This window comes from Mercenaria mercenaria, chromosome 1 (assembly GCF_021730395.1).
Source record: "Mercenaria mercenaria strain notata chromosome 1, MADL_Memer_1, whole genome shotgun sequence".
Lineage (NCBI taxonomy): Eukaryota > Metazoa > Mollusca > Bivalvia > Venerida > Veneridae > Mercenaria > Mercenaria mercenaria.
This window is the reverse complement of record NC_069361.1, coordinates 43626937-43771115: the sequence shown is the minus strand read 5'-3', so window position 1 is coordinate 43771115 and position 144179 is coordinate 43626937. Positions and strand designations below refer to the sequence as shown.

Sequence of the window (144179 nt, the reverse complement as noted above, 5' to 3'; positions counted from 1 at the left end):
TGATTTATAGAGATATCTTTGTTCTCAGTACATACGTATTGTGTTTAATCAGATTCTTACAGAGTTACTGTGTTCATAAGATTTATTACAGCGAATGGTATTTGTTCATGCAAAACCAGTGTGGCTACACCTATGTCGAGCAACCTTGTCTATAACATATTATGTAACAAATCAATCAAAATGGCTATAAACTGAGTGTTACGAACAGGCAAAATAGGGTTGGTGGTGGTGTTGCACTGACATGTAGATCTACTGTAAACATGCGCAAACTATCAGCTGGAAATTCTCACAGTTTTGAATATGGTTTTTGGCAATTGATTTTCAAGAACATTACTATGCATGTTGTTGGGATGTACAGACCTCCATCTTTGGCAACTTGTACCCAGTTTGTTACAGAATTCTTTCAGTATATGAAGGGAGTACTATCACAGTATTCAAATGTAATGGTCATGGGTGACTTTAATCTTCATATCAACGATGACACAAATGCAGTAACAGAATTCAACAATTCCTTGTACGCCATGGGTTTGCAACAGCATGTACAATTTAGTACACACACTGGTGGTAACGTTTTTGATTTAGTCCTTACGGAAGTGGTGAATGGTGTTGAAGTAGTTCCTTGTGAACAGGGTCCATATATTTCTGACAACTGTGCAGTGAAAATTGTGACAAATGTTAAAACGAAAAATATAACCAGTGAGGTGGTGCTTTTTTAGAAATTTCAAAGATATGGACACGATCACATTTTCAAGTGATCTGAGAGAAATGACCATCGAAAGTGATAATGTCGACTCTTTTGTTGATGAATTTCAGACAGCAGTGGAAAAGATTATGAACTCACACGCACCAAGTATAGAAAAAACTAGAAATGTGTCCATGGGACACAGATGCCCCCACTACATGACACAGGGCACAATTATTTTCATAGGTCAGGGGCCATAACTCCTACAATACTGAATGAATCCGTACGCGAAACCCAAGGTACACAACCGCAAAAGCTGACCAACATTCCTTTAAACTTTGGTGTGTCTAGGTCAAATACTTTTGGAGCTACGCGCGACACACCATTAAAATGACCATTTTTTAACTAAGTCAGGGGCCATAACTCCTACAAGACTGAATGGATCCGGATGCGAAACCCTAGGTGCACAACTGCACATGCTGACCAACATTCCTGTAAACTTTGGTGACTCTAGGTCAAATACTTTTGGAGCTACGTGCGACACAACATTAAAATGATCAATTTTTAACTAAGTCAGGGGCCATAACTCGTACACGACTGAGTGAATCCGGACGCGAAACTCCAGGTGCACAACTGCACATGCTAACCAACATTCCTGTAAACTTTGGTGTCTCTAGGTCAAATACTTTTGGAGCTACGCGCGACACAACATTAAAATGACCAATTTTTTACTAAGTCAGGGGCCAAAACTACTACACAACTGAATTTATCCGGACGCAAAACCCCAGGTGCACAACTACATATGCTGACCAACATTCCTGTAAAGTTTTGTGACTCTAGGTCAAATACTTTTGGAGCTAGGCGCGACACAACATTAAAATGACCAATTTTAAATCGCAAATCTGAACGTTTGTGGAAGAAACATGACATCTGTATCAAGCCTTTAAAACAGCACGTAAAAACTACGACAAAGAACTGAAACGTAAGAAAAGATCATCTCTAAGTGAAAAAAAATCTAAATGCCAAAGGTGACTCGAAAAAGCTTTATAGATTTGTATCTGAGACAACTGGCACTAGGTCCCTGTGCCAACTGGACATGACAGCACACTGGCAGAGAAATTTGCAGATCATTTCATGAATACAAATCGAGAATCATTGAAACATTTCAATAATTTTCAACCATGTGAAAAAGATACTCCTTGTTTTGACAGTCTTAAAGATCCGAGTGAGGAAGAAGTTAGAAAACTTATAAACCAACTACAGACGAAATCATGTGATACTTGATATTCTACCAACAAATGTGCTAAAATCGTACTTAGATGAACTGTTGCCTATTATTACCAAATTGGTAAATTTGTCGTTGCGTCAAGGCATCTTTCCAACAAAATTGAAACAGGCAATTGTAAGACCTCTGTTGCAGAAAGTGGGACTCGAACTTGAATTTGCAAACTACAGGCCTGTTAGCAACCTCTCGTTTTTGTCAAATATTACTGAAAAAGCAGCTTTATTCAGACTCGACGATCATGTAAACAAACACAATCTCCTACCCAAAAATCAATCTGCTTACAGGAAAAACCATTCTTCCGAATCAGCATTGTTAGGTATAGTAAATAATTTACTGGATGCTATGGAGAGGAAAGAAGTTTCGGCGCTAATTGCCATCGATCTCAGTGCCGCCTTTGATACTGTAGACCATGACATTCTCGTTGATGTGTTGAACAAGCAGTATGGAACAGCACTGAGCTGGGTTGATTCCTATCTGCGCCCCAGAAGTTGCCGTGTATGTGTCAATTCAGCCATGTCCTTTCCGCGCCAGTTACATTGTAGCGTTCCACAAGAGACCTTGGCTCTATTTCACATATGCGGGGACACTGTGTGATGTTATTCCGCCATCGATTTCAGTTTATGGCTTTGCGGATGACCACACTGCTAATAACCGCTTTAAACCATTATCTCCAACAGTCGAATCCCAGGCAATACAAGAACTTAAACAATGCGCTATAACAACCAACAACTGGATGAATAAAAATAAGCTCAAAATGAACACTTCCAAAACCGAGTTCATCATGTTTGGTGGAGGCAACAGCTCTTTAAGTATGCAACTGACAAAATATGCATTGTAAGTGATTAAGTGAAATCAGTGAGTTTTATTCGATATCTAGGTGCATACATGGATAAAAACTTGAATCTAAAAGAGCATGTAAAACGAAAGTGTAGAACAGCAATGCTCAACTACTTCAGAATAAAATGTATCCAGAAACATCTTACCAAAAAGGCTGTCGAAACTCTTGTGCTGTCATTGGTGATATCCCATTTAGATTATTGCAATGTCATTCTTTACGGTATTGCTGAAAGCGAGGTAAACAAAATGCAACGAATTCAGAACATGTGTGCAAAACTTGTCCTAAATTGAAGAAAATATGACAGATCCAAGCAAGCGCTCTATGATCTGCACTGGCTACCCATCAAAGCCAGAATCACATTCAAAATGTTCACCTACATGTATAATTGTTCTGTTGGAAATTCTCCGGAATATCTTTCAGAACTTCTCACAAAACAAACACAGAACAAGGAACTTGCGTTCTTCAAATTCTGTTACTGGGTGTTTCGTTATTCCTTTCAACAAGCGCAGAACGTTCAGCGACAGAAGTTTTGGTACTTTGGTACTTGGGACCTAAACTCTGGAATGAATTGCCTCTCGAAATCAGGAACTCAGACACATTAGATGTTTTTAAAAAGAAGTTGAAAACTCATTATTTTGGAAATTACTTTGCACTCTTTCAGGGATTGTGACTGTGATTTTTTAAGATAGTGTGGTAACATGAACTGGATGATTTTTATTGTGTAAATTCATTCGAATATGAACAATTTTATCACAAATACAAAACTACAGTTGTTGTATAACTTGAGGACATGTCATAATAACTCACTTCTACTTACTTACTAACAAAACAGCTATCTTACTGTATCTTAATATTCTAATATTTCGTTAATTTTATCTGATGCCTGATCTTTTGTTTAATACTTACTAAATAGTTTATTCACAATGATATTTATGCTCATTTATTTCATACATCTTTAAAATGTCTTAATTTTTAGACGTAATTTTTTATGTGTTTGTAAAACGCCATTGAAAATGTTTTACGTAAAACAGGCGTTTAATCAAATAAAACAGTTTCAGTTGAATGTGTTCAATGCTTTTCAGGCATCTTCTTAAAGATTTCATTAACTATTAAATAACAGTTTCTAAACGTCATGTGTCGAGCCGTGCAGATCTTCCATAACCTTGGTTAATTGTTGTCTTCTTTTTTTTTGAATTCAATGTATATACACAACAAAATTCCGCGTTGGACAGTAATACAGGGTGTGAGGAGTGTTGCAAATTTCATTTCCTCCCACGAACAGACTGAATGAGACCGAGTCTACTATAATTAATTTCTTTGGTTACTTTCTGTATATCCAAATGATCTTCTTATAGATTTTAGCCGCTAGTGCATCGTAGTCTGTATGTAAGTCCCCAATAATAGCTATTTTGGTCTGCAATTATCGTTAAAGATATGCAAGTTTTAAATACAATCAGTGAATAGATAAACAGTCATTGCTTTAGAAAGAAGTTCATTTTCTATCACTCCTTCTTGACCTTATATATAGGAAGCCGAATTTGTTTTGATAGCTGAACAGGATTATGGTACGTAAACAATATGTATTTGTTGATTAAATATTGTTTCAACTAAAGCGAATGTTTAAAGGAGTTAGACACGATTACCTCTGTATCGCGATTTCTTTGGAAATCCCCGTCTCATTTTCTTCCTGTTATTGTTTTATACAATCAATGGAAGTAACTCAAACATACATATTTTCCTTATACCCCATGATAACATCCCTTTGCTAAATACTTTATTTACGAGGAGATGATACTCGCAAAAACTCTTCAACTGATAATAATAATCAATATTGAAGTAATTGTATAACGAAAAGTTCTGATAAGTAATGAAAAAAGCTAGTATATACTGTTATGTTCGAAATTATGATGCGTAAGAAATAAAGAATAAACAAGACATAGCTGCATCGCACGTCATAACATGTATAGGTTCGTTTTAAAATTGTACTACATCGTCATGTGTCTCAAATTAATTGTTACACCCAAAAGCGTAGATGTCTTCAAATGAATAAGAAAATCAACACATTGTTCATTTATATCCTAAGATGCTTCAGTGTTGTTATATTTTCTGGTCCTTTGAGATCATGGAGTCAATCCAACAGATGTGTAATAGTTCCGCTTAAGCCGCTGCTAGGGAGCGTGAGAGATGTTGCACAATTTCTTACCTCTATTACACAGACTCAATCAACCCGAGTCAACCCGAGTCTGCTATTATTCATTATGGTTGCATTCTAATCTTCCAAGGGATCTTTCTACAGATTTTATTAACTATCACAACAGCAATTTTAAGTGCCGTGTTAGGGCTGTAAAAACGTCTTGGGTTCAGTGTTGTTATTTTTTCTGGTCCTTTGGGATCATGGAGTCAATTCAACAGATGTGTATAGTTCCGCTTAAGCCGGTGCTGGAAGCGTGAGAGGTGTTGCACATTTTATTACCCCTCATGAACAATCAAATCGAGTCTGTTATTATTCTTTTTGGTTACATTCTATGCTTATAAGAGATTTCTTTACAGATTTTTATTATTTATCAACTTAAATGTTTTCGATATGCTTACAATTTGTAGAAAGCTTTTACTTTATATAGTATGTTGAAAAGGAAAACATAAACTGTACTTGATAACGTTTTCATCTTTTTGTATAAACAAAATGATTGGGAAAACTGTGTCATCTGATCGAAGCATTTGATGGTTTAGGCGGTTAGTATACAAGTAGCTGTGATAAAATACATACAAGATAACAGGATATGTCCTTGCATTGTTCGCATCTCTCTTGTGAGTATTTAAACAAATCCAATATACGAGTTAAGCGTATTTTTTCATGCACATATAGTCCTCGTGCAAAGGGTATATTTAACAGTGAAATAACTAAACAACTTCCAACGTCAGCTCAGTTTGTTAAATATGTCTTTGATGAGACACTAGTACATATGACTACAACAAGAAAATTAAAACATCTGTCACCACATTTTGCACACTAAAAACAAGCATAATAAGCATTGCTTTAGCTGAAATTCTTATCAAAATAATAGTAAATAAACTCTTAATTTAAATAATTCGACAACAAATCCTAACTCAACGCTAATTGAAATTATTTTTCAAGTAAATGTTGATTGACAGACTTCAGGACGGGACTCGTACGTTGACTTTAAATGCGAAACATTATTGCTCCAATTACTACGGTACCCAGTTATTTTACAGTAACTATCTACTAGCTTAATTCATATTATATCTGCTTGTTTAATTAATACTACCGTATTTCCCGGACAATAGGCCGCTGCACCGTATTGGTCGCAGCTGTATATTTTATCTATTTCAGAAATGAAATTTAACGTATAGGCCGCTCCGGCATATTGGCCGCGGCCTATACACCAAAATGCGGCGAACATGACCATATCGTATAAAGAATGTCCACGATAAATAGTCATTGAAATCGATTGTATTTACAGGTAATCACTCTTGTTAATCCGTCGAATGCAGTGAACTGTTAATGTATTTTTTTGTGAGCTGTTTTCAAAGGCTCTTTCGGCAAAATTGTCCATTCTGTACTTTACTAGAACTATTGCAAATGGCCGTGACGGCAGTGACCACGATGTTCCCTTAAGTCGGCGTGTTGAAAAAACATCATCCTCACTGTTAGAAAAGGAACAACTGCACTTGTTCTATTCAGATTCAGAGGACGAAAATTTCAACGGCTTTGATAAACGTTAATGAACCGCTACTGTTATGCATGTGCAAATAGTGTATGTTAAAAACGTAGCAGTGTAATGCATGTATATTAATAAAAAAACAAATAAACTTTTTGAAATAAAACAGTTTATTATATGCATATGCTAGGTCATTATTCTATTTTACTCATATTTGTAAGGTGAAATTATTGCGGGCGTGTAGATTTCACGGTACACCCAACAACGATGTCCAGGAGAAATGAAATCGAGTTTCAACAGCTTTCAAAATGCAAGTGAAAAATTAAAACTGTATATACATGTGTTTAATACAGTTGTATGACAAAATCAGTCCGAATTCACGACTACCCTTTCAAAATAAAAAGTGGGTTGAAAAAGAACATAATCACAAAAAAGAAAAATGATAAACTAGTCGACAGTATCAAATGTAAGTAGTTTTTTTTTCAGTAAGAGTGTTATATGATTACAAAACATTTTTATGTAAATAATATAAATGATATAAATAAATAGATAAATTATATTAGTAAAATACTGATTATTACACCCGACTTCCTAAAGCGGTTAATTCTTATTATAATATGTTTAGTGATTTTTTAAAATCAATTCATTTTCAGCATACATCAACACAAAACAAAGCTCACATGGACTGTTTTGTTTACGAATATTTAACGATTAAGTGCATATCAACTGACTTTGATATTCGCCGATATTATCTTACGGTATGTATTTTATTTTATGCCTAATCTGAAAAAAATAGCAATGTGGCTAGTATCTAATAGTAAAATAATTGTTAGATTGTTAGAAGGAGGCCTATTTCCAGCCAGTCAACCTTGTTCTACTAAAGAAGGCACTAGTAATGCAAAAATATTGTCAAAACCTATGTAACCAAGCGTAGAGGGTATCTAATCTCTAAACATGTTTTTATATACAAATGTGATTTCCTAGTGCACAAATTCGATTTCTGGTAAAAATGTATGAGTTTATTTTAAGAGTATTGCATTCTGTTGTCACTCCATTTAATGACTGATCTATGTAGATTATCTTGTCCAGTAAGATTTCGTTTTCCATCTTCCATTCTGTGATCAATCCATTTATCGGTGAATGACGTTTCCTGCAAGGTCCAAGTAGGGTATGTTGTCCGGTAAGTTTTCGTATTCCTTCTTCCATTCTGTTATCAATTCGTTTGAAGATCCTTCCGTTTCTACTGCATGTAAGCCTTTTTCTCTCCAATTAGTTGTTAATCCAGCATGACCTGAAAATAGATAAATCTAGAGTACAGTAGAGCTTGTTGCATTGGGTAAAAATCATAACAATTCACAAGCATTTTCAACAATTTTTACACAACTAGAATCTATAAAATGTTTAAAACCTTTGTAATACAGGTGTTCTGAGAATATGTTTCCGGAAACAAATCTATCATATAGAAAGTTCTAACGCAGATTATGTCCATATCTCTAAGGCCAGGTTGTTAAATTGATACTTTACCCGTAATGAAAAGCAACAAAATCAGAGTTGGGTAAGGTTATATTCATGTTCCTTAGAACCGTATGCTTAACGTAACGAAATTTTACAAAATCAGATATAACCCAGATAACGTTACGTACGTATTCCTTAGAACCGAGCTTTGTTTGTTTTTGGTTTAACGCCATTCAACAGTATTTCAGTTCTGTAACGACATGCAGATAACCTTGCTAACAAGTGTTCCTGGAATCTGTACAAGTACAAACCTGTTTTTGCACGTAACTACCAACTTCCCCAGATGAATCAGACGTGGAGGACGAATGATTTCAGACACAATGTCTTTTATTAGATAGTCATGGAGGAGACATACGCCGCGCCCGGGGATCGAACTCACGATCCCGCGATCCGTAGATCGGCGCTCTCCCTATTGAGCTAAGCGGGCGGGCTCTTAGAACGTAACGAAAAGTCACAATATATACCGCATATCTAAGACGAATCATATACCTTATACGTATATGCTGAAATGATACCTTCCCCTTACCCAAAAGTTAATTATAAAACAGACATTAGGTAATATCCGTATTTCTTAGACCCGAACTTTGATACGAAAACTATCCGTGCGAAAAGTCATATATCAGGTAAACATTTGACTCTTACTTAATATAACTTGCGATTATTTTCTTATGAAACCGAGAAGACTGAAACGTTGTGTTATTTTGCAACAAAACCACAGTTTGCACGTCACAATTATAAACATAAAGGCAAATATTTCGTGGATTGCGTCAGTGATATAGATAATAAAGACATCCTTGATATCAAATAACATGTCTCAAACAGTTATTTTCTACTAGATATGTAGATGTGTATTACGATACCAATCAGATTGTGCCCTTGTGACTATACAATACCACCTCATCCGAACTTCAAACAAACTTATTTAACGACAAATCACTGTTTGGGATATGTTATTTCTTAAGGAGTTAGTATACCTTGTTATCCAGGGTAAACTAGGGAGGTAGTAAAAAGTTTTCAGCTGTAAGTGTCGAATTGGCTAAGGTCAAATTTACAAATAAGAGACAATTTACGGATTGAAGTGCATATTTGAACTTAAGAATAATAATAATTGCTAGAATTGAAGTTTCAGTGGGTAGTATTGAGTTTCACTTATTTAAAAAAAAAATTAGTTGAGTAGCCTTGATCTTGATATTATGACGTGATGACTTGCAGATGCGAATACATGCCTCCGCTGAGCTAGCTTAAAGTGGAGTTGTCATTTCAGCAGGGGCCTCAGGAAAGCTGGAATAGTGAAAAAACGGTACGGACGGCACATATATTTGAGCTTATTTTCAGATTTTACAGTGTTACCGGAGTACGAAACAGTAGCAGTTGGGGTTATCATTTGCAGGGAATCTTCTACAGCGATTTGAAAATTGACAAATTTAGCTTTTTTCGTCATCAGTTTCCGCGACCGGGAGAGCACAAAATTCAGGTCTTGTATAAAACAGAAAACTAGATATTCGGGATATATTGCGGATGGTTTGTAACGATAGAAATACAGACTGAGTCATGTTAATGTTGTAATATCTTTATTTCAGGTGTGTGGTTACAGACTTGTGTGAGGTTTTGAAAGTTGGTCAGAGGGAAGTAACCAACGAGGCCTCTGATTGGTTGAAAAAATATATGGTATTCCGCAGTGTATATCTACCATGTAAAATAAAATAAAATAAAACTGTAATCCATGATTACTGGCTAAAATAATATGAAATGATGCATTTTGTGTGAGAAATATGCATGTTCTATCAGAAGGGCATTTTAATGAAAAATAAAAAAAATCATTGCCTGACTTTTGGTAACCGAGTTCAAAGAGAAAAAAGTGCCCAAAAGTGATGGTCAACATATATATTTCTTGCAGTTTTTCAATAGTTCTTGGATAGTTCTTTCAATCTGAGTAGGTGGCATCAAAAGTTTAAATGTTAGGAAAGTCCCATGACCGGAAACATTACAATGTGGGCCTATGGAAATTTAGTTGTTTCCCTACGACCTAAAGGGCACCCTGAATTGCTATATTGCCATGCCATGTGGGTGGCTGTAAACAGAGAAATACACGTTGAATGTGTTTTATTTGCATGTTAATGCCTCTTTTAAATCTTTTAGAACATAAAACGTGTCTCCACATAGATATTTTTCATGACATATTATCATAAAAATGGTACTGGTGTGACAGAGAGGTACTTTTCCGCCTCAAAAAGCTATATTGCAGCGTAGATGCTATTCTGTGTATATTTATCTGATTTTGACTGAATTGCAAGCCTATTTATGCACAATTGAGAATAAAGTAAGCAAAAACTGGAACCAGATAACTCTGCATAAATCGAAAAGTCAAGAAATGAATATTATTTGGCAAAAAGAATTAAAATAGCGTTTTTTTTTAATAAAAAAAAGGAAGCCTAGTGAATGTCTGAAATGATAGAGCTGCACCTTGATCTTGTTCATTCTCATACATTTTGTGTAAATTTGTATAAAATTTAGAGAACCCTGTATTTGAAACAGTCGCTGGTATCATTTTTACTTTATTTGCAGTTCTATTTTCGAAAAATGAAAAAAAAGTATCTCATTCAAAGGTTTATTTGAACAATACATAGAGGGCTTTATAGATAAAATTACTGCTGATTTATTGAAATTATATAGTCACGTAGTTGTGTTAGCACATCGCTAATTATGTGAGAAATACGGAATGAACGATATTTTACACTAAAGGGGCACAATTTATCAATTGCGATTGACAATAAAGTAATACGAATCTGAATTACCTCCCTTTAATAGCAAAATACTTATTTTTGGCTTATTTATTTTTATGGTGTTCCGTTTAGTTTGAGTGACTTTAATAACATTTTTCGTTAGATTGTGTTAATACGTTGACATAAATGCATGGTACTTTCCTTGTAATGCATTTTTTTTTACAGAAACTGAAGAAGGCATTTTAGAATTTTCCTACTTCTTTGCCTTATTTTCTGTACTACATGAAGATTTATGTGTCCATTTTTTGCCAGTCTGGTAAAACGTAAATAACTTATTGTGGCATTACACTTTTAACATGTTCTGCACGTCATATTTTCTAATACAGGCTGTAGAATGGAGCATCAGCAGTTAAATTCCTGCAATTTCTGGACGTTAGGTGCTTATTTCGACTGCTCCCCGAGTTCCGTTTAATGTATATATAAATTTCAATTAATTAATTTTCTTGATTGTACCACTTATTGCTATATAATCGTTCAGTTTTGATTACAATCTTGCATCCCAAGGTCTGATAGGCGCATAAGGTGCAAAATCTATGAAAACACGCGATTTTGGTGGTGGGTGGGGTAAGAAATAGACCCACCATCGACAGAAATATCAGCGTATTCATAAAATATACATGCGAGCAATTAGACGGGACATTTATTAATATGCATTCCTCATTTTAACCATATGGGTAAAGTAATAGGAGTATGGTAATTGATATATCACGTTTTTCTTGATTCAAGAGAAATATTATCTCCATCTCAGAACACAGGCAGGTCCCGCCGCCAAAATTTTGTCAGCGATTTTCAGCATATAGGTATCCGAGTGAAAAGGTAATCATATCTCAGTTCGTAAATGTTTATTTTATCATTTTGACCAATATTTTTTTCATATAAAAACGAAAGATTATCTCTTTAGGTCGATAGAAGTAACCAACGAGGCCTCTGATTGGTTGAAAAAGTATATGGTATTCTGCAGTGTATATCTACCATGTAAATTGATCTCCCATTGATGCAGCATATGTTGGATGTGTTTGAAAACTATCTTATTTCATAAAATAAAACTGTAATCCATGATTACTGACTAAAATAATATGAAATGATGCATTTTGTGTGAGAAATATGCATGTTCTATCAGAAGGGCATTTTAATGAAAAAATCATTGCCGGTGTAATGAAGTATTTCGACCCCCATAGAATAATGACCCCCCGGTCATTATTCTATAGAAAAAGTGACCACCCGGTCATAGTATTATGACCTCCAGATCATAGTACTATGACTCCCCCACGTGAAGTAAACTGAACCTCACGAAGAATATTGACTCCCATAAAAAAACGACCCCCGGTCATTTGGTCAAATTTAGTGATAACTCATGTCTCTAAGGCCTAATTGCTGCATTTTATGTATACATCTGGTGTATACTCGGGGGAGGGGGGCATATAGATTTGCCCTTGTCCGTCCGTCCTTCCGTTTGACCATTAGCCCCAGATACCATCACTTGACACAGAAATCAGAGCATTCCGCAACGGGAAAAGGGATTCTATTTCTAGACGCTGTATCTTGGTGTATACATTTTCTTCAGGAAAATAACAATTCACAATACGTTCACAAAACACACCAGTGTCAATAATCCCTGCAAACTTCGGTATGAAGTAATTCTTCAGAAGAAAACTGCACAAGAAACTGCTAGCATAGAACTTAGTATTAATAGAAGTTGCAATACTTAGCAGTGGCAGTAAAGTACTGTAGCGGCAACAATAGAAAGTAGTAGTAGTAGTAGTAGTGGCAGTGGTATTGGCAGTTGCAGTAGCAGCAGCAGCAGCAGCAGCAGCAGCAGCAGCAGAGGAATAAGTGACAGCAACAACAGCAGCAGGAGAAGAAGAGGTAGATGTACAAGACGTATTAGTGGAAGCAGGTATAGTAATATCAGTAGTAGCAGTTGTAGTAGTAGAAGTAGAAGTAGAAGTAGTAGTAGTAGTAGTAGAAGAAGAAGAAGTACATGTAGTAATAGCAATAGAAGTAGCGGCACCAGTAGTAGTAGTACAATCAAAATGTTAACTATTGGCAATGGAGGGTATTAGAGTTGTAGATCTAGTACAATTGTCCGGTAGGTTTGGTGGGGATCACTTTTTAATAGATATTATCGTCGAAAGTCTTTTTAGGAGCCGGTGTTTTACACGGAAAGAGTAACTTTTTTAAATAAAATAATGTCCGGGAATCGATATTGTATGAGAGTTCGGATGTAGTAATTTCGACAGTGAGTATTTTACATGGAAGGAGTCACTTTTTCTTTAGAATAATAACCGGGGTCGTTATTCTATGAGATTCGAAGGGAGTCATCTTTAGGGAGTCAGTATTTTACTTGGAGGGGTCAGTTTTTCTACAGAATAATGACCGGGGGTCGTTATTCTATAGAGTTTTCAAAGGGAATCAGTTTTTTATAAGGGGAGTCAATATTTTACAGGAAAGGAGTCACATTTTCTATAGAATAATGACCGGGGGTCGTTATTCTATGGGGTCGAAATACTTCATTACACCGGACTTTGGGTAACCGAGTTCAAAGAGAAAAAAGTGATGGTCAACATATATATTTCTTGCAGTTTTTCAATAGTTCTTGGATAGTTCTTTCAACCGGAGTAGGTGGCATCAAAAGTTTAAATGTTAGGAAAGTCCCATGACCGGAAACATTACAATCTGGGCCTATGGAAATTTAGTTGTTTCCCTACGACCTTGGTTAGGCGACTCTAGGCCGAGAAACTCTGAAAACTGTTTTCTGCCTCCTAAGATTATAACCGTAGCAGTTTATTGTATTCCGGGTAATTTATAAGACCGTTTTATCTGCTACAATCTCTAGTTCGTTTATCTCTGTCCCATCAAGCACATTTTTTCTAAGTTTGAAGTACATTAACCTCCAAAGATATTTTATATCGAAAGAGGAAGGAACATAAGGACATTTAACGCTTGTCTGTATATCGGTTTCACTTATATTGAAAGAGGAAGGAACATAAGGACATTTAACACTTGTCTGTATCTCGGTTTCACTTATATGGAAAGAGGAAGGAACATAAGGACATTTAACACTTGTCTGTATCTCGGTTTCACTTATATGGAAAGAGGAAGGAACATAAGGACATTTAACACTTGTCTGTATCTCGGTTTCACTTATATGGAAAGAGGAAGGAACATAAGGACATTTAACACTTGTCTGTATCTCGGTTTCACTGTTATTCGTAGGAGTATTTGTAGTTGATACTTTATTTGTATGCGCGTTAGCATTCTAATATAAGCTTAAAATGTATATGTCGCGGGGCTCGTGTTTCCATGGTAACGACACCCTATTTATCTTAACATTTAAAGTAACCATGGCAACAGGAATGGTTAAAATATCTTATATCTTGCTTTTTATCGTTATTCAAAAAACAACATTAGTCACCATCATCCGTTTTCTAATATTCCGCATAACATTTCTAAATAACTCCATAAAAGCCGCAAAATATTGATCATTATTTAGAGCGAAATATATCGGCAAATAATGTCTGTTTAAAAATAGTTCAAATACAAACAAATTGCTCAGAATTTCGTGCTTTCAGATAAAACCCATTAATTTTGCGCGGCAACTATCACGTAACGTCATGATGTGGATGACATCATGTTAAGGCGACAATATTTAGTGGCATTTGTGTGGTAATTTATTCATTATTTTAGCATTGTTTAACCATTAATCATCAGATCAGAAACAGGTTAATATTTTTCTTCAGAAGAATAAATACACAAACACATTTATTTTGTCGTAAACGTTGTCGAATATCGTCACGTGAGCTTCCGTTTGGGCTTGTGCACATACAGATGTTAAGGTAAACTACCTCCTTAAATGAGTCTATATAAGATATTGTCCCAAAAATCGTGGCCAAGTAACATTCCCGAAAATGAATATGTACTGTACTAGTGTATTCATTTGCATAAATTTAGATTTTTTTTTTCAAAATGTCAGAGGCCCGGCAGGGTCAAGATAACTTATTTTCTCTTGCATGAAACTTTTTTGATCTGGCATAACTTTAATTATAAACATGGAATTCCGCCAAACCAGTTCAGTTACAATTGCCGTCATTTTTGCTTAGTTTGCACGTTCTGTATAGTTACGCGCTTTCGTTTTCGGAGACACTTGTTAAAAATAAATTGACTTAAACAGCATGTCTGACAAAATTGCATGCCAGCTTAGGACACTAGCCAAAAAGTGACAATTGGAATGATGAAGTTAGCAACCAATAAACAAAATGTATATCGGTCTAATATAAATGGCATTTACATTCATTTGCGACTGGACCTTAGTTATGCACGTATTGAATGTGCACTATTAAAAACCTATGTAAAACCTAATCCTATAAACCTTTAGTGGCAGGGGCCAGATTTGTATTGTGACCCGAAAAAAAAATTCAATTTGCTATTTATAAAGTTTATATAATTAAGGCCGAGTATTCATTATATCTATATAACTGAGCACTATTTCGGACCGGTAACTGTTGTGTTATCGATAGACGTGTCTAAATTTTGCCTGAAGTAACTGAATTGAGGCGCAATGGAATCGGTCATCCAACCATCTAGATTCAGCTCAATTATATGGAAAAAAATAAACAGTTATTGGACACATTTGTTACAACCATTATTTTTTGTCTAGTCAAATGCTTGAAAAATAAACACTATCGTGTTTTCTTTTCGGTTAGTCATTTGCAGATAATAGCCTAAGATAGCGTAAGGTGTGCGTTTCAGGCCGTTTTAGCCTACAAAGTCTTTAATGTTCTGAAATCGATGTTTTATTCGTTATCATCATAGAAACATCGGAATCGACAGGCTAAAGAAGTTCTAAGTATATGCACTGCATCCGCGCTACACTTCCTTACATTTCTCAAAACTTGATAATTTGTGGAATTTTCAAATTTACTGTCTCTTGTCCCCATTTAGTCTGTATATTGTACACTCAATACGGTTAACCTTTTAAATCTACATTTGATATATGATATTTTCAAGTTTGTCCATCGCGAATGCGGCTTTCAAAGCTTTTTATTTTTGTTAATGTAAATAGATGAGATCTGGCGATTTTAAAAATGAATTTCACCTACTGCTTTTAATGTCAAAAACCAAATATCAGATTGCGATTTCTTTTGTTCACGCCAAGAATAAATATTAAAGATTCAACACTTCGGTTAACTCAATACATCAAATGCGCCGGGCCATGAGAAAATCAACGTAACATCCGCGCAGTCTGGTCAGGATCCATGCTATTCGCTTTAAAAGCCTATTGCAATTAAAGAAACCGTTAGCGAACAGCATAGATCCTGACCAGACTGCGCGGATGCGCAATCTGGTCTGGATCCATGCTGGTCGCAAAGGCACTATGTTGGTTTTCTCATGGCGCGGCCCAAATGTGTAAATCAACGATTTTATACTTCACAATAAATTTTAGCATTTACAGAAAGATAAAAAATCATTCCGATTTTGTTTACATACACCTTCATAAAATCATTATGAATTATCAAAGGGTGAATATTGACAAAGAGTTCGAAGTCTGTGAGCATTAATTTAGAAAATAAATCAAGTTGTTCATTGAATTTAGACAAACATGTGGGCAATACTAGGGTTTTATGTATAGTGTTCAAACTGAAACCGCGGTTTTTGAGTTAGCTGAAATCCTCTCAAATATAGCTTAAATAAAAACTCCGCTATTAAAGGACCCTATACAATATGAAATATACGTAGATGTGAGGAATACACGTTTGGAGGGATAGTGTAATAAGTGGCGAGAAAGTGTTGAGGAAGTGTGTGACGGGTGTGTAGGGATTCGAAGTTCGAGTATGAGGGATACTAGTAATTGGAAAAATATAAGTCAACATGAGAAGCGTAACATAAGACTTTAACTGACTTTATTGAAAAGTCTTACCCAGTTAGCCTTGATCTTTGAGATATCCTACCCTAAACCAAAACATTACTGCTGAAGATGGATCCGTATTTAAGGTAATTATAGGGGCAGAAGTTCAGAAGATGGACTGAAACTGAGAGGTTTGTCGTAAAACTTTAACCACACTATTAAGATCTTTCACCACACTGACATTGACAAATAGGCTCGGGAGCTGAACTATTTTATTTTTGTGTCATGGTAGGGGAGGGAATAGAGAAATATGGGGGCGGTGTTAGAAGTGGAATGCGTGAAAACATTTTGGGTTACAATTTAAATTGCGTGCCATTAAACTTTAACCATCTTACCTCAGTGACATTGACTTTTATGTACCTGACCCTAAACCAAAACATGTCTGCACCTTACTATGATTAACCCTTCTGTACGGTTAAATGAATATAGGGGGAGACGTTAAGAAGATATGATGCATAGTGAAAATAAGAAGCCTGCCATGAAACTCAATTATCGCTTTTCCAAGATATGGCCCCAGGGACATTGATCTTTAGGATTTCAGACCTTAAGCTATCAAATGTATGACCCTTACCGGGTCAAACCCTTATGAGGTTGATGATAACAGGGGAGGTAAATAAGATGTTGTGAAACTGAAAAGCTTTTCGTAAGACTATAAGCTAAATGCAACAGCGATACCAGAACCACTACAATATCCCTCATTTCAAGGTGGTTGGCTCTAACAAAGTCTGAGTGACGTTTCATTGTGATAGATGCAGTATTTAAGACATATTGAACTTGAGAATCTCGCTATAAAACTTTTACATGCACTATAATGATATTCGACCCATTGACTTTGAGCTTTGAGATACTGGTTAACGTGTGCTCATTGCCTAGTACAACCCTTATTTGAAGTTTGATGATCATATGGGAAATAATAGACGATATTGTTAAATTGATATCTTGCCATAAAGCATTAACACCAACGCCGACGCGACGCCTACGCCAACGCCGCGGCCAGTACAGTAGCCCGCCTTATTCTTGGAACATTCGAGCTAAAATGAAAATATAAATATCCTAAAGAGTGACTAAATACTAAAATGGAAGATAATAGTGAATTTGTTACTTTTTCAAACGTCATACATGTAGTAGAAAGTGTAAAATATATACCTGGAAAATTACAATAAAGTGTGAACTCATTATTTTTCCAAGCGTAGAATATATGCCAAATCTCCCACATTGTATTTGCTCTCCCCTTGCTAGACAGTTCCTTATACCAGCCCGTCGCAATATTGTCGGGAACATACGGTTTATAAGTTGAAATATCTTGAGATTTAAGCCAGAATAAAAAATTATTCCAGTTTTTTGTGCTTGGTGAAAATCCCCATGCTCCAACGACCGGAAAAAGGAAAACAAAATTGTCTTTTGGTCCGGTCAGGATTGTGTGATGATGTTTTTCACTGAACGTTATTGTATAACCTTGCAAAGAGTAACCATTAATGTCCGGGTTTTTATCATACTTTTGATGCACCAATTTTAAATATCTCCAGAAATATTTCGACACTGTTAAGTCGTCTTCAAGAATTACAGCAATTTCTGAACTGTTGACATCGGGTTTCCATGTTGTAAACCATTGCCCATAAATACCTACATGCTGTGGGTGGGGTAATACTTCATATTCACCATGTTTAAATGTAAAAGTGTTAGCCGCTTGCAAGGTTGGAATGTCAATAATTCCTTTTTCCGACCTATCTATCCACACTTCGAGTTTAATGGAATCGGAACCATATTCAGCTTCATTCAGCGAAGTTAGCAATCTAAGAAGTGAATGAGCTCTGTTATACACTATAACAATAACTCTTAAATCATAACGTCTCATTTGAACATCTCGTCTGGTTACAAGACCAGTCTTGTTTTCGACATAATCCCATTTAATATCAGGGGTTCCTCCGCTTTTAAATACAGATTCTCCTCCCGAATTTCGCCAAAATGCAATTAAGGTTATCATTAATAAAATCAAAATTATCACTTTTAATCCACCAGATGAAAATCTTGCCATGTTCTTCGCCAAATGATATAATTCACTCCGTATTGTAACAGCTTGATAACGATTTTACCGTTTTACGGGTACTGACTCATTTTCAACCTCAGCGTCGTCTACACGAAGTTATAAATTATGGAAAAGAATACCCTAAAGTTGTGGTAAATATGTACTCAAATCTCAAGCGTGTGTTTGTCAAACTTCACGCAGTAGTTGACACTTGAAACTTTAACGTATCTGTTAGTTTTTTTTTAAGTATTATGAGGTAATAAATTATATTTTTCAAAGTCGCGGTCATTTTCAAATAAGATGAACAGCTTAACATGATCTGTTAGTTTAATATTTTCACTATTTTCCTAAAAGCATCTATTAGTATTTATATTTTCACTATTTTTCTGAGAATACTGTTAATATTAGTATTTTCACTATTCTCCCGAAAACTCCGTATTTAAAAATAAAATGAAATATTACCATAAAAAAGTAAGTTGAATACTTGAAAGTATATTTACACAAGGATATTTACTTAAGCTTTTAATATGATTTTAAACTGGTTTTAGATAAATTAATGTATGCAAATAGATCATTTTTCATTTTATAAATTAGATGTCGAGTACAACTGAATGCAGTGATATTTCTATAGATTACAATATGTCGTACGGCTATGTTGAATACATTGTAAGCGTCCCATCCTTTATTCAGTCAGCTTTAACATCAACAGTATTGACAAAAGACAGACGATAACTTTAAAATTAATGAAAATATCTTCTGTTAAAGCTAGGAAATATGAAACTTAAAGAACGCTATTGACTGAACTCTAACGTGATCATAATGTTAATCCACTATCATGATATAGCAATAAACATCGTTTTTTATTTCTCAATTAATATCCTGTTCATTACTTGAACATCCAATGAGGAAAAAAAAACAGGAAGAAAAGTCGAACAGAAAGAAGACATTAAAATAACATAGTCACCCGTACAGCACGCACATGGAAATAAAGGTGCGCGTAAACATACGAACATGTAGACAGACACACAGTCAAATAAATGCAATAATATTATTCATTTATCATAAAACATAAAAGTTACTCTCAGATCCAAACATGTGCAGCCCATCAGGGACTGATTTGCGACCTTAGGCCACACCAAATTGAAAAGTTGTTCATCGGATTATTTTTGGAAAAAATTGAGGCGGTGAGCGAAAAATAATTTAAATAGTTTTTTTTGGGGGGTGGGGGGGGGGGGGAGAAAATCAGGAGCGAGCGAAGAAATATATTTGTCTTGTTTTACTCTCGATTAACTAATAAAAGCCTTAAAATAGAATGTACAGCCATTTTACATTAAAAATAAATCACCAGGGATTGAGAAAACATGGGTACATTTTGGTTTGAGTACGTTTTGACCTGCAGGCGCACAACAAAGCGAACTCGTGAAAAAGGTTATTACATTGGCATACAGTACAGTTAATTAAATAATGTGTGCGTTTGAAAACGCTGTCAGAAAATATGTAATATACAACAATGCATAACATTAAACCATAATCATGAAATAGATATGTGACTTGAATGTTTACTGCTATGAAAATGCAGTATTTTTAGCTCGATTGTTTCAAGTTTTCGAAGTTTTTGATAAAGTCAAATACCTTTGTTACTATTAAAGCTTTTGACTTGAAACTTAAAATTGTTATTTACTAATAAAGTCTACCCCAGGAGAAACAATCCCCATAACTCTGTTTGAATTTTGAGTAATGTCCCTTTTAACTTAGAATATTTTGGTTGAAGTTTTATATAACGTCCAATATCTTTGTTACTTTCAAAGCTATTTACTATTATGCCCCTTTTACTGGCAAAGCTCTAATTCAGAGTCAAGCACTGAGAAAAGTCGAGCATGTTGTCTTACAGACAGCTCTTGTTCTAACTTTAAACTTTCTTAACGGGTTAAATTTGTTAAAACAAAGTCTGAAATGGAGATTAACGTTCTTTAACATTATTCTACTGGAGGACTGGAAAATCTGCGAAGATCTAAATTGGTTTGAACACAACTCATAATGTAAATTCCTTACCCCACCCACTTCCATAATTTGGACAGAAAAAACAGAAAACAGAAAAACGACATGCATCAGTAGGTATTTACCCTTACCAAAATAATGTAGATTGATGTTATCAAATAAATTAGTGTGTGTTTTGTCAATAAAATAAATTGTAGCAACATTGGAAGAAAATGGCCTAACTGCATAAGGGGAAATAACTTATAATGCAATTAAATATAAGTATCACGATATATTATAGACGAAATGTATTTATTGTGATTAAAGTCCATTTTAGAACGATCTGGGACTGGAATTATAAGCATTTGTACACTGTTAGGTCCGTAAGAAGTAACGCACCAACATATTTTGGCTTGACTTTTTCAATGGAGCGAGTGAAAGCCAAAAACAAACAAAAATATTTGTTTTGTGTTTCTGAAATTATACGAGGGGCAAATCCGATGAACAACTTTTTAATTTTGTGAGGCATTATCATTTGTTTACATACTTTATTTATTATTGATGTATAAGTACTTATAAATCTAAATATTAACAGGTTTCTATGATTTCTATTACATTTCATAAGTTTACGATTTCGGCCTTTAACAACAAACGAGGTTTTTATCTACTGAATTTTACTTGCACAAAGAGGTTATTATAACGGCCTCTGAGCAAGCTCTCTAAATGTCTCTAAACGAGCATCAGTTTGTTTACAGGCGTAAGTAGATATACCCATGTCGGTTTAAAGAAATCAAGATGGTACTGTATTGAAAAGTTAGTGAAGTGTCGGATGCACGATTCATTTGTGCTATTTATTTGAGTGTCATTCGAATTTGTCTGCACTGCTTAAGGTTTAGCAGTATATCACAAAACAACAGAACTTTTTAGTAAACGAACAGCATCTTAACAAACAATTTATCTGTCCAATACATGTTTTATTGTTCTGTCCCATAGAGTTGGATACTTAAAATATTCTAAAGGAGTTGCCCCCTTTAAAAAAGAATGGCATTTGTAAAGAAATAAATGTAAACAATTTTCAAAAGCGATGTTTTACCTAGTTATGTTAAGTTTAAACACTGGTACGTTGTAGCAAATGCATTAAAACGAAGACATGTAACAGCTTTTTAAAACTGGTGAGTTTTTAAAGGCGCTGAACTGTCCAGAAGTGTGGTTCCTTTATGCAACCCCTTTCCGGAATTCAATATATTTTAGTAAAATGACAATGGTTTTGTAGAATAATAGACATGTTTTATATGTTGTTTAATTCTCATGTGAAACAAAACTTTTTCTATGATTTGGTGATGTTCGAACTTTTTTCTCCGAAACATGGACCTAACTCTTAACACAAGATACTTGTACACTACTTACATGTAAACAAACTGAATCCCATCCCGCCCTTCCACTGAAAGTATGGAAATTTTGCCATTTTTAAATTTCAATAAAATATTAAAGTCCCATTAGGATTTAAATATCTAAACAAATGAAACGGTGTCTAAATACATGTTCTGAATGAGTACATACCCCGGTAGTCGGAGGGGCACTTACTTCGTATACTTACTTACTGCATATAAGATTATACAAGAGCCATAAAGGGAGGTAATCAGAAATGATGGATTCAATTATACTTTTATACTTTCAACTACAACTGCATATTAATCAATTATCAAACCCCTGACAAATACTTGAGAAAACTATCATCTGAAAAGATACGAACTTACAGGAAATTTAATGTTTTATGTTCATAACAAAGATGGGGAGCCACATTATAAACAAATTTAATGCAATATGAGCCTTTAATGTTAAGTGTCTGACTATAGTGCACAGGATAGGAATTTCTCTATATTTCATATGGTATGATGAAACTTTGTTCGTTTATACCCTACAACTGAATGTCAGTCTAACGAATTCGTTTTGTTATATCAGTATCACACTTCTTTGCGAAGTGAACAAGGATTTTGTAAACATTGTATATTAAAATAATAGTTTTTTTTCGGGATGAATACAAGTTTCTTTATAGATACAGTGGTGGTGCACAGTATTATATATTGTATATTGTACTATGACACATTAGTAAATTTCATTCTTTTCTATAGATATCATACTGTCTAATAAAGAAAAAAAAACTGCTTACTTAATACCAAACCTTGCTTGTTCTGCTTAATTGCAAGTCCTGATTTAAGTAACTCCAGTATCTAACTTGTTGAAAGTTTTCAAGACGATGTTGATAATAATATAATTTAGTTATAAATTTACAGATTATTTCAAGACTTGGGGAGTTCTTTTAGTACGGAAGCCTCAAAGGGACTCCAGATGTGAGAAAATGTTTGCACATGTCAGTAAAATTAAAACGATATAGCTAAATCTTTTTGGTATTCTCGCTTTAAATGTTTCGAATAAATGTTAAAAACCAAAACATTTTGCATTCAGTTTTCCTGCAAAGACAGAAACATTGCACATTTCGAAAACTTCTTTGTCGAAAACTTTTTGTAAACTGTTCCTTGGAAAAACGTTTTGCACAATGCTAAATAGATATTGCAATTCACGACTAAATATACTCGCAATTATGCCATTTTTTTATCTTCACAATTGAAGCTATTAGCAACGACAGAAGCGTAATTCGCATTTCGTATATTCTTAGTCAACATATCAATTCTCGAAATAATAAATGCAAAGAAATTGTTACGCATGCACGCCTGTTGAAGAAATTATAGAAGAAGGGGGTGGGGGGGGGGTGGGGGGGGGGGGCAGCGAAGTATAACGACTGAGTTGCAAAATGGATAAAGCTCGTATAACATTGGTAAGAAAATCATTATTTATCTTCGCCGTAAAGTAATATAATGAAAAATATCATACTATGTAGTTGTTTGTCAAGTTAAACTTAGTATCTTTATTAGACATCGATGAGGATTCAATCCCTTACTCGGATTCGGATTCAGACTAAAAACGTTCCAGTAAATTCCAACACACACTCCCAAGATATTTTCCAGTTAAGCATCATAATCCTACTGTTAGTTTGGACTATTCTTTTTAAATTGACATGTAAGTCTAAACTAATTATATCCCAGAATCATAAATATAATCATGTTTTCAGAAAATTCTGTTAGAGTTAGATATGTATAACCTTCTACGACACAGTGACACTTTTGCTTAATCATTGAATATTCTTATAATATATATACATCGTTTTACAACTTTCTAAATTTGACATTACATGTATATATATATATTGTTTCAGTTCAGTTTTCATATTATGTGTTACCCTATATGCGTATGATATACATGTAAATGTTAGACATTCATTTTGTGGTTTATTACTCGTATAAGCATTTTAAGTATGCATAAGTATTCATTTGAAGAAACAGTATGGATTAAACCGACATAAAATGTACGTAACACCTGTTTTGATATTTAGCATAGTGTGAAGACTGAACATTATTCTTCCTTTTTTGTTTTAAATACTGACATGTTAAGAACCGGAATCTAATACAAGAATATACTTAAACAGTACTGTAATGGCTCACTTTATACTCGTACATATATTTAACCAGATAAATCATTCTGAAAAATTGCTTTTAAACTTGACAGTCAAAATGTAGGAATTGTACAGCAAAGGTTCATTACAAGGCATATGCGTATGGAAGGGGGTATCCGCCAGTACATGTATCATGGGAAATGCGTCTTTGCTAACTTACAGGTGTCTTTATTGCTTCTTTCAAGTACAGTACATGTATCATGTTATATGACACTGCAATACAGCTTATAAATACCATCTTTTATGCACGCTGCCGGTGAATCGGTTTATTACTACAGTAACTGTTATTTTGCATTTGTAATAAAATGATGTCTTCAGCTGCATTTGTCATTTATGCTTGTATACACATGATAAGTCTGAACTGTCGTTTTAATTATTTTACACTTTTGTGTAATTTCCAATTGTAACAATGACAAATCAACAACAAGAGGGCCATGATGGTTCTTTATCGCTCACCTGAATACTATACCAATCGTCAAGGTGATTATGACCAGGACCTTTGACATCAGGGTCATCCACTCGTCAAAACCAACTTCCTTACACAGTTGCCAGTTATACGGTTTTATGGTAATTAAGGTCACGGTGACCTTGACCTTGACCTTTTCCCCCAGAATCATCTTCTGGTCACGAATTACCACTTAATCAAGTTTGAAGGTCCTTGGCCCAACAAAGTAGTAAACCCGGCTGCCACAGTAGGAATCCCGTGTTTGAGAGGGAATATGCTGATATCTTTCTGCTAGGCAATACACAGTTAAAATATGTTACAAACAATCCTAAGAACTTTTATTGCAGACTGTATTGTTAAAATGTGTATTAACTGGATTTAAGTATACAGGGTTTAGTAATTTGTAACATTATATATGTACAGATTATGTCTCTGTTGTTTACCTATTATTGCGTATTCTTGCTCAAACTCGTCTAATGGTGATTTTCTATCCATCATATCTTTATAAATATAAGTTTTTTGACAATTAACTAACTTACTTTTTTAACTTCTTTTAAATTTGACCCATCTAGCAAAAAAGGTATAGACATATTCAAAGATGTTTTCATACAATAAGTATGGAATGCCGGTCACGATATACCTGTTGCTGGTTGCAGACCAATAAGGAAAAGTGCTTATAAAATATTTATTTGGGTAAATAACTGCAAATAAAAACTTGTTTTGATAGAAATTGACAATATCTGAAAGTCTTTGACAAAAAAATATTACATCGTTTCGTCTGTTTGTACGTAATTTAGGATAAAAGCTACATTCCAGAAAATATTCCAGAAAATACCTGTCTCACCCCCCGTTTAAAGATTTTTTTTGTGGGTGAGGGGGGTGGGTGAGGGGGAGACTAGGAAAGGGTATAATTTACAGATAAAGGGAACAGGGAGGTGTCTAGGGGGTAGGAGGTAGTGTTTCTTGTTTGTGTAATGTGGAAGCAGTTCTAAAGCCGAGTCAATGGAGGCGGTATTTTACAGATAAATGGGAATTGGGCGGGAAGGGGGTGGGGGTCTTTCGGGTAACCGAATAGGGATAAGGTATTTGGGGTCTTTTTGAGGAAGGAGAGGGGGTATTGTGAGTTAAAACCAGGGTGTGGAAGATTGAGGGGATAGGAAAAATGTCTTCGAGAGGGTAGGTACTTTTTTCCAAAAAACTGCTTTCATGGAAAGGGAGGAGAAGGGGGGATGGTATTTGAATTTCTGGAATAGTCCAATTATCCAAGATTCCTCTTTGAGCCCTAGCTCAAAATGGTTGCACATTCTTCTCACATTGAGCTTAAATACATTATTTGAATGTTTGTAAAAATATACATTTTATAGCACACCCAACATGTGACTGTGCCGTAACTGCTTGATTTATTATTGAAGCAATATGTTATCACAGAATGGCGTCAGAGTAAAATAACAAATTATGTAAAATCTCTTCATATATACATTGTACAATGTAGATAACGTGTTGCCTGTAGAAAACAAAATCAAATTTGAAATGTATGGTCATTAGACATTCTATTGGCCATCAAGATACAGACATTGCTGAAACAGTTTCGAACGATGGAAAAACAAAAATATAGGTGTTATAAAAATACAATATTTTTTGGGTCGTAACAGTTTAAACAAAAATAATTAATATTATGAATAATCAAGTTATGTCAGCAACAATTAGAAAATTAGACTTTAAATGAGTATTTAACTAGTAAACAGCATCTGCACCTTCATACCAGGAAATAATTAAGATATTACGATATTTTACAACATGCGATGCCTCAAGAGCCAATACGTGATTTCAAAGTTCTTTGTTCCGTTCAAGGGAAAACAATAATCTCTATTGACCTTAAATAATACTTAAGATTCAGTATAAGCAATATACAAATAAGTTCTTCAATATATTTATTACATATCGAGAACAGTTCACTAAATTTGGATTTCTTCTTTCGAAAAATTCGTGATCATTAACTTGAAGTAACGGCTTTTACACACAATGCATCTCAAGTGCTGGTGTCCTATCTCTATTTCAAACGTCCGTATGATTTAATTGCCTTAAACATTGACACTTAGTAAAACAAGGAAGATAAGTGCGGTTTTGTAAGAAGAAAATTGAACAATTAAATTTCATGAGTCACTTACAACGCGACTTTGAGCACTTGAATAAAATGAAAGACAATGCAGTATGTATATACAGCAAGTCATCTAGTTTCAAGCACTTATTTTATACATAAATTGCAACAGGAAGTAAATGGTAACGTATATAATAATGCCCTTTCACATGACAAGATGGGTGAAGTGTTTGAGTGATGTGTTTCAATCTCATATTTTTTATATATGTTTGTAAATTATTGAGTTACAATGTATGATAGGCAGAAAACAAAATATGTGATACCTTGTTACTAATATTGTAAACCTTTCCTGTCTTAATTTTCATTTTATAAAACTACACAGCGCCAATGGGTTGAATTGTTTAATTATGTGTATTTTGAAAAGTTAAAATTGTTATGTAAGATCTTGTGGCTTAGTTAAAGTTTTTATACACTTTCTCTTTATCTCTGTGTAATTACTTGATGGATTTGTTTCAAACTTTAAATAGTTATTACTCATCATCACCCACATCATTGGCACAAGGGCCATAACTCACACACCAAATGTTCATGAATGATACCCCCTTTTACTTAGAATTTCATGTTAAAGTATTGACGCACGTTCACTCTTTCTCAGTTATTGTTTAATGGATCTGATTCAAAAAGTATAAATAGTTGTTCCACATCATCACCAACATAATATGACACAAGGTTCATATCTGTAGTAGCAATATTTCATTAATCATGCCACCTTTTTACTTAGAATATAAGGTTAATTTCGATGCATTTTCACTATATCTCTGTTATTGCAGAGAGGATCAGTTGTTTTACATCATCACTCACATCATATGACACATGGACTATAACTCTAGCACCAGTAATTCATGAATGATCTCTCTTTTTTACTTAGAATTTCAGGTTAAAGGTCTTGTGCATTTTCACTCTGTCTCAGTTATTACTAAATGGATTTGCTTCAAACATAAAGTAGTTGTTCCACATCATCACCCACATCATATGACACAAAGCGCATCACACTTGCACCAATATTTCATGTATTATGTCCCTAATTTGCTTAGAATTATGCTTATTTAAATTTTTGATATACATTTTATCTCTCTTAAGCAATCTATGACCAAAGTGGTCCTCTTGTTTTTATTTTAACCAAACAGACTCCATATGACACCAACACATTTATCTTACTGTAGTTTAGCAATAGAAGTTTCTTTTTAATATTTCAAACCTAACTTGAGTAATTGATGAGAAATAATAGATGCTTTTAAAAAAGTATGCATAAAATCAATACCGGTATACCATGGTAACAAGTCATTAGATTGTAACCATGACAGTTCTAACATTTCTTTGTTCTGTCTTTATTGTGGAAAATTGAGAAATACAACTTTTACGTTACTTTTCAACTGTTCTGAGTAAAGAAGAGTTATCTCCCTTTATTTTTTTTCTTCAGGTATTATAACGGGTATTAAATGTCAAAATAAATTGCACACTCTATTAGCAATGAATCGGTGTTTTTTGTTGTTGTTTTTTTCCGCTGATTTGGGAATGGTGCCAGGGCATTTGCCATTGGGAAAAATGCGCATTAAACGTCTTAATTGGGATTTGTTAAAAGTCATAACTTTTTTATTAATATGTTACATTAAAGAAAAAAAATGGCCATAAATGCATTAAATTAGCATAATGTCTTGTTTCTCAAATGTTTAAGGTGTCATAGGTACAGTACAGTCTTGGTTGAAAAAGTAAAAAAATAATCTTTTTATCTTTGGGAATATTCATTTTGAAATTGGGAAAAAACTTTTTACCATTAGGATTGGGGCCCAATATCGGCCCCAAAGTGCCTGAAACAAAACACAACAAAAATAACCACTGTGAATTATCAGGTAATGTTCTAATTTAAGTAATACATGTAATAACTTCAGTAATGCACTTAATCAAGCATACCCCCTCATAAACCAAATATTCACACACTTGGACGCTTGTACATGTATATATAAATCAGTATATTTTTAAAAAATACTGACTTTATTCAGATATTTGGCAACTAAATCAAGAAAATAGACATATTTTATAATCGAATGATGCTTTTAAAAACAAGATTTGATCGGGGGCCCAAAACGCCTCTTATCATACACGGTCCTTTAAGGGCAAAGTGGGAGGTGGCATTTGCCCTTTCCAGGTGGTTGCCCGAACGGACAAGTACATTTTCCCTTTTAAGTCATATACAGGTAGATTTTGCTAACCCTTCGTTGAGATTATTTACTTCAACTTCTGTGGCACCTGCCTTGATCTTTGCTTCTTCAAATATATTTTCACTGATTTTGAAATTATGAGTAAAATATTGGATTTTATGAAGCTAAAACTCGGGTACTGTTATTAACATTGTAGATAATTTCCTCTTAAGCTGCAATTGCACTGTCTTGAGCTGCCTTGCTAAACCGATTCCATCTTCATTACACTAACTGGGGGAAAGTATAAGAACGCAACTACTGGAACAATCATATCTATTTGCAATAAAAGAAACATTCAATACTGCTAACTGCAGTTGTACAATAAAACTAAGGCTAAAAGTTAATATAATAAAAAAAATAATTAAAGTGTACCTAACTTTGTATACCAAAAACAATGTTGTAATGGTTAACAAAATATACAAATGTATACATAATCAACTTAGAACAAAAACCAGAAACATTAATTCTAAGAACAGAAACCTGGAACACTAACATTAGCTAACTTCATAAACTGCATGTGTTTTGGAAATAAAGTACATGTTGTAGTTATGACCAGACAAAGACTATTGACCTGAAAAATAAATCGACAAGTGCAATCCGTTCCAGCAATACTGACAAGTATTATCTTTTTCAGTATCAACATCTTGAACATAATGAGCACTGACACTATTACAGCTCCCTGCTGTAGAGGTATCAACTGAAGTACATTAACAATAATGAGGTACCATCTAACAAAAAAAAAGGGCTCTCATGGTCCACAATAATAAATTAGAATTATTTGTAGGTAGTCTGATATTAATACTTTAGTTTTCATTCACTGAGCACAGTTTCCGTATTAGTCCTCTGCATAACGGACAGACGACCTGATGGTTTACTTGTAACTGAAGCCCCCATGGGTAACACAAGGAGTGTCCGCCTGGGAAGATAACTGAACTTTTAAATCTGTCCTTGCATACAGGGCATGCATTGCTTGAAAGCTTCAAGTGAACCTGAAACATTGAAGAAATGTTTTAAGCATAACCATGTTAGTACAGGTTCTTTTTGGCGGTTTTATTGCGCGCAGCTATGTGTCCATTGTCAACAATTTATTAGCCATGAATAACATAGTTGTGTAAATGAATAAATGCCCATATTTCAATTCACATACGCTTTGTATTTTTCATCGACCATACGAATAAAGGCAGGCAGAATCTTCAAACCCCATTTTGGTCACACAACGCATAAATAGCTTTTGAAAGGATATAGTCTTACATTTCAAATGTTTCCTTTCTTCAAAATATCATAATGATCACTCAGTGACAATCATTTCTGATTTAATAATTGAAGCAGTAATGTGCAAGATAAATCCTTTTCATTTCATTTTACACTTCAAAGAAAGGATTTCTACATTTTGAAATTGCGTCGGAACAAAACTATAGCCAATGTTAAGGTTCAGATATAAAATGTCATGTATACCATAATATTAAAAAATGACAAATCTTAGATATTTTGTTCAGTTATTTAAATGCCATCTCGTTAATATTCTAATTTCCGTAGAATATGCAAACTTGATTTAAATAAGAGACGGCGTGGTCAGGGTTTTCCCTACATGAAGACAGTTTCGGTAGACAGAACAACCTGACCACGTGCAGAGAAAATCCTGAGCACAAGGATCTCACGGTTTCATTAATCAGGTTGAACCTTGGTGGAACAAAGTGATAGGTGTGTAATAGATGGAAATACACATATTCTCATCAAAATTTGAGTCAATAAAAATAAATATATCACATTTTAGAAATTGACAAATATGGTTTTTTAAATGAATATTATGGTATCATACTATTTACAGTACATAGAAAACATAATAAGCAATAAAATAACAGAATAAAATTCGAAGCCCTTACCTTTTCAACCCTCCATGTTAGCGGTTCCGTGCGTGTATAACAGTTTCTTGCATTTATTATTTCGAGATGCCAGTTACAATTTGATATGTTGACTAAAAATATACGAAATGCAAATTGTGCTTCTGTTTTTTCGAAAAAACCAAAGTTGCGAAGTTAAGAAATCGGCATGATTGCGAGTATATTTAGACGTGAATTGCAATATTTTATAAGCATTGCACTAAAAGGTTTTACAAGAAACGGTTTACAAAATGTTTTCGACAAAGAAGTATTCGAAATGTATAATGTTTCTATCTTTGCAGGAAAACTGAGGTCAAATGCTTTGTTTCTTTACATTAATTCGAAACATTTAAGGCGGGAATACCAAAAGGATTTAGTTATATCGCTTTAATTTTGTTGACATGTGCAAACATTTTTTCACATCTGGAGTCCCTTTGAGGCTTCCGTATTCTAGACACATAGTCGCCTAGATTTTGACGGAATGTATATTTTTTTCAGTTTGGTGCAAATAATGAACTAACAATTCTATAACGGAGGGAAGAACTTCTGACGATACATTTCCCTCGTCTCAATTTTTTTAAAACAGACAATTGTATTTGCTTGGAAGCTAGATGGGTAGAAAGAAAATATTTTACCCAACGTGCAAAACCGATTCATATTACAGCCTCATCAAAATATAAGTACATTTAGATGTATTGAAACGTTTAATGAAATTAAAAGTGTACATGTTTATGGTTAACAATTTCTATGGACGGAGGACAATATTTTTCGGCAATAAATTGTTGGGAGGGGAATGTCAGGCCACCAGAAGATGGTAGCTTATCCTGAGACTTGGTATCGTTCTTCATAAAACTGCCACCACTTAATTACCAGGTTTCATGAAAACTTTTACGAAAATAATTTAGGTTTTCACGTTAACAATGGAGGATTTCATGAAAACAGTAAATTATCGCAAAGGCCACTTAAATATCTTAAGGTATGAAGGTATTAAATGCCTCCGCTACTATTTTCTATATAAAATTAACAACTTATAACATATTTTTATCAAGATTTCTAGCCTTTCACTTCCTGCGAGACTACCCTTGTCTTGAAGGTCTGTCTTTAGGCAATCAAAATATACCCAAAAAATATGGGGTTGACCATAATGCAGTGGAACCATGGTCACGTGACTGAGACACGTGATGAAAACGCTAATATTGCGTAGGTAGACCATAGGAAATACCTACTTTCACTTTCATTTTACAAGGCAGCTTCCAATCAACTTTTGAAGCATATAACGTAGCTTAAAATCATCTGCGGACATTCCTTTTTACAATCAAGCATCAAAAAAGCTTATATCTGGCATGAAAATGGCCTTTACTAGGCGGGAAAATTGCACTATGTATTGATATGGACTACATTCGAGTGGACAACGGAGGCATATCCGGCTAATTGCCCCCTTCATGCCTTAACACAAAATTATGCTAGTTAGTATGGTGGCATATTTCTGCATACGATAACCAGATAAGTTTCACGGAAATGTATAGAGTTTTCTAGAAAATGTACAAACTTTTCACGAAAAGAATTTCTTGTTGTAAGTGGAAAAAATTCACGATAGTGCCAACTACTGCATACGATAACAAATACGGAATGAACAAAAAAAATAAAGGGAGTTAAAAAATACGTTGATTTTGAAACCCATCTGAATGTTATAATTAAATATCTATAAGTTCAAGACACTCTTAGGGGTGGTGGTCGGGGCTTGAGGTGGTTATAACACACTTCATTCCGTAGAGGGGACTGTTGGGTTATCTTTATGCAGTTCAGGGCACTACTTTGACATATTGTCTCGTTAACCAGATAAAATTTTCACGAAAACTTTCTCCTACTTTCACGAAAGTTTGTTCAAATTTTTGCGAAAAGTATTGTTTTTTCGCGAAAGTTCATAAACTTTTCATGACAACTTTATGATTATCGTATGCAGAAATATGCCACCATAAGTTTGTGCTTTGAACTGACATCACTTAAAGAAAATTTTCATGAAATGTTTCGCGAAAGCAGATATTTTTTCACGAAAGCAGATAATTTTTCATGAAACCAGATAATTTTTCACGAAACCACAAAACATTTCAAGAAAAGTTTTCATGAAAAGTTTTGCAAAACCAGATAATTTTTCACGAAACCAGATAATTTTCACGAAACAAAATATCTAAAAATAGGTAATCTCTCATTCGGCGAGCATTACTGTCTACCTTGTTCAGTGTTCATGAACCACGTTACCCCAAGACAGAAGAACCGTTCCGAATATGTTCCGTTTCTATTCTTAGTTAACTACTTTCATGAAAAATTAATTGGTATCATGAAAACTTTAACTGTTATGCTGTGGCAGTTTGAAGCAGTAACGAGCAAATTTTCATGTTAAGATATTTGTCTTGCATTCATGAAATGTTTATCTGTTTTCGTGTTGTTTTTTTTTTTTTACTTTTCGTGAAAACCTAAATTATTTTCGTGAAAGTTTTCATGAAACTTGATGATTAAGTGGTGGCAGTTTTATGCCACCATAGTGGTCGAAGTAAACTGGAATCGTTTATTCTTACGGCCGCTGAGCATGCTGTCTAAGGGTCTCTATATAGCTGATATTGGAGTAGTCATTTGTTGTCCATTAAACGCAGATCGGTTATTCTAACGACCCGTGAGCATACTCTATAAGTGTCTCTAAGTATCTAGAAGTGATAAGTTGGGCATATTCTATAAGTGTCTCTTAATATCTAGAAGTGATAAGTTGGGCATACTCTCTAAGTGTCTCTATTTTCTAGAAGTGATAAGTTGGGCATACTCTCTAAGTGTCTCTAAGTATCTAGAAGTGATAAGTTGAGCATACTCTCTAAGTGTCTCTAAATATCTAGAAGTGATAAATTGAGCATACTCTCTAAGTGTCTCTAAGTATCTAGAAGTGGTAAGTTCAGCATACTCTCTAAGTGTCTCTAAGTATCTAGAAGTGATAAGTTGAGCATACTCTCTAAGTGTCTCTAAGTATCTAGAAGTGATAAGTTCAGCATACTCTCTAAGTGTCTCTAAATATCTAGAAGTGATAAGTTGAGCATACTCTCTAAGTGTCTCTATTTTCTAGAATCGATAATTTGAGCATACTCTCTAAGTGTCTCTAAGTATCTAGAAGTGATAATTTGGGCATACTCTCTAAGTGTCTCTAAATATCTAGAAGTGATAAGTTGAGCATACTCTCTAAGTGTCTCTATTTTCTAGAAGTGATAAGTTGAGCATTCTCTCTAAGTGTCTCTAAGTATCTAGAAGTGATAAGTTGAGCATACTCTCTAAGTGTCTCTATTTTCTAGAAGTGATAAGTTGGGCATACTCTCTAAGTGTCTCTAAGTATCTAGAAGTGATAAGTTGGGCATACTCTCTAAGTGTCTCTAAGTATCTAGAAGTGGTAAGTTGGGCATACTCTCTAAGTGTCTCTAAGTATCTAGAAGTGATAAGTTGAGCATACTCTCTAAGTGTCTCTATTTTCTAGAAGTGATAAGTTGGGCATACTCTCTAAGTGTCTCTATTTTCTAGAAGTGATAAGTTGGGCATACTCTCTAAGTGTCTCTATTTTCTAGAAGTGATAAGTTGGGCATACTCTCTAAGTGTCTCTATTTTCTAGAAGTGATAAGCTGGGCATACTCTCTAAGTGTCTCTATTTTCTAGAAGTGATAAGTTGGGCATACTCTCTAAGTGTCTCTATTTTCTAGAAGTGATAAGTTGGGCATACACTCTAAGTGTCTCTATTTTCTAGAAGTGAAAAGTTGGGCATACTCTCTAAGTGTCTCTAAGTATCTAAAGTGATAAGTTGGGCATACTCTCTAAGTGTCTCTAAGTATCTAGAAGTGATAAGTTGGGCATACTCTCTAAGTGTCTCTAAGTATCTAGAAGTGATAAGTTGAGCATACTCTCTAAGTGTCTCTATTTTCTAGAAGTGATAAGTTGAGCATACTCTCTAAGTGTCTCTAAATATCTAGAAGTGATAAGTTGAGTATACTCTCTAAGTGTCTCTAAGTATCTAGAAGTGATAATTTGGGCATACTCTCTAAGTGTCTCTAAATATCTAGAAGTGATAAGTTGAGCATACTCTCTAAGTGTCTCTAAGTATCTAGAAGTGATAAGTTGAGCATACTCTCTAAGTGTCTCTAAGTAGCTAGAAGTGATAAGTTGAGCATACTCTCTAAGTGTCTCTATTTTCTAGAAGTGATAAGTTGGGCATACTCTCTAAGTGTCTCTAAGTATCTAGAAGTGGTAAGTTGGGCATACTCTCTAAGTGTCTCTAAGTATCTAGAAGTGATAAGTTGAGCATACTCTCTAAGTGTCTCTATTTTCTAGAAGTGATAAGTTGAGCATACTCTCTAAGTGTCTCTATTTTCTAGAAGTGATAAGTTGGGCATACTCTCTAAGTGTCTCTTTTTTCTAGAAGTGATAAGTTGGGCATACTCTCTAAGTGTCTCTAAATATCTAGAAGTGATAAGTTGGGCATACTCTCTAAGTGTCTCTAAGCTTCTAAAGTGATAAATTTGGGCATACTCTCCAAGTGTCTCTAAGTATCTAGAAGTGGTAAGTTGGGCATACTCTCTAAGTGTCTCTATTTTCTAGAAGTGATAAGTTGAGCATACTCTCTAAGTGTCTCTAAGTATCTAGAAGTGATAAGTTGGGCATACTCTCTAAGTGTCGCTAAATATCTAGAAGTGATAAGTTGGGCATACTCTCTAAGTGTCTCTAAGTATCTAGAAGTGATAAGTTGAGCATACTCTCTAAGTGTCTCTAAGTATCTAGAAGTGGTAAGTTGGGCATACTCTCTAAGTGTCTCTAAGTATCTAGAAGTGATAAGTTGAGCATACTCTCTAAGTGTCTCTATTTTCTAGAAGTGATAAGTTGGGCATACTCTCTAAGTGTCTCTAAGTATCTAGAAGTGGTAAGTTGGGCATACTCTCTAAGTGTCTCTAAGTATCTAGAAGTGATAAGTTGAGCATACTCTCTAAGTGTCTCTAAGTATCTAGAAGTGATAAGTTGAGCATACTCTCTAAGTGTCTCTAAGTATCTAGAAGTGATAAGTTGGGCATACTCTCTAAGTGTCTCTAAGTATCTAGAAGTGATAAGTTGAGCATACTCTCTAAATGTCTCTAAGTATCTAGAAGTGGTAAGTTGGGCATACTCTCTAAGTGTCTCTAAGTATCTAGAAGTGAAAAGTTGGGCATACTCTCTAAGTGTCTCTAAGTATCTAGAAGTGATAAGTTTGGCATACTCTCTAAGTGTCTCTAAGTATCTAGAAGTGATAAGTTGAGCATACTCTCTAAGTGTCTCTAAGTACCTAAAGTGATAAGTTGGACATACTCTCTAAGTGTCTCTATTTTCTAGAAGTGATAAGTTGGGCATACTCTCTAAGTGTCTCTAAATATCTAGAAGTGATAAGTTGGGCATACTCTCTAAGTGTCTCTAAATATCTAGAAGTGATAAGTTGGGCATACTCTCAAAGTGTCTCTAAATATCTAGAAGTGATAAGTTGAGCATACTCTCTAAGTGTCTCTAAGTATCTAGAAGTGATAAGTTGAGCATACTCTCTAAGTGTCTCTAAGTATCTAAAGTGATAAGTTGGGCATACTCTCATAGTGTCTCTAAGTATCTAGAAGTGGAAAGTTGGGCATACTCTGTAAGTGTCCAGGCATGATGGGCAGATGTAACCGCTTATTCAAACACAAATCGCCCCTTGCCGGCGGGGGGATAGAAAATGCCGGCTGTATCTCCATGCAGAGGGGTACGACTCCCCCGAAAATGGAGCCACCTGTTTGCCGTGGGTGGCGGCCCGTAAGCCGGAGAAGAGGGTCCTGGATGTTGAGGTGCCCCATGGCATCTCGGGGAGATGATGTGTACTTGTTTACATGTATACATTCTCTTTCCGGGATGTGGATGCCAATACACATCTTTGGCCTCTGATTCGGTGTAGACGTTTTTGGCGGTCGTATTGGCCCGATACGATCAATCGGCTAGTCATGCCAAGCCCTAGGAAATCTCTTTAATTACGTTTGCATCTTCTTGTTCTTCACTTTAAATTACATCTATGTGTTTTCATTTCTAGATTGTACAATTTTCTGAACTTTTGCAAATTTATATTATACAAAATCAAATGTCTCTCTCTATTGTCATATTTTACTGCGCTCAGCAAATTTCATTGTACGTTCACACAGTTATAGAACACTTCACTGTAATATGTATTTCCATCCTATTTCCTAGAAGGCGGTGGCTTAGGGTCAATTGGTTGGGTAGAGTAGCAATCCCTTCCATCCCCTTATTGTTTTCTGCAATACAGCTGGTGATATAAAAAGATTGCAAAATATCTGGCCGAGTATATCACTACAGTATCCCTAACATGTATAAGCTGGATATCCGCTTTGTTTACATGTTCCCTTGTTGGACTCCGCGGCGGGTGGGGGCTGCGAGTGATGAATCTGAAACATTTAAGCATGGAAAATACAAATAAAAATAACGACCGCATTCGGAAACAGACTCTGACGACAAGGAAGGTGAGAATTCTTCTCACCGACCATTTGGCTCAAACACTATTTACCCTAGATTTCTTCTGATTCAGTCCACCGACGAAACATTTAAATGTCAAGTATCTCTCCATTTGTGATTGAGAAAACACTCGAGAGTGTCGCTGGTGTTCCAAAATCAGTTAAGAACTGCGTACAGGGGACCTGCTCGTGGAGGTTGACAAAGCAGCGCATGCACATAATTTACTTGGCATGACGTCATTTTTAACCACCCATGCAAGTGTATCCACACCGTTCCCTGAACTCCTCAGGGGGGATCATTCGTTGTCCTGATCTTGCAGGAGTATCGGAGACGGAAATTGTGCGAGAACTTGCTGCGCAACATGTCACTGCTGCTAGACGCATCAAAATAAAGAAACTAGGCAAAGAAATCCAAACGAACACTATCATCCTAACATTTGGCGTTCCATTTCTTCCTTCTGTTATCAACATTGGCTATCTTCGTACAAAAGTTTCAACTTACATTCCAAATCCTCTTCAATGTTATAATTGTTTCAAGTTTGGCCACAATGAAAAGAACTGTAAAGCTGATCACATTTGCCCAAAATGCTGCCAAGATGGCTATTCTCATGAACATGACACCTGCAGATATCCATTGCGTTGTGTGAATTGCGGCGAGCCCCATTCAGCCAAGTCTCGAGACTGCAAGACATGGAGGATCGAAAAGGAAGTTCTCCATGTCAAATTCACACAGGGCATTGGATTTCCTGAAGCTAGACAAATTGCCAATGCTAAATTCGTATCTCCATCACTGACAGCAACATATTCTTCCATAACAAAATCTAACTCAAACAAATCTACTCAATGTATTGATGCGTCTACGCAAACTGATTCCGTGCCTATTCCAAATGCTCAAAACGAAAAGCCAAAACTACAGCAAAACCTTTCAGACACCAGTAGTTCAAAATGCAGTGCTAAACCAAGGCTGCCACCAGCTGTACAAAATGTTCCCAACTACACAAATTCGCAGTCGTCAAAGCAAAATTCTAATCAACGTGGGGTGAGTCAAACACCCAAACAAAAAATTGACTTGAAAACTGATGGGTTTGGAAAGGGTTCAAACGATCCCATTCAAACTCATAACCGGTTCCCTCTTGATATTAACCGGTTGACGGGGGAGGATGATGACGATCCGCCATTATCTGCTCCGTCCAGTGTAATTAGCACAAAGGAGGGGAAGATCAAAAGGTTCCCACCTCCTGAATCAATGCAACACTAATACTTTAAATTTCCAGTCGTTTAATTTTTGTTTACCAGTGTAAATGGAAAGTAAAATTATCCAGTGGAATTGCCGTGGACTTAAAGCAAATTATAATGAAATTCTCCTTCTCTTATCAAAATATAATCCTTCACTTATGTGCCTCAGTGAAACATTTTTAAAGGAAACGGACAAAATAGCTTTCAAAAATTATTCAGTGTATAACTTCATATATACTAACACTGATAGAGCTTCTGGTGGTACATCTATTATTATTAATAATGCATGTCCGCACAGACAAATTGTTCTAAATACAAGTATTCAATCTGTTGCAATAAACGTTACATTGCATCGACCAATTACTATCTGTTCGATTTACATACCTCCCAAATTTAAACTAAATCTTGAAGATCTTGATGATCTTATAAAACAATTACCACAACCATTTTTGCTTATGGGAGATTTTAATGGTCATCATGAATTTTGGGGCTGTTCTGACAGCAACACTAGAGGTCAAATTATTGAAACTTTTATTGAAAGAAATGCCCTCTGTTTATTAAATGATAAATCCAAAACTTACCTTCATCCTGCAACAGGTAACTTTTCTTCGCTTGATTTGACAATTTGTCAACCGAACATCTTTCTGGATTTTGAATGGAAAGTACTGGATGATTTGCATGGTAGTGACCATTTTCCAATTGTTGTTTCAAATACTTCTAATCTGCCATCAGACCACCCTTCATATTTCAAATTTAATAAAGCTGACTGGAAGCAATTTGAAACGCTATGTAAAAATGATTTGACTTTGGAGAATTTTACTAATTTTTATGATCCTATTGATCGGTTTTCAGTTCTTCTGTCCGATATTGCTGACAAGTCCATTCCTAAAACTTCAAGAAATGGTAAACATAAAAATAAGCCTTGGTATAATGATGATTGTAAGACTGCTGTTCGAAAACGTAGAGCGGCCATTAAAAAGTTCAATATACGGCCGACGAAAGAAAACTACAATCAGTTAAGATTCTGAGAGCAAAAGCTCGCAGAATATAAACAAGCAAAGAAAAATCATGGCATTCATACGTTTCAAAACTTAATTCTAGGTCATCGGTTAAAAAAGTCTGGGAAATGATTCGCAAAATAAGTGGAAAAGGAAAATCTTCAAATGTTTCCCATCTTTTCAAAGTCAGACCAGTCTATTGCATCTAGCAAGGAGGACATTGCCAATACTTGGTAAAACTTTTTCAAAAAACTCTTCACAAACAATTATGATAAAAGGTTTCAAAACATAAAATCGACTAAAGAAAGCAAACCTTTAAATTTTGATTCAAATAATGATGAAGATTATAATAAATCTTTTTCACTCAAGAATTGCTTGACGCTTTAGATAAAATGTCACGATACCGCAGCTGGTCCGGACCAAATTCATTATCAACTTTTTAAAACATTTACCACAAGAATCATTAGACCTCCTACTTGAAATTTATAATATTACATGGAAAACTGGCATTTTTCCCGATTCCTGGAGAGAAGCTATAGTTATTCCAATACCAAAACCCGGGAAAGATAGCACTAACCCAGTAATTATAGACCCATTGCACTTACCAGTTGTTTATGTAAAACGCTAGAACGTTGATCAACTCTAGACTAGTCTGGTATCTTGAATCTCAAGGCCTAATTACAAACTTTCAAAGCGGTTTTCGCAAGCAGCGCAGCACAACTGATCATCTTGTTCGACTGGAAAATTTTATTCGTGATGCATTTGTTAAAAAAGAGCATTTAGTGTCTGTATTTTCGATTTAGAAAAAGCCTATGACACTACATGAAATATGGTATTATGAATGATCTTAACGACTTGGGTTTAAAAGGTCGTCTTCCAACATTTATATCGCAATTTTTATCAGATCGCAATTTTAAAGTACGTGTTGGTTCTACCCTTTCTGACTCTTTTGAGCAAGAACAGGGAGTTCCACAAGGTTCTATTTTATCTGTCACACTTTTTAGCATCAAAATTAATATATTGTGAAATGTTTGTCACCGGGATAGATTGTTCATTATATGTTGATGACTTTCTAATATGTTATCGTTCAAAAAATATGCGTACGATTGAACGCCAATTACAGCAGTGTTTGAACAAAGTTCAAACTTGGGCCATGGAAAATGGTTTTAAATTTTCCCAATCAAAAACTCAGTGTGTCCATTTTTGTCAATTACGGAAACAACATTGTGACCCTGAGCTGTTTCTAAATGGTACAAAAATACCCGTTGTTGACGAAGCAAAATTTCTTGGTGTTATTTTGATAAAAAATTTCTTTTTACCACACATAAAATACCTGAAAGCCAAATGTTTGAAATCGTTGAATCTTTTAAAGGTAATTTCAAATACTGATTGGGGAGCAGATCGCAAGGTTTTGTTAAGACTGTATAGAGCTTTGATTCGATCCAAGCTAGATTACGGTTGTGTTGTTTATGGTTCAGCCAGAAAATCGTATTTACAGATGCTGGATACTATTCATAATCAAGGTCTTCGTATTGCTCTTGGCGCATTTAGAACATCGCCTGTTGAAAGCTTGTATGTTGAAGCAAACGAACCCTCCCTTTATACGAGACGTGAAAAACTGTCATTGCAATATGCTCTGAGGGTAGCTGCCAACAAATCCAACCCTGCTCATAAAATCATATTTAAACCCAAATACCACGATTCGTATGACAGAAACCAAAACAAATTAAACCTTTTGGATTTCGCATTGATAATTCTATGAAGGAAACAGATTTTGAATTTCATGATGTAAAGATAATTTAGTTCTGAATACACCACCATGGATTCTTAATTCTCCAACAGTTCTTTTTGATATGAAAACCGCATTGAAAAAGGCTGAGACAAACCCTGAAATATTCAAGTCCAAATATAACGAAATCAAATCGGCTTACAAAGATCATTTTCCTATTTATTTCAGATGGTTCAAAGATGATTCAAAGGTTGGGTGTGCCGCCGTTAGCCATCTGCATCAATCAAAATTACGTTTACCAAATAACGCTACAATTTTTTCAGCAGAAGCAAAAGCAATTGATTTGGCCCTTAATTTTATTTCAGAATATAATGAAGAAAAGTTTATCATCTTTTCCGACTCACTTTCTGTATTACAATCAATACACAACCGTAATACAGAAAAATCCTCTCATTCAAAACATTCTTCTCAGGGTTCATGAACTATGTTTTAAAAGTCCATCATATTCTGTTGGATTCCTAGTCATGTTGGTATTATGGAAATGAAGATGCTGATACTGCAGCAAAGAAATCACTTTCATTAAATCAATCTAAATTGAAATTACCATATACTGATTTTAGGTCAAATATCAACAAATACATTTTAACTAAATGGGAGTCCTCGTGGAACAATGCTTCGTTCAATAAACTTCGTGAAATTAAACCTACTTTAGGTGAATGGCACCAAGGAAATAGATCTGTTCGCAGGGAGGAAGTTGTTCTTTCTCGTTGTCGGATAGGTCATACTCGGTTGACTCATTCGTATTTGCTGAACAATGAAGATCAACCTGAATGTATACCATGTCAAACACCACTTACTATTAAACATATTTTAATCGACTGTATAGACTTCGATCCACAGCGCAACTCATACTACAATGTTGAATCTCTAAAAGAGCTGTACGAGCAAATTTCAGCCGACAAAATTTTGCAGTTTTTGAAAGAAATAGGTATATATCATAAAATCTGAACCTTATTTGATTATTAATCACCGCTTTTATACTTTTTAATGTTTGCATTTGATTTTTTACACTATTTATGTATTTACGCTTTTACTTCAATGGTTTTATTTATGCTTTGCAATTAACGTAATCCATTTAACATTTTCTCGGCGATATATGACCTTTTTGTGTCGATCCGCCGTAAAACCCAACTCATTCATTCATTCAAACACAAATCAGTTATTTCAACGTCGACTGGATATGCTCTTTAAGCACATGAGCAGTAACGATAGGTTATCAAGTTTGTTTTATCAGACAGAAATGCACATTTGTGCAGGGATAGAGAATCGGACTTCTGATTCCGAGTGTCCGAGTTTGAGTCCTGGTAAGAGTGGATTTGATTTTCATTGGATAGGATCTTAACTATTTTCAAATTCTAGAACACATTTTAAAATTAACTTTTAAGACAATGACTTTAACATTTCGATTTTTTTCTACTTTGTACTAGGGTGCTCCAAGAAACATCTTAAATGTTAGTTTAACATACCTAAAATTGCACGACCGAAGAAAAGAGCATTTTATCTTTTGTCGTTCACATCTTCTATGGAAAAAATACCGATAACACCTGAGGAGATATCTGTTCTGGATGATTCTACAGACTTTACACACTGTCTGAACAACTTCAAGTGAACTTATATCTGTTTGTGGTAGACCGATCCGTGTCGGTTTCACTTGTGAAAAGCTTCATATACTCAAAAGTGCCATAGGATGAGTTATCCCCCTTTCAAAACGTTTTACTTTCACGGAGTGAACTTGCAGAAGCTCATGTTGGAATAATGCTCTCGAAATACAGTTAACATAACTTATAGTAGGGTGACTTTCTGGCTTTAAAAAATATGAACCTGGACCCCCCTGTACAACAATATAAGTTATATACCAAAATGTTCGTAGAAGTCTGAAGTTTTTGGAACTACCGGCATAAATCGGCATTGGTGGCGTTCTGAGAAATCCAAGATGGCTTCCAAGATGGCCGCCAAAAATAAAAAATATCACTTTTTTCAACTTTGTGGACCCCAGTGTTGCACTTAATGATTTTAATTATGTTTTATGTCTTTATATGTATGGATACACATTGGAATTACATTATTTAGTTGTTATATATATATATTTTTGTAAATTTTGCAAAAAAATAGAAAATTGTTCCCTCGGAATTGGTTAAATTTAGGGTATTGGGTGTTATTTTTAACAGCAGGTAAAAGGATATGACAAAATGTACATGTATTTATGCTCAGATATGAAATGTAACATTCAGATAATGAAAATATATACACAGAGTTAGAAAAAAAAAGAGTTTTTTTTTTTTTAAATTCATAAGCTTTTATAAGTGGGTGGGGTAATTTGACATGAATTTTAGAAATAAATGTAAATTGTTAGTATGACTAGAAACTGACATTCCCTATCAACTCCAAGCACTGTTTGTATATATAATGTTGAAAACCTGTTATATTTGAGCAAGAAGAATGTGTAAACTGATATGTAGAATCCAAGGTGGCTTTCAAAATGGCCACATCTTTCACTAAAAATAGCCAGACCTAAGAGCACTGAGCATATTTTGTATTATCTTTTTTGACTAAAGTCACCTTTTCTTAACCTACGCATGTTTTTATTGTAATAAACTCATTAAGCATTTAATAAGAGCTTACATCAGTTTTACTTCAAATATTTACCTACCAGTATGGAACAAACTAGGCTGTGCCTTGTTTGATCAAGAGTATTAAACTCATTTGGTTGTCGTCCTATAAAATAACACGAAGAATAGCTGACCATTGGGAATGGAAGAAACTGGTAAGTAGGTTTAATCTTATATGTCCATATCTGTTTCATTTACTATCACTTTAACACTTATTTTGTTGCTGCAAAAAATTTGTTAGTTACCAATAGTATTTTAGGGTAGGACCAAATTGATGAGGTACAAATAGTCATATCACTGGTTAATGTTTTGAAGCGGGAACCTTCAAATAAATAAATGTAAACAATGTAGAAATACATAAAATTACATACTAATAAAGCCTAAAAAGGGTAAATCTAGAAGAAAATATTTTACAATTATTGTTCCTGATAGATTTTACAATGATACACACTGTCAATGTAATAAAATATTGAAACCCAGAATGTAAACAGTTCATGACCTTGTCAAATTTCTAAACAAACAAGGATCAATCAAATCATGGGGTTAAAATGATTAGACAAGTCCAAAATACTTCCATGAATTATTTGTACAACTAAATAATTTGTTCAGGACAATGATTTTGATAATTCAAAGGCTGTCAGTATAAATGGAGAGGAAATGTATTTAAGACTGTTGGCCATCAATGCCCCCAAGAAAGTACCACTTGAACGAGTCCTTTCATTTGAAAATGCTCCTGTACCATTTAGTTTGTTTTCTGATGATAGAGACATGATGTCAACGAAGAAGTCTGATTTTAGTGAGAAGCTAGAGAAACTTGCTGGTTCTGATTTCATTGTCCCAAGTGTTTCTGAGCCTGACTGTATTGTTTTTGATGCTATAGCTATTGTTCAAATGCTACAACCTTCTAAAGATCAACAAGAAATATCTTTAAAAATGATGGTCGGCAAATTGTAATAAGGAAAGAAGTTTATGAATTTTTCATCTAACATTCATCTTTCATCTACCATTTTTTAAATTGCAAAACTAAACACCGCACTTTAACAATTTAAATGGTTCTCTTTTAATTTTTCGCAAAGGTTTCGTAGGGTTGCAATTTTGTTTTCCTTATCCTTAGACGAATAATTACAGCAGTATTTTGATGAAGATTCATGAAGCGGTTCATGAGAAGAGGTCATTAACCGTGTTTATATTTTTAGCTAAATTGGTCCCTATCCCAAATTTGTAACAAAATAGCAGGAGACCTTACGATATTGTTACACATCGGTTTGATAAAAATCCATTACATTTTAGTGGTTAATGCGAAGAAAGGCATATCTACTTTTAGCATAGGGGCCCCAATAGGGCCCAAGTTCCTATAATAAATAAATTTGGAAGAGGACCTTAAAATGTGCTCCAGACCAAGTATGACAAAGATCCACCAAGCTGTTCACGAGACGCTGTATAAAGGCATTTCTAGTTTTAGCTCTAAGCACCCCCTAAAAGGGTCAAATGTCCAGCTGAACAGAGTTGACTGCGGCCTAATAAAGATGCACAAATCAAGTTTGATTAGAATACATGAGAAAAATCAATTAAAGGATTTTTTTTTTCATTATTTTTTTTTTAAATTTCTAAAATAGCCAACTGATCCCGCTTTAACAAATAGCATATTCGCTATTCCATGAATCTTTGGACAATGACGTCACACCTATAAAAAAGTGAAGGTCAAGCAAAACATACAATTGTAATTATTTCAATATTTCTGTTTCTAAGCAAGTTTGACCGTAGTCATATCACATAGATAACTGTATGCAGCGTACCTTCTTTTCAGTGTAATGAGTTCCGTCTTTATATAGCATATACATAAAAAACAGATTTTCAACTGAGATCAATATTTGCAACCATACTAAAGAAAAATATTCATATATAATAAAAGAGTTAATAATTTATAACAAAATATCAAAGAAAACAAGTACTCATTTTAATATGCAATCTGAATAAGTCACAAAAGCAAAAAACCTTTTCATATACAGACGACAATTGTAACAAGGAAAATCTTTAAAAAAAAACTTCTCTACATAAAAGACTCTTATCACACCCTTATTCATGTGATACGCAGACCGTAATCAGCCCTTTCTTTAATTTGATTATGTTGGTATTTGAACAAAGGGTTTTTTTTCATATTTATTAAACTTACTTATCATTTGAGTATATCATATTCTTGCTAAATAATACTGAGCCAAGTTAGCTTTAAAATGTGAACAGCGTCGTTTAGGATAAACGCTTTGTCTACATTTCATTCAGCGTAGCACAATCAACAGAGTGAAAGAAATTGAACACTCTCGTCCAATCAGGCAGAGTGTTGCAATATCTTCCATTTTGATAAATTAAACTATAATGCGTTATCAAGTAGTTTGATTTGCAAACTGAAGTCACGTGGCATAGGTAACGAAAACGAATTTAGACGGCGTCGCCGAAAAACAGACATATACATTCAGATGGCCTCTGGGTTTTGGAGCTATATCCTTGAAAGCAGTTTGCATTGTAAACAGGTTCATGTTGTCTTTGACCGCTATCTTTGACAGATAGCTTGAAGTCCAGGACACGCAGGAAACGTGTACCTAACACTAGTACCACTGCGCCAGTTGCTATGCTGATGAACATGTTGATTCATGACTGGAAGAAAGTCTTGACTAGGAGCAAAAGCAAGAATGAGTTAATAAAGCTGTATACAAGATATTTGACAGAAAATTGTCATAATCTGCTTGAGACAGATAAAGTTATTTTTGTTGCAGGTGGTATGGATCAAAAAATCCTACGAGTCTGTTGTAGTGCTGTTTCTTTTGTCAGGAAGAAGCTGACGGTAGGGTGATATTACACTTGGCATATACAGTCTTGGCACCAGGAAAGCCGTTGTTAGAGGTGTTGCACATTTCGTTATCTCTCATGAACAGACTCAATCAAACTGAGTCTGCTATTATTATTCTTGGTTGCATTCTTTGCTTCCAAAGGATCTTTTTACAGATTTTATTAGCCCAGAAACAGACGTTTTGGTTCTGTTAACTCTTCATACCAGTAGTCTTGGTATTGACACAATCTTTCTCAAAACTGGTCGAAGATCTACACATACTGACCTTACCAGATATATACCAATCCATGTAGTGGTTGCGAAGTTGCCACCAGTCCAACAGGATATATTGTTACCTGTATACTGTGTTAAAGGATGTGACACTTGTTCCTCAATGTATGGTGTGGGTAAAAAGAAGGCATTCTAGGTACTGCTGAAAAGTGCAGAACAACTTCATGATCTCTCCAGTCTTGGTAGTGCACCATGTTTGCCTTTCAAGTCTAAGTCTGCTGCCACTGCTTTTGTGGGATACCTTTATGGGTCTTCAAATTGTCTTTTTTTTTTAAAATTCCTTGCGTTCTTGAAAGTATCGTTCTCGAAACAAAGCTACCACCAACTGACGACAGCTTTATGTTGCATTTACTCCGCTGTACGTATCAGATACTAATTTCGAGAATTGCAGCAAATAAAAATTTTAGTTTGCTAATCCAACTCGATTTTAGTTTCATGGTTGATCCAGATACTGGTCTATATAGCCCACACATAACGTCTCAGCCTGTTGCAGCACCCGAACTAAGTGACCTAGTGTGTCTCTGTAAAGATTTTTGCTCTGGTAACTGCATTTGCAAAAGAAATGAGCAGTCATGTACACATGCCTGTGAATGTAAAGGCTGCATTGACAACACAGATACATGCCAAAACGTGTTTACAATATTAGCTTTTGGTGCAACTAATGACTATTAGACTTATGAACAAAAGCTGTCCCTTGCAGTCTTATCCTACTGTTTACATTTAAAGCAAACTTTAAGTTTGCCATTTATCTAACTTTGTGTTATTCAGTTACACTACATTACATGTAGTCAGTAATACATTTCTACAGAACTGAAGTATATCCAAAATTCGATGAATTCATTTTGTTTTAAGCAAATATAGATCTGTTGCATATTGTTTTGGATTAAAGAAAGGTTGCATTAATTTTATAACCTTAGAAATACCACAAGTGACGTGTATCAATAAATCGATACACCAGTACAGTACTGTAAAGTAACAAGAGGGCCATGATGGCCCTTTATCGCTAACCAGAGTTGATCTTGCCTACTGACCTAGTTTTTGACCTCAAATGACCCAGTTTCGGATTTAATCTAAAGATCATCAAGACAAACATTCTGACTAAGTTTCATATAGATTGAGTCAAAACTATTGCCTTTAGAGTGTTCACAAACTTTTCCTTTGATTTGACCATGTGACCTAGTTTTTGACCTCAAATGACCCAAATTAAAATTATACCTAGAAATCATCAAGACAAACACTCTGACCAAGTTTCATAAAGATTGAATTACAACTGTGGTCTATAGAGTGTTCACAAACTTTTCCTTTGATCTGGCCTGCTGACCTAGTTTTTGACCCCACATGACCCAGATTCGAACTTGACCTAGAAATTATCAAGACAAACATTTTGATCAAGTTTTACAAGCTGGGTTGGACTCAATATGACCCAGATTCGAACGTGACCTAGAAATCATTAAGACCAAATTTTATAAAGATTGGGTTACAATTTTGGCCTCTAGAGTGTTTACAAGCTTTTCCTTTGATCTGGCCTAGTGACCTAGTTTTTAACCCCACATAACCCATTGACCTAAAAATCATCAAGACAAACATTCTTGCCAAGTTTCATAAAGATTGAATCAAAATTGTGGCCTCTAAAGTGTTTACAAGCTTTTCCTTTGATTTGACCAGGTGACCTAGTTTTTGCCCCACATAACCCTGATTCGAATTTGACCTAGAAATCATCAAGACAAACATTCTGACTAAGTTTCATAAAGATTGAATCACAACTGTGGCCTCCAGAGTGTTCCCAAGCCTTTCCTTTGATCTTGCCTACTGACCTAGTTTTTGACTCCACATGGCCCAGATTTGAACTTGACCTAGAAATTATCAAGACAAATATTCTGATCAAGTTTATTAAATATCGGGTCACAACTGTGGCCTCTAGTGTTCACAAGCTTTTCCTTTGATCTGGCCTACTGACCTAGTTTAGACCCCACATGACCCAGTTTCAAACTTGATCTAGAAATTACCATTCTGACCAAGTTCATAAAGATTGGGTCGCAAATGGATGCCGACGAACGCCGGACAATGACCGCTCACAATAGCTGACCTTTAGCACTTTGTGTTCTGGTGAGCTAAAAACGCATGTCAGAGTACCCCATCCGTTTATAAAAAGCTTTTAAAAGTATATTTAATATCTGTTTTCTATCCAAAATGAATAAGTATGAATGAATTCTGTTTAATACAATATGTTTTGTTACTTTTATGTCATTAAGTCCAATTGCCACTCATATGAATGAAATTTAGCCTTATATTGGACCATTTTCAGTGTAAGTGGCAGCCATTTTGGAAGCCATCTTTGATTTTCGCTTTCAGATAGTATATTCTTTTAGCCTAAATGTAGCATGATTGTAATATACTATGCACACAGAACAATCAAAGCTAACAGGTAAAGTTTAATAAATAGTTTAAAAATATAAAATGTACTGGTGTACGCATTTATATCTAAAAAGCGTGCAAAATTACCCCACCCACTTATGAAAGCTTATGGATTCAAGTATTTAACCTCTTTTCTTATGTCATGTAACTATTCTTATTACCTGAAGGTTACATTTGATTTCCATGCACAAATCTATTTAAATTTCATAAACAGACCTTTGTTCTGCTGTTAAAAATGCCACCCCATACCTTAAATTTAACCATTTTATGGAAACATTTTGTCTATTTTTTGGCAATATTAATGGAAAATTCACGAAATTTACCAATAAATGGTCATATCAATGTGTATTCTTGCATATTTAAGACATAAAAATTAATTAAAATCATTATGTGCAATATAGGGATCCACAAAATTGCAAAAAATGATATTTTTAATTTTTGGCGGCCATCTTGGACGCCATCTTGGATTTCTCAGAATGCCACCACTTATGCCAATTTATGCCGGTAGTTTCTGAAACTTCAGTCTATTACGAACATTTTGATGTATAACTTATCTTGTTGTACTCGGGGGTCCAGATAACTTTAAAAATAGAGCCCTTTTGACTCGATTGTCACCCTACTATTAGATTAATCATAAAAAAATGAACGAGACAAATTAAAGTCTTTTTTTTTTGGTATCAAAATGTGTGATTGCATAATAATTTTGACAGCCTTTTAAAACAATCTTAATGTGTGTTAAATTTAAAAAGAAAAGGTTAAGTGATTTTAAAGGTATTGTCCAACATTAAGTGTCGCGTTAGAAGATTTATCTAGTGTGCATCTTGGAATTCTCTATATACACTTTCAACATATCAGAAGCCCGGTGACTAAGTTCAAGTGGGCATAAGGTGGCATTTTTTTTTGGCGTGCCGTATTAAGCACGATTTTATGACCTCATATGACCTTATGCCGCCTGAATACTATACCAGTCGGATTGCTTGGTAAGGTATTCTCGGTATTTTCAGCCATAATTAGAAATTTAGTAAGAGTGGCTCTGATTGGAGGAAAGGCTGAAAATGCTTCACTCTGAGTCATGTGTGACACTGAGTGAAATGACAACGCGTTCGTCATCTATAACCTCTATTAGTACAACACCATCGGGTTGTATGCGTACCACTTGAACAGTTGTGCGTAACCAAATATTCATCTGCTCATCCGGACATATTTCTGTTTTGTTAAGTTTTCTTGTTAAGTTATTTCTGTTTTGTTAAGTTTCTTTTCCTTAAGGTTTGGTTTTACAAAAAAGGTTATTTGTTTTATACAGTCATTAACTCTTACCCTGCATTACAGCAACAATTTCTAACCAGTGCAAATCATTAATAACCTGCAACAACATGTCCGATACTGTTAAATTTTAGACTCTACATTTTAAATTAATCTTTCCGGTGAAAACAGTTCTGTACATATTTTGAATGATAGACAAATGTGATAATAAGCTGAAGTAGGGTAAGGGTTCATGTTGCTTCCAATTTCCAGAAATAAAGTATAGATTCGGAACGTATTTCAATGTTGTTTGCTTACTGTTACCATCTTTTAAGCACCAAAGGCTCAAAGTGAGCTTTTGTGATTGTTTGGTGTCCGTCGTGTGTCCCTCCACAATTTCTAAACACAGTCTTCTTCAGAACAACTGTCCTCATTTATACAAAACTTCACAGAGGCCCCTTTCAACATTGCCAAAAATTTAAAATACAGGTTTCTGCCCATATATAACTTGTGCTTTAGTTACATCACGCCGACCATATTTTTAAAGATATTTCGTGTTTCGTGTACGCTCAATTACAAATTGCTTGAAATGATAAAATAGACATTTAAATACTTAAAACGATGTTGACATGTTGATGCTGGGACTTGTCTGTGATATGTATACCTGAGATAGCGCTAATATTTGAAATGAATCAAGGAAAGCAGAATATACCAGTCGCCATACTTGTATCATTTCAATTAAATGGTTGAAATGAGAAATGCATACTGATAAATAATAAACTACATCCCTATTTTATGAATATACCGATATTTCTGTTTTTAACTTTATTCGTCTATCTTCATATTACAGAAATAAGTTCAAAAAATAAACGATTGTAATATATTTGATTAGGGAAGATGAAGAATCTTGATTTGGACAGCTTGTTTGTCTATATCCTTTCCGCAGCCTTAACGTACTCAAACGTATTAGCGTCTGATGGCCCTTTCACGCTTTCGTAGAATCAACATTTATTACACGAAATTCAGTTTGAAAATATTTCTGAAATGTCTAGGTCTGCAGCTCACAAATACGGTTATATCTTACATCCGAGGCATATACTGACACTTTCAGACAACATCAAAAACGACCTTTTGAACGATTTGATGAACTTCCAAAATTATCAATGTACCCTTGGTCCGTTACGGACCCCTGTGGGATTAGTGCTTATCCCGAGTTCAAATATCTTTTCGTAGGTGAAAAGCTGACATGCCGTACTAAAGCCCTGGTCATTTCAATTCCCCATTAACCAAAAAAAAATAAATAATCCATATATAAGTATATATAAACTGTGTGACCCCCGGGGCGGAGCCATATTTAACCCTAGAGGGATAATTTGAACAAACTTGGTAGTGGATCACTAGATGAAGCTATATACCAAATATTAAAACCCTACGTACGCCCTGTGGTTTTGGACAAAAAGTTTTTCCCTATATCCTTAGGACGGCCAGCACATATTTAATAAATTATGCAATCTCGCCAGGCATATATATGTTTTGACAACACAGAAAATGACGTCACTCGACCTTCAGCTATTTCCGGAAGTTTTTTGTTGTTGTTGCTATTTGGGAGTCAGTTTTCAGCACTTTCTAACGAATTGAAATTACCTGGGCTTTAGTACGGCATGTCAGCTTTTCATCTACGGAAAAATATTTGAGCTCGGGATAAACACAAATCCCACAGGGGTCCGTGACGGACCAACTGTACATTGATACATTGATAATTTTGGAACTTCATCAAATCACTCTAAAGGTCGTTTTTGATGTTGTCTGCGAGTGTCAGTATATGCGTATTTGAGAGCTGCAGACCTAGACATTTCAGAAATATTTTCAAAATAAATTTCCTGTGATAAATGTTGATTCTACGGAAGCGTGAAAGGGCCATCAGACGCTAATACGTTTGAGTACGTTAAGGCTGCGGAAAGGATATAGGGGCGGGGCTATATTTGAGCCTAGCTAAATACTTTGAACAATATTGGTAGAGGACTACTAGATGATGCTACATACCAAATATCAACGCCCTAGGCCCAAAAACAGCAGTAGTCTTATAATACTTTCTATATTATCACATGGATTTTCAGTTTATATAATATTTGCTAAATACGTTTAAAGTTTTAAAGGTTAAAGTTTTCACATAATAAGTATCTCTCCCGTAGGAGTCATAACATTGAATTGAGACATTCGTGAACTTTAGAAAGAATGATGTACTCGTTTAGAATTCAAATGTTTTATAAAGCCTAATGGCGATTACTTCTTATTAATCCTAATCAAAATGTCTAACTGCTCAAACAAACAAATTTTTTTTAAATTTTTAAAGCAATTCAAGCAGTTTGATTTGGTATGTCAACATCTCACTTTAATTATAAACCGACACAGATCTCAGCGCGGCGCCGCATGGTAACTTTATTACTAAACTTACCGAGTTGACAATATATTTGGATTCGACTGGTGGGACAAAAAATTCTTTTCGACACATTAGAAGTCTCGGTAACTCAAAATGTGTCTTAAAATAGTTGAAATACATACTTTAAAGAGGAAACTTTACGGGGCTTTAAAATTTCTTCAACTTAATAAATGTCTAGGTTACCGAGAGTCGACTGTAGTTAAAAATCGTCACATCCGACATATCTGCCACAAAAGATAAAAAAAAGATTAATCGAAATAGTGGGTGATCTTGAACTAAGATATGTGAACAATTGACAATAGAAAATATCATGATAACGTGCACTTATCAAATTAGGATCACGTACCAGTTAAACTTACTATTATCAAGTGCAAAAGTGAATACAATTATATAAAACTTATGATAAAAAGTAAGAACTGTCGAACGTTAGAAGCGCGAGATTGCAACTGGGAAGCTAAAATTCAGAAAAATTAGATTTACCTGCTAGGTTAATCTATGCTCCATATAAAGACAGCAAATCAGTTAAAAATGCTATTCATTTTTAAACCAAATATGCGAATCCGAACATGATTATTTTTCAATTTAAAGTAAATTAAAGGAATTAAATTTTACTTGTAATTTTAAAAGTCAGTACTACAATAGCTAAAAATCTAATTAATATCATATTAAACCCCATTGTGTAGTACTGACCATCAGTTTATTTTGTTCAAGCTTCTCGTCCACAGTCTGGGTGAAATTTTTCATCATGTTTATTTCCACCATGTTTGGCGTAGAATGTATCTGTTACACTGAAAACATGATAAAGCGAGTGAAAACAAGTTATTTATTGTTAAAAATGTAGGACGAATGCAACTTTTTGCATTATTTCAAAAGCGTTGCTACAGTTTCCTACTTTCTGCACAATGTTTTGGTTATTTAAAAGAATACCTTGCAAAAATCTTACGTCAATAAGTTTGTACCACAATTTACTTTCAGATTACTCACTTTTTTATGGATTTTTGAAAGAATTTATTGTTTGTCTAGAATGTTTGGGTTAGTCTCTTTAAATATAAAGTCAAAGAAAGTTAACAATAGAAGATACTGCGATAACATAGACTAACCAAATTATATGCCAAGGATATGATATATCCTGTACCAGTTACATTGACTAGTATTAAGTGCAACTGTGAAAATATAATTCATCGAACCCACGACCTCCCGTTCTCGAAGCGGCCGCTCTATCACTAGGCTGTCGATGCGGTTGAAATATCATTTTAGTTAAGTTGGTCTGCAGTTCGCAGTTCGCAGGTCGCGTTTCGAATTGCGAACTGCAACTGGTCTGCAGTTCGCAGTTCGCAGTTCGCGATCGAATTGCGAACTGCAAACTGGTCTGCATTTCGCGATTCGAATTGCGAACTGAAAAACTGGTCTGCACTTTACGATTCAAATGTCAACGTGCAGTCTGATCAACATGTCCTGCACATTGCAGACAGAATGCATTTCACTGTTGGTCTGCAGTTCGCGTTTCGAATTGCGAACTGCAAACTGGTCTGCAGTTCCCCCGATTGGGAATTTGGGCAACTGTAAACTGGTCTGCGCTTTACGATTCAAATGTCAACGTGCAGTCTGATCAACACTGTTCCTGCGCATTGCAGACAAGAATGCTTTTCACAGTTGGTCTGCATTTTCGCGTTTCGAATTGCGACCTGCAAAGGTCGGGCAGTTCGCGATTCGAATTCGAACTGAAAACTGGTCTGCAGTTTGAGATTCATATTGCGAACTGTAACTGGCTGCGGGTTTACAATTTCAATTTCAAAGTGCAGACTGATCAGCACTGTCCAGCGCTTTGCGAACAAGAATGCATTTCATAATTAGTCTGCAGTTTGCTTTTCGCGTTTCCAACTGCGAACTGCAAACTGGTCCGCAGTTCGCGTTCCGAATTGCAAACTGCAATTTTGGGTCTGCTGATTATAAAAAAAAATTTAAAAGGGCAGTCTAAATCAGCACTTTCTTGCGCATTGCAGACAAGAGGCTTCACATTTGGGTCTATAGTTCCAGGTTGTGTTCCAATTGCGAACTTCAAACTGGTCTGCAGTTCGCAGTTCGCAGTTCGTGATTCGAATTGCGAACTGCAAACTGGTCTGCAGTTCGCGATTTGAATTCGAACGGGCAAACTGGTCTGCAGTTCGCGATTCGAATTGCGAACTGTAAACTGGTCTGCACTTTACGATTCAAATTCAACGTGCAGTCTGATCAACAAGGGTCCTGCACATTGCGACAAGAATGCATTTCACAGTTGGTCGGGCAGTTCGCGTTTCGAATTGCGAACTGCAAACTGGTCTGCGTTCCCCGTTTCGAATTGCAAACTGTAAACTGGTCTGCGCTTTACGATCAAATGTCAACGTGCAGTCTGATCAACACTGTCCTGCGCATTGCAGACAAGAATGCATTTCACAGTTGGTCTGCAGTTCGCTTTCAAATTGCGAACTGCAAACTGGTCTGCAGTTCGCGATTCGAATTCGAACTGCAAACTGGTCTGCAGTTTGAGATTCATATTGCGACTGTAAACTGGGGCTGCAGTTTACAATTCAAATTTCAAAGTGCAGACTGTCAGCACTGTCCAGCGCATTGCGAACAAGAATGCATTTTCATAATTAGTCTGCAGTTTGCTTTTCGCTTTTTCCAACTGCGAACTGCAAACTGGTCCGCAGTTCGCGTTCCAAATTGCAAACTGCAATCTTGTCTGCTGATTATAATAAAAATTTCAAAGTGCAGTCTGATCAGCACTTTCTTGCGCATTGCAGAAAAGAATGCATTTCAGTTGGTCTATATTTCGCAGGTTGTGTTTCCAATTGCAAACGCAAACTGGTCTGCAGTTCGCGTTTTTGAATTCGAACTGCAAACTGGTCTGCAGTTCGGGATTCGTATTGCAAACTGTAAACTGGGCTACAATTTACGATTCAATTTCAAAGTGCAGTCTAAATCAGCTAACTAATACGATGGATAACTCTAGCTACCCAAAAACGGTGTTATTTTATGCTAAAATCTTTAGATACGTAGGTAGAATCCCCTGGGCTACTCAGGTCAAACACTTTTTTATTTTTGTATGGTTTGGGTTATGTTTGGGTTTCACATGATGTTGGAAATATTGACTACTTCGTTAGTATTTTTCGTCAAAGACTCATAGATTGTCAAAAACAAAACTGGAAAGAGTCTATCGAAGAATCAAATTTTGTCACCTTATAAACATTTTAAAACTTTATTAAAACAGAACGTTACCTTACAATAAATTTGCCATTTAAATACAGACTAGCAATGTCAAAATTTCGTTGTTCAAGCCATAAGCTGCATGTTGAAACTGGTAGGCACAACAATACACCTTTTGAATCTCGTATCTTCGTATCTGCCAATTTTGTTATAATAGAAGTACACTAGTATTGTTGAATGTGAATATCATGCTTTTTTTCAATGTGAGAAATTTAGTGAGATCCGTAATCAGTATCTTTTTAAATTTGGGTATTCATCTGACAGAAGTATACAAAGTTTTTATAACATACTTGCTCTGGTCCGCAGTTCGCTTTCCCGAATTGCAAACTGCAATCTTGTCGGTGATTACAATAAAAATTTCAAAGTGCAGTCGATCAGCACTTTCTTGCGCTTTTCACAGTTGGTTTTATAGTTCGCATTTTTGTGTTTCGAATTGCGAACTGCAAACTGGTCTGCGTTCGCAGTTCGCGTTTGGGAATTGCGAACTGCAAACTAGTCTGCAGTTCGCAGTTCGCAGTTCGCGATTCGAATTGCGAACTGCAAACTGGTCTGCAGTTCGCGATTCGAATTCGAACTGCAAACTGGTCTGCGGTTCAAGATTCAAAATAAAAATATATTTGAACGTTACTCTTATACTTTTAAGTAATAGGTCAGTATTTGCTAAATATAAAATTTTGAGCCGTGCCATAAGAAAATCAACATAGTGGATTTGCGACCAGCATGGACCCAGACCAGCTTGCGCATCCGCTCAGTCTGGTCAGGATCCATGCTGTTCGCTAATGGTTTCTCTAATTGCAGTAGGCTTTAAAAGTGAATAGCAGGATCCTGACCAGACTGAGCGGTGCGCAAGCTGGTCTGTATCCATGCTGGTCGCAAACCCACTATGTTGATTTTCTCATGGCACGGCTCATTAATGTTAATGGTCTGCACTTCCTCCCTCTTCATTTAGAACTGCAAAGTGCCGGCAAGTCTGCGGCTCCTAGTTTTCGATTCGAACTACAAAATTGCAAACTGGTCTGCAGTTCTCAGTTCGCAGTTCGAAATCGTAGTTCTAATTCGAATTGCGAACTGCAAACTGGTCCTGCAGTTCGCAGTTCACGATTCGAATTGCGAACTGCAAACTGGTCTGCAGTTCAAGATTCAAAATGAAAACGGTTTGAAGGTTACTCTTATACTTCACAGTAATGGGCAAGTGTTTGCTAAACCCTAAATGTGAAAGTCTGCACTTCCTCCCTCTCCATTAGAACTGCAGACAAGAAGCTTTTTCACAGTTGGTCAGCAGTTCGCAGTTTGCGTTTCGAATTGTGAACTGCAAACTGGTCCGCAGTTCGCAGTTCCCCTTTTCGAACTGCAAACTGCAAACTGGCCTGCAGTTCGCAGTTCGCGATTCAAATTGCGAACTGCAAACTAGTCCGCTGTTCGCAGTTCCCCTTTTCGAATTGCGAACTGCAAACTGCCAGCAGTTCGCAGTTCGGGGATTCGAATTGCGAACTGCAAAATGGTCTGCAGTTCGCGATTCAAATTCGAACTGAAACTGGTCTGCAGTTCGAGATTCGTATTGAGAACTGTACACTGTGCTGCAGTTTTAGGGTTCAAATTTCAAAGTACAGTCTGATCAGCACTGTCCAGCAAATGTAGACAAGAATGCATTTCACGGTTGGTCTGCAGTTTGCAGTTTCAGTTCACTTTTTTCAAATGCGATCTGCAAACTGGAAAAGTAAAGAAGAAATGAAAAATCTTAAAATGGAGCTTCTCTATCTTGCAGGTTTTTTCCAATGAATTTAGTAACATTTTTATGGAGGAGCCGCCCATATCAATTACCGGTGACGAATATAGAAAAGGCTTAAATATAAACAATGAAAACATGTAGAAGTTATAGCATGTTTGTCACGGGATGTAACATTTCATGTTCTTTAAACTTAATAGTGATTGCGCCGCGCATGCGGGGAAACTAATACTTTTCCCTGGCGGTATCGTCTGCTGTTTAATTAAATTGGAATATCCCGGCAATAACGTGTTATTGAATATTAACGGAGATGTCCGGGCACTTCATCCTTGCCCGTACAGTCTTTGTGAATTCTTGTCATGTAGTTACATTCTACCAATTCAATTCCTTATTTATTTCATTATTAAAAACAAAACATTCGACCTCATTTTCAGCACTTTAGAGCATTTCAATGATATGAAAACCATTTATGGTCATTTAGTATAACATGTCTTCTTATCAAAAATAGAAAAATATTGACATGTTATGTTGTATATAAGAAATAATCTGTTCTGAGAAAAATCACCCTCTAAAAATGCCCCCATGAAAACAAACCGTTTAGCAATTACGCGTAGGTAGAACATTTTTCGCAAAAAAATAAAACTTATTCCAGGAAATTTACGATGAAAATGGTCTAGATCTATTCTCAATCAATAAGCAATAAACATAAGCCAAAAATTTAGCTGTCACCTCCTCATGTCACTCATTATAAAACACAAAATGCGAACTATAGACCAACTGTGAAATGCATTCTTGTCTCAATGCGCAAGAAAGTGCTGATCAGACTGCACTTTGAAAAATTTTTTTTGTAATCAGCAGACAAGTTGCAGTTTGCAAATTTGGAAAAGCGACTGCGGACCGTTTGCAGTTCGCAGTTGGGAAAAGCGAAATGCGAACTGCAGACTAATTTATGAAAAGCATTCTTGTCCGCAATGCGCTGGACAGTGCTGATCAGACTGCACTTTGAAATTTGAATCGTAATTGTAGCCCAATTTACGTTTGCATTACGAATCCCGAACTGCAGACCAGTTTGCAGTTCGAATTCGAATCGCGAACTGCAGACCAGTTTGCAGTTCGCAATTCGAAACGCGAACTGCGAACTGCAGACCAACTGTGAAATGCATTCTTGTCCGCAATGAGCTGGACAGTGCTGATCAGACTGCACTTTGAAATTTAAATCGTAAATTGTGTCCCAGTTTACAGTTCGAAATACGAATCCCGAACTGCAGGCCAGTTTGCAGTTCGCAATTCGAATCGCGAACTGCAGACCAGTTTGCAGTTCGCAATTCAGATCGCGAACTGCGAACTGCAGACCAGTTTGCAGTTCGCAATTCGAAACGCGAACTGCAGACCAACTGTGAAATGCATTATTGTCTGCAATGCGCAGGACAGTGTTGATCAGACTGCACGTTAAAATTTGAAAACGTAAACTGCAGACCAGTTGCAGTTCGCACACGAAACGCGAACTGCAGACCCGTTTGCAGTTCGCCCAAATTTGAAACGCGAACGCAGACCAACGGAAATGCATTCTTGTCTGCAATGCGCAGGACGTGTAGATCAGACTGCACGTTGATATTTGAATCGTAAAAATGCAGACCTTTTTCAGTTCGCAAATTTTGAAATCGCGAACGCAGACCATTTTTCAGTTCGCAATTTCGAATCGCGAACTGCGAACTGCGAACTGCAGACCAGTTTGCAGTTCGCAATTCGAAACGCGAACTGCGAACTGCGAACTGCAGACCAACTTAACTGATATTGAAATATCGCGTATGTACTATTCTATCCCACGCACTGCTATACTGCAGTGGTCCGTCATTTGACCCCTTAAATAACACTGCCCGTGCTGTTTAAGGAGATGAATTCTCATATTATGAATTTAGTTGATACCAACATCACGATTAGGGATATCGGTCTCACTAACAAGGGGTTTCGGTCGGACGAGTCCTGGTAACGGATTTGTGAACAAAGTGTCACGTGTTTCAAGACGGTTTCTGTTTTATTTGTCGTCAATGAAAACATTAGTAGGTTAGAATTTCACATACTGATATTTCTGTTGAGTTTTAACTGATTTTTTACAACATATAGTGTTATTCGGACTCACATAAGTGCCTACAATGGAATAGATTATATCTATAGCAAAGTACACCTATCGCCATTTTTCCTTAAATGTCACGGGTGTCATGATCACTCAGTTTTTTATGTGACGGGTTTCTGTCTACTGTTTGACAGAATATTGGTAATTTGGACATTGTTTTTATTAAAATTCGTCTGTGATGCATGACTCTTCGTATTGTAAGACCTGCAGAATCCCGAGGGATTGCCAAGTCCGTAAGGTTGAGGGTACCAACTCATCCCGAGGTATTCTTCAGGTAATATATCACGAAATAAACAGGCGCATGCGCTAACGCTTTACTAGTAGAAACGCGTAAAAAGCTAGAAAATTAATACATCAGTAAATGCCCATGAAATGTGCAGGACTTTCAGCGTTGTTTTATCACGTTTTGGTGTCATTTCATTTTGAATTGGTCCGTAACACGGAGCGAGCGTATGTAAAAGGGTATGTTAGCAGCGCGTGAGCGCGAGAAGCTCTCTGTTAACACAAGTCTACTTTCCTCTTGAAACACCCCCTAAAACGACAAAAGCAGCAGTTTATGCTAGAATACATCATACTTGTATCAGTAGACGAATACAGTTCGGTTTACAACGGGCTTGGTTTTTCAGTAAACGTTGGTGAAAGTGATACTTTCTCTCAATGATATTATTACAAAATAATGTTAAAATCCTTTTACCGGTGTCTTTTCAAAACTTTATTACCAATTGTGCATTTTCCATCAGTTTGATGTTTGGCAGAATAATACCTTTTATTATATACCTATATAAATTCTGTAAAAAAATCGGTTTGTATTTCACAATTGAACATGAACAGGCAGAAAAAAATCCGTATTGTTCCTTTTAAATTCCGTATTGTACCTTCCGTATTATATGCTGCCGGACTACTTTCATTTACATGCATGACCCGACACAGTTCTATAAATAGCGCACATAAAAACTTCACTTAGTTCCATTTCAATATCGGTAAACATTGAAGATTTCGTTGAGTAACAAAACAACAAACAAAAAGGTAGAGGTATATGGTAAAAGGGTCATTATAACAGTAGCTGGATCTTGGATTTTGTATTCGGCGCACCTCTTGAAATCCGATCTGGCAAAAATCCACTCGAGCCGAATACAGCATCCCAGATCTATAGCAATTGTTATAATAACCCTATTGAATTATAGAGAATTTTTCATTACGCAAACGTTTTACATATGGACAGTCAAAGTTGACAGATTCTATCCGAATGTTCGTTCCAAACTCTCGTGAATCGGTTGAACTATGTATGAAATAGGGGAAGCCCTACACAGAAGAATTCTCATCTACTGGACTAAAACTACATTAAAGTGGATATATTGAAAGCGTTTTTGTTTGTTTTTCTTTTTTCTTTTTTTTTCAAGAGGACTTGACAGGAGACAGAGATCTTCGATTGTTGACATGCAAAACGCCATTATTTCGGGCATTATTCTGTCAAACATCCAAGCGATGGAAAATGCCCCACTGGCAATTTCCAAAACATAGAAATTGAAAGATTATGGTAGACTTCCCGAAAGCACAGAGCACAACAAACACGGCCGGAGCCATGCATCACAAAGTATGTCAGCAACAAACAGAAACTGTAGTGGAAAGATATATCAGATTGATTGCTTCAAAATCACACAAGTACATTTTATTCATATTCAAGATATGGGGTTGACAAATAGGTTGGGGGGTGTTTTGCCAAGTGGAAAAAGGTAAGGATAGATCTTCAACAGGGAAAGGCACGCTCCATAACCGCATTCTCTCTAGACCTTGAGCTATAGAAACGCACAAGATCAACACACATGCACGCATGCACCTACGCACACATGTGGTCTATATTATAACAAATAACGCACCGATAATACACACACTGGATAATCGGCTATCCTGATGTCAAATGGTCAAAAAAATCGGCATAATACCCCCGCTGTAAACTCGTAGGTAAAGTTTTCATTTTATTTTCTATTGACACGAAGGCAGTTCTTGCAAATCAGCTTGACAGTTTTAATAAGGACATGATTTACATTTACAAAAATTAGTTCTGGTTTGAAAACGATCATTATTATTTTGTACTACGATCACTTATGTATTACTGTTTTTTTTTTTTACAATATCTTCAATTTGAAACAATCTAACAAAAATCCAAAATTTAGAGCAAACGTCATTGTTATGAACAATTTGTGTAAACTTTGATCATTTGGTTAAACATATGTGTCCTTTCGGAGCATCTGTGAGAACTTTCCGTGTTCTGTGTTCTTTCAGAAATCAGTATATATTAGCCTTAGTTGTTAAACAGGGTTTTGAAAAGTACAAATGTCGAGGCGGTAACACTCTGTTTATTTAAGTTGTATGTAGATATGTGATATCAAATACTTTCTTGTATTTTTGTTAGGCTGGCCTTAAAGTTTTGAAACATTTTTGTTAATAATCTCAAAAGTCTGTTCGGCCGGCCTAACACAATACTTATATGTGATATTGAACAGTTTCTCTTGTATTTTTGTTACGCTGGCCAAACAATTTGAAACCTATTTTTTTCCAAATAATTTCAAAAGTCTGTTCGGCCAACCTAACACAAAGTTGTATAGAAGTATGACTGATATTGAACAGTCTTTCATGTATTTTTGTTGGGCCGGCCGAACAGTTTTGAAACTCATTATTTCAAATCATTTTGAAATTTTGTAAGGCCGGCCTAAATGGTCTGTATATGAATTGTTAGGCTGACTGAACGGTTTTAAATTGTTTTTCAGACTGTTCAAAATTTTGTTCGGTCAGCCTAACACAGTGTTTCTTCTGTGAAGATCTATTTCATTTATGTTTTATCAAATATTCAGCTTTCATATTTATGTATTTATTTGTTAGGCTGGCCGAACAGTTAATCTCCTTTTTTCAAATCATTTTGAAATTTTGTAATGCCGGCCTAAATGGTCTGTATATGAATTGTTAGGCTGACCGAACGGTTTTAAATTGTTTTTCAGACTGTTCAAAATTTTGTTCGGTCAGCTCAACACAGTGATTCTTCTGTGAAGATCTATATCATTTATGTTTTATCAAATATTCAGCTTTCATATTTATGTATTTATTTGTTAGGCTGGCCGAACAGTTAATCTCCTTTTTTCAAATCATTTTGAAATTTTGTAATGCCGGCCTAAATGGTCTGTATATGAATTGTTAGGCTGACCAAACGGTTTTTAAATTGTTTTTCAGACTGTTCAAAATTTTGTTCGGTCAGCCTAACACAGTGTTTCTTCTGTGAAGATCTATATCATTTATGTTTTATCAAATATTCAGCTTTCATATTTATGTATTTATTTGTTAGGCTGGCCGAACAGTTAATCTCCTTTTTTCAAAACATTTTGAAATTTTGTAAGGCGGTCTAAATGGTCTGTATATGAATTGTTAGGCTGACCGAACGGTTTTAAATTGTTTTTCAGACTGTTCAGAATTTTGTTCGGTCAGCCTAACACGGTGTTTCTTCTGTGAAGATCTGTATCATTTATGTTTTATCAAATATTCAGCTTTCATATTTATGTATTTATTTGTTAGGCTGGCCGAACAGTTAATCTCCTTTTTTCAAATTATTTTGAAATTTTGTAAGGGCGGCCTAATTGGTCTGTATATGAATTGTTAGGCTGACCGAACGGTTTTAAATTGTTTTTCAGACTGTTCAAAATTTTGTTCGGTCAGCCTAACGCAGTGTTTCTTCTTTTATGTTTTATCAAATATTCAGCTTTCATATTTATGTATTTATTTGTTAGGCTGGCCTAACAGGCATATATTTGATGCATTTTATGTTCATTTGAAATAAAAACCATGAAACACATCTTGTTTTTGTGAAGTTTTGTTCAACATGTATGAAAATATGGGTACATATTTACATGGTAATTTTGAGGAAAATGGTCATTTATTTGGGAATTTGTGTACTTTCCCTTTTGATAATGTACTCTGTTTAAGGATCTTTGTACAGATTTTATTAACTTTTACAACAGCAATCTTGAAGTGCCGTGTGGCGGCTGTAAAATAATCACATTTTACTTAGATTCAGTGTGGTTATATGTTCTGGTCCTTTCGGATCATGAAGTCCATTCAACACATGTGTAATAGAGTTCCGCTTAAGCCGGTGATTGGGTGGGGTGGGGTGCACATTTCATTGCCTCTCATGAACAGACTCATCAAACCAAGTCTGCTATTATTCTTCTTGGTTGAATTCTTTGCTTCCAAAGGATCTTCTTACAGGTTTTATTGCAGTATATCAATCCATCAAAACCAATGTAGTTGTAGTCTAAAGAAAATAACGTCATATCCTAGCAGTACAGACGAGCTTGCAAATTCCGCAAAAATTCGACCAAAAGTTAATTGTACTGCTGCTTCATATACATGACTGATCTGCACAGACTGCACTACATATTTGAACTAGTTCCATATTTATATAAACGCTCAAATCTCTATCATCATGTCTTAAACAGGCAGTGACATTTTAGTGTTTTTTTATCTGAACGGGACCAGTCAAGCTACACATAAGTTATCTGGATCGCAAGGATACAATGAATTTATAGAAACAGCGTATATACAGAAACATAATTAAATTCAGAACACTTAGCTTTCAATACGGATACAAGTTTACCATATAATCCAGACTCTACTTGTTTTACAAAAATGTATGTTGCACACCACTAATCGTGCAGAAATTGCAAAATGCCACAAACTAAGGGGCATAACTTCAAAAACTAGAGTTGTCACAGGAGTGACGAATTATACCCCCACAATATGGCCCAAGGATTTCAAGTTAATATCTGGAAACCGTTTAACTGTTAAGAGTCACTGTGACCTTGACCTTTGACCTACTGACCCCAAATTAGAATTTGACCTGTATTTTCTGATGTTACTCCTGTACCAAAAATTATTTAAATCGGCCAAATCTTTCATTAGTTAAAACCAACGGACCGACCGCCAAGCTCACTCCTATATACACCCCAAACTTCGTTTTATAGGGGTATAATTACTGAACCACAAAATTTAAATGATATACACGACTAGACATGGTAGCGTTTATTCCTGTGAAGTTTGTTGAATTCCAACAAGTGGTATAAGAGAATTAGCACAGATTATTATTATTATTATTATACCAGATTTATATAGCGCCCTTTTCATGATCAATTTCACGTTCAAAGGCGCTTTACATAGTTCAAATGCAGCAGCACAGGGCGCATTATTCATCTTCTACTAGTACAGACATAGAGCGATCTGACCAGAGAGACAGAGTGAGACAAAGCCCCCACGACAGAGAGATCAGAAATCAGATACAGGCTTGTCCGGCTAACTTAGCCTAGCTCGTTGCGAATAGACAGCCTGGTTCTTAAACGTGCCCAGTGTATAGCACTGATACACACAGATAATATAGTTTCACCAATCAAGGATAATGACTCTGCTGAAAATCATTCAACTTGAACATGAAAATAATATGCAAAACTACGCTTCATAATAATCACTCTTGAGGTTTGGTAAAATTCAGCCTAATACTATACAGCAAGTAGTTTAAACACTAAAAAAATGACAAATCAAGGGTCATTACTCTGCTGAAATTCAATAATCGGAACTTGCCGATAATATATATATATATATATATGCTTGATACTGTAAGGTTTGGTGGAAATCTGACAAATGGTATAAGAAAAGTGGCTAATACATTTTAAAAATTGACGAATCAATGCCATAACTCTGCTAACAAACACCAAACTGACACATGTCCAGGACCTGCACAACTAAGCTTTTATGACGACTTTTGTGAAGTTTAGTAGTGTTATTTCCAATGGTAGTATCGGAGCAGTTGACCAGATAATGTAAAATGCAACAAATCAAGTGCCAAAACTGCACTTAAAATCACTGAACTGCTTGACACTGATCTTTCCTGCAAGGTTTAGTGGTAATACACCTGATAATGTAAATGAAGTGGCCAATACATCTTAAAACTTGATAAATCAAGGGTCATTACTCGGCTGAAGAAAATGGACAAACTTTGTGAGAGACTGACAGTCTGACAGACAATAGGATAGCACTAATAACACTACATGTGGGAGACTTAATTGTAACAGATCAATCAAATCATCACAATAACACTCCAGACAAATTACAGCAAAAAAACAACAACAAAAACAAAACCAAAAAAAAGACAAGCATTACAGACGAGCGTGCATATTCCTAAGCAAATCGGACAAGCTATTCAGAATTGGTTTCAGTGGTGCTGTATAAACACTACAAACTCGAACAGTTTCAACATTTGCATCTGTCTTCAAATCTCTGTTACCATATCTCACAAATCAAGAATGGCAATCTAGTATTTTTCATTAACTTTGACCGCAAAAGTTACATAGTCTTTCTCGGAAATGTTAGTTGTATCACGAGTATACACTGTATTTATTGCGATACGGCTGCAATAACTTATTAACATATCACCTTACTATTTCGAATAAGTTGCACACCATGGCCATTTTCTGTGAGCGAGACTACGTAAATGATTATATGAGTCACTTCTACGGAAGTGATAAAATACAAGTACTATAAATTAAATATGTTATAACAGAACGTCTGGATTAAAATTTCCGTATATAAAAGTCTACCGTTGTTTATTGCTTATTACATCTATAAATATAAAAATGTATTTACTCCATTTTGAAATTTGTGGCAAAATATGAGAAAAAGAAAATGTAAGAAATCATCAAATATTATTAAAGGAAAGTAATTCTAAAGAAATACACCAACAATTATTTTTATTCGGTCCATATGACTCATGAGCTTATATTAAAATATTTTACAGACTGGACAGGAAAAAATCAATGTTTACTTTGGACTTTCAAGTGTGAACTTGACCTTTGAGCTAGGGTTCTGGGTATTCCCGCATGGGACACTGTCTTTATGGAGAATACACTTGTCAAATAGTATTAAAATCCCTTAATGGCTGACAGAATTATGAACCAGAAAGGAAAAAAAGCTATTGACATTCGACCTCGAAGTGTGACCTTTACCTTTAAGCTAGGAGTCCGGGTTAAGCCGATGATACATCTTTTTATCCAGTGGAATATTTGTGCGAATGAATATTTAAATCTCCTAATGGAAGACTGAGTTATTGACAGAAAAGGTAAAATTTCTACTGACCTTTGACCTAAAAGTGTGATACTGGCCTATCAGATTGGGGTATGGGTGTTTCGCACGACACATCGTCTTATTATAGGGTACGTTTGTTCAAAGTAATATTTGAATCCCTTTATGGACTGTTGAAATACAGATCGGACAAGAAAAAAACCCTGTTGAACTTTGACATCAAAGTGTGACCTTCATCTTTCAGATTTGTGTCTGGTTTTTGGGCATGACACGTCATCCCTGCAGGGGAATATTAGTGCAAACTGATATTTGAATTCTGGTTTGCATTGAATATAAATGCAAACTAAAATTCAAATTCTGTTTTGCATGACAAAGTTATGGACCAGACAGGAAAACAACCGTATTGACATTGTATCTGTGAGACCTTGACTTTTGAGCTATGGTTCTGTGTGTTGCGTATGACACCTCTTCTGAGTATGGTGAACATTTATGCTTATATTGTAAGCTCTTGATAGATGACTGAGTTCTTGACCAGACACAAAACAGACACTTTTCATGCTATGTTGATTAGACTGCCGAGTATGATCTTGACCTTTAAAATAGGAACATGAAAGTTGTATATGACAAATTGTCTTTTTAATTGTCTCCGGAAGTTGAGAGATATCGGCATTGAATCATTTAAAAACGAAATAAAATCTCGAGATTCTCGAAACGAACACGTTAATTTCAGCTGTTGATGAGTACGTGGAATCATTAAACAATAGTTTGGTATCACTCGTTGACCATCACGCCCCTTGGCTTACAAAAACAATAGTGCTTAGACCGACATGCCCATGGTATAACGAAGAACTACACGAAGCCAAACATTTGAAACGAAATCTGGAACGCAAATGGAGAAAAACAAATCTGACAGTAGATCATGGGATATACAGATATCACTGTGCTTCTCTGAATAAATTGCTAAAACAAACACGTGTTAAATTCTATTCTGAAAAAGATAGAGTCCTGCGGACGCGATCAGAAAACTTTATTCAAAGTGACAAAGAATCTTCTTTGTAGAGTCGAGGAAGCCGTCCTGCCAACGTCTTTCTCTTCCAAAGAACTGGCGCAAAATTTCAGCGATTTCTTCATCGATAAAATTTATTGAATAAGAAATAAAATTCTGTCAGAAACAGAATTACAAACCGGTGAGGTTACCACCGAGGAAATTTCGAAGACGCAAATAGGTAAACTTGTTGAATTTACTCCAGTCTCACAGGATGAAGAAAAAAAAAGTTATTTCAAAATCTGCAAGTAAATCGTGTGAGCTAGATCCACTTCCGACATGGCTTTTGAAAGAATGCTTAGAAGAACTGCTACCATCTCTCACTAAAATAATCAATTATTCTTTGTGGAAAGCATATGTACCGAAAACCTTCAAAAGTTCGTTGATCATACCACTCATCAAAAAATCAGATCTAGATGCAAATGTTCTGAAGAACTATAAACCTGTCTCTAATTTACCGTACGTGTCTAAAATACTTGAAAAGGTAGTTGATGCTCGTTTGGAAAGCCACTTGTCTTTGAACAGTCTACACGAAGAACATCAGTCTGCATATAGAAAATTTCACTTCACTGAGACTGCATTACTGAAGGTTCTCAACTTCCTTGACCAAAATGATGTAACAATGTTAGTGATGCTTGACCTATCAGCTGCTTTCGATACCATCGACCACAAGACACTATTGCACCGCCTGAAAGACCACTTTGGTATCGCAGGGAAACCACTCGAATGTATAACTTCATATCTGAGCGACCGTTACCAAACTTTGACCATAGATAGTTAATTGTCTAAACCAGTGCAAATGACATACAGTGTCCCACAGGGGTCCGTTCTCGGACCAAAATTTTCACAATGTACACTAAACCAGTTGGTACGATATGCAAGAAACATGCACTAAATCACCATTTTTACGCCGACGATGGGCAGCTTTATTTATCTTTCAAACCAACAAACCCGGTCTCTCAGAATTATGCTTTACGCTGTGCTGAAAATTGTCTCGTCGAAATTGTATCTTGGATGAACAGCAACATGTTGAAAATCAATGCCGATAAAACTGAAGTCATTGTATTTACCTCTCAAAGAAACGAAAAACATATTGAATCGGTTTCTGTGAAAATTGGAGAAGAGAACATTAAACCATCTAAATGTGTTAGGAATCTTGGTGCTTTTCTAGACTCTAAAATGAGCATGGTAAAATATATTAACTCAGTTTGAAGATCAGGATACGGACAGCTACGTCAAATAGGCCACATCAGGAAATATCTAAATACAGATGCAACAAATCTCTAGTTAATTCACTCGTCACTTCACGCCTTGATTATTGCAATGCGCTCTTGTGTGGTGTTCCGAAGTCCTTGCTGAATAGACTTCAAAATTTTCAGAACACTGCAGCTCGAATCATAACGAGAATATCGAGTTATGAACACATTACACCGGTCTTAAAAGAACTGCACTGGATATCAGTTACTCACAGAGTGGACTTTAAGATTCTAGTTCACACATACAAAGCATTGCATGACCAGTCACCGATCTATGTTAAAGACTTGCTAGAACTCTATCAGCCAGCAAGAAATTTGAGATCCAAAAACAACTCAAAACAACTAGTTGTTCCAAAAAGCAAAACTGTGAGGTACGGTGATCGTAGTTTTTCATCAGCTGCACCGAAGTTATGGAATACTCTTCCGGCTACCATTAGAGACGCTAAAAGTTTGGATACTTTCAAAAGATCATTAAAAACACACTTTTTCTTCAAGGTCTAATGAAACAAACTTGGCACTGGAAAACTAGCTGTTGTATGACTTTGCAGTAGAAGCTATTTACTGTTGTTTATTGTTGGTTAAAATATCTAGTACAATTAATATATAGAGTCAAACCTAATTCAGGCTAACTACCTTTTAATGTTGATATTTTTTTGTGTTGTATTGTGTGTCCATATCATTATGTGATATGTAGTTTGAACAGCGCTTTTGAACGTTTATTTTATAGATGAAAAGAGCGCTATAAAAATCTGGTAAATAATAATATTAATAATAATAATAATGTATTGTTGAGTTACATACCGGACAGAAAAAAAACCCTGTTGACATTTAACCTCCAAGTGTGAGCTAGGGGTCCAGGTTTTGCGCATGACACATGGGGAACGTTTGTTGGAACAATTGTGCAGAGTAATATAAAAAAAACCCTGATGAATAACAGATTTATGGACCGGACACGAAATTGCGGACGAACGAACGGACGGAATGATGGACGTTCCTATATATGGGCATTTATGTGGCTACTCTATTGTTCTCTCTATTAGCCACGTAAAAGAAAAAATAGCCACATACAGGCTTACGGAATGAATGACATCAAAGAATGAAAGTAACGGTACTCTATTGTTCCTATAGCCATGTAAGTATGCAAATGTAAACTTGAACAGACGGATGGACTCAAACTTATAGTCACAGAAGCTGGTTTTCAACCATTAGTGCCTTGGTGTGCAACCTATTTCGAAATACACGTATTACAAGAGGTTCAATAATAAATTTACACTGTTGATGTGTGCGGATATGGAAATATTCAAATACAAAACAGTTAGTTTTCCCATTCCTGAGATCCGCGAGATGCTAGAACGCATTATAAATAATTGTAATTAGAGAGAACTTATTCGAACAAATCACATCCATGATATACCATTTCAATTACGATAAGAAGACTCTTAGAAGTACAGATGAGCTGGTTCAACCTATGAATATATACTAAAATCTCTTTTGAAATGGCATATATATGTATATCCAAAATACATACTTTTTTTCAGATTGAAATGTAATATGTTTTCTGACCGCATGGCAAAAGAGAATATGAGAATATCTTTTCTAATGCTTACAACTCAGTGGATGTAATTCCGAGTAAAAAGTTATTCTCAAAACTCTAATTATCTAGAATCCAATCTTTTAAATTGAACTGTTTGGAAATTTCGTAACCCTAAATCAAAGAGTAGAGAGTAAAGTATAAAGAATACAGTTTTTTTTTCAGGCGCCCGTTACAAGTGTTTCTTGAGTCCTAGTGTCATGGGACGGACTTTGGTAGCATTCACTTTTAATGATTTTAAAACATCAAGCCTATTTTTTTTTGTAAGCCTAGTACATTACCTGAATATTGATCTTAATTTCTTTGCAATCTGATTTCGCATGTTTTCATACACGGTTGAAGAATCATTGCCACGACTTCCTTCCCTTGTTCCTGCAATATGTTATGTTCTACATAATGCAGACAACTAAATAAATTTAGCAACACAGCAGTATTACCAAGAAGTTTCAAATATAAGTATATGGAAATCCCAAAATGCATTGAAAACATACGCAAAATATTAAAAGCAAGTCTAACATTGTATTTTTACTTTCTGATTTGAAATCAATTAAATCTAATGTTCGTATTTCAATATCTTACTTTAAGAAAAGCACACGAAATAAAAGGATAAATATTGTTTGTCTTAAACAGAAATAAAAAAAAATATCATATAAATAATCATATAAATACCCCAAGATCTGTCAGTTATATTACATATGCTGTATATCATTAATAACAGATATCCGGCTGGTAGACACATTAGGTACCATATCCCATGTATCAGATATACACATTCTTGCAAGTGCAGTACAGCAGTGACTAGAAATATTCCGATTATTGTGGCAAGATATACTGAGGCTGTTGATATTTTGACGTCGTGGCTTATGACTGAAATTTTGAGTATGAAAATGACTAAAAATATATTTTAATAGAAACAAAAACATAAAACAACAACAATGATAAAATAAATATCGACATCATTGTTTTATTATGGACGTTTTGACTTTCAAAGTTGCATGCATCTTGTAAAGACATGCATGCTCTTACTTAAAATATTGTTTTCATTTTTAGGATACATTAATTTAATTATAATCTTCAAGGCTTAACATGTTTAATAACAACACATAGTTGTTGCTCTTCCAAAGTGCTTGCATGATATATTAACCTTTTATCATTCTGTTGTCTTTTTTCAAAGTGGCAACTAAATTAAATGGCCTGCACAGAGTCTCAATATCATGCAATGGTTAAACATGGTTTCTTGAAAAAATACTCTAGTACTTTCAAAATTGTTTCACGATCCGTCTTTGCGGTTGACAGACAGACTGACTATATATAGGCCGGAATAGTTGTAGTTCGAAGATATTGCAAACTTGATTTGTAATAACATGCTCTACATTTGACCCTTGCTAGAGATATAGCTGAGTTACGCATAGGTATCCAATAATCAGTTTGGTCTAATACCAACGTTACTCTATAAAGTAACGAAAATGGTGTTGTTTTGGAAACTTAACAAGCCGCATCTAACGATTTTGCATAATTATCCGGCGCGGGCTCGGTATTATATAGTCATAACGGCAATTCTCATTAACATTAAAACAGCTTCCTACATTGATTTTATTCCAATATCATGAAGTCATGTTCATTCTGAACTTTTGAAGAAATATTTTTGTTTGTTCATGTTCAATTCGCAAGCTACCAGTTTAGTCCTCCTTGCCAAATCTTTCATATATAATAAGTTTTAGCACACATGAAGACAACTAATGAATGATGATTTTACTATGACCAGAGAGATAGAAAGGAAGGGAACTATAGACGTTCAGATGTTAGACAAGACTCATTCCATTTTCATGACTGTTGGTGGAATCTTACAATGAATAGTAATGTAATTGAGCATGTTCACAGATAGTTGACCAAGTCGATATGACAAAAATAAACGCCCAAGCAGATGCGATTAGCAGAAACTACGAAAGAAAGTACGAATATCGTTGTTTAAGCTGAAGAGATTATTGCATTTGTAATTTGTGAAAATAATTGAAATTTAAGAATATACTATCATTTTAAAAGGAGGAGGCTTTGGATATAGTGACGACAAAATTATATATATGAGATATATACGTTTCACTCGATCTTTGGTTTATCATAGGGCATTCGATATCATTTGTCAGCAAGTCTAATACATAGTTACTTCAGACATCGGGCCGAATTCATTGCTTAAGATATCAAATGCCTTGGTACATCCCATGGGTTGTAAGTCTAATACATTGACATAGAAAAGTGGACGAAAGTAACGGACAGTTAAAAGAAACTATGCATATATTATTCATAGTAATTTATTATACCAAAGTATGCATATAAGAAGTAGGAACATAATAGATTTTCTGACTGTAACAGTACCTTATCAACATATCGAACGTCACTGAAATTCCTTTCATTTTTTCCAAGTTATAGGTATCGCATGGTCAAGGCTTTGTTCACGGACAGAAGGACGGACTCATGAACAGCAAAAAAAAAAAAAGGTTTTCCCTTGATCGACTTAGCGTTAATGGTGCGGATTCGAAGGCTGCTTCTTGCTAACTTGTAACAGAAACGAGTATCATATTTAAGACAATAGGTTAAAAGGAAAATAATGTTAATAAACATATATCTAGATATGTGATGGTGTAAACCTATCTCAAATTCCATTTGACATACTCTGCGTCCAGCGTCATTATATTATAATATCTCCTTATTGATTCCATCTGTAATAAATGTGATAGACACATAAAATACAATTCATGATACTAGGTAAGTGGTCATCAATCATTTTCAAAAATAATGTATATGCGTGTTTACTTTTGAATGAATTTATACAGTTACTCACAGTTCGCCTCTGCTCCAGGCAATCCATTGAAATCGTTTGAGATCTGCAATACTGTTCCAACTGTAACGGCTGTCATGACAGCTGCATACATAAATGTAAGGATCTTCGCAACCTGTAAAGAAGCGTTTACCTAATATTAACCGTTAGGATATTTTGTATATATACAGTTGTAAACTATAGCGCTTAAAATATTCATAAATAAAAAGTGAACCAGTAATTGTTGGTCGATTTTCATCAAGGTTTATTGCTAACACAGTGCCTTCTGCTTAAAGAGAACAGTGTACAGTATTCGTTTTAACGATTTTTGTTCAAATATTGTAATATTGTAAATAACTTACGGTAAGCTGAGTTTTTGATGATGTAATAAGACATGTTATAGTGAACCCTGTGCATATCATCAACTGCAAAATGAGTGTAAGAACTGGATTCCAGTTCCAAGAATACTTCAAGCCACCTGAAAACAACAACTCAAATTACTTGCATGAAGCCTCGCAACATAACAAGGCCAGTACGTAATTTTCACTTTTAAAACATAGTCTAAATATCATGTTTGGACTTACAATTGAATAAAGAGTTGTCTTTACTCTTGATAAGGAGTCGGTTTATACTAGTTTTATATAAACAAACACAAATATGGATGTTTCATGTTTGTTTTATAAACTGAGATATGTATACAATGTAGAATGAGATCTTGGTTTTAAGTGTACTGTAACAACTTCATGGTAATGTCAAGACAAGAATTATATAACATATTAGATTTTGAAGTGTGCAATGCAACAAGAAACACAGATATAAGGCTGTAACACACATGTTCCGGGGAAAATTAAATGAAAAGGAAGAAATAGAATGTTGCACAATGTGTATCTTACCACATATAACTAATACGACAGAACTTGGTCCAATCAAAGTAGCAAACAGCAAGACAGCTTGGTAAACCAGGAACAGAAATGAAACACGGTGGTTGAATTTATAAACTATAAAGATATAAATGCAAGAACTGTATTTTAAATGCGATGCTTTCGATGTAAGTTGTCTTTGTTTAAATAAATGTGTTTACATATCGTACCATTCCAAAGCAAGGGTTATATCTTTGGAACTTTTTCTTAAAACTTCTCATTATGGTTGCCTAAAGAATTGTGGGTAGATAAAATATCTTGCTGTAAGGGGTTTCAGGAAAGTCGTAAATTCAAATATAATATCAAGACACATAGACATTTTAAGTTATATGATAAAAAGTACAGTTATTTCATAGAAATAGCCTGTAAACGTTTGAAATTTTGAAATGTGTAACCTAACGTCCATTGCTGCAACAGCAGCATCATATTTGCTAGTGTTGAAACCACCCATCGCCTCCTTTGTTTGAAAAATTCATCAAATGTCTCTGGACAGTGTGTACTATTTTCTGATGCAGCACAATATTCAATGCGTCGTCCACTTTGAACCTATAGGTAGATATAAGTTGACTTACATTTCAAACAAGACAATGTAAATAACTACAAAATGAAGACAAATATTAAATAAAAAAACATATCAATAAGTATCAGATGTTTGATATTTTATTCGAGATCAAATGCATTACCTAGACGAAGATTGACTTAACATATTACACTCTTTTTACCTTATGTTTCTATTGAAGTCGTTGTAACAATTCTTATTACTTTTATTAGATGTCACTTTTCAAGTATTTATTTTGAAAATGGTTCATAAAATGAACATGACTCGTGGAACTTGCTATTCAAACTACTTATTGTGGAGAAGATATAGCACGTGATGTAAAAAAATCAAGAAATAGTTAGTTTGATAATGTTGAGTACACGTAATTTTCTGTTGGTTTTCTTTCTGTACATATAATATTATACCATAAGTGTGCAAAGCCATCTGTCTTCTCCCATATCTTTCGTAAGAAAGTCAAATGCATGCTCCACATCTGATGCGTAGGTTGGTAAGACCTCTTTAATCGCTTTACATCTGTACACACTGAAACATCCAGGCGAACAGAGAACGGATCCAGTTACATGTTCTGCTGCCTAAAATAGCAAATAACTTGAACCTTTCCTTTACTTTGTTTCGACATGAAATACACCATAGTTAAATCATGTCCTTAACTTTAAGCCAAATTTCATTAATAATGAATCCAGTAGAACTTTAGTACAATTGTTATTATGTAGACGCACAGTGTAACAGAAATATTAACCATCATAAGACCTAATATATTTACATTTGTTATAGATGTAATAAGAAATTGTGGCTTGTTTGCAGTTGAATAAAAAAATCAACTTTATTTCATATAAATATACTGAGAAAAAAAAGCTGGTATGCACTATCTTGCTTATAAAAATAATAACCTTTTGAAACCAATGACCGATAGCATATTCGAAAGCTTGATACCAAACAACTGGACCATTCCCAAGAGGAAAGGTACGCGCACATACTGCGCCCACACTGTCGTCACGAACCATCAAATCGAGAAGGTAAGCTATTGATTCTGAAGTGAATTTAACGTCAGCATCCGTAGTCAAAATGAAGACATCTTCCTCTGTAGCTGTAAAAGTTAAGAAAAACATTATTTTACAATAAAACTTAATTATACAATAACAAAGTGCTGAGAGTCCTTGATTTTGGTAATGGACTGTAATTTGTACGTGCGACGGTAACAAGTAATTCTAAACAATGGACTGGGAATGAATAAACGATCTTAGTCATAATACTAATTGAACGCTATTTAATTTGCATAAAGCAGGTGGGTATTTAGTTTGTATCAGTAAATTCATAACGATTGAAATCCTATCAAAATTTGTAAAACCAGTGTTGTTATTTGGACGAAGCTCGCATTCTTCGCCGTTCGCCTGCTGCTAAAATGGCAACTATAAAAGATTCTGTGTAACCTATGTTTCACTGATATTATTATTTAATCAGTTCAATACAATAGAAACTCGTAACAGAAATCTCATGAGTTTTGTGCGGTGTAACGTTAGTAGGACAATCGCCTCCTCTCTAATAGTGATTATACGCAAAGTGCGAAATCACGATGACGAAGCTCATGTTCACGATTGAGAAACGCAAGATCACAATCATTGGGAAGCGCGAGAACACGATAGCAATACGCGAAATTATTTTGTAGTTACGCTTACGTGATCCCACGCAGCGCCATCGTGGTATCGCGTTTCAAACTTTATACATCGCTTACTCTAGCAATAGCGCAATACCGGTATTAGGATTGCGAGGTTCGAAATCGTGACATTCTATAACTTTCGACGTTTATACAATGTACAAGTGAAACTATCTCAAACACCATATATATGTGTATGTGGTGCACAATATTTTCGATCAGTTATAAGAATAAATACCTTGCAAAAATCATATGATTGTCAATACTTTTGTACCACTAGTCACATTCAAAGCACCCCCATTTAATGGATTATTAGTAAAAAACATTTCTGCCTAAATGTGTAAACGAGTCCTTTAAGACAAAGTAAATATATCACGTCACTGAGTAGCGGATAAGCACATTTCAATCAAGGATAAGATTGTTTTTGTCCGAAAACTTGGTTCTACTGACGATGGAAAATAAACAATCATGTCAGCACAGGTTAATAAGATTTCTAGTGCATACATATATTCCGTACACTTCGAATCCTTGTAATGGTTACCAGATTACAAATGTTCGTTTTCATTTTATACCGAAACATGTTTATCAATATTTCTATGTTCAGAAGAGATTACAGAAGTGGGTGGACAAGCCTCAGAACTTACTTCCGAGTCCATCTTGTTTGATCAATAGAAAACGTAGCACAACAATTATTATAAATTAATAGAATTACATGAAAAGTGCACATGAAATATATTTAAAAAGGTCATTTCGAAGTGTAAGCTATGTGTATGATACTAACGGAATTATTTAAAGTCAGCAATGAGAAATTGAAACTACAATCGATGATGAAATTCCAAGCATATATTCCAGTGCTTCGAATTATAGTTAGAGTTCGTGAAAAAAAGGTATTGTTCTAAGGAATTTTGGGACAACTTATACAAAAAGGAAAATGATATCTTAACGCGAATTGACACCGCCCTGATGATGTGTTGGGTTCAAATACACCGGGGCGAGGGGCGATGTATAGGCTGCATTAGTAGTATACAGTAGAATACGTAATTATTGATTTTGTTGTTATTGTTATATAATTTTCTAATGAATAAATTCATGTGAATTTGTTTCTTTCTCTGGACTATCTCCTGAAGTGCGGATATTAGGTCTCCTAACAATGGAAGACGCTTGTTAATGCTGGCTTGATAATTACCATTCATCTCTTTCAGGCGCCAATCTAACACATAAGACATATACATCACCTGACTCCATCGCTTTTTACTCTTAACCTGAAGAAATGATAATATATAGAACATAATGAAAACAAGAACCCAAATCAAATACATTTATGACAACGAATGTTAAGTATTTGTATAATTATTAATTGGACTACATTAACTTCATACTAGTAATTATCAGGCCTGTATTTGAGAAGCTAATGAGCATTTCAATTTTATAAACGAATAAAATTGTTGCGGACATACAAGTTTTCGAAACATAAAATACTTTGATAAAATTCAAGAAATTTTATTCTTTCAAATTATTTCTAAATATTCCAATCATTATCAATATATTTTCAACAAGTAGAGATTATTAAACAATTAATCTATAAGGGTAATGTAATTTGATAATATAAGATCCAAGTAAATAATGCATTTATTTCTATATATTAATTATAATCTATACTTTTAACATTATATTTTCTGTGCCATCAATCTGACAGACTTGAGAGCAGGGTGCTTAATTATTTCTATGTTCTAATATTTTTACCTTTGTGTTATCTTTCATGTGAATTGTAAGGTCCATCGTTTCGTATTCGTAATTTGCTATTTTTGTTCTGAGGGTATACTTAAGAGACATCCCATATGGCGTATTTCTTTTTTCACATGTATCCGGTGGTAATCCTTTTCGCATAAAAAAGCCATATCAGTTTTCCAACTAATATTTTATAAAAGGTATCAAAGTATTCTTGTTACTGGCAGTTACGTCACTACTCATGCAGAATAAGTGAAAGTGTTATTGCCTTGATAGCCATTCAATGTCAATTCTAATGTACCTTTGTACTAAAGGAACATTCATGTACTTGAATTGCACATTAATGGAATAATTTTAGATAAGTTAAATACGTTGACGTCATATCAATTCAGATTAAGCGAAGCTCTTAAGGTAGGAATGTAAATGACAACATAATAAATGTTATTTGAAGAATTGCTTTAACGTTACACTACAAACATGATGCAGCTCACCTAACACTTCATCAATAAGGTAAAGAAGCTGTAATGCATACTCCGTTGGATCTGTACCTTTTGTAGCACCATCAAATATAATATGCGACTCAAAGTGTTTTTTATCTTTAGTTTGTAAAACTCCATATATTGATTCCAAAAGTTGCTTCATTTCATGTTCATCCTGGAAAGGTTTAGTACAATTCATATTTCAGTTCAAAACAAATTCTCAACTGTTAATGCCATCAGATTGCAAACATTTTACGTTCATATAAATTATAAATGATATATATTAAATTTTTACAATAATCTTAACCAAAACACATGTTTGTTTTTGTTAAACAACATGTAGCCCCTGAATTCATTTGCGCAACCAAAGTAGTCACAGGAAGGTAATAAAATATTTTCAAACCTTCATTTCTGATGATTTCAGTAATATATGCAATTGGTAATGGACATTCTTGACAAACATAATACAAAGGTCATATTTTATATCATTCCGTTGCTGAAGTATGTGTATAAAATTTACACAAGTGCTAAAATACCTCTACCTTGACTGGGCGACTACTATAAGATACGAGAATCATATTTAAAAATGCTTTCAATGAAATCGTTTCTTATATGAAGCGCGAGATGTTTCAAACAAAGTACAAGGCCAAAAAAATAACACATTTAATTCATAGGTTTAAAAACAAACATTGACATTAAGATAATATTATAATCACACTATCTGATATAGTTCAATCATTGGTAACCGTTATTTCTAGCCAACTCATTTACTTGCTTCAGAAGTACAGCTAAACTAGGGCCCGTGTTCACAAAACATTTTTTGGTCTCAGCTGAGTTTGAGTTTGAAATTTTGATATCAGTTTTAATAAACTTCCAGGTTAAATTCCAACTTAGACTAGCCATCAAAACTGAATAGCAACTTGAAAATACAATGCAGTTATTATTAATTAAATTTTAGTTTTAAACATGCTATTTAGATATAAATGACAAATAAAGTTTCATTATCAAACTCAGATGAGACTGAAATTGTTTTGTGAACACGGGGCCTGGTGTTTACAATTTGAAGTGAGGTGGGCCGGTGGTCTAGTGGTAACACGCTTGACTGCCAATCCAGAGGTCCGGGAATCGAATCCCGGTCCAGGAACTGGACATTTCTGAGATGCTCTTGAGTGTCTCCCACCTGACTAAGAGGCCTGTACTGGTTCTTCCCAGGAAAGACGGCTTTGTATGTATCGGTGCTATACACCGGGTACGTTAAAGAACCAGACTGTCTATTCGCAAAGAGCTAGGCTAAGTTAGCCGGACGGGCCTGTATCTCTCTCTGTTCTCTCTGTCTGTTCTGGGGGCTTTATCTCACTCTGTCCCTCTGGTCAGATCGCTCTGTGTCTGTATTAGTAGAGGATGAATTTCGCGCCCTGTGCGGCTGCGTTTGCTATATTTTCACAGCTATGGAATGCAAATGGGGTGTTGCTGTCATACATAAATCTGCATTTACTCTTCGTGTTGTTGCATCTAGTCGTGACAAAGATTTTAAACAATTTGAATACACGGATTATAATTTGAGTATCAATGGCTTTTTTCTACACGAGTGGCAGTGATATATAGACCACCACCAACAAAACAAAACGGTTTAAAGACTAGTGTGTTTCTTTAGAAGGAATGACATACTTTCCTGGGCAGGTATGTTTCAGTTAAACAAAAAAAATCACATGTGGGGAATGAATTTCCATCCCGATTTTCCCAACCAAACTGAGATGCGTCAGTTTTTAAAAGTGTACTTCAGTCATGGGGGAGGCTTTAACGGGTGAATTTTTTTAAAAAACCAGGAAAAACAGAAAAAATATTATCATTTGTCGAGGTCTTCGATCCAGGTTTTGTGAAAATACGTAATATGTCACGGTTTCCCTTTGAAATTTCACTTCAACGCCTATCCCCAAAAAAACCCTCCCGAAAACTGAAGCAGTTTTTTTTTTGGGAAATTACGTTTCTTTTGACGAAAGCTCTTTCAAACAAACATTTATTATTATTTTTAAACCCAAAATTTAAAAAGCCCCCCTTTTCATGATAAAAAATTCAAAGGCGCTTTCAGCAACGCACCCAAAACCGGGCGCGAAACCCCTCCTCTACTATTTACGGACACAGACGATTTTACCAGAGGGACGGGAAGTAAAGAAAAAAACCCCCACAAAGAATCAAAACCCCGATACAGGTTTTGCCCGGCTAATTTTGCCTACCCCGGTTGCAAAAACACCGGGTTTTTTAAGGGCCCCCATTTATAGCACTGATACACGAAAGGGGATTGCCTGGGTTCCTGACCATACAAACCCCCCCTCTAGTTTGGTGGGAAACCCTAAAAAGCTTTTCTAAAAATTCCCAGTAGTTTGCCGGGATCAAACCCCCCGGGCCCCTCGGGAAAGGGAAAAGGCCAGTGTGAAAACCACTGAGCTTTTCCGCCCACATCTCAGCCCCCTTTTCACTAAATCTTTTCCAGAGGGCACGGGACGGGAAATCGGGCTAGTAAATAAAATTTTCCCAAAAGGATTTTCCTTACTGAAGAAAAAACATCTCCCTTTTAAACCCACAAAAAAAAAATCGTTTCTTCGACCTAGTTTGTCCGTGGTATCAAAACGAACTTCAGAACACTAAAACCCCAAGCTTGAGCGAAAAGGGGCGAAAATTTCAAAACAACTACAAACCGTCAACTATATAGAGCCCAAAATTCCCAAAACCCGTAAAATAAACCCCCTTATTAAAGGCCCGAACCAAACAACTTCTCAGAAAAGGGTAAAGGCCAAAAAACCAAACATCACTAGAGACAGCCATAAGTTTCCCGTCCCTCTAACTCTCATCAAAAGAACTTGGTAAAAGGGTTTAGTACTTTTTCATGGGAAAAAAATTAAAACATTGGGTTATGAAAATTTTTTTTTCGCTTAGCCAAACTGATTGTGTTTTCATAAAACTTGCATTTTTCAAAAAACCAGAAGTGGGCAAACTGTCTTTTTGATTGGTTTCCCTTGAAAACGATAGAAGAGTTAAAACAAAATTCATACAAAAATCCCCAAAAACAAATCCTGTAAACTTGAATTTTTTAAAACCAACATCTATCACCAGCCGGGGCCGTTAAATAACAAACCCCATAAAATCCCTCAATGGGAATTGGGTTTAAATGTCCCAAAAGAGTTTTTAAAAATTTGCTAGGATAAAACCCCTGTTTTTAAAACCCAAAGTTTTAAACCCAAAAAATTCCAAAAACTACGGGCCTTGTCTAACCTCCCTTTTCATTTCAAAAATTTTAAAGAAAAGGTAGTAGTTTTCGCGTTTTTAATCGGCTTTTGAGTGAAAAAAAGCACATGGGGGACGCAGCTGTTTCCCAAAAAAAATTTTTCATTCAACTGTTTTTGGCTTTGAAAAAGGGGTCCAAAAATGACATTTTCCCAATCTCCCCCGCCCAAAATTTTCCTGTAACAGTCCTGGGTTTTCCCCCATCGTCTGCAGTTTTCGACACGTTAAACCCCCAAAACACTTTTAAAACCCCGACCAAACCCAATCATTTGGAGTCACAGCCCAAGCATTTGCATGGATGCCCTCATATCTTGTAAACCTTTAAAATCAAACGGGCGTTGGGGGGAGCTGTCGACCCTATGTTGATGAAATAAAAAGGGTGCCCCAGGGATCGGGTTTTGGCCCAAAAAACTATATCATGTAAAACAAAAACCCGGGTTTTCCCCATTTTAAAAACGGCAATGAACTTCTTAAATTTTTTTAAATCACGCCGATGATTTCCAATTATCCCCTTTTCCCTTTTTTTTTTTAAAAAGGCCAAGGGGCTGGGGTTTAGAAGTGGGGCTTTCCCGCCGCTTTGGGAAAAGCATCTGGCTAAAATTTTTCTCGTGGATGCTTGAAACCCAAGCTAAACTAAATTCTGTTTAAAACGGAGGAAATTCTATTCACTTTAAAAAAGCGTAACCCAAGTAAATTATGACGCCCCTTTTTGGGAAGGGTTGGGTGCCTCTGTGAAAAAGGTCCACAAAATGTTTTTAGGTTTGTTTTACAAAATCCATCTTAAGAAACTTATCTATTAACATCAGAAACAATGAGTTCACGAATTTAAAACTTATTTACGATTATATATCAAATATACATTTGCAAACGTTTTTACATCTAATCATTTATTTTGTCTCCCACCACACAGTGGTGTGAGAGACATATTGATTTACTCCTGCGTGTCTGTCTGTCTGTCTGTTTGTCACAAAGATTGTCCGCACTCTAAGTCGAACATTTCTCATCCGATCGTCACCAAACTTTAAAAAAATGTGTTTGCCAATAATTCCTCGGCCAAGTTCGATAACTAGCTGAATAGGCCCAGGCAGTTCGGAATTATGGCCCTTGAAACTTATTTTTGTTAATCAAAGCACACAAAGTCTGATAAGGCAGTTGAGGTCTTGGTGCATGGTTTACTCATATACTACTATTCAGATGATTAGGCAATTGTGGGACATGGGCTTTTCTCAAAAGCAGCTCTAGTTATAATTCAAATTGTGGTAATCTTGTAGAATATCACTAGTGCACGCCGTTTTACAGCAGCATTCAGCAGACAGAACAAATCCTCAGTGTTGTTATATTTTCTGGTCCTTTGGGATCATGTAGTCCATTCAATACATGTGTAATAGAGTTCCGCTTAAGCCGGTGCTAGGGGGCGTGAGAGGTGTTGCACTTCAAGTTCCATTACATCTCATGAACAGACACGATCAAACCGAGTCTGCTATTATTTTGTTAGGTTGCATTCTATGCTTCCAGAGGATCTTCTTACAGATTTTATTATTTATTCCCACGCAGGTAAAAGAAAATATAGCGTGGCTTTACAGCATATTTACAAATGTACGGAAAGAGAAGCGGCATTCCAGTCAAATGTTTAATTAATTTTAGCAAAGAAAAAGTTTAATTATATCGATTTGTATCTAAGGTAGTCCTTGCATATTCTTAAGGCAACGTTTACTAGACTGCATACTTTTACTTTGAAATTATGCCAGACGTAGAACGGCACGTTTATTCAGTGACTGAGTATATTGTATGATATAGTACATGTAACAGTATATTCACCTTAGTTTAGTAACTTTTGTATTATCTCTTTTGTATTACTTATAAGACATTACATATGTGTTTTCGTATCTCACGGCAGGTCACATTCTAACCAATATTGATAAAAGTTTAACTAAATGTGTTTTTGGTCATTGCTATTTATGTTTAGTAAATTTTGTTCTTGTAACGATGGACTGTACATGTTCAAGTTATGCCAATAAATTACTGTTCTGTACTGTTCTGATATCCGTCTTCAAGACAGTATAATGGGCGTTGAATCATTAATCATTCATTAATAGAATCTCTTGTTATGATGATTAGTTATGATTATAGATTAATATTGTTTGTTTGCATAATGGAACGTTATCTCGGGTAGATGTAATTAGATCAAACTTCGATAAATTATCTAAAAACATCAAATTGCTGTCTCAATATTTTTAGAATTAAAAGAAATTAAGAAAATATTTTGCATTACAATTACATTCAAATAGATTTCTACACAGTATTGTATCTTCTTTAAACGCCCGAAAGGCCGTATTTACGGTATTATGTGATGGCACAGTGTTGGACTTTTATCTTTCCCAGGTCACACGTTTCACCGACTCGGAAGAAAAAGGTGCTATTCTTCTCATTTGCAAAATAATCTTGTGTTTGTAAAATAGGTGATGAAAAGAAAATCACATATTTCAAAGATTTTGTCCATATATTTCAGTGCTATAACGTATTAATGGCATCATCATAATCATTATCATCATCATCATCATCATCAACATCACCATTATCTTTAGAGACAGACATGTGTAATAATTATTATTTGGCCATCAACGTTTGTCCGTCCGTCTATCTCCATAACTCCTGGCCAGATTCACATGAACTATTGGTACTAAACCCAGCTATACCTATGGCTTTTTTTGTCAGAGTCATGGGACTTTATCTATTCTCAGGACATTGCCTCAGAGTTTGATATAGATTAATTAGCATGAACCCCAGGCAGTTATGTATTGTGACGCGGGATAAAGCTCGTTCCGTATAACGTTTCTGCTGCAGCCACTGCTGCTTCTGATACTGCTGCTGCTTCTACTACTACTACTACTATTACTACTACTACTGCTACAATAACAACAACAACAACTACTACTGCTGCTGCTGTTGCTGCAGCTACTTTTACTACTACCGCTACTACTGCTACTACTACAGCCGCTACTGATACTACTGCTGCTGCTACTTATACTACTACTACTACCACATCAACAACAACAACTACTACTAACCCTACTACTGCTGCTGCTGCTACTACTACTACTACTACTATTACAACAACACCAACTACGACTACTACTACTGCTGTTGTTATTGCTATTGCTACATTAACTACTACTGCTATTATCTCTACTACTGCTGCTACTACAACAACTTCTATTACGTTTACTACTGCTGCTAGTGCTGCTGCAAATACTACTATTGCTTATACTAACTGCTGTTACTAATACTGTAACTACTTGTTCAACTAATACTGCTGCTTATATTACTACAGTTGTTTCTACTACTACTACTAGTAGTAGAAGGTACTGCATCCACTACCACTGCTACTAGTTGCTACTACTACTACTACTTCTACTACTACTACTTAAACTACTACTGAAACTACTAATACTACTCTTACTGCTGTCACTACTTTTATTGTTGCCGAATCTGCCACTACTACTGCCACTACTACTGCTGCCGCTGCTACTTCTCCTAGTATTATTATTACTACTATTACTGCTGCTACTACTATTGCTATTGCTGCTGCTACTTCTGTTACTACTAATTCTACTATTATTACCACTACTACCGCTGTTGCTACTACTATTATTATTACTACGTATACTACTGCTGCTACTACTACTGCTACTGCTGCAGCTACTTCTGTTTCTACTAATTCTACTATTATTACCACTACTACCGCTGTTGCTACTACTATAATTATTACTACGTATACTACTGCTGCTACTACTACTGCTACTGCTGCTACTTCTGTTACTACTAATTTTATTATTATTACCACTACTACCGCTGTTGCTACTACTATTATTATTACTACGTATACTACTGCTGCTGCTACTTCTGTTACTACTAATTCTACTGTTATTACCAATACTACCGCCGTTGCTACTACTATAATTATTACTACGTATACTACTGCTGCTGCTGCTACTACTGCTATTGCTGCTGCTACTTCTGTTACTACTAATTTTATTATTATTACCACTACTACCGCTGTTGCTACTACTATTATTATTACTACGTATACTACTGCTGCTGCTACTTCTGTTACTACTAATTCTACTGTTATTACCAATACTACCGCCGTTGCTACTACTATAATTATTACTACGTATACTACTGCTGCTGCTGCTACTACTGCTACTTCTGTTACTACTAAATCTACTATTATTACCACTACTACCGCCGTTGCTACTACTATAATTATTACTACGTATACTACTGCTGCTACTACTACTGCTACTGCTGCTACTTCTGTTACTACTAATTTTATTATTATTACCACTACTACCGCTGTTGCTACTACTATTATTATTACTACGTATACTACTGCTGCTGCTACTTCTGTTACTACTAATTCTACTGTTATTACCAATACTACCGCTGTTGCTACTACTATTATTATTACTACATATACTTCTGCTGCTACTTCGAATTCTACTGCTACTGCAACTTTTATTACTACTACTACTACTACTAAAACTATTACTATTACTACTGCTGCTGCTGCTTCTTCTTCTATTGCTACCGCTGTCGCTACCGTTACTGCTATTATTATTACAACGTATACTAATGCTGCTACTACTACTACTGCTACTGCTGCTGCTACTACTATTATAATTCTACGTATACTTCTGCTGCTACTGCTACTGCTGTTGCTACTTCTGTTACTACTGTCACGGTACGGACTTGGTCACGTAAAGGTAGAATATGTGTCAGGCAGCTGGTTAGCTCCGTCGGTAGAGCACTCGCCCTGTAAGCGAGGGGTCCCGGGTTCGAGCCCAGGACTAACTGCACATTTTTCTCACCCTGCATCATTTGGCGCCCAACGTGGGGCCTAGGCTTGCTTGCTTGGTCAGTCTTACGACGCTTGCAATATTATGTACCTCCGGAATTCGAGGACGAATTTCCAATTTGTGAGGGTGTGTCACGGTACGGACTTGGTCACGTAAGGGTAGAATGTGTGTCAGGCAGCCGGTAAGCTCAGTCGGTAGAGCGTTCGCCCTGTAAGCGAGGGGTTCCGGGTTCGAGCCCCGGACTGACTGCACATTTTTCTCACCCTGCGACACTACTAATTCTACTATTATTACCACTACTACCGCTGTTGCTACTACTATTATTATTACTACGTATACTACTGCTGCTACTACTACTGCTACTGCTGCGGCTACTTCTGTTACTACTAATTCTACTATTTTTACCACTATTACCGCTGTTGCTACTACTATTATTATTACTACTACGTTTACTACTGCTGCTACCACTGCTGCTACTGCAACTTCTATTACTACTACTTCTACTACTACTAATACAGCTATTACTTTTATTGCTACTACTGCTGCTTCTGCTGCTTCTACTACCGCTACCGCTACTGCTACTGCTACTTCTACTATTACTACTACTACATCTACTACTATTACTATTACTGCTACGGCTACTACTACTACTTCTATTACTGTTGCTGCTGTTGCTGCTACTACTACTACTACTACTACTACTGCTGCTGCTGCTGTTACTACTACCGCTGCTGCTGCTATTACTACTACTACTACTTCTACTACTACTGGTGCTGCTGCTACTGCTGCTACATTTACCCTCTGAAACTGAATAATTTGATTATACGCCTATTGTATACAATGATATATTCAATGGCGTCGTACATTATTATTATTATCATAACAATATTAATAATGACAATAATAATAATAACAACCTTATTGTAAAAACAGTTTAGTAATGTGGACTGCTCGATTTCAAGAGTATTTCAGGCTGATCCGTTCTCACGTGTCCGCTACACATGTAACTGCCCCATAGAAGGACACATCAACTCAGATATTAACTGGACTAGACGGCATAGTACAAGGACCGATATGGGACTGGGGCTAAGAATTTTATTGGATGAAACGGCATACTTCACGTCCATGCTTATTTTTCGGCGACGCCGTCTAAATTCGTTTTCGTTTCCTATGCCACGTGACTTCAGTTTGCAAATCAAACTACTTGATAACGCATTATAGATAATTTATCAAAATGGAAGATTTATGCAACACTCTGCCTGATTGGACGAGAGTGTCAATTTTTTTCACTCTGTTGATTGTGCTACGCTGAGTGAAATGTAGACAAAGCGTTTATCCTAAACGACGCTATAAATTCACAGTTTTAAAGCTAACTTTGGCTCAGTATATTTAGCAAGAATATTGATATATCTCAAAATGATAAGTAAGTTTAATAAATATGATAAAAACCTGTTCAAATACCAAAATATATCAAATTAAAGAAAGAGCTGAATACGGTCTGTGTATCACATGAATAAAGGTGTGATAAGAGTCTTTTATGTAGAGAAGTGCTTTTTAAAAGATTTTCCTTGTTACAATTGTCGTCTGTATATGAAAAGGTTTCTTGCTTTTGTGACTTATCCAGATTGCATATTAAAATGAGTACTTGTTTGCTTTGATATATTTGTTATAAATTATTTAACTGATTTATTATATATGAATATTTTCTTTAGTATGGTATGCATATGGAAGCGTCCTGGTGCCAGCAGAGAGATTTAAATTTGTCTTACGTACGACTTACTATCTCCTACGTAGGAGTTAGTATCTCCTACGTAGGACTTAGTATCTCCTACGTATGACATAGTATCTTCTACGTAGGACTTAGTATCTCCTACGTAGGACATAGTATCTCCTACGTAGGAGATATTAAGTACTACGTAGGAGTTAGTATCTCCTACGTAGGACTTAGTATCTCCTACGTAGGACATAGTATCTCCTACGTAGTACTTAATATCTCCTACGTAGGACATAGTATCTCCTACGTAGGACTTAGTATCTCCTACGTAGGAGATATTAAGTACTACGTAGGAGTTATTATCTCCTACGTAGGACTTAGTATCTCCTACGTAGTACTTAATATCTCCTACGTAGGACATAGTATCTCCTACGTAGGACTTAGTAACTCATACGTAAGGTTCTGTGGTCCTACTCGCGTTTCCGGTACATGTGTTAATTGGACATTGCTGGTTGACTTCTTAATTGCGTGCTAATAAATTGCATTTATTGCAATATTTGATTTATTTTCTAAACTATATATATTCTTGTACTTTATGTGTTGTCTCGAGAAGGGGCTTAAATAAATAACTTTTCATTGCAATCAGTGAAATTAACTCTTAACCACTGTTTCTAACCAATAACAAAGAACGAATTTATATAGACCTGATTGCATGACACGGTTATCAATGTTCTATAACATTTAGTTAGTTTCAACTAGTCAATTATTCTTTTATCTAGTCACTCTGATCAAACAAAATTGTAAATGTTATTTCGCATGAAATTAGCTCTTATATACTGTGAAGAGCGATAAAGGGGAATAAATCATGTTTACCAAGTTACTCGTCCTTAATTTCTTCTCTCTAGGCATACACTTAACAAAACAAAGGATAACCAGATTTAATGACTGAAACCTACAAATTCCGTGATATTCGGTAATTAAAAGATTTTACTGTCAAAAAATGCTTCACTTTATTTAAATACTATTCTATTCTTCCTCTTTTTCACATATACAATATATAGAAGATACACACACCATGTTAAAGAAAGCAAAACCGTCGGACCACAAGTTGATTTGACATTAGTTTTTCGGAACACTATAGACTCGCATCAGTCATTAGAGTCATTAAATGTAAAGCACTTTCCTCTCTGATACCACTTTCTGAAAAAAAAATCAATACCTCTTACCTCTGACTCTAACGACTGGACAAATGCGATCTGAGCTAGGCAGTTTTCATCCCAGCTATAATAATCACCATCTCATTAGAGATCATTGCAAATGTGTTCATGATGTAACATAACCCTTGATTGACTCCTGTGCCCTGGATCATAGAATATCCTTTATGACCTTCACAGTCTGTATAATGAAGTGCTTGCCAATGAGTACCTTTTATTACCAGATGAATGGGAGAGGTGTTAATGAACTTTATACTTAATAAACTTCATAAATGTATCATCTTTAATATGCAAATAAAGTAGAAATGAGTGTTTGAAACAAAAAAGTATCACTAGTTTATTATCATGTTAAATCTTAATTTCCTGTAACTAGTTAATGCTTGACCTGAATGTAGAAAAAGAAAATTGAGCCGTGCCATGAGAAAACCAACATAGTGACTTTGTGACCAGCATGGATCCAGACCAGCCTGTGCATCCGCACAGTCTGGTCAGGATCCATACTGTTCACTAATGGTCTCTCTAATTGCAATACGCTTTAAAAGCGAACAGCGTGGATCCTGACCAGACTGCGCGGATGCTCAGGCTGGTCTGGATCCATGCTGATCGCAAAGCCACTATGTTGGTTTTCTCATGGCGCAGCTCAAATGATGATAACACCTAATAAATATTGATTATTAAAGGCACTGTCCTTGAGATCATACGACAACAGAAAAAAGAGAAATTTTAGGTACCAGTATCAAGAAATTATATATAATGCTAATACCGCTTAAGAAAGCTTTGAATTAATTACTGACAGATTATATGTTATTGAACCACATGAGAACTAGTTGTCTTAACTATCTTTTACACTGGAAATTGAAAAGCGTTTGTAACGTTTTACTGAGGTAAACTGCCTAATTATTAAATATCTACATTCAAGGGTCATTGTATACATATTCCTCCGTGGTGTATATTGTTAAAGACAGTATGAAAATTTTCATTGCCGTGGCGGGTTCGATTCCCGGCTCTGGCATCTTTTTTCCTTGATTGAGTAGATTAAGGATAGTTTAGAAACAAAAACTCGAATTTTAATGTCCATAGTATGTATGACCGAACTTCAATTTTAAAGAAAGACCATTTTTAGCCAAAATTTGTAGGTCAGTGCCTTCATTGAGGGAAAGTTTATTAATCAAATCGCACAATCGGTCAAAACAATAACTGGCGGTAATTATATTTAGTAACTTTCATGATATACTTTAATCATACTTTTGAATTCTTTACATAATTTCAAGAGAGGCCTCCATAGCCGAATGGTAAAGGTTCGAAACCTCACATGACATGTTTCAATTCTTCATGCTCATAAACTGCCCGGTTGGCTTATGGAATGTCGGCGGTTGTAACCTGATGTCTGCCCATGCCTGGAGCAATGCCTAGAAGTGCACCTTGTGGGTAGCGCAGTGTGACTATACCCAAACTACATAGTCCCCCCCCCCCCCCAAAAAAAATACAAAAAAAAACAACAACAAAAAAACAACAAAAAAAAAACAACAAAAAACAACAACAACAACAACAAAATAAAATGTTCAAAAATATCTATTAAAACAAATTTATTGACTACTTCATCTATCAAATTCAGAACTTGGTCAAATGTGTCTTTAATTCATACTTACGAAGTTTGTGTGAGACATTGAAAGAAGGGAGATGTTTAATTATTTACAAATATGTAATCTACCGGTATCAGATAATCAGATAATCCTTACTAAATAATAGTACACACGAGTATATTGTTCCACTGCGCATGCTTGAGAGTCTTTTAGTCAGTGACATACGTACGAGTTACTAACTCCTACGTAGGAGATACTACGTCCTACGTAGGAGATACTAACTCCTACGTAGGAGATAATATGTCCTACGTAGGAGATACTAAGTACTACGTAGGAGATACTAACTCCTACGTAGTACTTAATATGTCCTACGTAGGAGATACTATGTTCCTACGTAGGAGATATTAAGTACTACGTAGGAGATACTAAGTCCTACGTAGGAGATACTATGTCCTACGTAGGAGATACTAAGTCCTACGTAGGAGATACTATGTCCTACGTAGGAGATATTAAGTACTACGTAGGAGATACTAAGTCCTACGTAGGAGATACTATGTCCTACGTAGGAGATATTAAGTACTACGTAGGAGATACTATGTCCTACGTAGGAGATACTAAGTCCTACGTAGGAGATACTATGTCCTACGTAGGAGATATTAAGTACTACGTAGGAGATACTAAGTCCTACGTAGGAGATACTATGTCCTACGTAGGAGATATTAAGTACTACGTAGGAGATACTATGTCCTACGTAGGAGATACTAAGTCCTACGTAGGAGATACTAACTCCTACGTAGGAGATAGTAAGTCGTACGTATGACAAATTTAAATCTCTCTGCTGGCACCAGGACGCTTCCATATATGCAAATATTGAACTCAGTTGAAATCTGTTTTATTATATATATGCTATATAATGACTGAATCTCATTACACTGAAATGAAGGTACGCTGCATACAGTTTATCTATGTGATATGACTACGGTCAAACTTTGCTTATGGAACAGAAATATTGAAATAATTACAATTGTATGTTTTGCTTGACCTTCACTTTTTTATAGGTGTGACGTCATTGTCCAAAGATTCATGAATAGCGAATATGCTATTTGTTAAAGCGGGATCAGTTGGCCTATTTTAGAAATAAATAAAAATAATAAATAAAAAAATCCTTTAACTGATTTTTTTCTCATGTATTCTAATCAAACTTGATTTGTAGCATCTTTATTAGGCCCGCAGCCAACTTTGTTCAGCTGGGACATTTGACCCCTTTTAGGGGCTGCTAGAGCTAAAACTAGAAATGCCTTTATACAGCGTCTCATGAACAGCTTGGTGGATCTTTGTCATAATTGGTCTGGAGCATCATTATAAGGTCCTCTTCCAAATTTATGTAAATTCATGTCTTCACTACAGGTTTATTGTATTATACACATGTAAGAGGCTATAAATGTATTTATGTCATTTAATGCCAATAAAGTTATGTTATGTTATGTTATGTTATGTTATGTTATGTTAAAAATTTATTTATATAGGAACTTGGGCCCTATTAGGGACCACTATAGCTAAAAGTAGATATGCCTTTCTTCGCATTAACCACTAAAATGTAATGGATTTTTATCAAACTCGATGTGTAACAATATCGTAAGGTCTCCTGCTATTTTGTTACAAATGGGGATAGGGACCAATTTAGCTAAAAATATAAACACGTTTAATGACCTCTTCTCATGAACCGCTTCATGAATATTCATCAAACTACTGCTGTAATTATTCGTCTAAGGATAAACGAAACAAAATTGCAACCCTACGAAACCTTTGCGAAAAATTAAAAAAGAACCATTTAAATTGTTAAAGTGCGGTGTTTAGTTTTGCTATTTGAAAAATGTTAGATGAAAGATGAATGTTAGATGAAAAATTCATAAACTTCTTTCCTTATTACAATTCGCCGACCATCATTTTTAAAGATATTTCTTGTTTAATAATACTTCAGACATTTCATAAGTAGATTCAAAGACTCTAAAAGAGCTCATTTTTCTGAGTGCTAAACAAACCTATGTAGGAAGCCAGGGACAATAAAAAAGTCAATATAGAAACAACCTGCCGGTGTAACTTCAGCTTTAAATGATGTACCTTAGATATAAGAAATATGACAGCATGGGGAAACATAGGGACGGGAACCAGTCTTAAATGCTTGTCCTTCACTGGCGACATTTGTTGGAAGAAGCCGTACAGCTGGCTCCCGATATGTTGGTTATATCCACGTATACGTCTTCTAGTATACCCTAAGTAATGTATAGAAGGACATTCTGGACTTCCTTTACCATTAAAAAGGAATAAAGCCACCAAATGAGTAATGAGTTAACTAAACAAACAAAACTATGGATGATCCTCTTCGCAAAGTTTTATCAAAATCAATTTAGATAGATTTAGGTATTTGATTAAACTATTTCACTTTGTCCATGACCTAAGACACTTAGCCAAGCTAAAATAAAACAAAATTACTATTCGCCAGTATAATTATTTATTATTAAAAGTAGCATGATCATCGTTAACAAGATTTGTGTAAAACTTAACATATAATATGTAACATAAATATACAACAACGTAGCAAAAACAAATGAGAATAACAGCCTTAGTCTGTATGCAACAAGATTATCTACATTCGTCCTGGAGGGCACGAGAAACCCATGATACATATAAAAGAAGAAACTCGACAGAACAATTAAAGAGGTAAAAATCTATCACAGACATAAACAGAAGTCCTCTGTCATTGTAACAACACAGCTGTAAGGTGCTTTGGTGTAATCAAGCGGGGAAATGCCTATGTGCAAATCTCCTTTTCGATAGTAAATACTGTGCATCTTTTAGTTTAGTAACCAAAGCACGTTCGCAATGTTTGTAAAAGCACTACACAAAGCGTTCAAAATCTTAGTCTCATTCCCATGCCAGTAAGTGATGCTCGACGAGGTTTGTCGCCTGCTGACCATGATTTGGATTTCACCCGGAAGTGACGTAGATCATCTTTATGTTCGCTATGCAGCATCGGTTTGTAGGTTTGAGGAAAACATTTCTCCTGAAAACAAGAAGCAAACAATGAAATAAGTTTTAAAAAAAGATATACATTTGTAATATCATCCATAAAATATCGTTTAATTATTTCTTTAAAAACAATTCTGAGTCCATAAACAGTTTTTACCACTTAAATATATTTTATTTATGTTTGTCTCGGGATCTTTACAACATTTCATCATAACATGAAAAATAGAACTCAGATGTAAAATGCTGGAGCAAGTGGAAAACTGTACTTACTTTGCACGTGTAGAAGAACGCTTTATATCCTCCTTCTAGGAGATAGATCTCAGGGAAGTTGAGGCGGGGGTAGTTATCTTTGTTCAAATCACGATCCAGAGATCTCAGAAAGCGGTACCTAAAATAAATAAAAATGATGAAGTTTATTATCAAGAAAATTAATTAGTTTTTAGGGAAAAACCTGTTCTTACTTTAAAAAAAAACATGGTTGTCCATATTATCTAAATAAATAAAAAATGGAGGCCTCCATGGCCGTGTGGTTAAGGTCGCTTACTTCAAACCACTTGTCCCTCATCGATGTGGGTTCGAGCATCACTCGAGGCGTTGAATTCTTCATGTGAGGAAGCCATCAAACTGGCTTATGGAAGATCGGCGGTTCTATTCAGGTGCCCGCTCGTGATGAAATAATGCACGGAGGGGCACCTGGGTTTTTCTTCCACCATCAAAGCTGGAAAGTCGCCATATGACCTATAATTGTGTCGGTGCGACGTTAAACCCAACAAAATAAATCAAACTTCAGTTGTTAAGGAACAGCTTATTTCTGTCATTGCTCAAATCATAAAGTGTAAAAAAGAGATATTCTTACATTTTTGGGCCTCTTTCTGATGAGAATTCGCAGTGAAAGATGAGCACGTGATTGGTGGTCGGTGACGTCACTGTTTCGCTGAGAAATCTCTGGACTGCATCTTTTGTGTAGAGATTGATAGCTCCCTGTAATAATTATGAAAATAAACATGGATTTCAAGAAAACATTGAAAGAGCAAATCTAACCTATTTTTATTGATAACGCATTATCAGAATATATTCGCGTAGAACAGAAAAGAAATGAAAAGTTGTGACAGAATACATGAAAGCGATCATTATGCAATATAAACCGAAGACAAAAAGACTTCAAGGTACCTTAATATGTCCGCCTTCATGTTCGTATGGATATCTGCAATCAATTATTGTCACTTTGTCCGCACAGTTGTCATAGACTCCATCAAGAACGTCAGACATCGTTTCCGGTGAGATGGTGCTAAGTTCACTGTGTTTTCCTAGAATTGTGGGTAGAATATTGACACGTGATCCGTCTGCAACGAGGTCAGATTCTGTAGACAGTTTATCAACAGCTTGAATGATGCTTGACAGCGGACTCAGAGGCGCCGTTGTTGATTTTGCGTTCGATTCAGGCGTAACGTTGAAGTGCTGAAACCGTCTCCTCTTTGTTGTAAGTGTCAAGTCGGAAGATGCCAAAGGTCGCTTAACTGATTTTTTCACATCATTTCCGTTTCCGTTTGCCTCGTTTTGAAGTATGTTGACATCTTGTACTTTTAAAGATAACGATTGTTTTGATTCATATGTCGCAGGTTGTCCAAAATTCAACCTTGTTCTAAAATTAAAACAAAACAAATGTTTGAGAAAAAAATAAGAGAAAATCGAGAATTATTTAGGTTAAGAAATACGTATTATCTATAATCTGAATTATTAAGTAAGAAGAAGTTTTCTAGTCCAAATGTAAAACAACTACTTAAGCTGTTTATTCGACGCAAAATGATTTCCAGTGTTAAGATATTCTAATCATCGGGCTTTTTGGGGTTCTTTTAAGATATAATTTTCTGTAGAAATATATGTAGAATAAAAAAAGTTTTTTTTAAACCACCAAAAATCAAGAATGATGTACTTACCTTGACTTCCTCGTTGATGTTATATCAGTAAAATCTGAAGGTATGGGCGCATTTTGTATGACAAGTTTTCCAAATTTGCTGTCACGAGACACGGGTAAAGACTGAATGAATCGAATACTTCAGTTGTGCTATTTATACCACTGACAAAAAGAACAGCCTCAAACATTTTTGAAACAGCTCAGCAAATCAGTGAAATATGACGAGATTGTTTGATAGATGATGATAACATTGAGCTAAAAGTCGCCGCAGTCATCACCTTGACCCGCGTTAAAAACATCAGAGCGGTATAATTAACCCGTCATCAAATCCTTATTAGTATCTATTGTTATGATCATTAGCGATGATTACAGATCAATATTGTTTGGTTTTATCATGGATCGATAGTTCAGGTACATGTAATCAAGATCAAAGATCAGTACATTTTGAAGAAATTTCACACAAGTTACGTTGTAATTTTTGTCTGATCGTAGATCTTATAGAAAAATATTTTTATTGCATCATTGAAATATTGCTGTCAGTACCAATCTTAATCTGTAAAATCTGAATGTTTTCTAGCAAACATAAACTTTTGTAAGTCGTTCACAGTCACTGGGTGTGTTGTGATATGTTTATGCAAATAGTGTATGTACAAACTATCTTCATTTCATTAGTAAGTGTGATTCCAAAGGTAATCTTTGTAGACTACATATTTTTCAGATGAAACATTTTTCAAACGGGAGTTTGAAGCTTCATAAAAAAAGTGTTTCGCAAATCATGTTCAGATAGCTGCAGCTAACCCAATATATGAACATCAAGCTATCAAGGCTAAGTCGTAGTGGTCTCGTAATGATACTCGGCAATTTCCGTGCGATTGTGTATTTTTTATTTATAAGCCTGGCGGGAAATGCCGAAATCGCATACGGAAATACGTAAACAAGCGGAAATAACCGATTGTGATTACGGGTCAACTATTAAACCATACGTTATATGCAATGTGCCTTTAATGTCGTGTACCGGCCTTGCGTATTTTCCAATATTTGTCTAACTGATCTGATCAGGAATTTAAAACTTATTTACAGTGAATGGTGAAATTCAAAATTGAATAATCAGTGTATTACATTTTAATTTTCAGTATTCTTGTAGTATATTTGATAGAAAACATCACCGCTACCAGCAGCATTAAAAATTTAAGCGATTTAACATCCCTCTTTTAGACAAGGACCACAAGCGCTGGTATCAAAGCTGCATAATTAAATCATGATCAAAATTTTTTAATCATCATTTATATCTATTTTGACAATATTGTTTGTTTGCATTGTGGGACGATAACTAACTTGAAGGTAGATATTGTGTAGAAACTGGTTGTTGGACCAGATTCACCTTAGAATTAAGAAAATGTACCTTATGTACCAGATTCTGCCTTTGCGACCAGTACAGCCCAGGATCAGTCTGCATTGTTCGCTATTCAGTCAGTAAACTTTCAGTAAACGCCCCTTCTAATAATAAATAGTACTGCCCAAATTGAATGATAGACCAGTCCATTTTTGAAATTTAGCAGGGAAAAAGGTTTAAAGAGACCTCCAATATATTCATACTAATATATTTATTCGTAAGTTCATCACACTGGTGTGTAGTACTCTGAACATAGCACACAGTACTATTATTTCAAATGTTTAATTCTTTGTAGTAATTATAAGAAATTTGAGCGTAACAGCCTTAAACCAAAAATACCCTACCGTCATACGTCGCTGCACGATGAAAAACGACAGGTCATACATGTATACAACAATGTGGTATAACGACACTGCGACGTTTATATTTAAATTTGGACTCAGTGATTTTAAAGGTGAGATATATGTTTTGTTCTGTTTTATTTGTTAACATTTAAAAGTTGACGGATGTTGCTGTTTCGAACGTAATGCATTACGTTATACACAGAAGTCCACTGATCTAAGGTGACGTATAACGAATTACGAATTTATTCGCTCAAATATTAAAAAGATTTAACCGTTATAATTAGAAAGTATATAAACTTATACATTTTTGAAAGGTCATTTCAATGTTTATATTCTTACCTCTGTGAAGGAATTTACCCATAACCATACTAAAAGGGCCGTGAAATTTGTGGTAGTGTTTCTTTGTTTTTGTTTTTAGTGTGTTGATATGGAGAAGATATTAAAAACTCTGTGACATGGTTACCTGAAGCAGAAAATAGTGTGTAAAATGCTGCAACACTTTTATGTTTAGGCGTTTACCCCTACAGTTCGATTACTATGTCATACGTGTTTACACGTTTTCAAACCAAAAATTCTCTACATAATGTTTACAAAAACAACTGTACTAATAAACTTTGATAATGTGGCAGTTGAGTCCAATAAGTCCAGGGGTGTTCAAAGGTAATCCGTCATAGATCTATTGTAAAGCAAATATTGGATTTACCTGTATTGGAAAATAAACAGTGTCGATTGTATTGAGGTCAACTGCCACATTATCAAAGTTTATTAGTAATTCGGTTTCGAGCTCAGCGGTGTTTTTGTACTTTTAATAATGGAACGGTCCGTTATTTATAGGTAGCGTTATTTAGTACGATATAGTGGTTCTTACCTAAATAAGGCAAGGTAAATCAGGCTAATTTCCCTAAAGGGCAGACGAGTCAATAAATTGAACTCTCTTACGTTAAAACCAAACTATAAGCCATCGATCAGATATTTTATTCCCGTAGGTAAAATGAGCCAACTCCCTTAGTTCAGTAGGGAGAGCGCAGATCTATGGACCGGGAGATCGTGAGTTCGATACCCCGGGCAAGGCGTATATTCTCCGTGACGATTTGATAAAAGACATTGTGTCTGAAATCATCCGTCCTCCACCCCTAATTCAAGAGGGGGAAGTGGGCAGTTATTTGCAGAGAACAGTTGTACTTGTACAGAATCCAGAAACACTTAAACTGTTAAAGTTGAAAAACGGCGTTAAACCTGAATATTAAAAAAGCCTTTCCCAATAGTATAAGTTTATTCTGATTTAAATTTCATAATTTGTTATAAAAGTGTTATGTACTACCTTAACGCCGTATATATACAACTCGGCAATACACGCGATCCCACAGCCTTATGGGAATGTGAAAATATCATCTTTGTTCAAATGACCAGAGAAGCACAATTTTTACCAGACCCTGATAAATTGCCCATGAAGGAGATATAAGAAAATCTCCACGCTTGCAAATACATGAACTATGTTACAATGAAAACATCATACATGGCTGTTTAAACAAAGCCAGAGACAGTATTTCTTTTTTTATTCATTTTAATCACAGGTTGTCTTTCTTTGACAAATACACAAAACAATATCGATGTCAAACAACAAGTGAAACAGATTCGTCAGAAAAGTACTTAAACATGTGTGGTGCAGAAACGGGAGACCACTGCCGAAATTAAGAATCATTCGACCGTCATTCGGCGGTTAAATGATACTCTTTAAGTTTGCATAATAGTATATAAATTTGCTTACAAAATGTTCGAACTTCACGAACTTATAAGTAAGAAAGATGTTTGTCTGATATGTTCTAAATTCTAAAATGCCTCGATTTGATTTCCAGTTAAACAAAGAAGGAAATCAAGCTCAGTATATTCTGTGATAAACAAAGGTTGACGCGCGGACCGGTAAGAGAACATTATGACGTCAATTATGACGTCAAATTGCGCATGCCGTCCAATACATTACCCATCGGGTAAATAAAGTTCAGCATAATATCTATTAAAATATGGTAATGAGCATGTCAGTATGAAAATAATCAAGGCCCTCTTGTGACTTATCGTCTAGTTTACCACGGTTCATCGTTCAGATGCTTCAGTATCAAACCACTCGGGCTAACGCCCTCGTGGTTCAATTCCTACGCATCTGAACTCTGAACCGTGGTAAATTAGACGATATACCACCCGGAGGCCTTGATTAAGCGGCAACAGATTGGGAGGGGAAACTATGCGTTTCTAGGAATATTTTACTGGTGTTTATAAATAGACTGGCATCATTACCAGTGGTGGACGGATAGCTCAGTGGTTTGCACACTGGCCTTCCAATCCTGAGGTCGGGGTTCGATCCCCGGCAGCTATTTGGGAATTTTCAGAAACGCTTTTCAGTGTTTCCCACCCAGCTAGAGGTGTACTGGTCAGGAACCCAGGCAATCCTTGCGTGTATCAGTGCTATACACTGGGCACGTTAAAGAACCAGGCTGTCTATTCGCAACGAGCTAGGCTAAGTTAGCCGGACATGCCTGTATCTGATTTCTGATCTCTCTGTGGGGGCTTTGTCTCACTCTGTCCCTCTGGTCAGATCGCTCTGTGTCTGTACTAGTAGAGGATGATTTCGCGCCCTGTGTGGCTGCAGTTGCTGTAAAGCGCCTTTGAACGTGTTTATCATGAAAAGGGCGCTATATAAATCTGGTATAATAATAATAATTGAAAAACCACTCTGATGGATTGGACAAATGTACACATGAACTTGAAAGCTCCTTCATTTGTTAGAATACCTGTATAATAAGGCCTGTTTAAATTTCTAAAATGCAGAATTTCTCTTTGTAAGTACTACCAAATGTACATACGTGATGGAGAAATAAAAATATTTAAACTAGTAAAATGTTTAACTTAGTATTTTTTCTACAATTTGATTAAAGCTATATACTATCATGCGTCCTTTCAGTTGTACTAGTTTAGTCTATGTAATTGAAATATGGTGGCTAATTTCTGCCATTTCATTGGGCGAAAACACGACAACACGAAAACTCCACACAAAAAAAATTGTCGAGTTTTCGTGTTGTCGTGTCGGCGGGGTGAAAACACGAAAACACGACACATTTTACGCTAAAACTCTACGTTTAGAGGGCGCCGACACAACAAATTTATCTGTCGTGTTTTCGTGTTGGTGGTTTAAATATGTCGTGTTGGCGCCCTTTATTTGTCGTGTTTTCGCCCCGCTGACACGAAAACACGACAAATACCTTATTTGTCGAGTTTTCGCGTTTTTCCCCGCCAACACGAAAACACGACAAATATCTTATTTTGTCGTGTGTTCGACTTTTCGGCCCGCTGACACGAAAACACGACAAATACTTTTCAGACATCTCTTATAAAACGTAGAGTTATTTTAAGCCAGTGGAAAAGAGTTTTAGAAGCAATTTTCTTTCTATTCGAACGAACCGTCAATTCAGAATTTCTTTATATTCACTAAAGCTGCATTAGGAGATTTGAGATTATAAAACAGTACAATAATATGTCAGATTTCAGTTATCGTTTTAAGAATATGAATCGTATGTATAACAGACCCGGTTCCAGAAATATTTCATTGTGGGGGGGGGGGGGGGGGGGGGGGGGGGGGGGGGGGGGGCGTGTGTGTGTGAAGCGGCAACAGTTAAGAATGAAAGCGGCATCGGCGAGCCGAGTGGGGTTAAGTACGGAAGCGGGTAACCCCTCCTATTAGTTGGGTCAGAGCGTGTCCGCCTAGAAATGTTTGAAATATATGTATAAAATAGTAGGCCCTGCTATAATTACGTATACGCGTGGGCCTCAATGAAGAGTAACTTCTCTCTGATATTAATATTATGATATTGTTCTTATAAATCATACGTATGACAGAGCACTGTAGGGCCACATTCGTAACAGACCTGTTACAAATGCGATCGCATATGTAACAGGTGTTACAAATGAAATCGCATATGTAACAGAAATCAAGCACATTTGTAACAATTTTTGAGATAAATGTGATCGATGACGATTTTTGATGTGACATCTGATCACATTTGTCACATGTCATTTTCAATCGGAAGAATGAACAAAAAAGTGCATTTTTACATCTGAAACACATTTGTAACATGTTTTAGCTCACTTGTACGAAGTGACAAAGTAAGCTGTTGTGATCATCCTTTGTACGTCGTCCGTCGTCCGTCCGTTCACATTTTTCTTGTGAATAGGATAGAGACAACATTTATTATTTGATTTTGACAAAACTTGCACAGAACGTGTATATATCTATGATATCTCGGTTCCTTTCAAAAACCAGCCATATCACCTTATTCGTCTTGGAGTTATGGCCTCAGAGATGGCAAAATTTACTGATTTTAGCCATTTTTGTTTATTTTTACTAAACTTGCACACAACTTCTATATCTATAAGATCTCGGTTCTTTTCAAAAACAACCGTATTGCACCATTTTATATGGAGTTACGGCCCCTGAATTGGCAAAAAAAAAAACGTGCTGATTTTATCCTTGTCAACACAATGGACACTATATTTATTATTTGATTTTTATTAAATTTATAAAGGATCTCACTTCCTTTAAAAAAAACAGCCATATCGCGCCATTTGTCTCGGAGTAATTGCGGAAATGGCAAAATTTGCTTATTTTAGTCTTGTGAACGCAATAGAGACCTTATTTATTACTTCATTTTGACCAAACTTGTAAAGAAGTTATATATCTATAACATCTCGGTTCCTTGCGAAAACCAGCTATATAGCATCATTTGTCCTGGAGTTATGGCCCCTAAAATGACAAAATTTGCTGACTTTAGCAGTGTAAACATGACATAGATCACATTTATTATTTGATTTTGACCGAACTTGCATTGAAATTATATATTATTAATATCTTGCTTTTTTTCTCGAAGAGTAGCCACATCACGCTATTTGTCTTAGAGTTATGTCCCCTGAAATGGCAACAATCGCATATTTAATAACATGTATAGTGTAGTATTACTCATGTTAGCGATAGTGGGCCATGACTACCCTCTTGTTGATTAGAGGGATATTTCCGGTCAGGTTAATATCTTGGTACTGGTTTGTTATCTGGCAATTAAACTTGGAAAGAATACCGTTATCATGATTGGTCTGTTCATAGTAGCACGGTACTACATGTAAATGTCTCTTATAAATTTCCCATATCGGTTTTGGTTTGTAAGATTTCATTTTTACTGAATGCATGAATATATGAATATGTATGATTAAAGGGGAAGATGCACACCACATGCAATCCCTGTTCACCTTTTATAATCGGCAAATCGCTGGTTGTATCGCTTCAACAACAAATAAAATGCACTAAAAACAAGATCAAGGCAGTCTCAACTAACATAGAAAGTCTTGTGAAAGCTTGTTTTCGTAGAACACCGAGTATATATACATTTATGTATACTTTTAAATAGTGACTAGCTTGACTATTCGAAGACTGCTCATGGCTATTGTTCTGATCCTGATGTCGTCGGCGTGCGCGGGTTCGCTGCAAGATAGGTTTTCGTTTTGTTTATCTTTGTCAATTCGCATTGCTTTGAACGTCAAAAAAAAAAAATAATAATAATACATAAAAAATAAAAACTTATACTGACGACAATGGATACATCAAATGAAATATGTTCTATTCAAAACCCTGACGATTGTATGAGTGTAAACTCGTATATGAGCCAGGGTATAATTTCAGTTAATATTAATGGAGGAACTAACTATCGACTAGAGTGTCGAGGGATACACGTTCGAGACCGGGTGATATCTACTCGTATCTGTTGCGATTTTCGCCTGTCGGTGCTGTTTCAAGCTGGGAAGTTGTCTGTTACTAACATAAAGATACTGTTGTACTGATTTTAGTATTTTTGACATTGTTATAATCATCATCATCATCATCATCATCATCTTGGACTGGTCCGTTGTAGGATCAATGGTAAGATTAACTGCCCTAAACTGTATTACATTTACCTAAATACTGTTGAAAACAGGCGCTCTGAATCCAACAAACAAACATAATATTCATCAAAACCATTCTACAGGTTGCCAAAATTTGCGTCGTTTGCAGTAATAGGTGTAATATGATCACTACAGATTGTCAGTAAATGGTGGTTATTTGTACCAAAGTATTTGGAAGTCTGACCAAAGCGAGTTATGATTCGGACACAAATGTATATATTACACCAAGTTAACAAAACAAATCTAAGTTCAAAGCTAATCATTTGTACCAAATAATTTGAAAATCTGACAATGCATGGGCAAGTTATACCAAGGACAAGAACCTACATATAACTGCACGAACGCACAAACTCCGCTAATTCACGGCGGGATTATAATAAACGAAGGCCTGTTTCCTTACAAGCGAGCTCAGTGGGGTGAGGGTAATTAAAAAATAAGGTGTATTTTCTTAAAATCTCATAGATATTGGTTCGCAGCATGGGCCCTCCTAGACTTAAGGCTAACGACTCCGTCCATGAATTAGGGTCAGAAAACTTCATATTCAAGTAGAATAAGCCTTCTTTGAAATAACAGCGAACGGTATATGCTAGTATTAGACTGCATGGATGCACAGGCTGATCTGGGACCACACTGGTTGCAAAGCCTCGAAGATTCCCGAAGGCCCATTTTCTCATGATGCGGCTCAAATAATTTTATTAGGTTATTTACGTCTACCACGACGACGCTAACTTGTGATGGTGCTTATGGGAGTCATTTAATGATGTTGCGATGACAACCAACTGATTGAACATTTGCAGTATAAAACTCAACATGATACATTCATGTGCTTCTCCTGTCAACCCCCATGTTGGACAAAAACATTCGTAACACATTTAACCTGTTACGAATGGCGATCGCATACGTACGAAATCTGTTACAAATGCGATCTGTTACGAATGTGGTCCTACAGAGCACAGCCTTATTATAGAATACTACATACACAATAAATTGATTGTAATTCTTTATTGTCGTCATCCATGTGATTACTATCAGGTATATCAAATATTTATCCTGTAATTTTATAATAATGGTGATATCCTCCATATGTGTATATATTAGCTAACAGCTAACGCTGTAATACTAAGTAGAATTATCAAAATTAAAACAAAACAAAAAACAAAAACAAAAAGAAAAAAAAAACTGTCAAAAACACAGACTTATCAGATTTGGTCATTATCAAAAATTGTTCCTATTATTCTAGGAAGAAATTGGTTTGATACATTATCAGAACAGAGCAGTAAAATATTGATATAACTTGAACATGTACAGTTCATCGTTATAAGAACAAAATATACTAAAACATGCATAGCGATGCGAGAGTGAACAAAATAGAAGAACATTCAGTTATTTGGGACTACAATCACAAAACAAAATGTAAATTTCATCAATTTTACTTTCAAATTCAATATACACAAACTATAAAAAAACAATGCGAGCTTTGTGATGTATCTATGAATGTCTTGTTCATCAAATTAATGTTTTAACGAATGGCTTATAATGGGCACGGCTCCAATTAATCTTTTAAATCGGGATACCGGGCAATACTTCAAAATCCCGTTTGGGCATCCCTTAAGCATAACAAATATATATAAAATCACTAATATACTAATATAGTTCAGCAAATAGTAAGCAAATGTCATTTAACACATCCCATAAACAAACACAAATGTATTATAAAATCCACCAATAGTGTACAGCAAATAGTCAACAAATGTCATTCGTCACAAATTTTGGCAAACTCCAAACGAGTTCATACAAATCACACTGATGCTTTATGCGATAAGGCCCTGGGAAACAGGGGCATTATCACCGGCATCGGTTTAAAACGATTCGCCGGCCGCTTTCCTAGAAATAATTGTACCACGCTAAAACCAGCATAAGATGTTTCCGTCAGCACTGGGATATGTTACCAAGAGGAGCCGTACCATAAGGACTGGTAGCATAAGGACTGTCGTCTGGACCATAAACACCGTAGCATAAGGACTGTCGTCTGGACCATAAATACTGGTGCACCTGAAATACATTAAAACTTGGGCAGCAACAACATAACATTAGCATTAATAAGCTGATTGTGAATAACAACTGAAATAGATCAATGTTACATCATAAGGTCCGATAGTATTTCATTTTTATAATGAAGTCCGAGGAGGGCGGGCGGGTTTTTTTATTTTCCCTTGTACTTTTGCGGCTCTCAATCTGCGCGAGACCGCGAGAAAGAAAGTGACGTATAGGATTACAAGTGACGTTACAGGTACAGGGTGGCGGATAAGTTGTAGCCCAAATAACGGAGACTATCCTACAGAGATAGTCCTTATTATTTGGGACTACAATCACAAAACAAAATGTAAATTTCATCAATTTTACTTTCAAATTCAATATACACAAACTATAAAAAACAATGCGAGCTTTGTGATGTATCTATGAATGTCTTGTTCATCAAATTAATGTTTTAACGAATGGCTTATAATGGGCACGGCTCCAATTAATCTTTTAAATCGGGATACCGGGCAATACTTCAAAATCCCGTTTGGGCATCCCTTAAGCATAACAAATATATATAAAATCACTAATATAGTTCAGCAAATAGTAAGCAAATGTCATTTAACACATCCCATAAACAAACACAAATGTATTATAAAATCCACCAATAGTGTACAGCAAATAGTCAACAAATGTCATTCGTCACAAATTTTGGCAAACTCCAAACGAGTTCATACAAATCACACTGATGCTTTATGCGATAAGGCCCTGGGAAACAGGGGCATTATCACAGGCATCGGTTTAAAACGATTCGCCAGCCGCCACAGGCCTCCTACTGAAGGCTGGGGAGAAGTCCCCAAGCTTAAGTAGGAGGCCACCGCCAATTTCAGATTGGCTAAGGCGAATCTCCCTACTGAGAAAAAAAAATGCCGTGCCCAGCCTTAAATTGTGTGTCTAGCAGTGGTGTTCCCTGCTTATACAGTTTCTAATGCTGATCAATTTGCTCAAAATAAATCATTGCCCGTGGACGACAAATGAACCATATCATCATTATGATATCTGCATTAAACTCGCTTTGGAACTTCGTATTGAGATCGATATAATAAGAGTGTAAAACGTAATATTCCCCCGATTAAAGAACATGAATTTATGCGCTTGCAGTTAACACGCGTATTCCATTGCAGACAGAGTCCCAAACTGTGCACAGAGTTACCTTTCATAGAATCACCATCAGCCACTATTTAAAATCGGCAAAATTTAGTTATTTCAGTCTTTCAGACATGATTACAAGCATAATGAGGATTCAATGGCGAAATGAAAATATTTCTGAATAGTAAATTTATTACTGTGCTTGTCTTGTGAAATATAGATCTACGATATGTAATGTCAGGAGCACTTTGCAGTACCTGAAGAAAGTCACCCACCGATTTACATTATCGATTCGTTATCATAGTCAGGTACTGGTAATGGATAGCAGATAATCGGAAGAGCGTCTTAGGCTAATTCTTAGTGTATTAACGCAGTACTGTTTATATATTTACCACGATCTAAAGTTAAATGGCAAAAATTAAAAATATCAATTCATATTATATTTTCTTGTGCTGGTTCCTTCATGAACACTCGGAATAAAGTTAGACGAACAAATCGATCACGCCTTCTGAACACCTGTGCTACGTTTATGCATGAAAATGTATTTAATAATTGTTTTTTTTACAGTTTTTAAAGCAGAATATGTCAACATAACGTTTCTGTTCACGAGATAAAAGTGATACCAAAAACAAACAAAATATTTTTTGTTTTGTTTTTCGTACTGATAAGCTTATGATTTATATTCTCATGATTTAATTATTAATGATGACGCCTGTTTTCAGACGTTTTAGATGTAAATATCAGACTAAAATGAAATGAAAGTGATAATTGCGTCACGAGTACCAGGTTTCTCTGCCTTTCAACCCAAAATTCGGACCTTCAGGCTGTTTGCACGCAGAACAGAACAGAACAGAACATCTCTTTTATTCACTCAAACATGTACAAAACATGCAATATGAGGTATTTACAACAATAATACATGTAAACGAGGCTGCAATACAAAATCACATTTATACATTTATATGTGGTTTTCATTTATTAAAAAATCGGACATTTTCAACATTTTAAGAAAATAATGTATCAAATAATAAAGAATACAGAAAAAATGAATATATTTAGCTACATTCTTATATTCCGCAATATTATTATGACAAACTTACACAATTTCTGAAATTCTGAGTTATTCTTGGTACAAATAAGTTTTTCCAATTTAAACATGTTTGGTCGTCTATAATAAATAGGTTTAATATATTGTCTTCTTTCATTTGTAAATTGATCACATTCGAAAAGGTAGTGAAATTCGTCCCCGATTTTGTTTCTACATGAATTACATAAACGTTCATTTAATGGTATTCTTGTCCAGTTTCCCGTTTCTATTGGTAACCTATGATTTCTTGTTCTAAATTTAATCATGTTATATAGTGAAGAGTTTTGTAAATTTGATAAGTACAGTTCGATTCCAAATGATCTTTTAAATACATGGTAAAACGTACTGTTACTAGAGTTATCTACTTGAGAATACCAGTTATTCAAAAATAAATCATTTAGTTTTTGTTTTACTGCTAACTTTAACCATTTTGAATTTGGAAAAGTATGTTCATTCCATATATTTATGAAACCACATTTTATCAAAATTGATTTAACATTATAAAGCCATGGGAATTTTACCATGAGGAGCCCATCAGGTATATTTTGGGAGTATTGAAAAATATTTTTATATACAAAATACGACAATTTCTTCGGTGTATCACCTTCTTCAATGGTACATATTTTTGACCAAAATGAGATCATTCTTTCTTCAATATCTAATGATAATGGCTTACATCCTGTTTCACCATAAATAAAATAACTTGCGGTAGACCGTTTTAATTTCATTATATATTTTAAAAATTTTAGTTGGACCCTTTCTATTATCTCTATATTTCCAAATCCCCATATTTCGGATCCATACAGAAGAATCGGTTTGATTGTTTTGTTAAAGAGATCTATTTGTAAATCTATTGGGAGGTTTAGACGGTTAGAGTTTCTTATTAGGCTGTACATTGCCCTAGTTGCTTGATTTGCAATGTGTTTTTTACAATTAAAGAAAGACCCACTTCTGCTGAAATAGATACCAAGATATTTATACTCGTTTTCTACTTCTATTATTTCATTTTTATAAGTAAAGTTATAATTCGGTTGTCTACCTTTTGAGAAAACTACAATTTTAGTTTTTGTGGTATTTACCTTAAGTTTCCATGTATCGCAATATTGTTCATAGGTATTTAATGCTTCTTGTAAATCTTTTGCAGTTTCTGCCATTATTACTGTATCGTCTGCGTAAAGCAAAATAAAAAGTTTTAGCAAATTATAAAGCTCATTTGTATTTTGTTCATTTTGCAATAATATTCCTTGTACATTACTGTTATTCTGAAAAAAGTCTCTTAGGTCGTTTAAATATAATGAAAATAGCAAAGGTGACAAATTTTCACCTTGACGTACTCCAATGTTGCACGAGAAAAACTTTGTAAAATTTGAATTTACTTTTATACAAGACTTTATTCCATTATACATATTTCTTATTACTTTTAGACATTTTCCATTTATATTAGCATTTATTAATTTAATCCAAAGGCCATTTCTCCAAATTGTATCGAACGCTTGTTTTAAATCTATAAATGCACAAAACAATTTTTTTCTGTTATTATTTAGATATTGAATAATATGTTGCAAAATAAAAAGATTATCTGTTGTTGAATAACCTTTTCTGAATCCTGCCTGTGTGTTATTTAAAATATCATTAGATTCAACATAATCGGTTATTTTTTTATTCAAAATACTCGTAAATACTTTCCCTAAACAACTTAACAATGTAATAGGTCGATAGTTTTCTGGTTTTGTAATGTCGCCCTTATTTTTATATATTGGGTTAATGATTCCTATTGTCCACTGTTCAGGAATGATTCCAGTATCGAAAATCAAGTTAAACAACTTAACGTATATAGTTTTCATCAAAGGCAAAGATGCTTTTATTTGTTCATTTACTATTTTATCGTACCCACCGGCTTTGTTATTTTTTAACGATTTCACTGCCCATTCTATCTCATTTTCACTAATAGGATTGTTTATATCCGCGTTAATGTAATTATTATCATTATCATTATCATTATCATTATCATTATTATTATTACCATTATTATTATTATTATTATTAATGATATTATTATTATTAGTGTTATAATTATTATCCTCACTGTAATTTATTTCTTTGAAAAAATTGTAAAGATCCGTTAATTCAGCTTCAGTTTTATTCGTGTTTTTTCCGTTTAGGATTTTCCAATACTTTCTCGGGTCTTTACCTTTAACATCTCTTAATTTCTTAATGTTTGAGTGCTTATGTTTATTGTAAAACTGTTTCATTGTAATTTTATAAATAGATGCGTTTCGTTTAAGATTTTCTTTTGTTTCGTTACTTTTTCTTAATTTATAAAGATATTTTGCAGAATGGAAATTTTTCCTTGCCTTTTTACACTTAGGCCCGAACCAGGGGGCTGTTTTAATATTGTTGGTTTCCTTTTCATTGTTAATTTTAGTATAGCCAAAGGCTTCACTTGCGGTATTTATAAATAGGGACGATATATCGTTAACTACTGTATCTACGCTCTGTTGGTTAATATTAGTATCGTGTACAAAAATTTCGAGTGTATGCTGTAAATGTTGTATTTTACATCTATCAATCTTATTAATAAATTCATTTGCCTTGTTTCTATCCCATAATTTAACTGACGGCTGTTCATCAGATTGACCAGGAGTGGTATCAATTAAATTGAATCGTAGATTAAGTTCGACTGGGTTATGAACATCAGACAGTAAAGGACAAAATTCCAATACTTGAAGAGACAACACATTTTTAAAGAGACTTGATGTACAAACATAGTAATCAACAACACTCGTTCCTTTACACGTGACCTTTCCAGGAATGTCCCTAGTAGTTCTTCCATTTAAAATATACATGTAATTTAGTTTTAGGAAATCAACAAGTTGATTTCCATAATTGTTAGAAATTTTATCGCTATTTATACGTGTTCTATTTACGTTTAAACACCTATCGAACATACTCATCTCTAGATTATATTCAGAGCAGAGTTCATCTAAGTTTTGACTTTCAAAAAATTCAGTATCAAGTATTATGTAATCCTGTAAATTTTTGGATCTCGAATTAAAATCTCCAAATAAGCAAATGGTATCATATTTTCTTGAAAACATGTTCAATTCATTTTGAATTTCACAAAAAGGATCTTCTATAGAAAAATCAGAGTACTCTGGGGGAATATACACAATTCCACAGACTATATCGTTGTCAGTATTACATATGGATTTTGATATTATAAACCACAAAGTCAATTTACTATCGGTTTCCTTGATAACTATATGCTTAGAAATATCATTTCGAACAAGTAGAGCGAGTCCCCCACTCTTGCGGCGACTCATTGTAGATTTCCGATTTTTCATAAAAATCTCGTAACCTGGTATATCAATAAAATCTAGATCATCACATTTCGTTTCCTGCAAACCTATAATACAATATTTGTTTATAAGTTCAATAAACTCGGGACATTTTAATTTAGATTTTAACCCGCATACATTTAATGATAGAATATTGAATAAATCGAATTCTGATTCATTTGAAACGTCATGACCGCTACGTACTGGCACTGAAAAAGAGTTTTGCTCATTAGAGTTATTTCCCGTATTTACTACGTGTAAGTCACTGTTCAGAAAAGTATAATATGCCGTAGGGTAATAAGTAGGACATTCACACTGTCTGGCCAAACAAAAGTTCCAGTATTGTAAATTACTGCAATAAAAGTGCAACAACGAAATCCCATAATAGCTAGAAAGCACGCATTGTGAAAAAACATCAGTATTTAGGCTATTAAACGAAGAAAAATCCATACTATTTCTATACAGTTCAAGTATACAATTGTGATAATACGCCACAGCATTTAGACAATTTAGTAAAGTCCAATTATAGTTAATCCCGTTATATACATTGTACAATGCATAGAAATAATTTATGAATGAATTATATAGTAAGCAGTTGTACAGATTATAGTGATAATAAAAGTAATATCCATTCAATATAGATACACTAGTACAGTCATACGATAAAGTCACAGGTGGGTGCCCACTAGTCCGACTGTTTTGAATACACGATTGATCAACACTAGTTATTGGTGTCACTGGTCACATTTGAGGCCCCCACTGGGGTCACTAAAATCTCACTTGGAATAGAGTGCTGACTATCAGCCCAACAGATATCAGTTTCATCTGGTTGAATTGCGTGTCCACGGTCATTTAAGACATCATGGTTTTCTGCCCAATGAGCGTTTGACTGGTTATCGTCGGTATTTTGTCTCTTAAATTCAGTGTCATTTTCAAGCGGGGAACGTTCTTTACGTTTATGTGACGTTCTGTCAACGTCTGTGTGCGCAAGTACGTCGAACCTGTTTGGCGTTTCAAAGTTTAGGGTTCTACCATTGTAAGGTATGTGGTCTCTCTGGGGGTATGAACGTCCGATGGGGTTTGATCTGTTCTGTGCACGTGGTGGCGGTGGATTATCGTTATACACTGGGGGGCCTGGATATGCTGGGGCACTGGGACGGACGCAACATTTACGGCCGTTTTTATCGGAGTATTCTCCCGTATTGATATTGTATTGTTTATTGTTAACAAACAGTCTGTCTCTGACAAGCGACACTTTCTCCCCTTGTCTAGACAATTGACGGACGATAGGATATAGTTTTTTCCTGCGCTCTTCGATTTCTCGTGGGAAATGCTCATATATTTTAACATCCTTTTTTAACGTGTTAAGTGTAATACCTGCTTTACGCACTGTATTTCTATCACTAGGTCTCTCAAATCGAGCTATAATAGGGCGTGGTCTGTTTGTCTCTCTCGCTCTTAGCGGATTTCCAACACGATAAACTCTTTCAAATTTGAGATTTTCCTGAGACAACGGAGTTTCATCATGAATAGCCATGCAATCAATGAGTTTTTCAGTTAGAGTTTCTGTGAGAGTTTCTGCAACATCTTCTTTAAGGGGCTTACCTTTTTCATCAGTACGGGCCTCCTCGTTTACTCCAAATATAATGAGGTCATTCTCCATAGCCCGTGATTGTAGGTCTAAGCAACGTTGTTTCAGTTCAGAATTGAGTGTAAACAGTGTTTGGATTTGTGTATTCAGGCTAGAATTTTGTGTTTTTAAAATGTTAATATCCTGATCGGTTTGTTCCTTTGTACGGATAATTTGGTCATATTGAGCACTGTTGAACTGACAGGATTTTTCAATTTCATGCACTTTGTGAGTCAACATGGAGTTAGAGTCTTGAATATTTACCATCTGCGATTTAAGGTAAGCCATATCACGTTCCATTGGACCGATTTTAGAAACATTCGACTCAATTGATTTAAGTCTAGAGTTCATTTCCTGGAAAAGTCCCATCATGTTATTGTCTTGGCTCTGGGTTGGGTAACCGGAAAACGGTAACGGAGGACGGTATAACTCAGGCGATTGCTGTCCAGGTAATACAGGTATTCCAAAAGGTGGAAAGAAGCTAGTCGGGCCCGTATAGGGCGGAATGGTTGTTACCTGATTAGAGTCACATTGTTGTTCTTTTCTCCTAGCACCGCCATTATTTCCTTTGTTTTGGTTATCCTTTTCGTTTGCACTCATTTTATAAAGTATATCAGCTTAAACACATTTGTAACCTCAAAACGTATCTATATCCCAAACTTTTTAATTAAAATCCATCAAATTAATCCAGTTTAAACCACAAAAATTACTAAAATTTATTTATTTTATTTGGAAATTCAAAATTGTCAGCCATCTTGATTTAGCCTCGTTTTAGTCCAAATCACAAGACAAGATTCAGTAGGAGAGAATCCATTACGTTTTATGAATGAACAAACCACCCATTTTACTGTTGGTGCTGTGTAGGACCACATTCGTAACAGATCGCATTTGTAACAGGTGTTACAAATGCGATCGCATATGTAACACGTGTTACAAATGAGATCGCATACGTAACAGAAATCAAGCACATATGTAACAACTTTTGTGACGAATGTGATCGATGCCGATTTTTGATGTGACATCTGATCACATTTGTCACATGTCATTTTCAATCGGAAAAATGAACAAAAAAGTGCATTTTTACATCTGAAACACATTTGTAACATGTTTTAGCTCACTTGTACAAAGTGACAAAGTAAGCTATTGCGATGATCCGTCCGTTCACATTTTTCTTGTGAATATGACAGAGACAACATTTATCATTTGATTTTGACAAAACTTGCACAGAACTTAATATAGATCTATATCTCGGTTCCTTTCAAAAACCAGCCATATCACCTTATTCGTCTAGGAGTTATGGCCCCTGGAATGGCAATAATTACTGATTTTAGCCTTGTGAACCCGATTAAGACCACATGTTTTGTTATTTTGACTCAATAAGCATACAACTTGTATATCTATAAGATCTCGGTTCCTTTCAAAGACAACCGTGTTGCACCATTTATTTGACTTCGAGTTACGGCCCCTGATTTGGTAAAAAATGCTGCTTGTGAACAGTGGAGACTACATTTATTATTTGATTTTCATTAAACTTATATAGGATCTCACTTCCTTGAACACAATAGAGGCCATATTTATTATTTCATTTTGACCAAACTTGTAGAGAAGTTATATATCTATAACATCTCGGTTCCTTACGAAAACCAGCTATATAGCAACATTTTTGCTGGAGTTATGGTCCCTTAAATGACAAAATTTGCTGATTTTAGCATTGTGAACATGCCTAGAAATTATATATCGTAGGAATTATATATCTTTTTTCCTCGAAGAGTAGCCATATCACGCTATTTGTCTTAAGAATTATGACCCCTAAAATGGCAAAATCGCAGATTTAATAATATGTATAGTGTAGTATTACTCATGTTAGCGATAGTGGGCCATGACGACCCTTTTGTTGATAGAGGGATTTTTTCGGTTAGGTTAATATCTTGGTACAGGTTGGTTATCTGGCAGTTGAACTTGGCAAGAATACCGAACGGTTATCATGACTGGTCTGTTCATAGTACTTCATGTACATGTCACTTATAAATTTCCCATATAGGTTTTTGTTTGTAAGATTTCATTTTTATTAAATTAAAGGGGAAGATACACCACATGCAATCCCTGTTCAACTTTTATAATCGGCAATTCGCTGGTTGAATCGCTTCAACAACAAATAAAGTGCACTCGAAAATCAAGATCAAGGCAGTCTCAACTAGCTTAGAAAGTCTTGTTAAAGATGAAGACTAGGTATATATACATCTACGTATACTTAAAAATAGCGACTAGCTTGACTATTCGAGGACTGCTAATGGATATTGTTCTGATCCTGATGTCATCGGTGTCCGCGGGTTCGCTGCAAGATAGGATTTTCGTTTTCGTTTTGTTTATCTTTGTCAATTCGCATTACTTTAAACATAAAAAAACTTAAACTGGCGACAAATGAAATATGTCCAGCTTAAAACCCTGACGTGAACTTTATTGGATTATATTTACTATGAGAGTTTTCTTGCCAGGCCTGGCAGGGCTAGACACTAACTATTTTGGGCCACTGGTCCGAAGAGCAGTTTCCACTAAATTTTTAAATGAAACAGTTACTGGTCCTCCAAATATTACACTGGTCCTTGTTGCTTTTCACTGGCCTTGGACCAGCGGACCAGTGTTAGTGTCGAGCCCTGCCTGGTGTCTGCATTCGTATGGAAACACTCTTATTTTGTATCTCTATAGGAACGGCACGAGTAACTCCATCGGTGAAGCTGGTGCAGTGGATAGTTTTGCAGATTACGAAAACGGCGGAGCGGGTTGAATTCCTAGTCAGGGCCGGAATTTCCAGAGATATTGTGTCTCTCATCCACCCAGTTAATACCTTACGTGTATAGGTGCGTTTTACCAGACCTGTAAACGAACATATGAGTGTAAACTCGTATATGAGCCAGGGTATAATTTCAATTGAAATTAATGGGAAGAACTTACCATCAACTAGAGGGGCCTCCGTGGCCGAGTGGTTAGAGTCGTTGACTTGAAACTATTTGCCCCTCATCGATGTGGGTTCGAAACCTCATTTGGGGCGTAGAATTCTTCACGTGAGGAAGCCATCCAGCTGGCTTACGGAAGGTCGGTGGTTCTACCCAGGTGCCCGCTCGTGATGAAATAGTGCACGGAGGGGCACCTGGGGTCTTCCTCCACCATTAAAGCTGGAAAGTCGCCATATGACCTAAAATTGTGTCGGTGCGACGTTAAACCCAACAAAATAAATAAATAAACATCAACTAGAGTGTCGAGGGACACACGTTCGAGACCGGGTGAAAACTACTCGTATCTGTTGCTATTTTCGCCACTCAGTGCTGTTTCAAGCTGGGACGTTGTCGGTTACTAATATAAAGATACTGTTGTACTGATTTTAATATTACTGACATTTTTATTAGCATTATCAGCATCATCATAATAATCATCATCATCATCATCTTGGACTGGTCCGTTCTAGGATCAATGGTAAGATTAACTGCCCGAAACTGTATTACCTATATACTGTTGAAAACAGGCGCTCTGAATCCAACAAACAAAGATAATATTCATCAAAACCATTCTACAGGGTCCCAAAATTTGAGACGTTTGCAGTAATAGGTGTAATATGATCACTACAGATTGTCAATAAATGGTGGTAATATGTACCAAAGTATTTGGAAATCTGACTAAAGCGGGTTATGATCCGGGCACAAACATATATATTACAACAAAATAACAAAACAAATCTAAGTTCAAAGCTCTAAACTTGATCTTGGATATATACATGTAGCAACAAGGATCATGATCTCAACACACCTTCTATCCATGCTGATCATTTGTACCAAATAATTTGAAAATCTGACTTTGAATGGACAAGTTATACCAAGGACATGAACTTATATATATAACTACACGAACGCACAGCCTCCTCTATTTCCCGGCGGGATTATAATAAAAGAAGGCCTATTACATGTACCTCACAGACGGACTCAGTGGGGTGAGGGTAATTAGAAAATAAGGTGTATTTTCTTAAAATCCCATAGACATTAGTGCGCAGCACAAGGTCGGGCCCTCCTAGACTTAAGGCTAACGACTCCGTCCATGACAAGTTGTATATAATTTGTCCCGTGACATAGCAGCTTCCTGTTTGTCAACCAACTTGAAACAGCTCTGGATGACGAAAGACAGCTACAAATGTATGTCGCCACCGGGTTCGAACCAGTGGCCTGAGCATGTGGGTCTACATTTCAGCAAGTCGAGGTAACAGTAGAAGTAGCTGAAGTTGTAATCATACTAAGGTGGTAGTGGCTGTGGATGCAGAAATGATTATAAAAAATGAGCCACGTCACGGAAAAATTGGCATTCGGACATTTTCGTGAATTTCCGAAAAATCTATATTTAGGCTGAACTGTGCATTTATGCATCTGAATCAAGGTCAGAAAATTTCATATTCAGGTAGAATAAGCCTTCTTTGAAATAACAGCGAACGGTGTGGGCCATCCGCGCAGTCTGATCTGGGCCCACACTGGTTGCAAAACCTCGAAGATTCCCGAAGGCCCATTTTCTCATGATGCGACTCAAATAATTTTATGATGTCATTGACCTCGACGACGACGACGCTAACTTGTGATATGGTTATTGCAGTCATTTAATGATGTTGCGATGACAAACCAACTCATTGAACATTTGCAGTATAAAACTCAACATGATACATATGTGCTTCTCATGTCAACCCCCATGTTGGACAAACACATTCGTAACACATTTTACCTGTTACGAATGCGATCGCATACGTACGAAATCTGTTACAAATGCGATCTGTTACAAATGTGGTCCTACAGTGCTGTCATATAATGCTAGTACATTATGAGTAGATGTACTATTAACCAAATTATTGTCACTAAACCAAAGTTACTAACCATTAACGAGTTATTCGAATCTTAACGAATCAGAAACAAATATTTCATACACACAGACAGTAATTAACTTATGAACTTTGACAGAAGAACAGGACTTTGAACGCAACTTTTAAAAGCTACAGATTTCCACCTTAACGGCCACTTCTGTTGGCCGAAATATACCCCAAAGACAGTTTGCCAACAACACAGTTACACTGGCACCATTTGCAGAACAGTCATGTCTTTCATTATCGGGGTTGTGACCAAAGTACAAGGCCCTGAAAGGAACACCACTTCCAGTTGAAGTAACAAGCCGCCCCGAATTCAGCACCATCAGCAATTTCCGTATGAAAAAAATTATATCAGTTTAACTGTATAACCATATTCGAGGTGAGATATATTCCATATTCACACGGGAAACAAACGCGCGTAAACGACCATTACGTCAGACGTGTTGTGGCGTTAGAAAGACGCACACGACATAAAGTTCCATCTTACTAATATATTTCCTGTTTTATAAATGTTATGAAAGTGTAAATGTTAAGTGTAAATAATTTGAATCGAGAAATATACTGTAAAGAACAAAGTGCGACTACAATTTTCATCCTGTCTTAAGCAAATAACTTAAAATTCATACACAATGTACAAGTAGACCGGCACATAAACAGTGAGTGATACGGATTATATCTCACTGACAGAATCCAGTATTCCATCGGTTAGCATAAAATAGATAACTATATTTGCTCTGAATATGTTCTACCCATTTAAACATTTCATGAAAATTGGACCAAAATATGCAAGTATGCCTTCCTTTCAATGAACAACCGACCATGGTAGAATATTTGTAATAACCCCATCATTGCGTCAAACAACCGTCTGATAAAAGTCCTACTAGACCTCATGACACTAATTATGAAAGTGAACCTAACCAAAATTGTAATTCATGAAGGGTAACCGTGCTTTAACACAAAAATGACTGAACTAACCCAAAGAGCTAAAAAACTTTTGTTTGCAGAACCCTTTTGATCTTAATTGGTATCAATACAAGAATTGTCGCTGTGACAGGACCAAGTGATTTTTCTCCGCTATTGGAATAACAAGTCCTTGCAAACCTGTTCATATCAACTGTTAACAGACGAGCAGAATTTCATTAGCGTAAGACTTATCTCTGATTGCAAAACTGAAATCACTCATGTAGAATTTGCGATCTGTAATGGTAAGTTAGCTACCAGATAAAGAATAAATTTAGAAACCTTTCCCAACATAGCACAATAAATACTTAGGCCCATTGCCAGACACTAAACAAAATAATATTTTTACCCACTTGAGAGCCTAGCAAGTAAAGATTCCCGAAAAAGGCGGGAAGTAGCTTTAAATGCATATTTGATGTCTCGTTTCGGAAAAAAGAACTGAATTGCCAAGCCTAGAGACCTTACTGAGTAAGGTCTCTAGGCTCGGCAATTCACTGGCAGGGGCGTAGCCAGGATTTTGAAAAATGTACGCAATACGAGGCACGAAGTGCCGAGAGGGGAGAGTGTGGGAGAAAATTTTGAAAAAAAGAACATGAAAAGACGCATTCTGGTGCATTTTAAGAAACGCATATAGCGAGATATAATGTTGTCAAAAAAAGGAAATGATTAAAGTACAATAGGAGAGATCGCCCTGACGTCACGCATCAACACATGTTTATCTAGCGGTGGGCAAAACAAAATGTTTTTACATCGTTTGTGTATGGGATCGGAATTTTCAATTTAATATATAAAAGTTATCAATAAATTGCTTGTTTTATATTCTTTCCACTGATCAAAAAAAAATATTGATATCGTTTGTGTTTTAAGAAAGTTTAAGTTGTTAGAAAAACATCACTTTTAACCAAAAAAAACATGGACGCTCGGCGTCTGCCCACCGATCTTTGTCTTATCAGTTCTAAAAATAGAATATACAACGGATTTGTATACAAACACGATCTCTCCTATTGTAGGAAAAAATACGTTTCGACCTCTTCAATAGGTCTCATCAGGCGGTGATGAGTACATAATTTGATCTCATAGATGTCCCCGCGACGTTTTTTTTTTTTGTTTTTTTTTTTAGTGTTGTTTTTATTTTTATTTGTGTGTATTTTTATTAGTTTTGTATTTTTATTCAATTTTATACGGTTTTATGTAGACAGAAGTATTTTTCTTTGCTTTCTCTACATGCTTCTGATTTTGTTATTGCCTCAATTATCAAAAACCAGTGCGATTCGTCGATGCCCAGACACATCGAAATCACGTATAACCTGATCGATATCGATCTGGTGATTGCGATGGATATGCATCAGAGCGAGTCCAGTCAGCCGTTCCTCGGTCACCGTATTTCTTAGATAAGTTTTAAGGCGGCGAAGGCTACTAAATGATCTTTCAGCAGAGGCCGTGGACACTGGCATTGTCAGGAGGATCTTCAGCACAACATGTATGTTTGGGTATAGTTGATATGTTTCATCAACTGCCTCTGCCAAGCCTTGTATGGGCGAATCCGCTGCAACTCTCTTCCAGACATCAAGTTCAGTATCTATTGCCTGGCAATCTATGAACGGAGAATACTCCTGCTTGATATCGGCCCACATTTCGGGCGAAAGTTGCCGAAGTTTTGTTGGCAATAAATACTGAGCGTTCAGTCTTGTAGTCGAGAGGCACAGTCTGTCGTGCAGTTGGGACAAAAGGTGATCCATGAATGGTACAAACATATTCAACCTCCAATATTCCTTTGGGATTTCTGCGGCTATGTTATTCCTGTGTTGTTGCCTTGCAGCAACTCGAGGCTGACAGACATTGATGTCATGCTCAGTTGCCAAGGCGACAGCCTTTTCCCAAAGTCCTCCAAAATACCCAATGTCATTGCGTCTCTCGGCCAGCAACCCATGAAGAACTTTAGCATGCTGTGCTGCTTTGACCAAGTCACATTGAGGGTCTTGCATTGAATCCGTCAAAGGATTCAATGTATCTAAGGGACCGCTGACGCAACACAAAGCGACAACAAAGTCAAAAGACAGGACAGCCTTTTGAAGGCTTGACGCTGTGGACATAGTTTTGGTGTCCATGCCAACTTGAAGGTCAGTAAGTGTTTCTAGAATTGACTTGAAGTGGGTATAGAAAGCAGTGATGCTTTCCGAGTGCTGAGACCACCGTGTTGGGCAGAACTTCTTTAAGGCTTCTCCGTCATCGTTATGAGAGCTATAAACTCCGAGACGTTTCGGAGAAATTGTGATAAAAAACAATACATCCCCAACAACGGTAAACATCGACTGCACAAACGCTACCCTGCAAGCATGACATATTGCTAAGTTTAGACGGTGGTTGCGACAGTGAATATACTTTGCGTTTGGAAATTCTGCAGAAAATCTTGCCTGCACTCCACGGTGACAACCGGACATGTTCCCAGCACCGTCGTAACCTTGTCCAACGATAAAGTTTGGGTTCAGGTTGTGTTTGTGTATTTCATCTAGTAGCAACTGGTGTAGTGTTTCACCTGTTGTTTCTGTTGTCTGAACAAATGAAAGAAAATCCTCGTGAAGCACATGCTTCCCGGAACTCTGACGTTCAATATAACGCAGACAAAAAGCAAACTGTTCTGTATTGCTGACATCAGCAGATTCATCTGCAAGAATAGAAAAGTACCTCGCATCTTGGCAACGGTGCACGATAGAGTCCGAAATCTGATTGCCGCATATATGTATGAATTCGTTTTGAATAGAGGGGCTTAAATACTGTGCATGTTTGGGAGAATTTGCTAGATGGTCGTGCAAATCACTGTCTACTTCAGCGCGATAATTTATCAAAGCTCTGAAGTTACTTTTTTCTTCTGTTTTGCCACGAAAGGCTATGTTTTGTTTTCCCAGCAGAACTATTGTTTTAACAATAGATGTCAAGGCTTTCTTATTTTTCTCGACTTTGTTTCTGTAAGCGTTCGAGCCAAACTCAACAACACTTTTTTCTTGATTTTGACATATTTTCATGAATTTGTCAGCTTTAGTCATTGCATTACTGTGGTCAGGTGATTTTTTATGCATCCCTATAATCCTAGACACATTGCTCCAGTCTACAAGGGGCTTAGCAACGAGAGTGTTTTCAGATGAATTAAAGACAAAACAAGGTGCACAAAAAACACCATTGACTGAAGGACTATACCTTAAATACGGGTAGTTTTCAGTATCAAACACTAGGTCAGGTACACGCCTAGCTGCCCCGCTTTTGCCGTGAGTGCTTTTAGGCTTTACCCAACTCCGCGAAGGCTCAAACCTTGATATTAAAGTCGACATTTTCATGGAATCAGACATTCGGAGTCTTCTTGTGACATCAATGGTTCCAGTGTCTAGAAACCGCGCACCCAGGGAGCAACCCGCTGAGTACCCATCATTCTGGCAGTGATCTGTCTGAAATTGTTTTGGGGAAGATGTGGACTCTTTGGGAGAAGATTTTGTGTTGTCATCCGAAAATGACTGAGAATTATCAGCAGGAACAGTTGATGAACTTTCACTGTCATCTGGAGTAGAATTTGGGGTTTTAAAACACTGAAAAATGGACTTTTGTCCAGGAAGAGGTCGAGGAGGTTTTCTGGAGCTCATCTCTATTAAATATATAGAGAGATCTATATAGAGCTCAAAAATACCTTTGTAATATATATAGATATATATTTATCACATATATAATCTGTAATTTTTACAGAAATTACAAAGTATGAAACAAAATTCAGTTAGATATTTGCGTACTCGTACGTGTATTATATTAATATAATGCTGTACTCTAAATAGTGACCAGAACCGAATCGCTACACATACATGTAAACGATAAGTTAGTGCTACGTAGGAGTGACGTCATCGGTATAGACGGAGTTAAATGTGAAATTTTGGCAGGTGTCAAAACTGACCTAGATTATTGATTAAGGTTGCTTTCGGTACCCAGTACTCTTGCACTAAGTTCAAACCCGTTTACACCATATCATGTTTATAAATTATACATGTAGTAAATGAAATACATTGGATATGAACTTGATTTTTTTTTAAAAAAAAACATGCTCTTCAATATTTCATATTTCAAAAAGTCAAGTCAGCCAAAAAAGTATTACGCAGTTGCGTAAACTGCGTAATGGGCGCTACGCCCTTGTCAGTCCTTGTCGGCTACTTTGTCCTTGTGTTTTGCTTCGTAAGTGTTCCTGGAACACTAATTATATACATGTAGTTCAATTTAAAGCCAAAACTGAAAAATGTTTTATCCGTCTTATTAGGGTAAATAACCAACTGCTTAATTTTGTTTTATTGATTAGACCGTTTAAATCTTTGGGACTAGATATACTTCCTTTACAAGACAAACATACATGTGTATACGGACAGCTAAGTTTGAAGTATACAGTAACACTGTCTGAAATTGAAGTAAAAACATTACTTTTAAGTTTTAATTGTTTTAAACACAAGCATTGTGCGCAGCTGTTGTGGTATGTTCATGTATATGAGCCACTTGCAAAGTTCGTTACGTAGTCAGTCTTACCAAAAAATAAATGAAATTCTATAACGACGTTAATCGACATATCCTTACCATCCCAACCTGCTTCAAGATTCTTATACGCTTTGCACCGGGAGCTCTGTGTTTATATACATCTATATGTAATAACTAATAACCTCCTTTATAATTATATTTCATTGATGACATGCTAAGTTAATACTATCTAAACTAGATCTATAAAGGCATTGTTCCATGTTTCTGTAGACCTTATTTTTGTGACTTTAATTTTGGTCTAAACATGAGCTCGCCAGACAACCTGACTCTCGAACTGGCACCAGATCTAATAAATTAGCTAAGTCTATTTAGATCCACATTCCTACCACAATCTTAATAGATTTACAGCCTCTGAGATTTTAAACCTAAATAAGTATGTACAATAAGAACTCCAGGGGCAGCAAATTCAATTGTCCGTATTGCCCAGGTTGTCCCAAAGCTTGTACGGAAAAGTGAAATTTGACCAGAATTAACTAGATTCTATATAACTATTGTACTGCAGTACAAAATAGCAATTGACAAAAACGGACAAGCAAGACAAAATCAGATTTCGCCGCCCCTGCAGAACATAAACAAAATCGAGATCACCTTTATCAGAATATTTTGACCAACATCACTCTTCCCATTGCCTTTGCCACACTTGGACCCCATCGGCTTTTCCATCATGTGCTGATTTGCCCTACGTAAGTACGTTTCTTCCAGTGTTGTCCGTGCCATCATTTCCACCATTCTCAAAGGCCGCTGCTCTGCAGGGATACACAAGTCAAGCTCTTTCGCCCTTTTTTCTAAACGTTGCCTCCGCTGCATAAATTTGTCTAAGGCCGCTTCTCTCAAGGGATAGAGTCATTTTACCTATGCTCGACCAGCCAAGTGCTCGACCACTATTTATAAATGTACATGTTTATTGAAATAAACCTTTGAACTCTCGGTTTTGTTCATTTATTTCCTTCCCAGCATCCTTGTATGACATCATACATATTTGATCTAGATCTTTGAGGGGCTTGTTTGTTTACAGACGACAGCTTCTTTGCATCTGTGAAAATACTTACCGTGAATCTCCTCTTGAAAATGATGCGTCTTTCCCGAATTCTTTAAGAAGAGTACTGGAACAACGTATTTTATAGTCTTCTAACCTTTATTGATAATTTGACATAAGCTTATATCTGTAAACTATCGACTTGAAAGTAAAATTTAAGATGTAAACAAACACGCCCACCCCTCGAAAGGTCAAAACAAAAATGGCGCCTTCATTAGTTGCGTCATGTAGACGCTTGAGATAAAAAGATTCACCGCGCCATAAGACAAGTTGGATAAAATAATTATGGACATTTGACTTTTTGAAGATTTTAGGTTTGTTTGATTGTTAAAACAGTTCGATTTCTTGTTAAATTACTTGATGGATACTGCAGACACACCATTTACCAATGTTCCTTTTGCCCGCTTTTCAGGTAGGTGTTTCTATCTCTTGTTTGAAAGTCTGAAACTTATTGATTTTAAAATCTGAAAACAGAACTAGAAAATATGAAGTTTTGACTATAAAAATATTTGTTTGTTTGATTTTATAATTACCTCTGAAAAAAGAAATCGGTCTGGTTGAGCATAGGAAAATGTCACTTTAAAATTTAGTGTTTTACACCCTATAGTATAAACCGCGCCATATTTTATCCTGATCAACGTCAGCCAAACGCTTGGGTGGAAATTTACCAATAAAAGTAGGTCAATTCAGAAACTAAACGTTTTCCACAACCTTGTCAGTTTTTAATTTGTTCCGAGAAAAATACTTGTTAATCTGGTCGAGCCTTTTTTATAAACGTTGCCTCCGTTGCATAAATGTCTAACTGGATGTCTAACTGCTACGATGTAGACCTTTAGCAGTTCCAATTGTAGATCTAGATCTAATCAAATAAACATGTAATCTGTCCAAAAAAAAAAACATTTCCAATTCCATTTTTTTATTTTCCCTTGTACTTTTGCGGCTCTCAATCTGCGCGAGACCGCGAGAAAGAAAGTGACGTATAGGATTACAAGTGACGTCACAGGTACAGGGTGGCGGATAAGTTGTAGCCCAAATAACGGAGACTATCCTACAGAGATAGTCCTTATTAAATTTCATTCAATACTGTTTGCAATGTGATCTGCCATGAGAATCAAAGACATATATGTAATGTTTTCTAAGTAATATTCCCTCAGGGATAATCTTCCTTCAGGTATAATACAACAGCGAATGTACAATATAAGATGCTATACGAAGGTGAAATACTGTTACAGTATCATACAATGTACACAGTAATTCAATGTAATAAGCACGCGCGACAATACTGCCACTGTACGTCTAGTATAATTATAAAGTAAAAGTATGCAGTTGGTAAACCTTACCTCAAGAGAATGCAATGATTACCTTAGATGCGCAATAATGGTTGACACGAACAGTCCTAAATCACCGTAAACCTTGCCGAAAAGAAACACAAGGTCTATCTTAAGACTTATCAGAAAATACATCAAATGTAGGCGAAGAGTAAAAAGGCAGAAGTAATAAGTTTGATATTCGACGTTCGTCTTTCGATATTTTTTACGTAACAAAAATGGTATTCGGTCGAAATATACATAGAATATAAGTCAATTTTTATTCTTAAACTTATAATCTCTAGTTGTTTTGGCATATGTTTTTGTGCAGTTGTGTTGTGTTTAGTTCCGTAAATGTTGTGTGCATGTCTAACGGAAGACGCCAAAACGAAAAGACGAAAACTCGACAAATAGAAAATTAGTCGTGTTTTCGTGTCGGCGGGGCGAAAAGACGAAAACTCGACAAATAAGATATTTGTCGTGTTTTCGTGTCGGCTGGGCGAAAACACGAAAACACGACAGCACGACAAATAAAGGGTGCCAACACGACATATTCATACCCGCCAACACGAAAACTCGACAAATATATATGTCGTGTCGGCGCCCTCTAAACGTCATGTTTTCGAGTAAAATTTGTCGTGTTTCCGCCCCCCCCCCCTCCCCCCCTTCCCAACACGCCAACACGAAATGGCAGAAATCAGCCACAATATTGAAATGTTTGTCAAAAGATATTCATGTATTGCCAACTAATATTGTTTGTTCTATTTTAATCAGAATGGAAACTGCGGATGCTAAACTACAATCAGATGACATAGATTTGACAGATGGGGAAATAAGAAAGAATAAGAATACATCTTCAAGTGATACACATTGGAACGAAATAGCAGAACAATCTTCCAGCAATTCCAAAGAATCAGAAAACACGCCAGAGGAGACTGGTGCAACTGTTAAGATAGATAAGCTGGAGAAATATCTCGAAGATGTATATCAGAAACATTGTGAGTTCTCTATTAGTGAGCAAGAAATCGAATTTATTCGAAATGGTGTTGAAAAACTGACACTAGAGTACTTGCAGAAAATATTCAAACATCCGCTGTGCGAGAGAAACTCATGCAAAGTGAACCATTTCAGTGAAATAGAACTACTAAAGGTCGGTAGTTTTTATGAAGGAACTAGGAATGGTTATCCAGATGAGTTTGATTTTATCGCTGTATTAGGATCAGTGGATGAAGTGCCGTCTATAGATAGGCATTCGCATTTTCGAACGGGAGCGTGTGCATACTCAGGTTTATATCAGTCCGCTGAATTCCCAGATGCATCGATTAGATTTGGATTTGCTTCAGGAATTTTAACAAAGATAAACAGGTTAGAATTTTTGTACAGATATGGAAGAGAAGAAATAACAATTGATATCGACGTTGTTACTGCATTACGATGTAACAATACGGAAAAATATTACTGTGAAGGTGGCGTTTTCAACAAAAATTTCTTCCAGGAGATACTCAGTACTGGGAGTTTTCTTTTCATTTATACAGGGTCAGTGACCTCGATTTCATCTGAGGAAGATGGCTTTCGTTGCCATGATAGTCCTTGGGATAAAACCATTACGGAAACTGAAAAACGATTTGTACGGGATATTCTTAGCAAAAAGCACAGAAAAGTATATCAAATTCTAAAGTATATCATTAATGGATATTTTGGAGAGGATCTGTTCAAATATTTGGACTGTGACTCCCAATCTGAACGCCCATATCCCTCCGGAAGTGGTTTCTGTATCTCCTCATATACAATAAAAGTTGCAATAATTCACCATCATTATAAATGCAACAACGATTCCAAGAAAGTTGGTGACTGTGTTCTAGAATTACTGAGATACCTATTGTTACCATATGAACATTATAACAGAGGTTTAGTTTGTATGCATTCCTTGCTTTATGTAGACTGGAATGGTTCGCGGATTGGGAGGGGAAAATATGCGTTTCTGGGAATATTTTACTGGTGCTTGATGGCATTTATAAATAGACTGGCATCATTGAAAAACCACTCTGATGGATTGGACAAATGTACACATGATCTTGAAAACTCCTTTATGGAGATGGCTCTTCGTCTTGATATATTTCATAATTATGAGCAACGCCTGTCAAAAATGAATGATGAATACTCGGATAAGCACATCTACCCGAAAATTTGCAGACTGCTCAAAAAGCTCAAAAACTACAATGAGAAACGAAATGCTGTCCCCGACTGCCAGTGGTGTGACTATCCGATTGTCATCAATATGGCCCACAAAAGACGACCATAGTTATTTTTTTAGAATGCCATCATATGCACTGTTTCTACAGTTAACTGTCATGCGCATGACATATTTAGATAAAAAAAAAGATGCATCGGAATACCTCAGTTTATTGTATGCTTTTTCCATATGATGACCGATTGACGATAAGTACATATGTTTGGGCGGTTCAAAATACTAAAATTGCTAACTGCGACTGAATTTATTTCTGCCAAATAAACTTAAAACATGACCCCTAAGTGTGTGCATGTGTTTTCTTTCTTTCTCCTTTTTTTTGTATTTTGTTGTTGTTCAAAGTTTTGTTGTTGTTTGTTTTGCTTCATATCGAATGAAATTTACACAAAAAAAAAACACCATTTTTCATCCTGCCCCAAACAGAGTTGTTCTTATGTTCACGATCCATTTCAAATATCAAAATCTCAACTATAATGGCATGTTATTATCAACGGAAATGGGTTTGTACAGTTTAAAATTGCCGTAGTTGATATTGAAAGGTCGTGTCTGCTACTTACGACCCATTTCCGACCAGCTTGAGAAAAATATTTTCAAGAAGAAAGGTTGCATTTTTCTCTTACGACTTTATAAAATTACATATTATGTCTCTTTGATACAAAGAATATAATTAAACGTTTGTAAGCGGAATTACGGCCTTTCATGAATAACGATTATAAAAAGGCGTATTTACAATTACTTAGATAGCTTCAGTTCAATTAATATGTCTGGCAATCGGTACTGTGAGGTGCAATATGGCTAGCAAGAAACCTACAAAACAAAATATACATTTCAGTTTTCTCAAAAGTAGTGTTTATCATCCACGACCTTTTCTTTCTGGGACGTCGAATTTCCTAAATTATTGTCAAAAGCTATAACCAGTCTTTTCAAAATTCAGTCGAGCTTTCATCGCGTGTCCGTATGTAACTGATAGTGGAAAGCATTAAGTTATATGACATTCATTGCCACAGTTCTTTTGCAAATAGTTTTGATTTGCATAAATCACTCTTTCGTTTTTTCGTAAGCACTCTGTTATATTCAATGAATATTTTGATCATATCCTTTCTACAATGTTTTCGACCATTTAAAGTCCTAGCGTCATTCCAGTGTCAGTCTCTGTTACTTTCTCGTCATTTTGGGCACTGGTATTTTAAGTAACTTGAATGTTTTCATTTGACTGGGTTCAGATGTTGTGTACCCTTTATAAATGTCAAGCTCGTTCTGAATTAAAAGAAGGTAAAGTGCATAGAAATATTATAGCGGACGCAGTGGTCCTGTAGTAACACTGCCTATCTATGAAATCTGGGTTGGGAGCACGAATCCCCCTTATTCCTCCAGCTAAAATTACAAATACCCATATAGCAGACAGGCGATGGCCCAACAGTGGGCCAACTGCAGACTCTTCGTTGGCCCAACGAAGAATGCCAACGTTGGTCCAATGCCATTTTGCTAATTGGCGCAACGCTGGCCCAATGGCTCAACGACTGGTATCCTACATTTATCGTTGGCCCTCCGTTGGGCCAACAACATCTTTTCGTCTATCATTGTTGGTCCAACGGTGGGCCAACTCAATTTCTAATAACTAATATTATTTAGTACACATTTTATTGGATTTCTTACATAACTCGTGTTAACGAGAGTTCATGTTCTGGAATATTCAAGATGTTTCTTGTAAACATTTTACGATTGTACAGAATTAAAAATTTGTTATAGCAATTTTCTTCGCATATTAGGTTCTTTATGTTGTAGAACTAAAATAGTTCAAAATATCATCACAGCTGTAAATAAGTGTTGAGTTTATATAACTGTCAGATCTATGATTACGAATGGTTGGTGAAAAGTATTTAATTAAATAAATTTTATTGGAATAGACGTACGGTGTTACGTTTGGACAATCATGATATTTTATTTAATACTAAACCGCGATGCACGATGGTACGATGACGAAAAAGCAATGGCGCGATGGCACGATGATGAAACAACGATGGTACGATGGTGAAAACGCGATGGCACGATGATGAAACCGCGATGGTGCGATGGTGCGATGGTACGATGGTGAAATGTCGATGTAATATCGCGTTTTCATCATCGTACCATCGTGTTTTCACCATCGCACCATCGTGCCATCGCGTTTTCATCATCGTACCATCCTGCCATCGCGTTTTCACCATCGTACCATCGCGTTTTCACCATCGTGCCATCGCGTTATCATCATCGTACCATCGTGGTTTCACCATCGTACCATCGCGTTTTCACCATCAAAGTCACGATTGTCCAAACGGAAAACCGTACTAGATGACACAGTACAAGGACCGATACGGGACTGAGGCTGAGGATGAAACGACATAATTCATGTTTATGCTTTTTTTTAGAAAATACCTTAAACATTTCATAAGTAAATTTAAAGACTCTAAAACATTTTTCTCAGGGCTAAACAAACCTATGTAGGAAGCCTGAGACAATAAAAAGTCAATACAGAAACAAACTGCTGGTTTAATATATCTTAGATATAAGAAATATGACAGCATATATATAGGGACGGGAACCAGTCTTAAATGCTTGTCCTTCACCATGTTCACTGCTGTGGGGATAGAGGCGACTTTTGTTGGAAGAAGCCGTCCAGCTGGCTTTCGATATATTATGTTGTTATATCCAGGTATTCGTCTATATCCTAAATAATGTACAGATGGACATTCTTGGACTTCATTTACCATTGAAAAACAATCTGGTGTAAGAAGTTAAGAAAACTATGGACGAACCTCTTCGCAAAGTTGTATCAAAATCAATTAAAGTAGATTTAGACATTTCATTTAACTATTTAACTTTGTCCATGACTTTAGAAACTCAGCTAAATTAAAATAAAACAAAATTTTTCATCGGTGTTATAATTTATTACTTAAAATAACATGGCCATCGTTAACAAGATTTGTGTAAAACTTAACATATAATGTGCAACATAACTATATAACAACGTAGCAAAAAAAAAAAAAAAAAAAAACAACAACAAAAAACAAATAACAATAACAGCATTAGTTTGTATGCAACAAGTTCATCTGCATCCATGCTGGAGGGCACGAGAAACCCATGATACATACGTGAAAAGATGAAATCGATAGAACAGTTATATAGGTAACAATCTATCACAGATATAAACAGATGTAAACTGTTATCATTTTGCCACTAATGGTAACAACACAACAGTAACGTTTCCAGGAACGTGTCCATGGGCAAATTTGTGTAATTACTGTGCATTTTTTGAGTTTAGTAACAAAAGCACTTTCGCAATGTTTGTAAAAGCACTACACAAAGCGTTCAAAATTTTAGTCTCATTCCAATGCCAGTAAGTGATGCTCGGCGAGGTTTGTCGCCTGCTGACCATGATTTGGATTTCACCCGGAAGTGACGTAGATCATCTTTATGTTCGCTATGCAGCATCTGTTTGTAGGTTTGAGGAAAACATTTCTCCTGAAAACAAGAAGAAAGAAATGGAATAAGCTTCAAGAAGGATATAATATCATCCATTAAATAGCGTTTATTTTCTTCTTCAAGGACGATAATGAGTCCATAAACAGTTTTTACCTCGAAAATATACTTTATTTACATCTGTTTTACGTTCTTCTACAAAATTTCTTTAAAACTTGAATAAAGAAATCAGATTTAAATGCTAGAGCTTACTTTGTACGTGTAGAAGAACGCTTTATATCCCCCTTCTAGGAGATAGATCTCGGGGAAATTGAGGCGGGGGTAGTTATCTTTGTTCATTTCACGATCCAGAGATCTCAGAAAGCGGTACCTAAAACAAATAAAAAATAAAGTTTATAATCAATTATAAAATATAACCTTAAAAATCACGACTGTTCATAACTTCCAAATAAATAATAACTAAATACTTCAAACGTCAGATTGTAAGTAACAGCTTATTTCTTTCATTCCTTTTAATAAATTATAACATGCTGTGAACAAAAAAGAAGAGATGTTCTTACATTTTGGGGCCTCTTTCTGATGAAAATTCGCAGTGGAAGATGAGCACGTGATTAGTGGCCGGTGACGTCGCTGTTTCGCTGAGAAACCTCTGGACTGCATCTTTTGTGTAGAGATTGATAGCTCCCTGTAATATTTACGAATATAAACATGAATTTCAAGAGAAAGGTAAACAGCAAATCTAACCTAATTTTTATTAATAATGCATTATCAGAATATATTCGCATAAGAAAAGAGAAATGAAAAGATGTGACAGAGTATAAGAAATATAAACCGGTGACAAAAAGACTTCAAGTTACCTTAATATGTCCGCCTTCATATTCGTATGGATATCTGCAATCAATTATGGTCACTTTGTCCGCACAGTTGTCATAGACTCCGTCAAGAACGTCAGACATCGTTTCCGGTGAGATGGTGCTAAGATCGCTGTGCTTTCCTGGAATTGTGGGTAGAATATTGACACGTGATCCGTCCGCAACGAGGTCAGATTCTGTAGACAGTTTATCAACAGCTTGAATTATGTTTGACAGTGGACTCAGAGGTACCATTTCTGATTTTGCGTTCAATTCTGGCGTAAAGTTGAAATGTTGAAACCGTCTCCTCTTGGCTGTAGGTGTCAAGTCGGAAAGTTCCGAAAGTCGCTTAACTGATTTCTTCACATCATTTCCGTTTCCGTTTGCCTCGTTTTGAAGTATGTTGACATCTTGTACTTTTAGAGATACCGATTGTTTAAATTCATATGTCGGAGGTTGTCCCAAATTCAACCTTGTCCTAAAATCAAAACAAAACAAATGTTTGAGAAAAAAATTAATAGAAAATCGAGAATGCGAATTATTATTTAAAAAGAAAATTATTTCTAGCTAAAATGAAAAACAACTATTTTAGCAGTTTATTCGACGCAAAATGATTTCCAGTTATAAGATATTCAAGAATAATGTACTTACCTTAACTTCCTCGTTGGTGTTATGTCAGTAAAATCTAAAGGAATGGGTGGCATTTTTTGTGAGATTTTTTCTAAATTTGCTGTATACGATATGAGAAACGGTCAGAGACTAAATGATTCGGAATCTTCAGATTTTCTTTTTATACCACTGACCTAAAAAACAGCCTCAAACAGTTTTAAATAAAAACAGCTCAGCAAATCAGTGAAATATGACGAGATTGTTTGATAGATGATGATAACATTGAGCTAATAAAGTCGCCGCAGTCATCGCCTTGACCCGCGTTAAAAACATCAGAGCGGCATAATTAACTCGTCATCAAATCATTATTAGTATCTATTGTTATGATCATTAGCGATGATTACAGATCAATATTGTTTGTTTGTATCACGGATCGATAGTTCAGGTAGATCTAATCAAGATCAAAGATCAATATATTTTGATGAAATTTCTTGAAAGTTACATCGCATTTTTTGTCTGGTCGTAGATCTTATAGAAAAATATTTTTATTGCATCATTGAAATATTGTTGCGAATGCCGATATTTATCTTTAAAGTCTAAACGGTTTCCTAGCAACATAAACTTTTGTAAGCTGTTCACAGACACTGGGTATGTTGTGAAATGTTTATGCAAATAGTGCATGTACAAACTTTCTCATTTCTTTAGTTATTATGATTCCAAAGGGAATCTTTGTAGACTACATATTTTTCAGATATAACATTTTTCAAGTTTGAAGCGTCATATTTAAAGTGTTCATGGTGTTACGCAAACCATGTTCAGATACTTTAGCAAACCCAATATATGAACATCAAGCTATTTCAAGGTGATTTCACCTAAGTTGTAATAAAATAATTGACTCGTAATGATACCGTTCGATTACGTATTTTTTCATTTCATAAGCCTGCCTGGAATACGGAAATACATGTTTATAGGCAGCTGAACACCACTAAATCCGGCTGCTCTTTATTTCATATAAAATCCACTATTCCGACATATTCTAGCATTATCTTAATAATGATATGCCTTAAGCGGAAATGACTGATTGTTATCAATTACGGACCAATTATTAAACCATACGTTATATCAAAGAGATATGAAAATAAATAGACCGACAACTTGAAAGTTATATAGGGCAAATATCGCCAACATCACGTGGCATTTGAATATTTAATGTAACGCTTCTGAAAATTTAAGCTTGCAATTGATGGCTAGAGTGTCTGAGATTAATCCCGCTTTTAGTACATTCACAGATAATGAAAAATTTGTTTTTATTTTCTCCAACTATGATACTGTCAAGGTCACCGCAAAAACCTGTTATAATATATTGCAATTAAGGTCAAACATTCTGTACCCGTAGGAATTGTAGATTTTTTTTATCGTAGGCTTTTTAGGAGTCTGTGTTTTTATTAACTTTTAGTGGTAGTTTTACTTCGTATTCTGTAGCCGCTGATAATTTCTTTTATCTCTCTGTTTTATTTAAGAGATATATATATATCTCATTTAGTGATATGTTGTTGGATGGACTCATTGTTTGGAGTTTAGATGTAAACGAATTGAATCCTGAAGGCGTAGCCCGTGGGATGTAATGATGTGCATCTGAACGACAGACAATTATTTTGTTTGGGGGCAGATCACTGTTTTTAGATATATTGTTTCTTTTTTTAACAGGTTAATATATATATATTTTTAGCTTGACTATTCAAAGATTAGATAGAGCTATTGGACTCACCCATGCGTCGGTGTCGGCGTTCTGATTTGTTAGGTCTTTGATGGCTTACATTGCACAAGTTCCATAACTCCATAATATTTTTACTTTTTTCCCTCAGTGCCCACTGATGGGAGTGGATTGGATTGAAACTTCACACACTTGATCATTATGATGATCTGTCATGCAGTGACAGGTTCCATAACTCTCCCTTTTTTTCTTTTTTTACAGGTTTATGCCACCTTTTTTTCGACTTCGATGTTTTTGGTTAAAGTTTTGGCAGTACCCACTGATGGGCAATGATTGAATCTTCACACCACTGTCAACTGTCTTGAGTTGATATGCATTATACAGCTTCCAAAATCTTGTTTTGAAATTTTACAAAATTATGCCAATTCATTCATTTGACAAGACTGTTGAATGGTCGAGCGTTGCTGTCAACCGACAGTTCTTGTTTATATTTATAGCTAACATGTAATACTTAAACTCGTAGCATTTTAATGTTGAATGTTTAGACATGTTGAAATTTCAGGATATGTGATAGAGTATTTTAATGTTTTACTTAATAGTCTCTTGTAATTAAATATTATGAATGGCATTGTACTTTTTATGACTTTTATATTTGTATGTATGTAAACATTTGTACAATGATGAGACTCAAATAAACAAAAAAACCTATGTATTTATTTACGTAAGATCTCGTTTTACCGGTGTATGAAACAGACAGCAGGAGGATAAAAGTTTGTGTCGTGCTAAACTTTCTATCAGATCGTTTATTTATAATGATAATGGTGTTTTTAATCTTCTTAGTATTTTCTCGATGAGGAAGGAATGGATTTATGATTAAGCCTGAGAAATCAACAGTTGTCGTTGGAAAATTGGACCCGATTCGGTTCATTACGTGCCGGTCGTATCACCAATGTAATACTGTAATAAGCGTCTGTTGATTTGATTACGAGTGGTCAAGTCAGCAAACGCTTCGATAAAATTACGCGGTGACACGAGCTTACGCGAGATTATCTCCTGTTGGTCAAACTAGCATAAATAGTATATTCCCTATATATTCTATATAAAACTGACATTTTTTTAATGTGCTACAAAACATAGCTAGACCCAATTTAGAGAACAAATCCTTACTCCATTTTAAAGAGCTATGATAAAGCTGACATAAAATGAAGAGCAAAGTAGGGGTCATGTATCTTCTGAGAGAGATTTCTCTTGTCACATTCGCTTACTGTAAAATCACATCAAAATAACACTACTGTGACATGAAAGTACTACTCATACTAAATTAAGTTTCACTACTCCTCTTCCATTTTTTCTACCAAACTGTCCAAAATAAACCCACAATGAAATTTAAACAGAAACCAGCTTTAATTTAGACGTCTCTGGCCATGCCAAGTGAAAAATTAGTGTTCAAAAACTTGTCTGCCACCACGCGACCAGATCAGATGGCTCCCACGCTGGTTCCTTTACTATAGTTAGGCCTGCAACGGTGGTCTAACTCCGTGTCTTTATTGTCCTAAAAAGGATGCCGATTAGGAGATCGTAAAAACATAAAATAAAACTAATATTATTTCGTACACATTTTATGGGACTTCTTACATAACTCGCGTTAACGAGTGTCCATGTTCTGGAATATTCTAGAGGTTTATTGTAAACCTTTTACGACTGTACATAAATAAAAATTTGTTCTAGCAGTTTTCCTATATTTTTTTCACATATATTAGGTTCTTTATGTTGTATATTTAAAATAGTTCAAGATACCACCACAGCTGCAGATAAGTATTAAATTTATATAATAGTCCGAACTATGACTACGAGTGGTAGCAGAAACTATTAACTAATTATTAGATATTGCATTTTACATCTATACTATGGGTTTATCTTATGTAGGGGCTTATGGTAAAACAGTGACCTGTACATTGTATAATTACAAAAATGTATAGATCACTAGATAGAATATTTTACAACCTACTCCTAATGGACCAACGTTTGTCCAACGATGTTTGCTCTGTGTCAGTCTTTTCCTATAAAATCAATATTGGGCCAATGCAGAGATATCTCTGACTGAAATTTAGTTGGCCCAATAGCTGTATTTACACCTAAATATTTATTTATCACCGTTGGCCCAACAATGGCCAAACAACGATATTCCTTTGGCGGTTTTCCGTCGTTGGCCCAATGACTTCATATTTATAGGGACAGTGGGACCACGTGTTAGGGTACTTTACAACAGACACACTGAACAAGCAAGTAAGCTTCTGGAATGTGAGCGTCTTCTGTATCTTGCACTATTCTCCAACTAAAATTATTGACAGTCTTCTGAAAAGGGTGACTATAAATAAGTTGCAACATTACAATGTTAAGCATAAAACATAAAAAATTATTGCAGGGAAATAATGCGACATCTCATTAAAGGTAAAAAAATACGGATGAAATGTTTCTCTTAAGAGATTATTCGTAATTTTCATAAATCTGATACTCGCTGTTTCGATAATTACAAATTGTCGATGTTTTGGAATGGCAAAGAATAAATGTAATGATGATATTCACACCTGGGTTTCCTTGTTACAGGCAAGTGGGTAAAATCCGAAGATACAGGGGACATTGTTATGAATGTCTTCTTATTTTTTGATCAATATATTGATTTCAAGCGCGATATGTGACTGTATGAGACGACATTTATACATAAAATCGCCCCTATTGGATGTACGCACATATTAAGTGTACAATATACTGATTGAAGGTTAGGGTTAGGTTTAACTTAGGTTTAATAGTGTACATTCACTCAAATGTTGGTACAAAACTTGCGGTGCCTTCACTTTTTGGTATAAGCAACGAACTTTTACGTACAAAAAATGTAAACACGCCATGGAGCAGGAAGCAAGTACGTGGAAAAATACGACTTTAGAGAGGTAAGTTAATTTTACTGATGTTATCACGGAACATAAGTACCTTCTAAGCTTCCATCTGCATGAAAACAAAATGAAAAGCTTCAGCAGTTTTCGTAAAATAATCGTTACAGTTTGAATACTGCTGTACAAATGCAGCAAATGTAAATCGTTTATTGCATTTTTTAAGATTCATGATGTTTTGAACATAGCTTTTTTTACAAATATATTCGGTTGTTATCCGTAGAAACAGTAAAAGAAAAGAAACCATTTTTAAATCAATTTCTACTCTTAAAACACGATTTCATCAAAATATAAAGCACCTATATTTTGCGCATAACACTAAACTGAGGCACCTCCGTTATTTTCCAAAATATCTAGCAACTATATTTTGTTTTTCAGTGCAAAGGCTCGGAAGCAACGTTCATCGCTACTTTGACTCCATAAGCCAAAACGAAGATCATTGACAGACCGTGTAGATGTGGTAACTCAAAAAAAACGCAGCTACGCACTCTCTTGCTGCTCATCACACTATAAGGATACTTTGTGTTAAAGTAAGTGATTGTGCTGAAGGAACCAGTATTCTTAAACCTTGTGAAAAATGTCGTTTCAAAGTTACGTAAAAAATCTCGACATTAGCCTGTTGCTGAGGAGAATGTGAGTGTAAGGAAGGACAACTCTGCGTGGCGATTGCGCGATATACGCTGACGATGTCACAAAGAAGATGTTTCAGACGAGGCAGTCATTGCTTTACCGTAATATGTTCCACATACGCATGTATTCAAGCGAGAGATCCGGAGAAATGTATCTTGTATTATGTTAAGCATTCATACACTATATGAACCCAGTATACATAACAAACAGGCTGTGTCACCAAAGGACGAGTTTGAAAAATTGAGAAATGTATCTTGTATTATGTTAAGCATTCATACACTATATGAACCCATGTAGCGTAATGGCCTCTAAAAGCCACATGGCACCAGTGCTACCAGACTTGTAAAACCTGTGGTAGAACTTTCACACACACATATATAAGATTGAAGACACAATAGTTCGTTTCTGATGTTTATTTAATTTCAGGTATTTAAAGAAAGTCCTTTAGTACAAGTAGTTTTATTGTCTCAGTGTCCATCTTTCAAATAATATTTAGCTACTTATTATAAAATGTTAAGAACTAATTATGTATATTCTGAAGTTGTCTTTTATGAAATCTACATAACATAATTATTGGGAAATTAACCTAACGAGGCATAATAGTATTTTTGATTTACGTTGGCAGAACCACGATTGGTGGCTCTGCCGCCTTGCCTCCCCTGAATGTCTAGTACATAGACCTTTTATATGCACCGGCCAGACTGTTGATTGCCAAATTAAGATGTAGTTTTCCTGGTGTTATGTCTTAACCTGCCCAGAGCTACGCTAACTTGTCAGTTTGATATTTCAACAGTTTTAAAAGGTCAATAGTATGAATATAATTATACTCTCCAAGACAATGAATAATTTAGTCTTCTAAAACAATAGCCTAGCCCCCTTTTTGAAATTACATTACAAATTCCTTCATTTCTTCACGAAAAAAAACAATGAAAAAAAAAGGTATTTTACTATCCTCGGAAACTTTTGAATGTTATGAATTGTAATGCAAAAATAGTTGTTTGAACACATATGCTTGTTTCTTATTGGTAATATCAGACGTTTTTGCTGACAAATATACAGATTTAAAACAAAAATTGATGGACACAGAGCTAACAAAATTCAAAACGCGATGGGTAAAGATTTGAAATGGTAATACAATTGTACACAAAATTCCACGCGACTATTTATTCTGTGTTTCGTCATTGCCCAGTGGTATTACGTGCAGACATCGTCATGTTGTAGGCTGTGTCATCAAGCGGCAATGGCATTTATATGTTCGGCTGGGATCTTGAAAGAGTTTCTCCGTCTAAAATTAAAATTGTTAGGTCATGCTTAAATGTCCATCAAGACGCATGTTATAAACTTATAAAGATTTTATTATCTTGTCACCATGGTTGTTGTAAAACATTCATTGTTTCTATATATTTTCCATGGAGTTTTTAATTCGAAGGCTAGTCCATGTGAAAACGACTATTTGAATTCTCCTTGTCATGAGCTCGAAGAAATCCCCAATCTGAATATGAATTATTTTCTTCTTTTTTTCACAGGATTTCCGGTGTGACTTTGCATTTTATTTATTTTTACCATGATGACTTATGATTTTTCACAAATTTGCACAGCATTTTTATGCACACATAGCAAGTGTCTTCGCCCATTTTCCTTTCCCCTTACGTGTTTTTGAAATTTTGAACAAAATAGTTGCACCCAATTTATTACTTCTTTAATATTAATATTATATCATTTATATTTAGATCTATACGGTTTCAATACAAGAGGACATGACATATCAACTTTCTGACAGCTGGCGAAAGGCCTTAATAAAAAAAAAATTTGCCCTTAAGAAAAATATTGATATTAATCATCTTCTATTTTCATTTACATTTATTTTACCATGCGTTTTAAATTCTATTTTGATGAACTGTATCTTTAACTTTTCATATGAATAACTTATGCACATAAAAGATATATTCTCTACATATCTATTAAGTTTTAATAATGTTCCACACTACTCGTCAACTTGTACACGTGCAACAAGCTCGGTTAACATGAAAAGTTATCAATTCTGTCAACTTGATAAATATATCAACATATTAATTCAAAACAAAACGTTGACAAAATGCATATATATTGTTCACTGCTCATAAAAAATATACGTTCGTTACGTAGACATACTTATCTACTATTCCGTAGGTATATTCTATAGGTTTCCCATGCTTCTGTTTGCACGGCCTTTATACCTAAAACAACACTAATCTAGTGTTCTTTGTGAGTCACTGCTCACAGGTCATCATCAAACACATTTCCTGTGTCTACCGTGGTCTTAGTTTCTGCCACGTTACATTTACTATAATCACAATATCCGAACCTTCATTCTTTTGAAACAGTAAACCCCATACAAACATTTTATCTAAATAATGCTCCATACAATATGATGACAAAATACTTTTAAAACAAGTATAGTCTAAATTATGAATTTCAAATTGAATACAGGTATGATAAAATATAGTTTGACATGCGAACTGCCAGAAGCAAATTTGACCAGTTACCTACATGTTAACTCATATTTGACAGGTGTAATCTAGATTTTTATACCATAAATGACATTACTCACATGTTAATTTGACAACTGAACTTGCTTTTAATTTTACCACAACCTAGTGCAATTTGTAATTTTAATAAAAATCCTCAAACAGATGAACTGCCAGCAGCATAATTTTTTTCATGTACTTTTCATTTGTAATTTCATTTTATTCTCTTTTTTTTTTGTATTTTTCTACTTTATTTGTAAACAGTTTAGTTTACTCTACTGTTTATCTTATATTTTTCTTGATAGGCATCGCTTGTTAAAGCATACCTTAAGAAAAATCACATATTAGGTTGTCAAAAATCAAACAACCTAAAAACCTTATGGCGATATATTTATGAAGTAATATTTCAATTGTTTTATAACCATGATATATTGACAGCTTTCGTCTGTCCGATTTAGCTAATTTACAGAGTTTTCAAATTTTATTTATTTCAGTGTTTTGCTTTATTTAATTTTCGCCTACCCTACAAGATTTGTAAATATTTTTATACATAACTCTGATTTGATACATAATTTTATTAAGGCAAACTTTTCAGTAACAGTTTTAATTTTAAATTGCATTTCGTGCTAGATTGAATTCAACTATTTTTTCTCCCAAAATATGCCCAAAACTTTTAAAAGGAAAAATAGACATTTCTACTTGCGTTTTTGAAGATCAAGTGGCTCGTGTCGTCTTCTCAGTTCGGCGTGATGTATAGTGGCAGAGTACTTCGTGTAATACGTGGCCGCAACAATCTCGCAGAGAACATCCTGGTCCTCGGATACCAAAAATCGGCTTGTAGCGTAATGGCCTCTAAAAGCCACATGGCACCAGTGCTACCAGACTTGTAAAACCTGTGGTAGAACTTTCACACACATATATAAGATTGAAGACACAATAGTTCGTTTCTGATGTTTATTTAATTTCAGGTATTTAAAGAAAGTCCTTTAGTACAAGTAGTTTATTGTCTCAGTGTCCATCTTTCAAATAATATTTAGCTACTTATTATAAAATGTTAAGAACTAATTATGTATATTCTGAAGTTGTCTTTTATAAAATCTACATAACATAATTATTGGGAAATTAACCTAACGAGGCATAATAGTATTTTTGATTTACGTTGGCAGAACCACGATTGGTGGCTCTGCCGCCTTGCCTCCCCTGAATGTCTAGTACATAGACCTTTTATATGCACCGGCCAGACTGTTGATTACCAAATTAAGATGTAGTTTTCCTGGTGTTATGTCTTAACCTGCCCAGAGCTACGCTAACTTGTCAGTTTGATATTTCAACAGTTTTAAAAGGTCAATAGTATGAATATAATTATACTCTCCAAGACAATGAATAATTTAGTCTTCTAAAACAATAGCCTAGCCCCCTTTTTGAAATTACATTACACCCAGTATACATAACAAACAGGCTGTGTCACCAAAGGACGAGTTTGAAAAATTGCCTATTTTGCTTAATGAGAAGTTTACATTTATGTAAAGGCAGTGGCTAGGATTACGGTACTGATTCTATGATTACCGAAGTTCCGTATCTCTAGATAACCCTATGAGGACAGGCTGGCACAATATCACAGTTATTTGCCCTTGGTTGACCACAAGAAGGAAGTGGTTACGCGGAAAATAGTTGCTTTGTTTGGTGGTGAATATTGGTGAATCTATGAGCGAAAGACCTGCAATAAATGGCATAATTTAATAGAGGAGATATGAAATAGTAGGTACATGTACAATTTGACAGAATGAAAATGTCAAAATATGCATAACATGACTTTTTGATAAGGCCTGTTTTGCCTGTTTGCGGCCATCTAGAGAGTATTCTTCATACGCATGTGATTTGGTTCAAAATGATGGAAAAAAGAGCCGGTCAACCCCATGTTTATTTTGGCTGGAAGTTTTTCTCTTGAATAGTTTTGTTGAGTTCAGATATTTGTAGTGGGGTTGGAATGCATGCAAAATTGCAATAGTGTCCAGTGCCTATAAAAAACATACAGTAAAAATAACATAACTGTGGTCTTAGGCCGGCTAGGATTACGGAAGTATTTATGAGACATGAAATGTATACGTAAATATATACATTATGTTGTTGCAAACTTACTTATTTTACTTAAAATAGCGAGTTACAGGTCTTCCGTTGATTTCGTAATTATTTGGCCTCATTTTTGGATTAAACTAATTGCAAAGAGGAAATATCGTTGTCATTCTTGAATGATTAAAGTTTGAAAGATGGTAAATAAAACGCCAGTTTTTATTTTCGTCATTTCATTTTGTTTTCATTAAGGGC

General features: G+C 35.5%; 6 protein-coding genes across 6 annotated transcripts; 1 reads left to right on the top strand and 5 right to left on the bottom strand.

Moving 5' to 3' along the window:
- Positions 1–4236: 4236 nt before the first annotated feature.
- Positions 4237–19544, bottom strand: LOC123544179 (uncharacterized). The gene is made up of 2 exons (XM_045330240.2): positions 17835–19544; positions 4237–7776 (listed from the first exon to the last, which is right to left on the bottom strand). The coding sequence occupies exons 1-2, from the start codon at positions 18721–18723 to the stop codon at positions 7616–7618; spliced, it is 1050 nt and encodes a 349-aa protein (XP_045186175.2). The 5' UTR covers positions 18724–19544; the 3' UTR covers positions 4237–7615.
- A 52135-nt stretch (positions 19545–71679) lies between these two features.
- LOC128557707 (chitin synthase chs-2-like) lies at positions 71680–81250 on the bottom strand. Its single transcript, XM_053545711.1, has 11 exons — positions 79608–81250; positions 79132–79265; positions 78575–78650; positions 76625–76821; positions 76139–76306; positions 75571–75721; positions 75149–75253; positions 74618–74733; positions 74280–74391; positions 72110–72307; positions 71680–71812 (listed from the first exon to the last, which is right to left on the bottom strand). The coding sequence occupies exons 1-11, from the start codon at positions 79792–79794 to the stop codon at positions 71718–71720; spliced, it is 1539 nt and encodes a 512-aa protein (XP_053401686.1). The 5' UTR covers positions 79795–81250; the 3' UTR covers positions 71680–71717.
- A 4398-nt stretch (positions 81251–85648) lies between these two features.
- LOC128557067 (uncharacterized protein DDB_G0271670-like) lies at positions 85649–88863 on the bottom strand. Its single transcript, XM_053543663.1, has 4 exons — positions 88853–88863; positions 86611–87386; positions 86338–86411; positions 85649–85777 (listed from the first exon to the last, which is right to left on the bottom strand). Exons 1-4 carry the CDS (start codon positions 88861–88863, stop codon positions 85649–85651), a joined length of 990 nt encoding a protein of 329 aa, XP_053399638.1.
- A 10054-nt stretch (positions 88864–98917) lies between these two features.
- On the top strand, positions 98918–129413 carry LOC128557704 (uncharacterized). The gene is made up of 2 exons (XM_053545706.1): positions 98918–99039; positions 127663–129413. The coding sequence occupies exon 2, from the start codon at positions 127664–127666 to the stop codon at positions 129188–129190; it is 1527 nt and encodes a 508-aa protein (XP_053401681.1). The 5' UTR covers positions 98918–99039; position 127663; the 3' UTR covers positions 129191–129413.
- Positions 121233–123617, bottom strand: LOC128557046 (52 kDa repressor of the inhibitor of the protein kinase-like). Its single transcript, XM_053543592.1, has one exon. The coding sequence runs from the start codon at positions 123615–123617 to the stop codon at positions 121233–121235; it is 2385 nt and encodes a 794-aa protein (XP_053399567.1).
- Positions 129414–132484: 3071 nt separating the features above from the next.
- Positions 132485–134150, bottom strand: LOC123559034 (M-phase inducer phosphatase 1-like). Its single transcript, XM_045350859.2, has 5 exons — positions 134098–134150; positions 133453–133924; positions 133156–133280; positions 132848–132965; positions 132485–132637 (listed from the first exon to the last, which is right to left on the bottom strand). Exons 1-5 carry the CDS (start codon positions 134148–134150, stop codon positions 132485–132487), a joined length of 921 nt encoding a protein of 306 aa, XP_045206794.2.
- Between the last annotated feature and the right edge of the window lie 10029 nt (positions 134151–144179).

Bases quoted from the DNA above. Each gene is read 5' to 3' on its own strand.
- LOC123544179 (XM_045330240.2), bottom strand. From the start codon at position 18,723: ATGGCAAGATTTTCATCTGGTGGATTAAAAGTGATAATTTTGATTTTA. The intron at 7,777-17,834 runs GTATATATTTTA...ATCTATTTTCAG, and splicing joins ACTTTATTGTAATTTTCCAG to GTCATGCTGGATTAACAACT.
- LOC128557046 (XM_053543592.1), bottom strand. From the start codon at position 123,617: ATGAGCTCCAGAAAACCTCCTCGACCTCTTCCTGGACAAAAGTCCATT.
- LOC128557704 (XM_053545706.1), top strand. From the start codon at position 127,664: ATGGAAACTGCGGATGCTAAACTACAATCAGATGACATAGATTTGACA.
- LOC128557707 (XM_053545711.1), bottom strand. From the start codon at position 79,794: ATGAATTGTACTAAACCTTTCCAGGATGAACATGAAATGAAGCAACTT. The intron at 76,307-76,624 runs GTTATTATTTTT...TTGCTATTTTAG, and splicing joins TCGGTCATTGGTTTCAAAAG to GCAGCAGAACATGTAACTGG. The intron at 74,734-75,148 runs GTAAGATACACA...TGTTGTTTTCAG, and splicing joins TGTCGTATTAGTTATATGTG to GTGGCTTGAAGTATTCTTGG.
- LOC123559034 (XM_045350859.2), bottom strand. From the start codon at position 134,150: ATGCCACCCATTCCTTTAGATTTTACTGACATAACACCAACGAGGAAG. The intron at 133,925-134,097 runs GTAAGTACATTA...TTTTGATTTTAG, and splicing joins ACACCAACGAGGAAGTTAAG to GACAAGGTTGAATTTGGGAC. The intron at 132,638-132,847 runs GTAAGCTCTAGC...TCTTGTTTTCAG, and splicing joins CGTTCTTCTACACGTACAAA to GAGAAATGTTTTCCTCAAAC.
- LOC128557067 (XM_053543663.1), bottom strand. The intron at 86,412-86,610 runs GTAATAATAGTA...TAATAATACTAG, and splicing joins TAGCAACAGCGGTAGTAGTG to GAGAAGTAGCAGCGGCAGCA. The intron at 85,778-86,337 runs GTAAGAGTAGTA...TGTAGCAGTAGT, and splicing joins CAATAAAAGTAGTGACAGCA to AGTAGTAATAGTAGTAGTAG.